The 144,179-nt window shown below is 43.3% G+C and overlaps 3 protein-coding genes and 1 pseudogene across 5 annotated transcripts; 1 reads left to right on the top strand and 3 right to left on the bottom strand.

Moving 5' to 3' along the window:
• Positions 1 to 2,382: 2,382 nt before the first annotated feature.
• On the top strand, positions 2,383 to 27,665 carry LOC147604508 (uncharacterized). Its single transcript, XM_086794739.1, has 4 exons — positions 2,383 to 2,505; positions 15,309 to 15,649; positions 16,788 to 17,874; positions 27,405 to 27,665. The coding sequence occupies exons 1-4, from the start codon at positions 2,383 to 2,385 to the stop codon at positions 27,663 to 27,665; spliced, it is 1,812 nt and encodes a 603-aa protein (XP_086650865.1).
• A 4,028-nt stretch (positions 27,666 to 31,693) lies between these two features.
• Positions 31,694 to 40,074, bottom strand: LOC147604507 (uncharacterized; annotated as a pseudogene).
• Positions 40,075 to 40,092: 18 nt separating this feature from the next.
• On the bottom strand, positions 40,093 to 120,375 carry LOC147604505 (uncharacterized protein At2g33490-like). Of its 3 annotated transcripts, none has more exons than XM_086794929.1 (7): positions 119,872 to 120,375; positions 66,660 to 66,732; positions 66,476 to 66,547; positions 66,204 to 66,265; positions 66,049 to 66,117; positions 65,877 to 65,905; positions 40,093 to 40,257 (listed from the first exon to the last, which is right to left on the bottom strand). In XM_086794929.1, exons 1-7 carry the CDS (start codon positions 119,998 to 120,000, stop codon positions 40,233 to 40,235), a joined length of 459 nt encoding a protein of 152 aa, XP_086651055.1. In that variant the 5' UTR covers positions 120,001 to 120,375; the 3' UTR covers positions 40,093 to 40,232. The 3 variants fall into 3 exon arrangements, with proteins under 3 accessions (XP_086651055.1, XP_086651057.1, XP_086651056.1); XM_086794931.1 differs by having other exon boundaries at positions 40,151 to 40,275; XM_086794930.1 differs by having other exon boundaries at positions 40,175 to 40,309.
• Positions 50,723 to 52,323, bottom strand: LOC147604506 (uncharacterized). Its single transcript, XM_086794724.1, has 2 exons — positions 52,301 to 52,323; positions 50,723 to 51,308 (listed from the first exon to the last, which is right to left on the bottom strand). Exon 2 carries the CDS (start codon positions 51,305 to 51,307, stop codon positions 50,723 to 50,725), a length of 585 nt encoding a protein of 194 aa, XP_086650850.1. The 5' UTR covers position 51,308; positions 52,301 to 52,323.
• Positions 120,376 to 144,179: the final 23,804 nt, after the last annotated feature.

The following is a 144,179-nucleotide window of genomic DNA, read 5'->3' as shown; positions in this document are numbered from 1 at the left end:
CTGCTTTCTGAAAAACGGAGGTCCAGACGCGCCCGAAACGCGTTTTCGGCCCGAAAATTAACGTCCGATAGGATTGTATAGTTGCACTATAGCTTTACTCCCGCGAAGAAAGCTCCTCAATCAGAGACCGTTTGCCGGTGCCTCCCATAGAGCTCCTGATAAGGGTGTAGTCATCACCAACACAATAGGGAAGAGTAGTTGAAGCTCTTACCCTCGTACCGCCTCGTGGTTCTCGTGCTTGCAGCTCGGCCCTTAGCACGAACCAGGCTCTGATACCATGAAAAGATGCAGGGGGGAAGAGAGCTTGAGCTCTTGCAAGCACACACACACACTCACAAAACCCTAATAAAGAACACACAAGGTGAGAGGCTGAAATCTTCTTCACTCAACACTCAACACACCATATACAAGAATAAGAGTACACATAATATGAAAGGTACTCAACCAATACATACACGGGTTCTCTATAGTGTGAACCCAACTAAATAAGCTAGCGCTATAACTATGCCAGTCTCTAGAATGGCTGTCACACAGCCTGTCATCCCACTGGCCGCATATCACCCAAGATCTCACCAACCATGCCAGTGGTGTAAGTGTGGGGCCTATCCCCCAAGCGGGTCATCAGTGTCCACCGCCTCACTAGATGAGCTCGATATCTCAATAGTATCGGCCAAGGAAAGAAAATGTGGTGGTAGATGCACTCAGCAGAATTGCCTCCTTGCTTGCAAATGACAGTGGTGTCAAATCCATTGATCACTGAAGCAAAGGAGAGAATCATGTAGGACAAATTCTTCGCTCCTATTGCTACCCTTCTGGTGCAGATATATACATACATACATATATATATGTATGTATATATATATATATATATGTATATATATATATATATATATGTATATATATATATGTATGTATGTATGTATGTATGTAAAGTAAATAGGACAATGTATGTATCGTCTCAAATAGGGTCTTCAGGGACAATAGGACGTGGCATTGTATCTAGGAGCATTGGCAAACGAGGGACAACCATCGACGTTATGTTGTGGCATTGCAAAGAGGGACTCAAGGGGCTCACAAGGGCTTATAGGGGTATATATATATATATATATATATATATATATATATGTATATATATAATTATATTTATATATATATGTATATGTATATATATATATATGTATATGTATATATATATATGTATATGTATATACTCTTGCTACAAGTGAGAGAGTTTTCCGTCTCTCCATTGGCGCCGCTGCTGGGGAGAAGACTCAAATCCGGTTGAGAGTGTGTGAAAACCACCACTATTTCCTCTTTTGGTTGCAAAACCATTGAGTGATTAGGTTAAGGTCGGGTGTGCGATCCCGGTGTGAGTGGATAAGGTTAGGATAAGAAAAAAAACCATTGAGCGGTTGAGATTTCTCCCGCATTGTTTTTTAGTTTTATTGCTTTTATTCCTTTTCAAGTACCGTCATTATGCTTACATTCATTGTTTTTTTTGTCATTTCATGCTTTCATGCTTTTCGCTAACATGTAATTAGTAAAAAAATAAAAATAAAAGAGGTGCGTTGCTAAGCTCTTCCATAGCTTATGCAAGCTCCATAGGCTCCCAAGCGTGAAGCCCGCTTAAGGAAGAGAGGGAAAGAGAAGGGAGAAAGGAAAAAAAGAGGAGAAGAAATTATTTTTGTTATATTTTAAAAAAAAAACACACAAAGAGAACTGTGCCTGTGTATTATGTAAATAGTAAGGCATATTAAAACCTTACTAAAAACATTATTAAAACGGCTCTATAAGCAATCTGACGTGGCCGGTTGAAATCAGACATTAGAGGAGGCCGTGTGGAGAGTGGCTGAGAAGGAGACTGGCCGTGTGGGAGATGTGAAGGGCCGCCTGGCTGTGAATGAGCTGGCAAAGGAGCAAGGCAGCTGGAGGCGGCTAAAGCTGCGAAGTGGGTGCAAGCGTGGAGAGAGCCGGCATCTAAAAGGGCAGCAGGCGGAAGGCCAAGCAGTGGTGGCTGCACAGCTGACGTGGCCAAAGAGGTGGCGCAGCAGACGAAGGCGTGTGGAAGGAAGTAGCCGTGGAGGCGAGCGAAGCCAAAAGAAAGCGGGGTGGTTGCAGACGAAAGAGAGTGAAGGGTTGTGTGAAAGGAAGTGGCCGTGGAGGAGAGTTGCTGTCCCGGCTGCAGCAGTGGAAGGCTGGCCGCAAGCAAAGTGAAGGAGGCGTGGAGACTGTGAAGAGTGGCCGCGTGGAGGAGACTGACCGTGTGCAGCTGGCTAGGTGGTGAGAGCTTTGGCCGGCGAGAGGCATCTGCTAAGCGGGCAGAGAAGAAGGCAGAGGCGGCTGCAGTTGGCGAAGGAGGCGAGAGCCTGGGGCTGAGCCGCAATGAACGTGAAGCAACCGGCGAGACGGAGAGAAGAAGACGGTGGTAAGCATGTGGAGGAGAGGGATAAGGATGATGCGTCAGCAGAGAACGTGAAGCAGAGCGCACGATCCAGAGCTGATAAGGTTAGTGATTTTTTTTATTTTTTATTTTTTTATTTATTATTTATTTTTGTTAACTTCCTTGTTAATTGCTTTTTTTTGAAAAAATAATAATAATAAAATAAAAATATATATATAATTAAAAAAAATTTTAAAAAAGAGAGAAAAGAAAGAAAAAAATTTAAAAAATACAAAAAAAAATACAAAAAATACAAAAACAAAAAAACGAAAAAAATAAAATAATTTTTGTGTTTTTATTTTGAGTCCATAATTTACATTTTTTTAAAACTTTTATAATTTTTTGCATAATTAGAGTAACTTGCATTGTTTTAAATTTTTTGTAATTTTGTGCATAGTTAGTATTTTTTAACGTAATTCATATTTTTGTGTAATTAGGAAAAAAAGTTTAAAAAAGTAAAAAAATAAAATTAAAAAGAACAAAAAAAAATAGATAGTTACATACACATTCATGTTAGTTGCATTTAGTGGTTAGGTAGGGTTAAAATATATATATATATATATATATATATATATATATATATATATATATATATATATATATATATATATATATAGATATATATATATTTATTTAAAAAAAGAAAAAAAGAAAAAAAACCAAAAAATTGACCTTATGCACTTACGGTCGAGACGTCACATAGACACTGCCATAGAGCCTAGGGCACCTTCTAGAGTACCTACGCAGGAAAGTGGGACCCAATCAGTAGGAAATTTGGCAGATATTGCTGAAACCCTTTCCGAATCCCAATCTGATACCTTTTCCAGAACAACTAGCTCATTGTCCATGGACAATCTAGGGCCATCAAATAGTCATCCCTTAGCCCCAAATAGGACACCCACAAGATCTTTTAATCCATTTGAAGCCGACACCATGGGGTTAACACTCAATGTGAGACTCTAATATGTCTACATGAATGCTCAAGGAGCACGAATGCTCAAGGAGCTGAGATCTTTAGAGATCCACAACAACGGTATCTAGTTAAGATCGCAGACTTTTTCTCAGAACTTCATAGAGCACCTCTAGTCAATGACCAGGGTAACATGTACATGGATGGAAATGGTGTTCGCTCTACGAAGTCACCTATCATCCAAAGAATGTAGACAAATTAGGGGAGCTCTCTAAAAGCGAGTTCTTAGACTTATCAAAGCTTTCCAGAGCAAGGGAGTTTAGAGATGATTGGCTCATTGAGCCGGACATGCCTGGACCATCCAATGCCCAGTCCTCAAAGCCATCAATAGATGATTTACTTCTTGTAGATCTAAATTTGGAAAAGGATAGGAAAGACAAGAGCAAAATGGATCAGGGGACTGAGAACCAATGGGAGTTTGTACGACAAATTCCAGTGACAAATGGTCTTACAGGATGACCCACTTCAAGAAGTCTGCCACAACTAGATTGCCAGAGCTAGATCTTTCTCTAGCACTTGTGGTGGTAGTCGAGAAGCTTGCAGGACAAATGAACCGAATCGTTGATAAATGGGCCAATGAATACCGAACCTTAGATTGGAAGGAGATTCGGGAGCTCACGTGGAAAGGACAACCATTATTCATGGAAGTGTTCTCAACAAATACAGCTAAACCAAGAGAGACAGCCTTTCTTGGAGAAACTGTTGCTCCTCCCCTACGAGAGTTCATTAGAGAGGGACCCTCAACATCAAAGTGGACCACTGCTAGTAGCCCAACTCTAGCACCAAGACATTATCCTACACCAAAAGTGCAACCACAGATCACACCACAACAACGTTTTTCTCACTATGACAATCGGGAGGGTAGGGGAACCAACTCGGCCTCCCATAAATGCAACTCCTGAAATGCGGGTGATAAGATCTTTGGAGGGGATTGGTGAGGCAGGTAATAGGGGACCCACACCAATTTGGAATGCATGTGGACCATCTTACCAAAGAGAGGAACAATTCCCACTGAGAGTGAGAGGCCGTAGGCCCTATGACGAGTATTCAAGACAAGTAAGACCATCAACTCTTCAGAAACTAGTAAAGAAGTATGAAGGGTCGGGAGATCCATATGACCATGTAGCAGCATTTAGGCAAGGTGTTCGAGCTGAGCAAGTGGCTGACAAGCATACTCAAATTGAAGGATTTGGGCTCACTCTTGAGGGAAAGACCCTTGCTTGGTTTCAGGCACTAGAGGCTTCAGACAAATCTTCTTTACGAGTTTTGGAACAGAGATTCATTGCTGCTTTTTCCTTGATGGGGATTCAACATGACACGGTAGCAAACATCTACTCTTTCAAGCAAGGCGAGAATGAGAGTGTTAGAGATTGTGTAAATAGGATGAAGCAATACATTAATCGTTGCCCCCAGAAGATGAGAAACCCACCCAGAGTCGATTAATTTCTCTCTTCTTAAAAGGCCTCAAAAATTCAACACTGCATACACATCTCTATGCAAAGAAGCATACAAATTTCAATGAGTGTTGCCATGATGCTATGGATTTCACCGATAACTTCAAATTCCAAGATGGTACTGGCCCTGAGGTAAAACCTAGAGATCAGTGGGATGATGACCAAAGTTCAGGGTCTAGCGCGCTAGTTAATCCAGACCAGATAGCTAACTTAGTACTAAGGAGATTGGGACAAACTTATCACCCACCCATACAGCCACAACAACAGCAGCAACGAATGAGGAGTGTACTACCTAGAGGTCCTCATCTTTGTGGAGCATGTGGCGGTAACCATAAAACCGAAGAATGTAATACCTTTTCTCCTCTAGTCACAAACCAACCCACAAAGAAGTGGTGCCAGGCCTGTGCTTGGAACTTTACCCACACCACACAGAAATGTACTCGCATTGCAAGAATGAGACGAGCGCGTGAGCAGCAAAGGGGTGGAGTGGCTCCACAAATGTATCAATAGTATACTAATTTTGGCCACCGATGGCACAAGAGCAAGCACGACCTGTTCTTGGTGCTCAACCTCCTGCTCCTGGGACTGCTCCTGTGAGGGTTGTTGACTACGACAGATCAAATATATGTAGAGACTTGGTAAACCCAGGCTATGTGGAGGAGGAATATGCATCATATTCATCCAAGGAAAATCTCTTTGAAAGTCCCGCATACCCAAGCCAAGCACAGGAGGCTCAACCAGGGGAACAAAATTCTTTGTTGCTAGGCGGCTACCAACCTAGGACTCCAGGCCCCTCAGGTCAATGGCAGCAAAGGAAAGTAGAAGCCAAACTAATGGGTCCCTGTTATGAGTGCGGAGAACCCCATTGGGCTCGTGAATGTCCACATCGCTCAAGGCAAACAGCTCGATCCAATACAACAGTACCACAGTTTTCACCAATTGAAAGATATTGTCTAGGGTGTTGTGTAGAACACTTCCCAAAGGATTATTTGCTGAAACCACATGAGGAGGGCATCTCTCAACCAAAGGTCTCACTCAACCTTGTAGGGGCAGTTCATCGCCACCTTCATCTGAGAATGAGGATGTCGTGCCACTAAGAGTCATGACTAGATCACAGACACGAAATGCCGAAATGCAGACTGATGAGACACCTCGAACTAGGGATGCAAAGACAAATCTAGTGGACAAGACACTACATTCCAATAGAAAAAAGACCAGGAGGAAAAAGAACCACAACAAACGAACTAAAAGTGCATCCACTAGTTCTCTAAACATAACATGAAGGATCAAACTTTTACATCCCAAGAAGTGCATGAGAAGCATCAACCTCAACCTGGGCCTAGTGCTAAACAAGATGAGGCTAGTACGACCGAGGATAGTTCTGGATTCTGTTTTTGTGGATAAGGTGAATGAGACTCTAGATGCCATCATTGATGCTCATAGAAGTCGCATTGCAGCTTTATCTGAGCTACCCAAGAAGCTTCAAGAATACCCAAACCCTCGTGGGAAGAAGATCAATCTAGCTGTACATCAGCAACTCATTAGGGAAGCTCAATCAATACTTCAATCAATACTTGAGGGACCACCTCCACCTATCCCTCGGGGCCCAACCTCTCTTAAGCCAACATTAGAAACCATACCAAAAGTGTCATCAAGTCGGGAAATGAAAAGTGAGCTCATTTCACAAGCTCATAACGAGAGGTCTGCACCAATTGACACCCAATTGAAAGGAGGTATTCTGCCACCACCTAGCCTTGTCTTCCCATGCAATGATGAAGTTATTGATGCTAACGAGGACATGGCAAATGAGATGTGGGCAGCAGTTCATGAGAAAGTTAATGAGAATATGTCCTCTATTATTTCACCTCCATTTTTTGAGGTGGATTTTACCAGGGGCATAGAAAACAACTCTAGACGCCCAAGCATCCAGGAGGAAGTTCATACAATTGTTTCTCCTAGAAGTAAGCATACAATGAAAACCTTACCATCATATTTGGGAGAATATGAGAACTGTTCTCAAACCTTGAGGATACCCTCCATGCATAAAAGGTTGACAAAGGAGATGGATATAGGTATCGTGCAAGCTATTTTGTCAGCACCAGTGGCTTGTACCTTACCAGTGCTTTTACCTTTTGGATACATTGTTTGCATGTTCACACACAGTTGGCTGGTTTAAGTTTTAAATTAGTTGTTAAAATGTGGTGAGCGATTTCTAGATTCTTAGAGGACTTAGTAGAAGCTATTTCTATTTGAAGACAGTGTAGGATATATACCAACGAAGTATGCCAAGTTCTTATGCTCTCAAGGTATATTAGTTATCCCTAGTGGTAGCTATCTCTTAGGTATGGGCTAGGTGCTAGGATTAATAAAGAAATTTACGAAAAATATGCCCTACAAAATATATACAAGTGAATCGAGACATGACGTGTCTACAGCTATGTGGAATGCTTGGTAGGACCTGGGGTTGTCTTAGCACCTTGGGGCCGATACCTTGGTTTCCATGGGGTGAACACTGACGTCTAAAAGATTCCGAAAAAGATCTTAAAGGACTCTATCACCTTGATAGATGTTGGTAGGATTCTGGGGTACATTATGGACCCTCGAGACCGATGCCCTCATCTTCATGGGGTACTCCTTATGTCAAAAAGAAAGAAGAGGGTCTGTCACCCTTGAGATACTTAGCGGCCTTTGGATTCTCTTGGGCGGAGGTCTCTTGGCCATTGCTTGGGTCTCATTGGGATGAAACCTTCCTCTTTATCATCTTTTACACACACCAAAAGAAATATTTATTTTTAAAAAAAAGAAAAAAAAGATCCAATCACCATTGCTCATATTTAGGAGTAGGTTTGCCACTTAGGAATAACTTAAATACTTGTAGAACATTGAGACTGCGGTCATAACCTACGGTGTACAAGCACACTTGCCTTTACATAGCACTATCTACCACTTAGTCTCACTTTGACTAGTCTATACTCACTTCTTTTAGCACTCTTTAAAACTCTAATCAGCCTTTCACTTGTATGCTCACGTGTGAGATTGTCATTGCTGGTTTTTTTCTTTCTTTTTCTTTTCTTTTTTTCAATAAAAGGCTTTACTTGTATCCATTGTTTTTTGCAGCTCTTGCTTCTACCGCGCTCGAGGACGTGCGCAAAATAGGAAGGGAGGAGTGTTGCGTGACGAGTGAAGATCAATGCAAGGATGCAACAAAAAGATACTTAGGGCTCTTGTAAGGAGTTCCAAGTTACAGATGAGTGTGGGAGTGGGCTTGACAATAATCCCACATGGGAACTTTTGGGAGTTTTAGAGTTTTTGTATAAAAAGTGGCTCATTTGAGAGCTTATGCACACATTGGGCAAACTCATGTTTGAGCTCTCTTGAGACTAGCTCTCCCTCTTTTCCCATAGAGGTGCAAGCTCTTCTCTCTCCCCAACTACATTGTTGTAAGTTCTATTTTTTGTTAATTCAATGCAATGAGTTGATGATTGTCTCTCTTCTCATGTCAAATCTCTAGTGTGCATGTTTCTTGTTGATAGCTTCAAGGTTTGTGTGCATACTACAGAAATGAGTGTTGAGAATGAAGAATGCTTTGATCTTGTGTATGCAATAGCTAAGCTTTCTTCTTGTTTGGATGCATGAATGAGTGGGATGAGGAGTGAGTGAGCAATAGCAAGATTGAGCTTGTGTGTGTGTGTGTTAAGTCTATGTCAATGGTGGTAGTATTCTTAGCATTCTCTCCATCAAATGGATAAGCTTTTGTGCACCGGTATGGGTTGAATCCCTAGCTCCGAAAGGGATGCGAATCCCATTGGATTGAGCTACATGTGGATCATACTACTCTTGCTACAAGTGAGAGAGTTTTTCGTCTCTCCAGATATGCACTCATGCACAACTCATTTGGAGATCGGTTTATCACTTGCTACCCCGTGTGGGAGTTTGTCAGACTTGGGGTGCGATTTCTTGGTTGCTATAGTTTCGCGGACCGCATCTATTCTTTGAGGGTGAGAATTCTAATCATGCATTCCTACTAGATATTGACACTTACCACCATGGTTCCATATCCATGATTCTAGTAGCCACCCATGTTGTAGTTGATCAGCCAAGGGAGCCTATCTTCGCTACTATTGCTAGCATCTGCCTTTGGTGTATATGGAAGGCCCACAATTCGCACGTTCTTGGTGTAGAGCCTTCCCTATCTTTTGCCACTCTTTGGATTATTTGGTAGGAGCTTTTGCATACTCTTTGGAGCCTCTGGGATGCTTATCATGGCAATTTTAGAGCAACCGAGTAGAGGCGGTTTGAGTTTCTTCGCACGTGGGGATGTGCATCGACTTTCTTCCACTTCTCCAGTGGGACCTTGCATTGGCATTATGCCGTGCCGGAGTGGTTTATTCTGCACACATCACATCAACCACCCCGATTCTAGGATTTTCTATGTACATCTCTTGATTGGTACTGCTCGTAGTGTTTGGCTTTGCCGACCTATGGGACGACAGTATGGTTTAATACATCCCTCGTTACTCCAAAGAACCCTGGTTACTCCAAAGAGAGAGAGACCTATGGGAAGACAATACGGTTTACCTATGGGAAGACAGTACGGTTTAATACAACCCTGGTTACTCCAGAGAGAGAGAGAGAGAGAGAGAGAGAGTGTGTGTGTTCGTACAAGACTAGCTTCATCATCCCTGCTTCTTCACAAGCACAATACAAGCATGGTGCGTACAAGTGCAATGCAGAGTGGTTTTACTCTTTCTCTTCATACAGCAAGGCTGTACATCTTTGTAGGACAATTTAACATGGAACGCAGAGTATTGCATTCGCTTGCGTGTAGTGAAAGATCGGCCCTACTATGAGCTTCTCTCTCTCTCTCTCTCTCTCTCTCTCCACGTCGACAAGAAAGAGAGAGAGAGAGAGAGAGAGAGAGAGAGAGAGAGAGAAACTGTGCTCTGCGTTCCATGTTAAATTGTCCTACAAAGATGTACAGCCTTGCTGTATGAAGAGAAAGAGTAAAACCACTCTGCATTGCACTTGTACGCACCATGCTTGTATTGTGCTTGTGAAGAAGCAGGGATGATGAAGCTAGTCTTGTACGAAAGCTAGATGCCATAGTTGGTGTAAATGTGTGTGATTTTCTGTTGAAGAAGGCAACCCTAAAAGCAAGTTCTACAATTGAAAAGGTAGATTTGAGATGATGCCTTTGCATTCCCTTTCCTAGGGCTACACCATGAGAACTGCTTTGCGCGTTTGGTCCCTTAGAATCTCCCATGTTTCCTTTATCTACTTCTATGGATGGTGGCATTACAGCAGCTGATTAGACCTTCATCCTCGACTCCGGTATCTGTTGCGTGCCCGCCTCTCATTTGGTTGCTCTTGATCGAAAAGAGCGGGTCAAACGCTCAGCCACCTCCAGTCTTGAGAGACATGGCATGGAGGCTATACAACAAGCCTTGCATACTGCTTTGGACAATTCAGGTGTGTCTTCTGTGTTTGCAGCTAAGCATTCAAACATGCAAACCATGAAGCCTGCCTATGCCCTCCCTCTAGACTTGGGCCTGCCTTGCTGACCGCGTGCAATACACACACACACACACACACACACACACACACACACACACACACACAATTTCTTCCATACACATTCTAAGTTCTAACCTTATCAAGTTTTTATCCTGATATTTTGTAGGCTTGGTCAAGTTTTTTCCTACTTACATGTTCCCACACTCATCAATTAAGGGGATACCTAAGTAAACATGAACATTAACTGATTCTCTTCTTCTTTGGATTTCAAGAAGTCACATCTAACACCTTGTGAGAACCCCCACTTAGAACTTGTACTCTTATCCTCTGACATCTAATGACTTGCACAACCTCCTCACTTTTCCAACCGGTTGAGTATTGCTAGTAGTTAGATGAACCCTCTCTCCTACTGCCAACTCCCACCTACCCTTCTTAACCCATTTCATAACCTATGAAATGAAATAAACCCCAAGATTATGACACATTCTCTGTACACGCACACTAGATGTGGCGCCCGCTTTTTATTCCTAATTTTGGTGGAAAGCCCCTTCATTCTCCTCTGCTACTACTGCTGCATTAAAGCATACAGGGCTGATGGCGGTGCCATCTCTAATTATCGGACATTCATATTTCATAGGAGGGGCTCTTGCCAAATTTAAAGCACCTTCTCCTCATCATCCACTCATCACCATGGCTACTTCCAGCAGCAACAACTTGGCTTTACCACTGGGCCCCCTTCTCAACAGGGTGGCTCTTCCTCCTCTCCTCAGGTAGGGGGATCTCCTGCTACTAGTACAGTGTTCTTTAAAACCATATGCTTTGTGATGCTAATGGTCTAAGGTTCTCTTTGAAATTTGATCAGTACTTCATACTACCTGCTCTATACATATTGTTTTCTGTTAGGCGGTGGTACATGCAAATGTATTTTGGATTAAATGATGGTTAATTATTGGTTCATTTTTCCTCATTAGTTAACCCCTTGAATTATTAGACCAATGCTTCAAGAAGTCTCACATTTTGATTTGATATAGTGTGCAATCTCAGAACACATTAATTTAGGACCACTTACTCAAAAATTAAATTAAAATACACTCGTCGCTATTCTACTACATAACTGATTCAATGAAAAACAATGGACCTTGGATATAGTATGGGAAGGTTTCTATTAGTACATCTTGACTGTAAGCTTGACCTTGTTATTTTAATTAACTTGGCTTTCCAGATTTCGATTGTGGAAAGAAATATTTCAAAAAGCTTGAATATTTACATTTAAATAGATTAAAAATCCTTTAACAGGTCCTTGATGATCAGAAATGCAGTAATAGGTTCTCTATTTCTTTTCTCCTTGAAATAAATTTTCACATGTTTTAAAATCTGTGGATATCTAAACTAATTAAAACAAATTGTTTCATGTCTCAGGTTCTTAATATAACTTAACTAACATATGTAATGATAATTTCAAAATGGTTTAATCAAATATTGAAAGAATGGAAAATTTGATGGAAAAAGCTTATGACTATGTGAGTCTATGAACTCTTTTAACGCTTCCCTCTAATTTCAAATTACATCCAAACTTTCTTTGAATAGCTGACTCATGCACTAATATTGAATCCTATACTTAGACAAAATGTACTTGTTGGAAAGACAAGTAACCTTAAATGATGGACCAAGTTGATACTAATCTACTACATTTCTTATGGCATAATGTCTTTTGACTGATTATATCAACTTTTGGATTTCATACTCCCCACCTACTCAAGTGGTGAATGGTGAAATACCTCTGTTGGTTCTACGTTTTCATACTCCCCACCTACTACTGTATAGCCATAGGAACTGTTGCTTGGTCTGCAATATGATGCTTGGTATACATTGGGTAACTGGCTATATGTTTCTCTACATGATGCTACATAGTCTGTATCAGGTTAATTAAGTATTTGTGATTGTAACCAAGGATGATTGAACTCTTTCCTTATGGTAATTAACTATATGCTTTTACCAAGGATTAAAAATTGTGAGGATATCACAGACCTGGCTAGATGAATTTATGGAACCTTGAGATTAAATTGTCTCAGTATATTGATAGCCTTCCCCAATTTTCATCTGACTTTCATTATTTAAAGCCTGATTCTTCTGCAAATATGACTCAAATAGAAAGAGATAGTCTTATGCTACACTTCTCTGAGACTACCAAATTATGGGTCTCCTCATCACTGACTGCCTGATGGGCATAAATGGATACTTCTTACTGTAGGTCCATTCCATCTAAAGATGAATACCATGCCTTGATATTCATTCAACTAATTTGTAATCCTTCTTATAGTCCTTTCCTTTGATTGACTGGTTAGTTAATCATCCTCTGGTCTACTCCACATGACCTAATTGGTCTCCCTTAGGAGTAATTTTTCATGTGCTCCACACTTCATAAAATATTCCAGATAGTATATGTACAGACTGTACAACAGTTAAACTATTTTTTCTACTTTCTTTGGTGCAATTAAGTACTTAAATACTTAAAAGCTGGCGAAATTGATGGTGACAATTCATTAACCTGACCATGTTTTAGTATTTATGTTGCTTGGAACTCCCTGCTGATCTATGATACATGTTTATGGATGATTGGTAATGCTCAAACTGTATACACCAAGTGTAGTATACCTGACTACTCCAAAGGCCTCTTGAGGTGTGACTCAGACTGTCAGAATCATTCCGATTAATACCCTATGCATATGCTTAATAGTTTGTTTTCTAAATTGATGCAGTAACAACACATGAGCTTTTTTCTTCTTAAGGTTTATACTATAGTATAATACACATAGTGAAACCTTAAAAAATCGACCCTACTTCTCTATTTTCAAGGTGGCCCTGTAAGATGTTTGTAAAGTTGGAAGTGATGATTCTTTCTCTAAATTGCCTCACATATGGGGGTAGACTGGTGAATCCAAACCTTTTTACTCTAGATTCAATGTGGTATCACTTTGAAACAGAACACCTTACCACACTGACTGTCACTAACGTTGATGATTAACTAGAAAGGCTGTTACACTTCACAATTTAAAGTTAACTTTCAATAATATACATAATCTGCTTCTGAAATGAACAATCTGAATATATATCAAAATTCTCAGGATTGATATCCTTTAAAGACTTAATTTCTAAATAATTGAAACACTAAATATTAAATCTTTCATAAAATTCATGATACATTTTTAGATTCTCGCAGATATTATATCTTTGCTTATTTACCATAATAATATATCCTAGTGGAAGACTGATTGTCCCTTGTTACCATGCCATTTACATGGACATCGATAACAAGTCCGAGACATCCTTGGCACCTGTCTTCCAAAATTAAAGCATAATGTACTAAGGTTATGTTTTATTTTGATGGTGCAGATAACAGTTGTTCCAGTTATGTATTTGGTGGTGGTCATTGGATGATGTTGTCCTCCTCCCTTTCTCTCTTGCATTATAGCTCCATGGTTTGGCTATCTAGGAAAACTCTTCATGCTACTTCTCACTGTATTATGTAATCTCATCTATGTACTCATTGAGAAGACGTCCAATTAATGATTATTATTGGCCTCTCAAATGTGTGCTTTTAAGTGATGAAATATAAGCAAAGTGCTTACCTTTCCATTATTGTAACCCTAAGATATTCTCTAATTGAAAGGGTTAAAGTTGTAACACACACATGAAACGTCACCCTACTATACCATGAAACATATAGTTATCCTAGGATGTTTCTTTATTGTATAACTTTCTCAGTTCCTTCTTTTTCTAATACCTTGTAAATTTTGGTGATTTCTTGCAGAATTCTTCTTGGTTACCTGACCTCACCAAGCTTGGCTATACTCCTATTCTTGCTCCTTCTTGGTTGGTTCAAACCATTCTCTCTTGCATCAATCTTTCTGCCTTTTATAACATGCTTATTGATTTTGAAACTAATGCTCTTATCTAAGACTCCTCTTTGACTCTTGTTACTCAAGGTATTAATGATTGGCTTTTCTTTCTTAACACATGCAATTTTCAGCCTGGGGTAGGTATAGAAAAACTTGATCTCTTTTTATCTCTTGTTCAAGACCTTGAAAATTTAAATGGAAGAACCCTTTTTTAAAGCTAGAGATTTGGTTGACAAACTTTTGGCTAAACTCTCTTCTTTTCTTAAAGAAGCTGAGTCTTCCTCTTCTACCCAACCCCCCATGGCTGATAAACTTGCTTTAGGGTCTTTCACCTCTTCACTCTATAAACCTGAAAATAACAGAGCTACTCCCAAATCTTCCAATTCAAAAGTTGATCCTTTTCTTGTCATTCCTCTTCTTCCTCCTAGACAAATTGAGGCTGATGCCCTTGATCTTGATCACAATCTCTGGCATATGCTAACACTATGAACCATCCTGTCCCCTTCTCTTTGGACACCTTACTTCTTTTATTTAATTGTGATGGGGTTGAATTTGAAGTGTGCAAATCCTTAGCTGCTAAAGGCAAACATCTTCTTGCTAAAGAACTTTTGATGGATCTTAACTTCTTTTCACTTCAAGATGCTGATTGTACGAAATGTGGTAACACTTGTGTGAGTATTATGAGTTCAAAGAAGATGACTCTCTTAGAAATGTATGGAACCTCTATACACCTTACATCAAATGTAGATGCTCGACTAACAAAAACTCTACATGTAAAGCGGGTATATCAGAAGAAGGAAGCAACAAGAATGGTAGATCTGGAAAGGCAAACCAAACATCGGGAGGACCCACTCCAAAGCATAGCACGGGATGAGAGGATGGAAAAACTTCGAGAACAAACAATGCTGGAAACTCAGGGCCGGAGCTTGGTCCAAGAGCAGTTAGCAAAAGGCAAAGGGCATGAATAGCAACCAAGAAAGACCTCTGGGACAAAGAGAAAAGCCTCGGACTTTGCTGCAAAACTTGAGCAGTTTGCCCAGCAAGTTAAGCAAATGAGGGGACTGGTGGCCGAAGAGCCCGAGGAAGAGAATTTACCCATCCCCATGAAACCCAAAATCCCGACAGAACCTGTTGTAACTCCAAGGAGAGAAGCACTACAAACGAAAGATGATCCATTCAACATCATGTCATATGAGCAATGGCTACAGGCCAAAGAATGGATGCAACTCAACTCTCCTGCTTCATCCAAAACTGAATCATCCAAGGAGAAGGCAAAAGAACAAGAAGGAGAAAAAGAAGGAGAGAAGCAGTTGGAGAAGAGCCCACCTCACAAAGCAGCGGCTAGCACAACCCAGATTGCTGCCATATCTAGGCACTGATGTGTGTGAACACACTTAGGACCGCCGGGGCACTTTTTCCCTCACTAGGAGGTTTTTTCCCCGTGCATTGTATATACGCCCATCATTCTAGAGCAATCTTATCTTTGTACTTGCACACTAAGTAAATATACTTCCTACGTTGTGTGCTCTTGAGCTTCTCCTTCTTCCTCAAGCTTTGTGTGTGCATTTCTACAACCCTAAATCCAACAATTGGTATCAAAGCAGGCATCGGCTCCCCGGGCAGCGTCGCCAGCACCCTTCAACTCGCATTCTCCGATTGAGGTAAGCTTTTACGAGCATTTACAGGCTCAAAAATCCCATCTGAGGCCGTTTCAGGCTCCGTTTTTGCTACAGAAGGTCTGCACAACAGCAGTTTTCGTCATTTTCTGCAGAAATTTCGACAGAGTAATTTTTTGCAAAACAGGCATACATAGTCTATTGTGGATTGGGCTACATAGCACGTGCTGTTTTTTGTTCAGTATTTGCTTCATTGCAAGCAGCTTTTATATCAGTTTCAGTCACCGGCCATGGCTGATAACAGCAGTGATGTATTTCGCATGTTGTCTCTGCTGATGACAAATTAGATGGAGACAGCAATTACCCACTGTGGACATACATGATGCAACATGTTTTGGTTTCAAAAGGAGTGTGGAACATTGTGCAGGGTTTGGATGTACGTCCAGGTTCTGTGGATGTAGGATTTATTGAGGATGTTGCAGGTTCGAGCAGCTCTGTTGTTGCTGCTGCTGTTTTACCGTCTGCTCAACAAGCTCATTGGGATGGTAAAGATGTGCAGGCTCATGCCTTGATTGCACTTTCTGTCAAACGTAATATCACCCCACACATTCGTTTAGCTAAAACAACAAAACAGGCTTGGGATACTCTAGCTGGGTTGTATGCAGGTCGAAATGAGGCAAAAATCTCTTACCTGCGTAAAGAGCTAGAATCGAAGATTATGCAGGAGGAAGATGACATGAATGTTTTTCTTGCTGAGATTAAAGATCTCAAAGAGCAGTTGCTTTCTGCAGGTGAGATTATTCCAGATCATTCTCTTGTGCAGACTGTTCTTGATGCATTACCAGAGTCATATCAGACTTTTGTTTCTACTTGGAGACTTGTTAATGAGGACAGACCTGATGCTGTCACGTATGATATTTTGGTGAACAAGCTCTTACAAGAGGCGCAGTCTAGGCAAAACAGGACTAGACAACGTGTAGTTGATCAGGCATTTGTGGCTGCACAACAGAGAAGAAGTGGCAAGGCAGCCAACTCTAATGTTTCTTCTCCTATTAGCAGGTCTACCACTACATCTCCTTCCACAGGTAGCAGCAATAAGTCTGAGAAAACAGGTGACAAAGGCAAGAAAAAGACCAGGTGCAACTATTGTAAGACAACTCATGTCATTAAAAATTGCCCTAAGCTAAAGGCTAAAGAGACAAAGAAGAAAGAGTCAAATGCAGCCATCATAGCGGATGCTTCTACGGCTTTAGATTCTGCAAATGTTGTGCAGGATGCAGAATGGGCATTTAGTGTGTATTGCCAGTATGACCCATCTCTACATGATACATGTATGGCAGTTTCTGTTGACTCTGATGTATGGTATTTTGAAAGTGGTGCTACAAAGCACATTACCTCACATTGTGCTATGTTCACTTGTCTTGAGGCTGTCCCTAACGGGAATACTATCACATGTGCCAACAATGCTTCTTACCTAGTAAAGGGCGTTGGAAAAATTGTGCTTACAGCTGCAAATGGTAGCTCTTTCACACTTTCAGATGCTTTGTATGTACAAGGGATAAAGAAGAATCTTTTGTCTATCTCTGCACTTGCTAGACTTGGACTTGTAGTAAAATTTGTGGATGACAGATGTACTGTTCATGATTTGACTTCAGGCGATACGATTATGGCATCTGGCACCTTGTTTCGTGGTCTGTATAGGCTCAATATGTATGACAAGTGTGTGGAAGATTCAGCAAATGCAGTTTTTGATTCCAAGGCAGTTTCAGATACAAAACTATGGCATGCTCGTTTTGGTCATCTGAATTTTACTAGTTTGCTGCGTTTGCAGAAATCTGATATGGTTACTTCGTTGCCCCTTCTTGAGGCACCATCAAAACATGTTTGTGAAGGCTGTATTTTGGGCAAGATGCAGCGTTCTTCTTTTCCAAAAGATGGTTCTGTACGGGCCACTTGCAAATTGCAGCTTATACATAGTGATGTATGTGGTCCAATACAAACTCCGTCATTTGGGAATCATTTGTACTTCGTGACTTTCATTGACGACTACTCAAGGCATGCATGGGTATATCCATTGAAGGCAAAGTCCGAAGTGTTTTTGTGCTTCAAACAGTTCTTACTTATAGCTGAAAATGTATCTAGTTGTACTGTGGGTACCCTCTGTTCAGATCGAGGGAGGGAGTACATGTCTAAAGAGTTTGATGCATTTCTAGCTAGTCGTGGGATAAAACACCAGTTTACAGTGCCATATACGCCTCAACAAAATGGTGTTGCTGAGAGGAAAAACAGGTCATTGATGGAAATGGCATGATGTATGGTTAAGAGCCAAGCGTTGCCACATGCTTTTTGGCTTGAGGCTGTCATGTGTGCAGCTTACATTTTAAACAGGTGTCCTACTAAGGCCTTGCAGTCTACCATATGAGGCTTGGTATGGCAAGAAGCCATCAATTGGTCACTTGCATGTATTTGGTTGTTTGGCCTATGCTTTAGTGCCTATGCAACAACGCCGAAAAGTGGATGACAAGGCTGTTAAATGTATTTTTGTTGGTTACAATGCTGAGAGCAAGGGTTACAGGTTATATCATCCGCAGTCAAAGCGTATCTTGATTAGTCGAGATGTTTTTGTGGAAGATGTTGTGCAACCTTTGTTATCATGTACCAAAGAGACGGTGTGAGCTCATGGGATGTATTTGATACATTGTTGCCTCTTTTTACAGGTGGAAGTTCACATGTACGTCCTACTGAGGCAAATGTACAACCTACGCATGCAAAAATGGCTGGTGCAGACTTTGCGTGACAGTAAAATTGATGCACCTATGTCTAGTCGTACTCGTTCAGGTTTTCAGCATACCTCTTATGCATCAGATTGTTATGCTTTGGCAATGTCTAGTATGTGTGATGAGGAAGAACCTTTATCATTTGATGAGACACAAAATTCAGAAAATTGGTTGGCTGCAATGCAAAATGAATACGATGCTATCATGAAGAATGGTACATGGTCTTTATGTGATTTGCCTGTTGGTAAAAAGGCCATTGGATGTAAGTGGGTTTTCAAGTCGAAAGCCAGATGGCAGTGTTGATCGCTATAAGGCGAGACTTGTTGCAAAAGATTATGCTCAGGAAAAGGGCATTGATTTTGATGAGACTTTTGCACCTACTTGTCGTATGACTACCATTCGTAGCATTTGCGCATTGGCAGCTCATAATGGTTGGAATGTACATCAATTGGACATAAAGACTGCGTTCTTGAATGGAGATTTGCATGAGGAGGTGTATGTTATGCAGCCTCGTGGCTTTGTTCAAAAAGGGCAGGAAAACAAAGTGTGCAGGTTAAAAAAGGCTTTGTATGGTTTAAAGCAAGCTCCACGAGCTTGGTATGAAAAGATTCATGCATATTTGACTGCACATGGTTTTCAGAATAGTCCAACTGAGAGCACTTTGTATGTAAAACATGCGGATGATATACATCTAATCATTGCTCTTTATGTCGATGACATGTTGCTCACAGGACCAAATGAGAGTCATATTACTGATTTTAAGGCTGATTTGAATGCCTCTTTTGAGATGTCAGATTTGGGCCATTCTCTTTTGGAAAAGGAACAGGAATATATGCTTCGTCCATTACGTCCTTGCACCATTCGGAACCGTCGGTAACAACACTTGTTCTGGAAGCTCCGCATACCCATAGGTTCTCTTGGTCGTCCTCTTTTGAAGACTCTGAGCACTCTGACGATGCTGAATCGAATTCTTCCATAGGCGTATAGGTCACATCTCTATGAGAATGATTTTTGAGGTTAACCCTTGTGATGGCGGTTTCATGTCGGAGGTACAAGTAGTTGTAACCCCAATCCTGGATCATTTTGAATTGTCTCATGAATGGGCGTCCCAAAATCACCTCATAGTTTGCGTTCTTCCCGAAGTCGACAACTGCGAAAGTCTGTTCGTATTCAATGCCACAACTCTTCACAGTTATGTTCTCCAAAAGTCCAATAGGGTTCTCTAAGCTCCCGTCAGCTAACTGCAAATTCATGCGAGTTCGCCTGACCGTCGGTTTACCCCATTTTTCCCATATGGATCTAGTGGCAATGCTGATTCTAGCCCCACTGTCAAGGATGGCAATAGATACTATTCCTCCGAATTCCACTGGAAGAGTTGTATTACCCTCGTTGTCATGGCCCTGTGAAAATGGAGCAGGACAAGTGTGGGCATGGTGGTTGCAGAGTCAGAATATTTTATGATTCACATGGGGGGTGCCCGGACAGTGTTTAAGATGTGTGGACATCCCTAGGTGTGAAGGGGGGAACTAGAAACATTAAGTTTTAATGTTTATTGGAGTTTGCCCCTAGGCCTTAGTGGCCCTAGGAACTTATTAAAGTTGGGGCCCTAGGGATTACTTTGGGGGAGGAGCCACTTTTGGAGTAAGTTTCTCTCTCCTCTCTCTCTCTCTTCCCTTTTGGGAGTCGTGGAGCAAAAGTGGGCTCTCATGCGTGGAAAAGCACAGAAGCTCCAGGCGGCTGCTGAAGACTAGTCTTGTTGCTGTTTTCTGTGGGCTGAGAGCTGTAACAGGCCGTACAGCAGCCGTACAGTGCTGTACGACTGCTGGTCTTGCTGTGGATAAAGGAGCGCAGGGCTGTAGGACTGTTTCACTACTGGACTGGCTGCGCACAGGACCTGTACAGGCTGTACAGTCAGTTTTTCAGCAAGTACCATACTGTACGACTGCCGTACAGTGTACGGGCAGTCAGGTACAGCAAGTACTGGTGTAGGCGGCGCTTTTCAGGGTGCTGGACAGAACTGTGTATGCTGATTCAGGCAGGTACAGAAGTGGACAGCAGGCTGTTTATGCAAGTACAACGCGTGGCACGTATCCCGAGGCGGTACAGACGGGTACAGTGCTGATTTTCAGATCTGTATTTTCAAGGACAGCATAGGAGTGAGCATCAGGAGGAGGATACAGGCAAGTGCAAGCACATGTGTGAAGCAGGATTGTGGATTCAAGTGCCTGCAGGCACAGATTGGTGCTGTTGCTTCCTCCAGTGTTGTTTCACGAGCTGAACTTGGTAAGCTCTGTTTCTGTTCATCCATCTCTCTTTCTATTGCTTGATGTCTGCTGCAGGTATGTGTTATCTGGCTCCTTGTGAGAGGAGGGGTATAGCAGATTGACAAGAGATTAAGACAGAGATTGAACAGCATATGTATGTTTGAGCTGAGAAGATGTATCATGCTCTTGAGTTATGCCAGATGTATGCCCATGGCTGGCCTGCTTTGTGATCTTGGCTGATCAGAGGGAGACACAGTGTGTTGCTTGAGGACACAGATCTGTGTGCATAGATCCTCTGTGCTGAGAAGGATTTGTGGGCAGTCAGATTGGACTTACAGGTGTAAACTCTTGGCTGGTTTTTGTGTTGTACTCAGCCATACATATTATTTTAATTGAATAAAGAAATACCGCAAGGGGCGCCAAGCTTTGGGGCCAACAGGTCTCGTTGTGTTTTCAGATTTGGGCACTCTAGCTCCAATCTGTGTTTTGTTTTTCATCTAGACTACAAGTGGACGGGTGATTGCTCCTACCGCACTCTGGTTTTCTATCAGAGGCCGGTTTCAAGGTTCCGTCCCCGGGACCAATCATCAACTTTCTGAAGGGGGTGAGCTCGTGGTTGCTTTGGAAAAAGCCATCGCTGAAAATTCAGCAATCATGTCTGATACAGAGGAAGAGTACTTCTATCATGAAGAAGAAGAGCAAGAGACTTCTCCTGAGAGAGATGTATCTGAGGATATTTTTGCAGGAGAACAGGCTGCAGATGTTGAGCCTTATGAGGATGTAACACAGTCAGAAGATGTGCATGGTAAAGAGGATGATGATGCTCGGTTCAAAGATCGCTTGGCTAGTGTTATGGATACTTTTATGCAGCTCACTCAGAGTGAGAGATTTGCTGAATTTTTGAGATCTCGCTCAGAGCCCCGCACAGAGCCCCAGAAAAAGAAGAAGAAGGTTCGTTCAAAGAATCTTTCTCAGGGTCATAGTGGTACCACTCCACAGGATCCATCTCCTGCCCAGTTTCCGAACATGCAGCATGCTTTTGGTGCTAACCCACAGAGTTCCTTCTATGGACAGCCACCTATTCCTCAGCAGAACATGCATCCAGGGTACTTTGGTGGTGGCTCGGTGTTCCAATCCATGACTGGGGGTTATCCTCAGGGAGGCATGGGTATGTATGGGCCTTTTGGAGCCAATTTTCAGCCTGGCATGCAAGGGAATATGTATGGTGGTATGCAGTCCGGTATGCAAGGAAATGTGTTTGGAGGCATGCAACCTGGGATGCAAGGCAATATGTTTGGTGGCATGCAGCCAGGTATGCATAATGGAATGTATGGAAACATGGTTGGAATGTATGGTATGCCTGGCATGGGAATGGGAAATGTTGACCCAATGATGGGTATGAATGTTGGGGGCAGCAATCTCACGAAACCACTTCCATATGATAATCTAACGCCTATGGGAAAGGCGAAGGATTACAAGGAAGGGGGAGCTGCAGTGAAGTTTGACACTTTCAGTGGGGCCAAGGATAAATTGAAGGCACTTACCTTTTTACAGCAGTTTGATGCTGCTTTTTCTGGTGGGAATTACACAGAGTCCTCAAAGGTGAGGAAAGCTGCCACTTTTCTCAAGGGCAATGCTTTGCAGTGGTGGTCTACTCTTCTTTTGCAGGGCATAGCACCCACCACATGGGTCCAATTCAAACAGGTTTTCTCTTCCGTATGGCTCACATCTACATTTGAGGTGGATGTTATGACCGCATGGCACAAGCTGGATGCTTCAAAGTGTGATAGTTTGGAGGATTATAACAAGAAGTTTTGGGAAGCTCTACTCCCAGTGACTTCTTATCGTGCCGTGCCATTATCTGAGCAGGTTGAGAAGTATTGTTGTGGGCTGCCCAAAGAGGTACGAGATTATTGTATAAAGACAAGAGTAACGAACATGTCACAGATGATTGAAAATGCTATGACAGCTAATGCGTTACTCACAGGTGGTTCATCTGGGTTTAAAGGCAGTAAGAAATTGAGCAAGAAAGCTGAAAAATTTGGGCATGCTTCTCGTGATGCTAAAGGGTCTTCAGAGACAAAGTATAAGAAGTTGCCAATGCCCAAAAGGACTTCTGAGGAAAGACAGGCTTTGAGAGATGCTCAAAAGTGTTTTTACTGTACTGAAGAGGGGCATATGTCATTTAATTGTCCCAAAAGAACGTCCAAAAAGGACCCTGACAATAAAGGAGAGCCCAAGCCAAAGAAACCAAAGCCTTCTGCAGGCTTAGTTCCTGATCTTGTGGGGGAGCAGCTAAGTGGTGAAGCTACAGAGTTGTGCAGGGCATGGGGCAAAGTGAGAGATCAGAATGCTTTGATCTTCTTTGACACAGGTGCTAGAGCCAACTTCATTTCACCAGATTTGGCTGGCCGATTGGGGATTCGCGCAGAGGAGATGGGGCCGTTACATGAGGCAAATATGGCTTGTCCAGGGTATGCAGAACCCGTTACTCCTATCATTGGGAAGCTTCGGCTTCATTTACAGGGTTATGTGGACAGTGAAGAGTTCTTCATCATGCCTTTGGATGGCTGTGATGTTTTGTTGGGGATGCCATGGTGCCACAGGGTACATGCGGTGGTGGATACTTACAATAGGAAAATTACTCTGACTCATAGAGGGAAAGAGCATGTATTGGATGTAAAACTCAAAGGGGAATCTGTTCCTATTGTATCCGCTTCGGCGATTTCATCAGTAATGAAAAAGCATCTTTCCGCGTACTTGATTTATGTAAAGGATGCACAGGATGATGAGTCTAAGTCTAATTTGTCAATGTTAGATAAGGACAGGGCTGATTTCTTAAGTGGGTTTCAAGACTGTTTTTCCGAGTCATTGCCAGGAGAATTACCTCCTGAGAGGCCAGAAGATCATGCCATAGATCTGATTCCTGGTAGTACTCCACCGAATAGACCGCCGTATCGTGTTAGTGCAGCCCAACAGGAAGAGATTATGAGTCAGGTGCAGGAGCTATTGAATAAGGAGTTGATTCAGCCTAGCTCATCACCCTTTTGCTCACCTGTGCTCTTAGTGCAGAAGAAGGATGGTTCTTGGCGCATGTGTATAGATTACAGGGCGCTGAATAAGAATACCATCAAGAATCGATTCCCCATACCGAGGATCGATGACATATTGGACCGCTTACACGGCTCCACAGTTTTTAGTCGTATTGACTTGAAAAGCGGGTATCATCAGATACGCATTAGACCCGAGGATGTGCATAAGACAGCATTCCGAACCACGTTTGGGTTGTATGAGTTCTTGGTTATGCCCTTTGGTTTAACGAATGCGCCTGCCACATTTAACAGAATGATGGACAGGATCTTCAGACCTCATAGAGAGTTTGTGGGCACATTCTTTGATGATATGATTGTGCATTCACGAACTGAGGAAGAGCATAGAAGGCATTTGGCCATTGTGTTTGCAGAACTCAGAAACCATAGGTTGGTGGTTAATGGCAAGAAGAGTGAGTTCTTTTTGCAGGAGATACATTTCTTGGGGCATATTGTGTCTGGTCATGGAGTCCGTATGGATCCAGGAAAGGTGGAAGCAATACTTAATTGGCCAGCTTTGAGGACCGTGCATGATGTACGCAGCTTTCTAGGATTGTGTTCCTATTACAGGCGTTACATACGGCACTTTGCTGAAATTGCTTCGCCTCTTCATGCTTTGACGCAGAAAGCAACTCCGTTTAGATGGGCTGATCGGGAAATTACAGCATTCAAAAAGCTCAAAGAAAAGCTTACTTCGGACCCAGTATTGGTGTTAACGGACCTCCGAAAGGCTTTTGTTGTCCAGTGTGATGCATGTGGAAGTAGCATTGGTGCAGTTCTCATGCAAGAGGGACATGTGATAGCCTATGAGAGTACAGTTTTGCAAGATGCCGAGAAGCATCTGCAGGTGTATGAGAAAGAGATGTTGGCTGTAATTCACGCTCTTTCTACATGGAAACACTACTTGCTTGGGGCTGATTTTACTGTACAGACAGATCATCAGACCTTGCGTTACTTCCTCACGCAGACTAAGCTTTCAGAGAAGCATATGCGTTGGGCAAACTTTTTGTCAATGTTTCATTTCCAGATTGTGCATGTCGAAGGCAAAAAGAATGTAGTGGCAGATGCTTTGTCACGCAAGCCACAAGTCTCTGCAGTTTCACTTGCTTATCATCATGAGCTTGATGAAATGAAAGAGCAGTATGCCCATGATGAGGATTTTGAAAGGTTGTATGATCAGATGTCTGAGGGTCAGCGGCATGAGCACTATACTCTCAGAGATGGGTTTTTATTGATGCATGGCAGACTGTGTGTTACCAGGCCATTGCGACTCAAGGTTATGATTGAAAGTCATGCTCCACCGTATGCAGGTCATAGAGGTATTGACGCCACGGTCAAAGCAGTGGAGACTTTCTTTTATTGGCCAACCTTGAGAAGAGATGTTGATGCCTTTGTGAGGCAATGCATCGTATGTCAGAAGGTAAAGTTTGACCGTCAGAAGACACCAGGGTTATTACAGCCTTTACCTCTTCCGGATAGACCTTGGGAGAGCATTGCCATGGATTTTGTATTTGATCTTCCACGGACACAAACGGGCAATGATGGCATCTGGACTATCATATGCAGGTTCAGTAAGCAGGCTCATTTCATTCCCGTGCGGAAGACAATTAAAGTGGATCATATGGTGAAGTTGTTCATGGCGAACATCTTCAAGTATCATGGCTTGCCTACGTCTATCATTAGTGACCGTGATCCACGGATGACGAGTTTGTTTTGGAGAGGGTTGTTCGACAACATGGGTACAACTCTCAAGTTTTCATCGTCATTTCATCCACAGACAGATGGTCAGTCAGAAGAGGCTAACTCTACAGTGTTGGATCTTCTCAAGTGTTATGTGTCCGAGCACAAGCAACAATGGGAAAAGTATCTTCCTCTAGTGGAGTTTGCATATAACAACACTGTACATAGCTCGACAGGCAAGGTGCCTTTTGAGATTGTAGAAGGAGGGAAGAAGATACCACCCATTTTGCATACAAAGGATAAGATCTTTGAGGCTGATCAGTATGTGGAGAGCTTGGATGAAGCTTATCGGAGAGTTAAGTTGGCCCTCCAGAAAACTCAGCAGAAGCAAAAGAAAGCCGCAGACCGTCACAGACGTGATTTACAGTTTGCATTGGGTGATTGGGTTCTTTTGCGCTTTGAAAAGGCTAGACTCAAGAAGATGAAGGGTAAAGAGCGCTTATTCCCTAAGTTGAGCATGCGATATTATGGGCCTTTTCAGGTTTTGGAAAAGATTGGTGAGGTAACCTATCGTTTGAAGTTACCAGATCACTGGAGGATTCACAATGCTTTTCACGTGAGTCTTCTTAGACCTTTCCGTGGGGATGTGCCTGAGGATGTATCAGATGAGGCTCAGCCGGAAGTTGAGGAACTTGATGAGGTTCTGATTCCAGAGCAGATACTGGCACATAAAGAAAGGAAGGTACGAGGTAAAGTTTCCCGTCGCTATCTTGTGAAGTTCAAGAACTATTCACCGATGGATGCGAAGTGGATGGAGGAAGGTGACTTAACAGATTCACCTCAGGTTTTGCAGCTTTATCTCGATGCCTTTGAGTTAGAGCCGACTCTTATTGTGGCTCATTCAGGTTCAGCAGAGCATGGGTCTGGAGCATTACCTGATGCTCAAGAGGGGGGTAGCACCTCCACTCCCTTGATACAGACAGGCTCAGATGACATCTAGAGGTCGCTTGGTGCAGATTTTATCCCACCCGAAGGTACTGAGGCTGACAGTACATCTGTTTATGGGACTTCTATGATATATGTGTACTAGTCACATGGAGATTTTTGTGGATATGTATGGTTCACAGTGGTATACAACTTGGACTATTACTATGCCATTGGTTTGCAGTGAATGTTGATACATGTGTATGGCTCAGAGAGATTGGGACGCTGATCTTGCCATATTGTATATTTCACTTTGGATATTTTGATGCATCACCAGAATGCAATCGAGGACGCTTGCCATCTTTCAAGAGGGGGGTATGTCATGGCCCTGTGAAAATGGAGCAGGACAAGTGTGGGCATGGTGGTTGCAGAGTCAGAATATTTTATGATTCACATGGGGGGTGCCCGGACAGTGTTTAAGATGTGTGGACATCCCTAGGTGTGAAGGGGGGAACTAGAAACATTAAGTTTTAATGTTTATTGGAGTTTGCCCCTAGGCCTTAGTGGCCCTAGGAACTTATTAAAGTTGGGGCCCTAGGGATTACTTTGGGGGAGGAGCCACTTTTGGAGTAAGTTCCTCTCTCCTCTCTCTCTCTCTTCCCTTTTGGGAGTCGTGGAGCAAAAGTGGGCTCTCATGCGTGGAAAAGCACAGAAGCTCCACGCGGCTGCTGAAGACTAGTCTTGTTGCTGTTTTCTGTGGGCTGAGAGCTGTAACAGGCCGTACAGCAGCCGTACAGTGCTGTACGACTGCTGGTCTTGCTGTGGATAAAGGAGCGCAGGGCTGTAGGACTGTTTCACTACTGGACTGGCTGCGCAAGTGCTGTGGATAAAGGAGCGCAGGGCTGTGGGACTGTTTCACTACTGGACTGGCTGCGCACAGGACCTGTACAGGCTGTACAGTCAGTTTTTCAGCAAGTACCATACTGTACGACTGCCATACAGTGTACGGGCAATCAGGTACAGCAAGTACTGGTGTAGGCGGCGCTTTTCAGGGTGCTGGACAGAACTGTGTATGCTGATTCAGGCAGGTACAGAAGTGGACAGCAGGCTGTTTATGCAAGTACAACGCCTGGCACGTATCCCGAGGCGGTACAGGCGGGTACAGTGCTGATTTTCAGATCTGTATTTTCAAGGACAGCATAGGAGTGAGCATCAGGAGGAGGATACAGGCAAGTGCAAGCACATGTGTGAAGCAGGATTGTGGATTCAAGTGCCTGCAGGCACAGATTGGTGCTGTTGCTTCCTCCAGTGTTGTTTCACGAGCTGAACTTGGTAAGCTCTGTTTCTGTTCATCCATCTCTCTTTCTATTGCTTGATGTCTGCTGCAGGTATGTGTTATCTGGCTCCTTGTGAGAGGAGGGGTATAGCAGATTGACAAGAGATTAAGACAGAGATTGAACAGCATATGTATGTTTGAGCTGAGAAGATGTATCATGCTCTTGAGTTATGCCAGATGTATGCCCATGGCTGGCCTGCTTTGTGATCTTGGCTGATCAGAGGGAGACACAGTGTGTTGCTTGAGGACACAGATCTGTGTGCATAGATCCTCTGTGCTGAGAAGGATTTGTGGGCAGTCAGATTGGACTTACAGGTGTAAACTCTTGGCTGGTTTTTGTGTTGTACTCAGCCATACATATTATTTTAATTGAATAAAGAAATACCGCAAGGGGCGCCAAGCTTTGGGGCCAACAGGTCTCGTTGTGTTTTCAGATTTGGGCACTCTAGCTCCAATCTGTGTTTTGTTTTTCATCTAGACTACAAGTGGACGGGTGATTGCTCCTACCGCACTCTGGTTTTCTATCAGAGGCCGGTTTCACTCGTCTTTACCCTTGATCCCATTGACCTTGTTTACCTCTACAAGCTCCTCACGGTTTGTGTTCACGCACGGTACTAAATGATCTAGTGTGGCTTTTGTGAATGCCCCTGGCATGTTTAAGCTCTGAACAATGCCTTTTAGCAATTCCGGTTTCAAGCGTAACAGCTCTCCCAACGTAAATGTCCAAGGAACTGGAGTGGACATTAGCTTTTGTAGGTCAACCTCTACTAGTTCTGGAGTTGCTTGGTTTCTCACCGAAGGCGAATGGAGCGTAGCTGCCCTTTCAATATATTGCCCCAAATCTGAAGGCTCTATTTCTTCGTCATAATGAGATCTCCTGGAGAGATTTTCATTCAACTCAAGGCCCTCATTCATTGTAGGATGATCTAAATTCATTTCCGAGAATGGTGGGGACACATTGTCATCCGACCAATTTTCTTCGGCGTGCTTGTGAACATCCTTCCACATTTCTTGAGCCATCTGCTCATCAGCTTCTGGAATGCTTTCCAAGAAGTCATTTTTTTCCGTCATGGTCGCTCGTTGTTGTCCGGACAGCGAGGTGGAATACACACTCCCCTCTCTCTCTTTGCTAGAAGCCACTTCATGTATCGTTTCCAGATTAGGTCTCATTGACACTTTCCCTCGTCTTATCGCAGGAGGTGGTTCTTCCAACATAGTTTGGGTATCACGGATCAGCTGTTGGTGCACAGCCAATCTTACTTTCTCCTCTCGCGGGTTTGGGTATTCCTGCAGCTTCTTAGGGATCTCGGTCAAGTGCGTGATTCGACTGTTATGCTGCTTGCAATGTTCATGCACTTTGTCAACAATCACCGACCCGCCTTCACTTGGCTCAGTACTCTCACGCGCAATTTCATTACTCCCTATGGGTCCGGGTGTTTCGTTTAGACTCCCATTAGGTTCTTTTCCACTTCCACTGGATTCTCCCTGATCATTTTTCTTTCTTTTGCCCTCTTTAGAACTCCTAGGACGACGTCTTCTCTTGGAGGTCTTTTTAACGTTCTCGACATCCGCTCCTGTTGATATGCCCTTGGCCTTGAGGCTCTGTGCCCGTGTGACAACATTCAGCGAGGGTCTCTCTTCTTCTGCACTAGAGTTGCTAGGAGATGGGATTACCTCTATGCAGTTTAAGCTAGTTCTAGGCATTTGCTTTGCCAATTCTTCCTTTCTCAGAGAACAGTCCTTAGGTAAGTGCTCCACGCAATAGCCCTCACAATGTCTCTCAATGGGTGGTAGCCTTGGCCTTTGCGGAAGTTGAGGATCATTAGGACAATCCCTTGCGTAATGATTACCTTGACACTTGAAGCACTTGACTCCCGGAGGAACCGCACTTCGAGCGTACTGAGGTTGCATTCTGGGTACAGGACCTACTAGCATCATTGTGTTGGTGTCTACGTAGGCTCCGTCATTGGGATTGTTCATGCTTATGAACTCATTGGAAGTAGGCAACCATTTAGGCTCGGGCTCTACATAGTACGGATTGGATGCCACCAGTTCTCTTCCTATCTCAGTTTGATCCGTCTCTACATATCGTAAAGGAACTGTGCCTGGGGCTGGTGGTTGTACCCCCAACACTGGTCTAGCCTGTTCCGCGGGTTGCGCATATCCTTGTCTAGCCTGATTGTATGTGGCTATCCCAGCTTCTCTCTCCTTAGCCAATCTCGCTATGTGTATGCAGTCTTGTGTCCCATGCGTGAAATTCCACTTGCACACTTGACACCACTTCTTTTGAGCTTGGGGATTAGCTCCTGGCATGTAAGAAGGACAGTCTTCTGTGCAGTGGGGATGAGCACAAATTCTGCATTTGTAAGGTCCTGCAGGAGGAGGGGTAGGGTTCCAATTCTGCCTCATTGGAGGTCGATAAGTTTGTCCTAGCCTCTGTAGAACAGTATCCACTATTTGGTCAGGATTGATCTTAGTGCTTGAGGTAGTTTCCGTGTTAGCTGTTCTTCTAGGTTGGCGTACCTCAGCCCTAGCCAATTCACTTGTCGTGTCCTCACTCTCCTCGAAGTTGTCATCTAAGTCCATGGCATCGATGCAGCACTCTATGAAGGACTGGTGCTTCTTGGCATACAGATGCTTATACAAGGTTTTGTCTTTTAGGCCTTCTAGAAACAATGAGATGAGCTTTGACTGACTTGGCTTTTCCTCAACTGGGCATCTAGCGATGTACTGCTTCAAACGGTTGACACAATCCCTTACGGTTTCGTGTTCCTTTTGTTTGAAAGCGTAAATCTTTGCTTCTGGTTTATGCTTAACACCCATTTTAGAAAAACAAGAAATGAAATCTTTTTCCAAAGCCGCCATAGAAGTTTTGAACACAGGTTCAAGCGCTTGGAACCAGGTCAAAGCTTTGCTTTCTAGGGTTAACCCAAATCCTTCAACCTGCGTATGGACATCTCTGACTTGCTCGGCGTGCACTGCTTGGCGATAAGCGGCAACATGATCGTGGGGATCACCCGAGCAATCCTTCAACCTGCGTATGGACATCTCTGACTTGCTCGGCGTGCACTGCTTGGCGATAAGCGGCAACATGATCGTGGGGATCACCCGAGCCATCATACTTTTTAACCATCTTTTGCAGAGAGGATGGCCTTGTTCTCCTAGATACCTCGTCCTCGTGCCGTCTAGGTGGTCTTGCTACCTGTATCCCTCAGCCATGCATCTCTCTCTCTAAGTAGTGGCTGGTGTTCTAATCTCACTGGGTTGATAGGAGGTTGCTTCCTAGCTTCACGCCATGGTGGCATAGGAGTAGGTCCCCTCGCTGTGGTCCAATTAGATAGGGATGGAGCTGCGGTTTGTTGAGGTTGCAAAAATATTGGCATCCTCGTAGTGTCGCTAAAAGCAGCTTCCCCTGGTCTGGCTGTCTGAGTAGGATGAGGGTCAAGTAAAAGTCTCTTTGCCTTCCACGTGAGATCCCTCACTTCACTCCACTCAAGGGTCCTATAGTGGTTACCGTGTTTGTCTATGATTCTACTCTCAAATTCATTTTGGCGTTCTAGCGTTAGAGTATGCTGTGTCACAAACTGCAGGTGGGGCAGTTTAGTAGTAGCATAGTAGACATCTTGAGAGTCACTAAAGACTTCTTGCAGCGGGCTGTCCTGAAACACCTTGGTAACCCTAATTTCTCTCACCCTTTTCCACTCATTAAACAACTTATCCAAATGCTGATTCAAATGAGTAGTATGCGTACCTGGATCAGTTGAGTGGTAGGCATTTCGACTTGATCTTGCAGCGACTCCGCCACCTGTTCCGTTGATGGGATTCTTCCGGTTTGGAGTACACCCAAGGCATCCACATGTTTAGGATACCTGGTGACCTCGTACCGGGCTCCGTCTTTACCCATGTATAGATCCCCCTGGTAATTGACCATAGGTGTATCATTAAATGGGGTTCTATATTCGGCAGACTTGAACGTATAACGACCCAAGGGGTCCTTATAGATCTCTGCCCCTTGTGAGTTAGTATACAAGAAACTTAAAGCAACTTCAAAACTCATTTCATCTGCAAGGTCACTAAATGGGTTTCTAGGCATTTTGCCCTTGCGTAATCTATTCTTGTGCATGTCCATAGACTCTTCTAAGTCTCTATCCATGTTCTGCTCAGGTAAGGAGATTGAATCTGAATGCGTGTCAGACGACGAGCACTCCAGAATACTTTCCAGATTCCCTACCGAGCGTGTTCCACTGCCTTGTGTAGATATTCTTGAAGCGAAGTCCGTGGTTCTTGTTCCTAAGTGTCTACCTGACCTTAAGTTCATTTGTTCATTGTCGTTAAGTTCAACTTGCTGCGTGTGTTTTTTTTTTTTTGGAGGAAGATGGTGGTCTAGGATGCAATTAATGAGTTCTTAAAGGATTGGATCAAAATGGAGGTCACATTTGCAAAATACGAGAGATCTGGTCAATTTTGGAACGTCCAAACGTCCGTACGGGGGTTCGTACTGCTCAAACGATGTCCGTTTTCAGGTAGTTTGGTTCTACAGGCCCTGGACAACATTCTTGATCAGGTCCCATCAGAACTGCATGCACCAGCTTCTCAGACTCGTGAACCCGACTGGAGCAATTTTGGGGTTTTGACAAAATTTTGAGACAGGCAGACTCTACACAATGAGGAGATTACAGATATGCAAAAACAGTCTGCAGAATCACAGTATTTCGTGAACCCGACTCAAAAAAATTTCTAGATAATTTCCTAGTGGCTTTTGAATATTTCATAGGTTTCTGAACACTTCTAGAACCCAGAATTTCCATTCTTGCATCCGTAGCTCATTTAGTGACCTTTATGAGCAGCTTTTCCCTCTAGTCTAGAGAGAGAAAATCGTATTTTAAGCTTCAAAGTTACATTTCGACCACATGTGTGACCTTGAGTGTGATCAAGATTATATTTTGAAGATTCACAATCATTTTTAACATATCAAAATTGAATTTTGATGACATTACCTCGCCCTTAAATCATAGTCGTCCTCGACTATGCGTTTATTAAGGGAAAACAGGTCATGGTGCTTTGGATCCACTTTTAGCAATCAACACCTTTCTGTAGTAGGTGGCTAGCCTACTCAGTGCTTGAGAGACACAGTTTGCCGCAAGCATGTTACCACATGTAGCCATATCACCTTTTCATAGTAGATTGCTAGTCTACACGATGCTTGAGAGACGAAGTCTGTCGCAAGCGTGAATTTCCTTAGTTAACTGATTCAATAGCAACAACACCTTTCCATAGTAGATTGCTAGTGTACTCGGTGCTTGAGAGACAAAGTCTGCCGCAAGTGTTTTTGACATAAACACATTGCATGCACATTTAAACTTAAAACATAATGAAGACATAGAGAAAGGAAGGGAAAAAAATTTCTTCATTACCTTATTTATACATCCTCAAGATAGGAGGAACGACCTTCCATAATTTCAAAAGGAGATTTACCTGTAGAGCTATGCACTGTGTTATTGTATACATACTCTACCAAGGGTAAATATCTTTCCCACTAACTACATTGATCTACCTCATTTACATAGCTCTTTAGTAGATCCAAAATAGTGCAGTTGACTATCTCACTTTTCCCATCCATTTGAGGATGATAGGACAACGAGAAGTTCAACCTTGTACCCAAGTTTTCAAATAATCCTTTCCAAAAGAGACTCGTCATACAAGGATCTCTATTTGAGACTATTGAATTTGGCAAGCCATGGTACTTAAAGATCTACAAGACAAAAAGATTAGCCATAGAATGGTTTTCTTGACAGGAATAAAATGAGCTTGTTTATTAAACCTACCTATCCACGATAGTCCAAATACTCGTATTTCCATGTATAGACTTTGGAAGACAAAAAATAAAGTCCATTGAAATACTCTCCCAAGGAGCATTTGGTATCGACAAGGGCTGAAGTAGGCCTCAGGGGGATCACTCATATAAATATGTAAGTATCACATGGTTTCAACAGAAGATACTTTTAAAATCCTTATTTTATACATTTTTTACATACAGTAGGGTACCATTTAAAGGGGTATTCACATATTGAATATAAAAAGGGTGTATTTTATTCATGAAAAGTTCATAGATAAGGGATTTTTTAAATAGTCTTTGAATGCACGTGATATAGAGGGTTTACATATAGTGAACCCCCCAAGAAGTAGGCCCACTTGTTTGCCTTTTGCCTCTATCATATTTTACCTTTTGGCACATCAAGAATTGAGAAACATAAGCTTGAATATCATGCTTCATAGATGGCTAGTAAAAATATGTCTCAATCGCATGAGATGTGACTTGAATGCCTCGATTCCCCGCATAAAGAGGAGCATGAGATTCTTGCATAACCTTCTCTCTCAACATTTGAGTAACACATAGCCTTGAGCCATAGAGAAGAAATCCATCTTTTAACATGAATGGATCTTGTGTCTTCCCAGTGTCCAAAGTTGACATAACATTAGCAAAATCGGGATCAGTTGCATATGCATCTACTATACTAGTAAGATCATTGTGATATGCTAATGATACCACACTAGCTTGTGGTCTTTGTGAGAGAGCATCTGCCACCAAATTAGGGTTGCCAAGAATGAGAGCAATATGAAAATGAAATTGAGATAAGAAATTTGCCCACCTCATTTGTTTGTTTGACACATTTGTTTGAGTCATAAAATACTTGATGCTCTGGTGATCTATCCTTATGATGAAAGAAGTGCCAAAAAAATTCTGAAATTTTTGAGTTTTTAATAATTTTCTGCAATTAAAATAAATTTTTATGAATTTTTAGGCATAAAATTGCTATTTTCTATATTTTTTGAAAAAAAACAACAAAAAATAGGAAAAACCCAGAACATTTAGAATTTACATAAAAATTTAAGAAATGGATTTAAAGTATCTAGAGATAAAAATAATGCTTTAATTACCTTGATTTTTTAGTATTTTGGCGAAAAATCGAAGATGGCTCCTAAGCATGCACGACACAACCCTAATGTTGAGACGTTGCCCAAGTGGGAAATGTGGTTGGTGCTTTAACCTTTTAAAGTTATTTACCATTTATATAGAAATGTTTTAATTTATGCTAAGGTAAATCAACGAAAATAAACAGTGAAAGGTAATTTGAGTTAAGTAATTATTGGATGGTATTTAATAGTGTAAATTGATACAAGAGGATAAATTTTACCCTAGGACATAAGGAAAATTTATATTGTCCAAATACGGGATGGTATTTTCCCTTGGCCGGCGGACGTATCACATTTGTATTGGCCAACATATCACCATTGTATTTACACTTGATTTTTTGGGCATGGGTTAAGTTAATGCACATAGCTGCCAAGGTAATGTACAAATTACATCAGACATCCTAGCATTATGCTTGGAATTATTGTCCCTCAAACTGTTTAAGACTGTAAGGTCGAATTCTACTTATATAGACAAATACACATCCTTTGGCTTGCCAATTGGGCAGGGTATTTTATTGGAACTCTTGAATTTGGAGGGGCTTGGCGGACCCCTAAGTCCATTGGGTATGGTTCCCATTAGGTGCAGGGTGATTCGGGACCGACCTAGGTGGGTAAGCTACTAGCTACCCTAACCACGGAACTAGTGGTGGATTGGCAACCATGAAGGTTACGAACCTTTCATAGGGGATGGACGCTCTGGTAGGAGTCTGGAGTATGAAGATCCTGTCCGCCTAGAATTGGAAGGGAAGGGTACCCATGGATTCCAGTGTGACTAATGATTGTATTCTAGATAAAGCAGTGGAAAGATTTTATGTGTGTGTAACTACCTAGGGAACTTGGGTTGATGGTGGGATACATACATCCCTTATTCTCAATTAAGGTCTTTGCCTTAGCGTACATTGTTCTAAGGTTTATAATAAAGAAACCTACTTTTACATGTAAAGAGTGTGGTAGTAATTAGATAAGAATATCGAATTAAAGGAAAGTGGGACAACGTATGCCTCGACGGTAAACGTTCTGAGAGTGGGTGGACCCGATCATTCGGATAACTTTCCAAACATTTTAGTTAGGAAATACCTCACCTTCGGGGAAGGAATTCTCGGTTGTGCCTCACTTTTGATGAGGAAAAAAGCAATGAGTTCTATGAACCAAGGGTGTATCTTAGGGAAAAGAGTTCACGAACGTGCCCTGCATTTGATGGGGAAAAAGACGTGAATTCCATGAACCAAGGGGCACTCAAATGGGATATTTGACTATCCTGATACCATAAGGTTGTTAGATCTCTAGGTTTCCCTTGCAAGATAAGCCCAGGGTTCTCTCATACACTCGCTTTTTAGCATCCAACAGGGGTTTGGGAAGTATTTGTGTGGGATTGGGTCGACGATCCTTGGTTGTTTATCAACTTATCTGAGTGGTACGCACTCTTAATAGGGGCACAAGTTATTTAATTAACTAATGTCTTATAGCTTTATAAGTCGGCTAATTTCCATTATGAGGGTATAAATACCCATGCCCACCCATTGTAATGCTCAACTCATTCATTGCTAATTATCGTCAAGCATTGGTCGTCAACTCTCTCTCTCTGCGTTTTCTCTCACCAACCGTGTGTGTGTTTTTTCCGCTGCACAACTTTGACATGGTATCAGAGCACTAGGCTCTTGGTCCTCGGAGCACGCAGAGAGAGCACTTTCGTTTTATCAGAGAGAAGGGCTAGACAGCCCGTGTGCAGCAATTTGGTAACGCTAATCAACAGAAGGAGCAGCGCTTGTCAGCTGGAGCAGAAGCTTGAAGGCAAAGCTTGAAAGGGTAGTCCACAGTGCAAGGCCGCAGGGCTACAACCCATGTGCACTAGGCAGCCGTGAGCTCCAACGTTCACATAGCGTGGCGTTGTGAATTAGAAGTAGCCCGCATACCAGGCCATAGCAGAGGACGCGAGGGTGTGAAGGCGAGCAGGCGGGGAGAAGAAGGGAGCACTGGTGGCGAATTGAAGCAGCATTGAAGCCATTGCAGCACCATTGCAGCCCAGTAAAGACAAGGTTTTTGGCGGTGTACACGCATAATGCAGCAACAACAATGCAAACAGGTGGCGGTCGTTAGCAGAGGCGTGACATTATTTTGCTATATTTTACAAATAAAGATTGTTTAGAAGATTTGCAAGGTGTTGTTCCCGCCACGACCTCTCTATTCAAGTATAAGTGCATACACGTTGCAGTGTTTTGACCAGAGGAAGTCTCTGTGCATGAGCGAAGTTTCCAAATTAGCTACTATGAGGGGACAAGAAGGTATATACCAATGGACATGTGGACATCAAAGTTATAGTATCGCGATGTTGGTCCTGAGATTTAAATCTAAGGATCATGAGCAGCATTCTTTGGTAGTCTCAGTTTCACAAAGTGCTTCGACAGTGGCTATGATGAGTCATCCGCACTCGTGGACAGGAGGACAAGGCCTTGAACTTTGGAGTTTTGGTCCCAAGATGTGATTTCGAGGATCATAATTACCGTACCTGGGCACTTTCTGATTCTCAGAGGACAGCCTTTCACAAGTTTCTGTGGTCATTACTTACATTGCGACGGAAGCGTCTCATGTTGCAGTTGTACATACGACCAGCTGGACTGATTTTGTTGTCTTCACGGAGCAGTCATTATTTCTATCTTCTTCGGGCAAATGATGCAGAGGGGGATTGGAAGACGACAGCTTCAACGTAACCATAGGTATATTCCCCTCATATGCTTCAGCCAGAGAGAAGCACGTGAGCGGGAGAGGGGGCTACTCGAAGCTCCCATTAGGTGCATTGGAACCGTGTGTCGGCATTCAAAGCACAGGCATCTGGCAAGGACCAAGCTTGACAAAACTATGGACATGCTTTTGTTTGCAGTTCATTGTTGGCAGACTATGGACAGGATGTGTTCCGTGTTCATTGTTTAGAAGGATTATGGATAGGATGTGTTCCTAATTCATTGTCAGAGATTTTTTGGACGTCGTGTGTGACAGTTCAATCATTCAGAGATTTTTGGACGTGATGTGTTCTCAGTTCAACGAATGGGGGATCATGGACGTGGAGTCATCTGCAGTTCATTATTCTATGTGGCAGCTGAAGCTCAAGATGGCATTTTCTTGTGGAGACAAGTTGATTGGTGCATTATCCGAGGTGTACCTAGCAAAGGCCACGCTAGGGTGTCCATGGTTGCATCTTCATCGGCTTGCTTGCTCATCTATGCCCACTATGAGCTACAGAGGGGGTGTTAAAGTGAGTATCTCATGTGGGAACGAGGCTTAGTAAAGGGTATAAATTATTATTTAGTTTATCCTACTTAAGTCGGCTAATTTCCATTATGAGGGTATAAATACCCATGCCCACCCATTGTAATGCTCAACTCATTCATTGCTAATTATCGTCAAGCATTGGTCGTCAACTCTCTCTCTCTGCGTTTTCTCTCTCACCAACCGTGTGTGTGTTTTTTCCGCTGCACAACTTTGACATTCCGCTATGCGCTAGATGTTCTTGAGTATCATTTCACTGAGATCATATGTCAGCAGCTCTGGATCTTCAAATGCCTTGGAAAGAAGAACTGCGATCCGTAGCTCTGGCTTGGTGTATTTTTGTGTGAGGGACATGCCAAAAAACTGCATGTAGAGTTGGAGAGGGAGTATGATCTCTGGGTGTCGGAGTCTGTCAAATGTGGGTCTCTCTTTAGTAGCAACCAACTTTCTGTCTGCTAGGGTGAGATTTCCTAGAGGCAGCTTTACGCCGGGGCTGATATGCAGAGCTTGCCGTATTGTTCGCTCAGTGATCACCACCTGAACTGGTCGCCCGTCAAAGCCAGTGATGGTTGCCTCGCCTGCTTTGTTAAGCGTCCTCTTGAGCTCCCATGCTCATCTGAAATCTGGCCCCCATGGCCTGCGCTTGAAGAATCGCCAAAGGTTGGCAGCTTTCAGCTGCCATGTCGCCTCTGTTGGCACATAAGTTAGCACACTTTGCCCTTCTTTATTCTCAAAATACCCGCGGAGAAGCGCTGCACCATCAACAAGCTGCAAGGTCGCTTCGGGTATCCACGCCACCGTATAGCATGTATTTGCCAGCTCCAAAGGCGGCAAGATGTCTGGAGACTGTGCGTTTCGTGACACGTCTGTGTCACTGTCGGAATCCATAGGCGTGTGCGGTGTATGTGCTAGTGCGTCAGTTTGTGCGCTCTCTCCCGTGCCCAAGCGCGTGTGGTGGCTACTGAAATTTCGGCAGCGCTTCCGCAGCACTAAGAGAATGGCGAGGTGAGGCGGAGCGTATGCTCGGCACACACCCCCCAGGTACCTGTACCTAACTACCCTGGCGCTCGAAGGCGCGAATGAATGCTCAAATGAAAGAGGCACTAGTATTTCAAAGGGTTTGGAACCTAAGATAAAAATTGTCAAAAGGATATGAGAATTACAAAACAAAGCTTTGATTATAAAATAATTATGCATGTGAAATAAGCTTTGATTATAAAATAAGCTGCTTGTTTGATTACAAAACAAGATCAATATGATTACACTATGATATTTTATACTCCTGCAGCCCGATAGCCTTCCCTTAAAAAGTCTTCTATAGTGTATTCATCAATACCAGGCTGTGTTCTTGTAGCTTGTCCCCACTGCTTTCTGCTATCACCTCTGGAGGTAGTTTGCCATGTAAAGAACGATATCTTGTAAGTTGTGTCTGAAGCTCCAAATTTTGTGTTTGAAGCTAGAAATTTTGGGCTTCTAACTCTCTAATCCTTTCCTTTAAAGATTCCACGGACTCTGCTTGGCTAAAGAGTGTGGCGCCTTGACTTGCCAGCTCCACAATTTGCTCATGCTCCTCAGGAAGAAGGACAATTGGCTTCTTTCTAGGTGGAAGCTCTATATCTTCTCTACAAGCTACAGCTCTAATGGCTGCACGTCCAAGGCCAACACCAGCGTTGTGAGGCTTATCATCCCATCTTACTCGCTTACGCAAAACATCTTGAACAAAATATTGTTGAACAAAATATTGTTGAACAAAATATATTGTGATTTGCTTATTATTTGGTAAACTTTGCTCCTTTTGGATAAACCTTTGAAGGAGCACTTTTGCTATGCCTTTGTGCTGTAGATCTGACAACTTCAAAGGCGCTGTTTCCTTTGCTCTTCCACTCACTTAAAATAGAGTATCTCGAACAAAGTGATTGGGGCAAAGTTTCTTGATTTCCTTGAGGCTTAAAGGATCGCCTTCTAAATATGCATCCTCTGCTTCAGGAGCGAAGAACGTAGAAAGATTTTGTTTTCCATATTGTTGTGCCTCATCTGTTAGTATCTGCTGTGACTCTGCATGATCAATATCATCTGCAACATTCAGCAGTAGAACTGTAGCCATTATCTACAAGCACATTTAAGTAAATATTAAAGCATGTATAGATTAATACACATTGTTTAAAGCATATTAACCACTAGAGAGACAACAAAGAGATAACTTAAATTATAGACTTTGAGAGAGAGACGGAGAGAGAGAGACATAGAGAGATATAGAGAGAGAGAGAGATGGAGAGGTCATCACACAATACTTTATTTAAATCACTTTGATTAAAACATCACACTATTAAAACTTTGATTAAAACATCACACATTGATTAAAGACAACAAAAAGTAGACTCATATGTATCTCAAAAGGTTACAAGTAGTCAATAAATTTCGTGGCTACACCATAAAAGAGTTATCATCTAATCATCCAAAGGTCGGAGACCTGAACTCTTTACAACATTAACCCCAAAATTTTGGATGTCGTGGATACAACATGATAGGGTAAAAGCGTCAGGACGGTCATTGGGATCCGTCTCAAGGCCTGCTAGTACCTTTCTATACATGGTAGCGACAAAACGCTTTAAGAGAGGCTCCAAAATAGGCGGTAAGCTATCTATTGATTTGGTAAGAGAGGCTATAAATTTCTTGTGGCCTTGAGTAAGAAGGGAGATTTGTAGATATACATTCGGGAGCTACATGTTTTTAGCGAGCTTTCCAAGTTGCTGTAGTTGATGGCGAAGGATCTGGAAGGGGTGGAAAATGAGTGTTGGTAGGAGAAAAGGAAGCACGCACCCAATCGTCAATGCCAACATGGTTCTGAGTAGTCCATTGATAATCTGATAAATATTTGATATAAAAATATCGCGATTTCCAACTGTGTCTTGGAAATCCTTGGCCATTGGTCTGCCTGGATCATTTTTTAGTGTCTGAAGCCACTGATCCAAGTGACCACCATTCCAATATCTGTAGATAACCATAGGTGTTATCTCCCTACACGCGAGGCCCATAGGTGAAATGATGCCCATGTGCTGATAAGGGATGTTGGTAGCCTCGTGCGTTGCTAGCTGTGCTCTGCATTCATATACCCTTCCCCTTGCTTTATGCATTTTGCAGTATATACCACATCTGGAAATGCAATGTCTTTAACTTTGACTTTGCATACATAAGCAAAAGCCCCCTCCCCAAGTCGCAGTGCTTGCAAAAAGTCAATCACTACGGGGCGCAATAAATAAATAGAGGGGGCATCATAGTTGACCAAGGCTTGAGAAGCTCCTCCTTGAGAAGCCCCTACTTGAGAAGCCTCTGCTTGAGCAGCCCCTGCTTGAGATACCCCTACTTGAGAAGCTGTCCCTGCTCCTGCCTGGACCTCCACCTCTGTATGGGGTCGTTTTCTTGGTATCTCTGTAATTGCCTTCCCTTTAAAACACTGATATAGCTCGGTGACGAGCAACATCCTTGTCTCAAAGCTAGGCAGACGGTTACTTGACACAGTTTTTCCTGTCACATGGATCTGGCCAATAATTCGCTTAACTTCTTCGTGAAGCTTTCCACTTGCAAGTAGAGAAGATTCACGTTGAAGTTCAAGAAAGAAGCCTTGCAAATTGGTGAAAGCTTGTGTTGCTAAATCACCAATCCATGTGTCGTAGGAGCCCTTGTCATCTGTGTCAAAGATGCTGCGCAATCTATCCTCTTGAAGCTGATACATGTAGTGGCACACAAACTCACTAATGTGCTTTCGTGCGGCCTTGGTAAGATAGAGGGAGATATACATAGGTTATTTTTCAAGGGAGGGGAACAAACATAGATAATCATGTTTATCTTTCAAGGGGGGGAGTGAGAGAGAGAGAGAGACACACACACATACACATAGATAATAGGTTACCTTGAAGGGGGGGAGGGGGGGAGGAGAGAAAGAGAGAGAGAGAGAGAGAGTTTACTTTTCAATGGGTGGAGAGATGCAGAGAGAGAGAGAGAGAGAGAGAGACACATAGGTAGAGAGAGGCAAACACATAGATAGAGAGGCACGTATATGTTTGTTTTCAAGGGGGGAGAGGGAGATATAGAGAGTGAGAGAGTTGAGATAGACATAGACAAAGAGAGACAAATATAGTTTACTTTTCAAGGGGGGGGGGAGGGGAGAGGCACGTATATGTTTGTTTTCAAGGGGGGAGAGGGAGATATAGAGAGTGAGAGAGTTGAGATAGACATAGACAAAGAGAGACAAATATAGTTTACTTTTCAAGGGGGGGAGAGAGAGAGGGGGGGGGGACATACGCACACACATAGTTTTCTTTTCAATGGGGGGGAGAGAGAGAGAGGGATATATACACGTAGATAGAGAAAGAGACAAACATAGATATATATATATATATATAGAGAGAGAGAGAGAGAGAGAGATGATACATTTTTTAAAACAATAAAAACAAATTTTTACACGTAATAATTCTAAATTTATTTTTGAAGTGCGACATTATGTCTAGCACAATGTCCAAAAATATTTTTTCTATTGTTTCATTTTTTTCTAAAATTATCTCTCGAGTGTGAGACTAGCCTCTAACACACAAAAGATAATATCCTATAAAGCATTTATATTCTTGGTGTACGCGTGGCATTATACTCACTCCTGTAATATGAGTAAGCCTCTAATATATACAGGATGATTTTTATTTGTTAAACCCTTTCAATTATTAATCTTGAATCATGATGTGTATGAGACGAGGCCTTTAAACACGATACAAGATTAATAATTGAAAGTATTAAAACACCTAAAACTACTCCTACAATGCGAGGCATGCCTCTAACATATATAGGAATAGTTCTACACTGCCTAGACATGCCCCTTGGACGCTAGAGACATATATATATATATATGAAAATGAACTGATATATTAACATGAGAAGGGGGGTTTGGTTTGATTTTTAAATTTCAAATACAACATACTCTATGGTATCATTGAGGGTTGGTTCGTTAATGAATATGTTGTTATTGGTGTCTATGCGACAGGCTTATGGATATATGAAGCACATGTGCAAGGCATGGAAGTACATCCCCCTAGGTAGGAACAGTTCTAACACTAGAACTGTAGATATACTCATATTAGCAAACCAGTACAAATATAGTTATGAGCAAAAACTAAAAATAAGTGAAAATAAGTAGACCCTTATTCCAGAAAGGTAGAATAGTCCATCTGTTCATAACATAAATTGGAGTAGACTTAAACTTTCATACTGATAGAACATATAGTACACTAAGAACTTAAAACATACCGGTAAACTATAGAAAATTCCATATATTGTTTAACAAGCTAGAAAAGTACCAAATAGGAGATGCTCTTCATTTAAAACCATAAAGGCAGACCCATGTTTCATGATATGTAGAGTATAGACAAGGTTTACCAGAGAAGAACACCCTTCTGTTTAGAGGATCAACTCTAAACAATTAACTGGCCATGCATCTCTACATAGAGTATAAGTAAAGTAGTTGCTTCTATCAAAAGTTTCCTCAGCTATCATTATCAAGATTTAGTTAACGAGTGTAAGTTTTTCAACATGACAGAGTTCATAAGAAATCAATAAACTACAAACAATATCAACAACCACAATAGAGCTAATACATAGCAAGTGAATATGTAATTGCCTAACACAATTCAAATCCGTACAGGTAGAAATCACGTTACCTTGAATAAGCATACTGAAATAACTATCAACATGGAGAATATAGTTATATTTCAATAAGCAAGATTTCCTACCAAACATATCAAGTATGTAGACTTCTAGGTGTCTTTAGAACAGTGCACTCGAGCTTTAACCAGTAATTGAAGTGTCAGATATTAGCTAACATGTATATATACATGTAGCGGTCATCAGCGGTTATGTATGAACAACATTTTGTGTTTCCAATGACTAATGTAGCATTTACTAGACCTTGATTGGCCATGCTATTCGTTTTGAATCTTTGGCAGGCGGGGTTACAAAATCTTGCTCGACATCCCTACGACGGTACCATTTGAGTCCGTGCTTCTTAAGCCAGCGTTTGAAGGGACCTAGATCTCGACAAAGAAAGATAGCATCATCCGGACTCGGAAGATGGGGCAAGACATACCTAGCATAGCTATCTACAAATCTCGGGCTATCTGTGGATGACGCCGTATTTGCATCTGCTTGCGTTCCACCCTCATGAATCCCTATAGTATACCCAGGCAACCCGGCTGGAATGATAGGAGAGCCACTAGCGCCCTTCAAGGTGCTGCTCTTGATGTGCAAGAAGTTGCCATCATATGATAATAGGATACCTGGAGAACACAATAGCTGACCCTCAGTAAAAGCTCCAAAAGTGTCCTTCAACAAGCCGTACAATGAATCTGGATCCGCAGCAAAGTCTTTATAGAGCTCTCCAATGCCGTGATTGTCATTCTTTAAAATGAGTTCTTGTTATGCTTGGTGGAGGAAGTGTTCCACACATGGATAACCATATGATGCAACAAATCCACCCCATAAAACTTCAGTAGGAGAGCAAGGAAGTAGAAAATCTGCATCAATAGCAAACGCCTGAAAGCAAGCCACATCTTCCATGCTATCATATGCTACAGCGAGAGGCCTAGTTGCAATGCTAAATCCATGCCACAGCTGCTTTGATTTCACAAGCGATCCAAAACAACCTCCACTCAAACTCCAAGCCCTCAGTGTTGTAATGGAGGCCATAACAATCTTTGGCAAAAGAGTGGCCTGAGGTGTAGCAAACGGCTGCTTTTTGTGGCCCGAGAGGTGGGCATGCCACCCAAGAGGTGTTGAGATATCGAGCTCGTCTAGTGAGGCGGTGGACACTGATGACCCGCCCGGGGGATAGGCCCCACACTTACACCACTGGCATGGTTGGTGAGATCTTGGGTGATATGCGGCGAGTGGGATGACAGGCTGTGTGACAGCCATTCTAGAGACTGGCATAGTTATAGCGCCAGCTCATTTAGTCGGGTTCACACTATAGAGAACCCGTGTATGTATTTGGTTGAGTACCTTTCATATTGTGTCTACTCTTATTCTTGTATATGGTGTGTTGAGTGTTGAGTAGAGAAGAAGAAGATTTTCAGCCTCTCACCTTGTGTGTTCTCTATTAGGGTTTTGTGAGTGTGTGTGTGTGCTTGCAAGAGCTCAAGCTCTCTTCCCCCCTGCATCTTTTCATGGTATCAGAGCCTGGTTCGTGCTAAGGGCTGAACTGCAAGCAAGAGAACCACAGGAAGCGGTACGAGGGTAAGAGTTTCAACTACTCTTCCCTATTTGTGTTGGTGACTACACCCTTGTCGGGAGCTCTACGGGAGGCACCGGCAACGATCTCTGATTGAGGAGCTTTCTTCGCGAGAGTAAAGCTATAGGGCAACTATACTGTTCTATCGGACAAAAATTTTTGGGCCGAAAACGCGTTTCGAGCGCGTCTGGACCTCTGTTTTTCAGAAAGCAGACTATTTCGAGCACTGCGGGTAAGTCATCGATTCTCTGCAAAACCCTGTTTTAAGAACTGTAGGAAGACAGATTGACTGTGCAAACACTGTGGGTGCTGCAAAGAGGTCTACAGTTGCCATTGGGTGTATGTATGCACATTGAAGTCACTGGTTGTGACATTTGAGAGTACTATAGTACCGCTGTGCAGAAAATACAGCAGGTTGTGCAGTAAAACCAAGTTTCTGGTAAAATTGTGTGTTTGGCAAGATGTCAAATGATGGGATAACACAGATTGTGGCTGAGAAGCTTGATAAGAATAACTTCCATGCTTGGAGGTTCAGGTTGACGAATTTCCTGATGGGAAAGGGCTATTGGGACTACATAGAAGGTGAGCATGAAGAGGCACCGGAGATACCGGACATAAATCCGACTGCTGCAAATGTGAAGGAGTTTAAAGACTGGAACCAAGGAGCCAGGAAAGTAATGTATTGGCTCTCCATTAGTATACAGGATACCATGATTGGGCATATTCAGGATGCCAAGTCCCCCAAGGAGGCGTGGGACACCTTGGTAAAGCTCTATGAAACAAATACCAAGGCACGTAAGATACAGTTGAAGAATGAACTTCATACTGTAGAGAAAAAGAGCATGTATGTGAATGACTATCCGCTGAAGATAAAGGGTATTGTGGAATCCCTTGCATCTATTGGTGTGTCAGTAGATGATGATGACAAGATGGAAGTCTGTCTACGTGGTCTCGGGCCACAATACAAGGCATTCAAGACGTCCATTCAGACTCGGGAAAACATTCCCAACTTTACAGATTTGGTGTCTATGCTGATTATCGAAGAGAAGAGCTTGGGTGAAGACCAACAGCCTTCACAAAGCAAAAACAGTTCAGAGCAACAGGCCTTCTATACGAGTTCAGGAAGAGGACGAGGTAGAGGAGGCCGTGGACGCGGTCAAGGAGGTGGCCGAACAGGTAATCAGAATTATGGTCAGCAGCAGCAGCAACAACAACAGTCCCAGAATCAACAACAACAACAACAACACGCAGGTGGAAGAGGCAAATTCAGAGGCAGGGGGAGTCAAAGAGGCCGTGGAAATTGGCAAAGGCAATATAATGATGCACGTGAATGCTATTATTGTGGTAAGCCTGGACATGTGCAGGCAGAATGCTATTATTGTGGTAAGCCTGGACATGTGCAGGCAGAATGTTATAAGAAGCATGCTGACATGCAAAATGGGAAAGTGCAGCAAAACAACTATGCATCCTCAAGCAGAAATAATGAGGATAATGAAAGGTTGTTTGTTATGCAGCATGTCGTGAATGCCATGTCTGAAAATGTTGATGCAGCACAAAAAGATAATGTATGGTATGTGGATTCAGGCGCTTCGATCCACATGACGAGTCATGTGGAGTGGTTCAAGGAGATGAAAAACCCAGAAAGACCAGGTTTTGTGGAAACAGGGGATGACACTGCTCATCCAATTGCCCACGTTGGAGATGTGCCATTGTCTATGCAGGATGACAAAGTGAAGTACCTTGCAGATGTATTTCATGTACCGAACATAACAAAGAATCTGGTTTCAGTTGGCCAGATGATTGAGCAGGGTTTGCAGGTTCGGTTTAACCCTGATGGATGTTATGTTGAAGATTTTAAAGACAAGTGCAAGTTGGTTGCAAAAGGCAACAGAGTGGGCAGAATGTTTACATTAAATGTAGACATGCCTGAAATGAGTGCTGCAATGTTTGCAAATGGTTCAAGAATTGTTGCAGACACAGACATTTGACATAAAAGGATTGGACATGTAAATGTGCAGAGATTGAAGTCTATGCAGACAAAAGGAATTGTGACAGGGCTGCCAAAATTTAAAGTGGAAGGTATGCAGAAAATATGTGAAGCATGCCAATTTGGGAAGCAAACAAAGCATGTGTTTCTACGTAACAGATATGTGAGCAGAAATGCACTAGATATTGTGCATTCAGATGTATGGGATCCTACGAAGACCATATCTATGGGAGGCTGCAGGTATTATGTGACTTTCATTGATGACCACACAAGGAAAGTGTGGGTATATTTCATGAAGGAGAAGAGTGAGGTGTTTACTCACTTTCAGAATTTCAGAGTTTTGGTTGAAAAGCAAACAGGGAAATATGTAAAGTGCCTAAGGTCAGATGAAGGGGGAGAATACTTCTCCAATAAGTTCTCTGAATTTTTGAAGAAGAATGGTATTCGGAGACAGTTTACATGCAGATACACTCCGCAGCAAAATGGAGTTGCTGAGCGGAAAAACAGGCACATTGCTGAGATTGCGCGAGCATTGATGGAAGAGAAGAATATGCCGCATTGCTATTGGGCTGAGGCTGTTTCTACAGCAGTATACATCATGAACAGGACTCCAACTGCAGCCATACATGATGTAACTCCAGAGGAGAGGTTTACTGGCAGAAAACCAGATTTGTCTCATTTGAAAGTCTTTGGATGCATTGCATATGTGCATATGCCAGATGAGCTGAGAACTAAGTTGGATCCAAAAGCTGAAAAATGTGTGTTTATTGGATACTCCCTTGAGCAAAAAGGATACAGGTGTTATAACCCTGCTACACGTGAGTTGAGAGTAAGCAGGGATGTTGTTTTTGATGAGATGAGCAGCTGGTATGTTGCTGAAAAAGAAGCTGTTGGGGCTGATGTGAGTGGTAGTGTGGTTGCACAGAATGCAGGTCAGAAATCACAGTCTTTGAGTGGACCAGGAGAGTCCTCATCTAGTGGGTCTGTCGATAGACCATGGAGTGGCAGGCTGTGTCATAATACCAGTCATGCAAATGTGATTACTACATCACGTAAAGGAAAAGAGAAAGTGGTTCAACCCCTTGGTATGCCTGACATTTCTGCAGGGCATTCTCATGTTGATGGAGAGTCTAGTGGCTCAGATATGAGCCTTGATGAGGAGCTTGGGATCCCAGCTATGAGAACACCTGGTGTAAAGAAGGCTATGGAAGCCATGAATGAAAAGCTGCGAAGATCTGGTAGAGTAAAGAACCCTGTGCAGAGGTTTACTTATGATGGTTATGTGGCACATCACTATGCATATATGGCAAAGGTTGTGCAGGTTGTTGAGCCCACATGCATTGATGAGGCGGTTGGAAATGTGTGTTGGGAGAAAGCTATGGATGAGGAGATGGATGCACTATATGGAAATGAAACTTGGGATTTAGTGCAATTGCCTGAAGGCAAGAAAGCCATTGGATGCAAGTGGGTGTACAAAGTTAAACATAACAGTGATGGAAGCATAAACAGGTACAAGGCTAGATTGGTAGCCAAAGGATATGCGCAGACATATGGGATTGATTATGAGGAAACTTTCAGCCCGGTTGCCAAGATGGCAACGGTGAGAGTTGTGATAGCAGTGGCTGTGTCAAAGCAATGGTCTTTACATCAGATGGATGTAAAGAATGCATTCTTGCATGGGGATTTGCAAGAAGAGGTGTATATGTTGCAGCCACCTGGTTATGAGGATATGGGTCACCCCGAGCATGTTTGCAGATTGAAGAAAGCCTTGTATGGCTTAAAGCAAGCACCAAGAGCATGGTCTGACAAGATTTCTGAATATCTTGTCACTATTGGCTTTCATGTAGCCAATGCAGATTTCTCGCTGTATGTGAGACATGGTGATAGAGGAGTTGTGCTTGTTGTCATCTATGTAGATGACTTGATCATTACGGGGGACCATGATGCAGAGATCTTTGATGTAAAGATCTTGCTTAGACAGAAGTTTGAGATGAAGGATCTGGGGGAGCTCAGATATTTCTTGGGCATTGAGGTGATTAGGTCACCACATGGTATTGGATTACTGCAGAGACAGTATGGCTTGGACATGTTGTCCAAGTATGGTATGACAGGCTGTAAGCCTATTTCTGTGCCATTGGATCAGAATGGCAAGTTGAGTGCAGATTCAGGAGAGATCTTGGAAGATCCTACTATGTATAGGCGCATAGTAGGAAGTTTGATTTACATGACGATCACCAGACCAAATTTGAGCTATGCTGTTGGGTTGGGAGTCAGTTTATGCAGGTTCCACGAAAACCGCATTTGGATGCAGTGAGACGCATACTGAGGTATGTGAAGTCTACTTTGCATTGTGGACTATTCTATGAGACTGGGACAGAGATATGTGTACATGGGTACACAGATGCTGATTGGGCTGGTAGTATCTCAGATAGAAGATCTACCAGTGGATTCATGTTTTCTTTGGGGAGTGCTGCTGTGACTTGGAGCAGCAAGAAGCAGTCTACGGTTGCTCTATCGAGTACAGAGGCCGAGTACAGAGGAGCTGCTATGGCAGCATGTGAGGTAGCTTGGTTGAGAAAGCTACTTGCAGATTTGGGTCTATCAGTGGATAGACAAGTTGTCATTTTCTGTGACAACATTAGCAGTATACAGTTGGCCAGGAACCCAGTCTTTCATGCTCGTACAAAGCCCATAGAGGTTCACTATCACTTCGTCAGAGAGAAGGTCTTAGCAGGACACCTTGACCTTGTTTATGTCAGCAGCACAGAGGATCAGGTAGCTGACATCTTCACCAAAGCATTGGGTACAGAGAAGCTCCGCAGATTCAGAGCTTCGCTTGGTGTACATGAGATGGAGTTGAGCTCGAGGGGGAGTGTTGAGATATCGAGCTCGTCTAGTGAGGCGGTGGACACTGATGACCCGCCTGGGGAATAGGCCCCACACTTACACCACTGGCATGGTTGGTGAGATCTTGGGTGATATGCGGCCAGTGGGATGACAGGCTGTGTGACAGCCATTCTAGAGACTGGCATAGTTATAGCGCCAGCTCATTTAGTCGGGTTCACACTATAGAGAACCCGTGTATGTATTTGGTTGAGTACCTTTCATATTGTGTCTACTCTTATTCTTGTATATGGTGTGTTGAGTGTTGAGTAGAGAAGAAGAAGATTTTCAGCCTCTCACCTTGTGTGTTCTCTATTAGGGTTTTGTGAGTGTGTGTGTGTGCTTACAAGAGCTCAAGCTCTCTTCCCTCCTGCATCTTTTCAAGAGGTAAACACGGTGTAGGTATCCTGCATACTTAGCTTGGTACGAAACACAGAATCGAGAACTAATTGTACGCCTTCACAAGGATTGCGAAAAATTGGTGCAGAAGGACTACCGTCGTTAGGCTTCTGTGAAATGTGGATTTGCATAATTCCCTTTCCTCTGGCTGATCTTTCATTCACTTCATACAGCTTCATGAATTTCCTCTCCTGTGTGGATGTGTGATCCAAGCTAGCCTTTTCTTGGAACAGAGAAACTGCAGGAAATACCTTATCAAACGGTGGAGACGCCCACTTGAAATCTGTATTCACAATCTCTGGTGAGTCATGGCTGAAGATGGCATGCAAATCTGCAGCAACGAGGCTATCCATGCCATAGCCAAAACCGGGAGGAATGCCACGAGGGCAATGAGGAGAAGACAGGGAGCCCATGGAACGCACAATCGCTGGTGAGTCATTGGCATGCACGTCTGCAGTAGTGAGGCTATCCATGCCATAGCCAAAACCAGGACGAATGCCATGAGGGCGATGAGGAGAAGACGGAGAGCCCATGGAACGCGCAATCAACCTGAATCCTTTCTTCATCCTGCTGGCAAAGATCAAGAAAGAGAAAGTGATTAAAAGCCATAAACATTGTGTGTTGTTGTATTCATTAACAACTTACTAAGCACGATTAGTTTCTTGTAATTTGTTTGTCTCTCTCTCTATATTTACTCTCTTTATCTCTTGTGTGTGTAAGGTTCACATTTGGCCTGTTTCTATGAGGAGCGCACGCGCACACACACATACACACATGCTCCCTCTCTTTTTGATTGCAAAGAAAGCACCTCTTGTGCTAGCCAAACATTGACAAAGCCGTCGACTGTCAGTGGGTATACATGCATATGTGCATGTCTCTCCTTTTCAAAGGCCCCCAAACAGGCAGAAACCTGCAGCTTACAAATAGCAGAAGATGTCAACAATGGTTTCCACACTTTGATCTCTTCTAGGAACTAAGCGAGTCCTGCCTTTGTCCTCCTCTATTGACGCAGAAGATTTTTCAAAATAGATGCAATCCTGACCTAATACTCTCTCTCTCACACAAACACACTGTCTCGTTCTTCTTTACGGGCTTATGCTCAATCAGCCTATTTCTTTTTGAGTTGGGATCAGAATGCCCATGTTGAAATGGTGGGGCATTTTCCTTTTCAACAAAGCTAGAAACATTTGTTGCTCTGAGTGAGAACTCCTAGAGGACGAATCCACCTGTGATCGTGTGAGCATTGCAGTCCCATTTGAAAATTGTTTTCTAATCTTGGGTATCCCGTATCAAGGAGGCCTGCATGCCATCCTCAATTTCTATCTCTAGGTATTCACATTGACAACCTAATAAACATCTAAGAAAACACATGTATGTGCAGTAATATGTGAATTGGGGCTTTCTGTGTAAATCCATGTAGCAGTAAGCTTGATTCTATTGCAGACAGGATAATATGCATACGGTTTATGTGCAGGAATTAAGCAGAGAGAAGTACAACATAAGACTAGAAGACCCAAGTAACATGGAAAATGAAAGAGAGCAAGCTAGATAAAAGGCACCTTGCAGCCTTCTTGGCAATGGCGAGAAGCTCCTGCTTTTCTGGTCAAAAGTTAATATGGAAGAAGTAGAGGGATTCTGATGGCGATGGCGATGGCGATGGCGAGAACTCTTGCTTTTTTGGTTTGAAGAAGGGAAAACCCTTGCGCTGCAAATTTAAAAGATGATAATCGCGCCTAAGCATTAAGATTAGAAAAGAAAATTAATGGGGTGTCTGTGGTTAGAAACCAGTCAGGTTTGTAGCCTGTAGGTGATGTAGAGGCCCCACCCTCTATATCACCTACAACCCTCTCTCTCCGGTAAAAGCAGACAATTGTCAGTTTTTTAACCAGTTGTAGCTCCAATGTAGAGGGTGTATCGGGGCGGCCTCTTACACATCAAGCCGGCACCCTCCAGCTGATGTGTAGGATGGGCGGGGGCCCGCTAAAAATAAAAAATATAAAAGCGGCCCATATGCCATCTCGAGTGAAGTAGCCTATTGATTCATGCATTACTTTCCATGGTTCAAGGCTTTGGCGGCATTCTGGACGAGGAGTTGGGGGCACCCAAATTTTTGGATGCCCCCTTTTAATGGATCAAATCAATGTGTGCCACTTGGCGGCCACCTCGGCCACACACCTACTGCCAGATGGCGGGCGCTAAGTGTGTAAACTCCCTTATATTATATCAAAATTTACATCACCAAAAATTGGTCAAGGCATCATTCTTTCAATTCTCTTGATCAGAACTCTAGCTACCATTTGACTTATACCCTTCCTGGATTCTTCCACTAGCTTACAAGCTTTGATCAATACCTTTTTTATTCCCTCTTACTGAGACTACCACCACGAGCATGAAGTTTATATCTCTTCGATCATTATCCCTCTTATGGTATTCCAAAGTTTGAAGAAACTTGCCCTTACATCCCAAGAGAGCTTGACTCCTAATCACTTGATCAATGGCTCCCATTCTGCTGAGAATATTCTCAAGGTTTCTCCATGCACTCTTGACAGTAGGACATTCTCAAGGTTTCTCCATGCACTCTTGAAAGTAGGACATTCCCAAATGGCATGGCTCAGAGACTCCTTGTGCCTCTTACATCTAGGACATAAATTAGAAGATTCACACCTTTTTGGACTTCGTCCTACAAAATTTGCTGTCCACCCTGTAGCCAATACTGTTCCAACACTTAATCGTTCTGTCTATCCACTTTACAGTCCTTTTTGTTTTTGAACTTCACGTTCCTGCCAATATTCTATCCTCTGATACTCCTTTCTTTCTGTTTGGGGTCCATAGTACCACCAAAAAGAGCAGTTGATCAGTTGCTCTTGATATTGCAAATTACCTCCCTTAATACTAATTTTTCCTTTTTATTCAAAAAGCTAGCTCTCCATCCTCCATGGCATCCCTATATAACCAAATGGATTGTAACAGTGAAGAACCCCCTCTAGGATTAACCTCCCATTTAACTGCCAACATATACCTTTTCCAACAACTAATCATAGCATGAGCCCTTGGCCTTTACTTTAATAGGACACATAAGCTTATTGATCCAATGCACTCCTTCCCACGCGCTTCGGCCTTTGCAACCTTGACTCTAGTGAAATCTCCTTTTGTCTTATCCATTTGCAAAGTAGCTTTTCAGCTTTCTCCTATAGCAAGGAAGGCCCCATCCCTCGTCTTCTTTTGCATAACAAATTTGCTCCCATGAAGCATATATCCGCTGCTTCTTGCCTTCCCATTTCCACTTGAAACCTCTAAACAGTTTATCTATGGAGTTCCATTCCGCATATGAGAACTTGATCAGAGAAGCCACCTATACTAGTAATGCATATAAAATATGCTTAAGCACCACAATTTTACCAACTTTATATTCGCTCTTCATGAAGCGTGCACCAGCATATAATCCATGGATGTGCTTGGGGTCTAGCCCGATATTAAAATCCCAGGCCAGTCCTGCATCCCCAAGGTCTGAAAAGAGATAGAGAAGGAGAGAGCTTGATCTCCTGTAAGCACACACACACACACAAACCCTAGAATAGAGTACACAAGGAAGGAGGCTGAAATCTTCTTCTTCTTCTTCACCACATACCAAATAATAAGTAAGGTCTACAAAACATAAAGGAGAGTACAACATAAAATAGAGTGTATGTACTGGCGGCCCGCCGGCAGGCGGCCGAAAAATTTAAAAATTCAAAAACATCCGTGGTGGCTTTTTATTCATTTTCCTCTTTTTATATTTTGGCACCGTTGAGCGCCGAAAAACCCACTTCGAGCACCCGCCCGTAGCGCCGGGAACGCGTGCCACGCGCTCTGCCGCCCCGCCCGCAGTGATTTTCCTTACGCCAACGCTTGCCCCGCGCCTCCTCCCCTAGTGGGAACGCGTGTGTAATTTTCAAGAATTTTTTGTCTTATTTTTCTATTTTTATTAATTTTCTAGGCCCTTTTTCTATATTTTCTTTTTAAAAAATTCATTTTTTCCTTTCCTTATTTTTACGTGATTTTTATTTACTCATACCCCCGCACACACGCACACCCACACACGCACGTCCATTTCCTTTTATTTTTATTTACTTTTATTTTATTTTATTTTTATTTTTATTTTTAGTTTTTTTTCTTTCTCCTTTTTTTTCCGTTCCTTCTTATTTTCCTCCTGAACCCCCTCCCGGGGGCTGGAGAGGGCCCTTAGAAGGGCCCTTCAATTTGAATTTTCTCTTTCTACCCTCCCTCTCATTTTCTCTTTCTAACCTCCCCCTCATTTAAATTGAAGTCAGAAAAAGAAAAAGAAAAAAACTGTTCTTTAGTGTAAAAAATCTGGCTAAAATTTTCAAAAACCAATGATTGAAGGTAGCCTCGAAAAAACCGGTTGAATTTATGCCAATTTAGTTATAAAAACCGGTTAGGAGGCTTAGTTTGTTAAGCGAAAACCGGTTAAGGAGAATGCTTTCCTTTTTTTCACTGGTTAGGAAAAAGTTTTTTTTTCTGACCCTGCGGGCCTCTCTTTCCCCCCATACCCCCACGCCCCTTCTCTCTCTCTCTCTCTCTCTCTCTCTCTCTCTCTCTCTCTCTCTAAATTGAAAGAGAATTGAAAGAATGATGCCTTGACCAATTTTTGGTGATGTAAATTTTGATATAATATAAGGGAGTTTACACACTTAGCGCCCGCCATCTAGCAGTAGGTGTGTGGCCGAGGTGGCCGCCAAGTGGCACACATTGATTTGATCCATTAAAAGGGGGCATCCAAAAATTTGGGTGCCCCCAACTCCTCGTCCAGAATGCCGCCAAAGCCTTGAACCATGGAAAGTAATGCATGAATCAATAGGCTACTTCACTCGAGATGGCATATGGGCCGCTTTTATATTTTTTATTTTTAGCGGGCCCCCGCCCATCCTACACATCAGCTGGCGGGTGCCGGCTTGATGTGTAAGAGGCCGCCCCGATACACCCTCTACATTGGAGCTACAACTGGTTAAAAAACTGACAATTGTCTGCTTTTACCGGAGAGAGAGGGTTGTAGGTGATATAGAGGGTGGGGCCTCTACATCACCTACAGGCTACAAACCTGACTGGTTTCTAACCACAAACACCCCATTAATTTTCTTTTCTAATCTTAATGCTCAGGCGCGATTATCATCTTTTAAATTTGCAGCGCAAGGGTTTTCCCTTCTTCAAACCAAAAAAGCAAGAGTTCTCGCCATCGCCATCGCCATCGCCATCAGAATCCCTCTACTTCTTCCATATTAACTTTTGACCAGAAAAGCAGGAGCTTCTCGCCATCGCCAAGAAGGCTGCAAGGTGCCTTTTATCTAGCTTGCTCTCTTTCATTTTCCATGTTACTTGGGTCTTCTAGTCTTATGTTGTACTTCTCTCTGCTTAATTCCTGCACATAAACCGTATGCATATTATCCTGTCTGCAATAGAATCAAGCTTACTGCTACATGGATTTACACAGAAAGCCCCAATTCACATATTACTGCACATACATGTGTTTTCTTAGATGTTTATTAGGTTGTCAATGTGAATACCTAGAGATAGAAATTGAGGATGGCATGCAGGCCTCCTTGACACGGGATACCCAAGATTAGAAAACAATTTTCAAATGGGACTGCAATGCTCACACGATCACAGGTGGATTCCTCCTCTAGGAGTTCTCACTCAGAGCAACAAATGTTTCTAGCTTTGTTGAAAAGGAAAATGCCCCACCATTTCAACATGGGCATTCTGATCCCAACTCAAAAAGAAATAGGCTGATTGAGCATAAGCCCGTAAAGAAGAACGAGACAGTGTGTTTGTGTGAGAGAGAGTATTAGGTCAGGATTGCATCTATTTTGAAAAATCTTCTGCGTCAATAGAGGAGGACAAAGGCAGGACTCGCTTAGTTCCTAGAAGAGATCAAAGTGTGGAAACCATTGTTGACATCTTCTGCTATTTGTAAGCTGCAGGTTTCTGCCTGTTTGGGGGCCTTTGAAAAGGAGAGACATGCACATATGCATGTATACCCACTGACAGTTGACGGCTTTGTCAATGTTTGGCTAGCACAAGAGGTGCTTTCTTTGCAATCAAAAAGAGAGGGAGCATGTGTGTATGTGTGTGTGCGCGTGCGCTCCTCGTAGAAACAGGCCAAATGTGAACCTTACACACACAAGAGATAAAGAGAGTAAATATAGAGAGAGAGACAAACAAATTACAAGAAACTAATCGTGCTTAGTAAGTTGTTAATGAATACAACAACACACATTGTGCGTTCCATGGGCTCCCTGTCTTCTCCTCATTGCCCTCGTGGCATTCCTCCCGGTTTTGGCTATGGCATGGATAGCCTCGCTGCTGCAGATTTGCATGCCATCTTCAGCCATGACTCACCAAAGATTGTGAATACAGATTTCAAGTGGGCGTCTCCACCGTTTGATAAGGTATTTCCTGCAGTTTCTCTGTTCCAAGAAAAGGCTAGCTTGGATCACACATCCACACAGGAGAGGAAATTCATGAAGCTGTATGCAGTGAATGAAAGATCAGCCAGAGGAAAGGGAATTGTGCAAATCCACATTTCACAGAAGCCTAACGACGGTTGTCCTTCTGCACCAATTTTTCAAAAATCCTTGTGAAGGCGTACAATTAGTTCTCGATTCTGTGTTTCGTACCAAGCTAAGTATGCAGGATACCTACACCGTGTTTACCTCTTGGGTGGCATGCCCACCTCTCGGGCCACAAAAAGCAGCCGTTTGCTACACCTCAGGCCACTCTTTTGCCAAAGATTGTTATGGCCTCCATTACAACACTGAGGGCTTGGAGTTTGAGTGGAGGTTGTTTTGGATCGCTTGTGAAATCAAAGCAGCTGTGGCATGGATTTAGCATTGCAACTAGGCCTCTCGCTGTAGCATATGATAGCATGGAAGATGTGGCTTGCTTTCAAGCGTTTGCTATTGATGCAGATTTTCTACTTCCTTGCTCTCCTACTGAAGTTTTATGGGGTGGATTTGTTGCATCATATGGTTATCCATGTGTGGAACACTTCCTCCACCAAGCACAACAAGAACTCATTTTAAAGAATGACAATCACGGCGTTGGAGAGCTCTATAAAGACTTTGCTGCGGATCCAGATTCATTGTACGGCTTGTTGAAGGACACTTTTGGAGCTTTTACTGAGGGTCAGCTATTGTGTTCTCCAGGTATCCTATTATCATATGATGGCAACTTCTTGCACATCAAGAGCAGCACCTTGAAGGGCGCTAGTGGCTCTCCTATCATTCCAACCGGGTTGCCTGGGTATACTATAGGGATTCATGAGGGTGGAACGCAAGCAGATGCAAATACGGCGTCATTCACAGATAGCCCGGGATTTGTAGATAGCTATTCCTAGGTATGTCTTGCCCCACCTTCCAAGTCCGGATGATGCTATCTTTCTTTGTCGAGATCTAGGCCCCTTCAAACGCTGGCTTAAGAAGCACGGACTCAAATGGTACCGTCGTAGGGATGTCGAGCAAGATTTTGTAACCCCGCCTGCCAAAGATTCAAAACGAATAGCATGGCCAATCAAGGTCTAGTAAATGCTACATTAGTCATTGGAAACACAAAATGTTGTTCATACATAGCCGCTGATGACCGCTACATGTATATATACATGTTAGCTAATATCTAACACTTCAATTACTGGTTAAAGCTCGAGTGCACTGTTCTAAAGACACCTAGAAGTCTACATGCTTGATATGTTTGGTAGGAAATCTTGCTTATTGAAATATAACTATATTCTCCATGTTGATAGTTATTTCAGTATGCTTATTCAACGTAACGTGATTTCTACTTGTACGGATTTGAATTGTGTTAGGGAATTACATATTCACTTGCTATGTATTATCTCTATTGTGGTTGTTGATATTGTTTGTAGTTTATTGATTTCTTATGAACTCTGTCATGTTGAAAAACTTACACTCGTTAACTAAATCTTGATAATGATAGCTGAGGAAACTTTTGATGAAGCAACTACTTTACTTATACTCTATGTAGAGATGCATGGCCAGTTAATTGTTTAGAGTTGATCCTCTAAACAGAAGGGTGTTCTTCTCTCGTAAACCTTGTCTATACTCTACATATCATGAAACATGGGTCTACCTTTATGGTTTTAAATGAAGAGCACCTCCTATTTGGTACTTTTCTAGCTTGTTAAACAATACATGGAATTTTCTATAGTTTACCGGTATGTTTTAAGTTCTTAGTGTACTATATGTTCTATCAGTATGAAAGTTTAAGTCTACTCCAATTTATGCTATGAACAGATGGACTATTCTACCTTTTCTGGAATAAGGGTCCACTTATTTTCACTTATTTTTAGTTTTTGCTCATAACTATATTTGTACTGGTTTGCTAATATGAGTATATCTACAGTTCTAGTGTTAGAACTGTTCCTACCTAGGGGGATGTACTTCCATGCCTTGCACATGTGCTTCATATATCCATAAGCCTGTCGCATAGACACCAATAACAACATATTCATTAACGAACCAACCCTCAATGATACCATAGAGTATGTTGTATTTGAAATTTAAAAATCAAACCAAACCCCCCTTCTCATGTTAATATATCAATTCATATATATATATATATATATATATATATATATATGTCTCTAGCATCCAAGGGGCATGTCTAGGCAGTGTAGAACTATTCCTATATATGTTAGAGGCATGCCTCGCATTGTAGGAGTAGTTTTAGGTGTTTTAATACTTTCAATTATTAATCTTGTATCGTGTTTAAAGGCCTCGTCTCATACACATCACGATTCAAGATTAATAATTGAAAGGGTTTAACAAATAAAAATCATCTTGTACATATTAGAGGCTTACTCATATTACAGGAGTGAGTATGATGCCACGCGTACACCAAGAATATAAATGCTTTATAGGATATTATCTTTTGCGTGTTAGAGGCTAGTCTCACACTCGAGAGATAATTTTAGAAAAAAATGAAACAATAGAAAAAATATTTTTGGACATTGTGCTAGACATAATGTCGCACTTCAAAAATAAATTTAGAATTATTACGTGTAAAAATTTGTTTTTATTGTTTTAAAAAATGTATCATCTCTCTCTCTCTCTCTCTCTCTCTCTCTCTCTCTATATATATATATATATATATATATATATGTTTGTCTCTTTCTCTATCTACGTGTATATATCCCTCTCTCTCTCCCCCCCCATTGAAAAGAAAACTGTGTGTGTGCGTATGTCCCCCCCCCCTCTCTCTCTCTCCCCCCCTTGAAAAGTAAACTATATTTGTCTCTCTTTGTCTATGTCTATCTCAACTCTCTCACTCTCTATATCTCCCTCTCCCCCCTTGAAAACAAACATATACTTGCCTCTCCCCCCTCCCCTTGAAAAGTAAACTATATTTGTCTCTCTTTGTCTATGTGCTGCCTAGTGCACTACTCTGGTTCCATGGTTCTTGGTCTCTCTCGTCGTCGAAGCTTGCCATAGCAGAAAAATGCATTTCCTTTCCGGAACGCAATCTGACCATCCACTATCTGTGTGGGAGATGTCCGGAGGCTGAAAACCAACCGTCCTTCGAGGAACAGGAGTCACTCCGAAAAGGGTAGTCCACCGACGTCTGAAAACCAACCACACGAGCGAGAAAAAATTATGGTTTCTTTGCTGAATCCTTGCACTTGAAGTAGACTCTGATACCACTTTAACATGCGGAAGCTTCGGAGAGGAATCGGTAACTTCAATGCTCAGAAATCAGCACTCTTTTCGCGACGGAATTAACACACAAACTGAATGAAGATGTAACATGCGGAAGCTCTGGGAGTCTTCTTTCAGCCCTAAACACTAGGGGCAACATGCTGATGCAAAATGCAGATATAGAGAGAGAGTAGAGAGAGAGAGAGAGAGAGAGAGAGAGAGAGATCCTGGAAATTCAGTATATTACTATAGTACAAAAAGGTACTTGTCTACAGCCCTAGGCTGCCTTGAAGAAAAGGTAATAACACCAAAATTCTGTCCCCCTATGGGACTCCTAATGACCCAAATCCCTAGAGGATTGAATGGCTAGAACTATGAGCATCCTGGCCTATTTATAGGCTCTTGAACCAATAGATGAGCTGGCCGACTACTGGTCGGCCAGTCGACTGGCATTAATATCCCTTAAAGGTGATGCACCTCAGCCCCCTCAGTTTGGTCCAACCGACAGCCTTCTTTTGTAGCCGACAGCCCCCTCTTGCAGCCTGCCTTGTCATCCTGGTCCCCTCTAGCCGAATCAGCACTTGATGCTCCAAAATCTGGTTCATAGTCTTTATCTGGTTGCCTCTTCTGGACCAGCACCTGACTATTGTTCATGGCATTGATCATGCACATGGCATCCCCCTCTGCTAAACTTGATGACAAGATTCCAACCTGTTCTTGGATGATTGTCATCATCCCATACTTTTTCCCGAAGTCCCTCTGTCATCCATCCATCCCTGGCAACCCTTTTCTCTGAAAGCCCGGTCTGTTCTTCTCCAAACTACTCCGTCTCAGACTAAGATCTTTGCATCTGTTCCATCTAGTCCACAATCCATTCCTGCCCTGACTCTGAACACCGTCTTGGTCTTCATTCCTGAGAAATGAGTCCGGCACTCTCACATCACCCTTGGAGGATAAACCTCCCTTGGGACTGTTGCCCGAGAACCTATCTGGCTCACAAGACTGCCATCCCCTTTGCCTTTGTGGAACACCACCAACAAACCTCCTGGGATGTAACATGCGGAAGCTCTGGGTAGTCTTCTTTCAGCCCTAAACACTCTTGGAAACCTTCTGATGCAAAAACGCACCATCTGATGCAGAGAGAGAGGAGAGAGAGAGAGAGAGAAGTGCTGGAAATTCAGTATATACTATGGTACAAAAAGGTACATGTCTGCAGCCCTTGGCTGCCTTCCTGAAAAGGTGGTAAAACACCCAAAATTCTGCCCTAGACTAGGACCCTACTGATCCAAACCCCTAGTGGGCTGAATCCATAAAACCTTGAGCAAGAGGGGCTATTTATAGCCCTTGGACTACATGGGGAACTGGCCGACTGCTGGTCGGCCAGTTCATACTTCATTAATGCTTTTTTTAAGCACAGCCGACTGGATACCCCCCTGCGCATGCTGCTTGTGTATGATGCGCCTGCTGCCCACACTCTGCTGACGTCAGCCGACAGCTCTTCTGGCAGCCAGCACCCTATGTCCTGCAGAGCCGACAGCCATCTGATCCATGCTTTGCTCCAAGTCCTGCTCCATGTCCACCTCAGATGCTATACACCTGAAGCTCCTACATTCTGGTTCTACCTATCTTCTACTGGTTCGTGGTCTTTATCTGTTTGCCTCTTCTGGATCTAGCCCTGAGAATGTCCATGGCATCTGTGATGCACATGACATCCCCCTCTGCTAAACTTGATGACGGGAATCCAACCTGCTCTTGGATGACTGTCATCATCCCAATCCTGTCCCGAAGTCCCTCTGTCATCATCCATCCCTGGCAAACCTTTTTCTCTGAAAACCCGGCCTGTTCTCCAAACCACTCTGTCTCTGATGAAGATCTATGCATCTGGTCTTCCTCTAGTCCACAATCCATTCCTGCCCTAACTCTGAACACTGTCTTGGTCTTCATTCCTGGAACTGAGTCTGGCACTCTCACATCACCCTTGGAGGATCAACCTCCCTTGGGACCGTTACTTGAGAACCTATCTGGCTCACGGAACTGCCATCCCCATCTGGCACTGTGGAACACCACCAACAAACCTCCTGGGAGTTCTTCCCGATCTGTGTTCCCGCCTTGGGCTTCGAATCCGTGTACTTTCCTGTACCTTGGACCTGTACACCATCATATGGGACTGAATCAGCGTTTAGCTTGGCTGAGCCTGATGCTCTGATACCAAGGTTTTATTGATTCAGCCCACTAGGGGTTTGGATCAGTAGGGTCCTAGTCTAGGGCAGAATTTTGGGTGTTTTACCACCTTTTCAAGAAGGCAGCCAAGGGCTGCAGACATGTACCTTTTTGTACCATAGTATATACTGAATTTCCAGCACTTCTCTCTCTCTCTCTACTCTCTCTCTACTTGCGTTTTTGCATCAGATGGTGCGTTTTTGCATCAGAAGATTTCCAAGAGTGTTTAGGGCTGAAAGAGCTTTGGGTAGTCTTCTTTCAGCCCTAAACACTCTTGGAAACCTTCTGATGCAAAAACGCACCATCTGATGCAAAAACACAGGTAGAGAGAGAGTAGAGAGAGAGAGTGAGAAGTGCTGGAAATTCAGTATATACTATGGTACAAAAAGGGTACATATCTGCAGCCCTTGGCTGCCTTCTTGAAAAGGTGGTAAAACACCCAAAATTCTGCCCTGACTCTGAACACCGTCTTGGTCTTCATTCCTGGAACTGAGTCTAGCACTCTCACATCACCCTTGGAGGATCAACCTCCCTTGGGACCGTTACCTGAGAACCTATCTGGCTCACGGAACTGCCATCCCCATCTGACACTGTGGAACACCACCAACAAACCTCCTGGGAGTTCTTCCCGATCTGTGTTCCTGCCTTGGGCTTCGAATCCGTGTACTTTCCTGTACCTTGGACCTGTACACCATCATATGGGACTGAATCAGCGTTTAGCCTGGCTGAGCCTGATGCTCTGATACCAATGTAACACGCGGAAGCTCTGGGTAGTCTTCTTTCAGCCCTAAACACTCTTGGAAACCTTCTGATGCAAAAACGCACCATCTGATGCAAAAACGCAAGTAGAGAGAGAGTAGAGAGAGAGAGAGAGAAGTGCTGGAAATTCAGTATATACTATGGTACAAAAAGGTACATGTCTGCAGTCCTTGGCTGCGTTCCTGAAAAGGTGGTAAAACACCCAAAATTCTGCCCTAGACTAGGACCCTACTGATCCAAACCCCTAGTGGGCTGAATCCATAAAACCTTGAGCAAGAGAGGCTATTTATAGCCCTTGGACTACATGGGGAACTGGCCGACTGCTGCTGGTCGGCCAGTTCATACTTCATTAATGCTTTTTTTAAGCACAGCCGATTGGATACCCCCCTACGCATGCATGCTGCTTGTGTATAATGCGCCTGCTGCTGCCCACACTCTGCTGACGTCAGCCGACAGCTCTTCTGGCAGCCAGCACCCTATGTCCTGCAGAGCCGACAGCCATCTGATCCATGCTTTGCTCCAAGTCCTGCTCCATGTCCACCTCAGATGCTACACCTGAAGCTCCTACATTCTGGTTCTACCTATCTTCTACTGGTTCGTGGTCTTTATCTGTTTGCCTCTTCTGGATCTAGCCCTGAGAATGTCCATGGCATCTGTGATGCACATGACATGGGAGCTCTTCCCGATCTTGTGTTTCTTGCCTTGGTTTTCGTATCCGTGCACTTTCCTATACCTTGGACCTGTACATCATCATATGGGACTCAATCAGCGTTTAGCCTTGCTGAGCCTGATGCTCTGATACCAATGTAACACGCGGAAGCTCTAGGAGTCTTCTTTCAGCCCTAAACACTACTGGCAACATGCTGATGCAAAACGCAGATATAGAGAGAGAGTAGAGAGAGAGAGATATGCTGGAAATTTAGTATATTACTATAGTACAAAAAGGTGCTTGTCTACAGCCCTAGGCTGCCTTGAAGAAAAGGTGATAACACCCAAAATTCTATCCCCCTATGGGACTCCTAATGACCCAAATCCCTAGAGGATTGAATGGCTAGAACTATGAGCATTCTGGCCTATTTATAGGCTCTTGAACCAATAGATGAGCTGGTCGACTGCTGGTCGGCCAGCCGACTGGCATTAATATCCCTTAAAGGTGATGTGCCTCTGCAGTCGCCTCAGTCTGGTCTAGCCAACAGCCTTCTTTTGCAGCCGACAGTCCCCTCTTGCAGCTTGCCTTGTCATCCTGGTCCCCTCTAGCCGAATCAGCACTTGATGCTCCAAAATCTGGTTCATAGTCTTTATCTGGTTCATAGTCTTTATCTGGTTGCCTCTTCTGGACCAGCACCTGAGGATTGTCCATGGCATTGATTATGAACATGACAGAAGATGTGCAGAAAATAGAGAGAGAGAGAGAGAGAGAGAGAGAGAGAGAGAGAGAGAGAGAGAGGACACAGTATTGGGTCCCAAATACCCTCTGTAGGGCCCCCACCGCGGATGGTGTATTTGCTTTATTAGAATGATGTAAATTTGAAAGAAAATATAGAAATCCTTGACCGTTCTTGGCTCGGAATTCCCTGCCCTTGACCTGCAGTCCTTCACCCCTTTACTTAGCACCTTCTTGGCTTGTCTAGCCCCTTTATGCTTGAGCTCTTGGTGAGAAATGAGATGAACAAATGGGATTATGGACTCTCCTATTAATACTACTCCATCTAGAGCAGTCGGCCAGTTCTAAACCAAGCGGCCAGCATAAAATGTCCCACGACTGAGTTTTTCAGCATTTAATGCTGAAAAAAATCACATAAAATGCTGCGTTTTTTTCCCTAATTGGCTGGGCATCATGCGCCTGATTCTGGATGGCTGGACAATGCTTTTGCAAACATCTTGAGGGCTGGGCAGCCTGTATGGGCTGCCCCATACCTGCCCTACAGCCATACAAAGGCTGCATCTCCTAAATGTCTGCCTTTAGCCTACCCCTAGGGCTGTCCTACAGCCCCTCCATGGCTGGTGGGTTCAGCCAGGGCCTTCCTGGCCCTCATGGGGGTGGTTCCATACTATCCCCATGCCCACATAAAGACTCGGGGTAGCCCTATGGGCTGGCCCCTTGTTCTAAAAGCAAACCCTAACTAACTACTCAGTGATCTGGCATCCGGTACGATACCAGATACACAGAATCACTGACATCATTCCAGAGGGAGACTCACAGCGCGGACTGGCACTGTTTCATGTACAGGACAGTGCACACCTGACCTTAGACTCCTGTGCAGGACAATGCACACCTGCCCTCGGACAACTGAGATGGATCGTTGGCTGACTCGTCCCGGACTGGGCTCACATGGGACCAGTTCACCATCCTAGGTCCTGCACCTTCTGTACAGATATGTCTACGTGGCATCCAAGTGCGGGGTGCACGTGAGAAAGGGGAACCAAGCACACAGGCAGAATGACTCACCTCTTCTCCTCATACCGTCCTTTGATATCCTGAAACACCAAAATAACTACGGAGTTAGTAAAAGCTAGTACTCGGTTTTCTGTCCATAATACCTGTCCATGACCAAAGCAGAGAACAATGCTGCCTTACCGCACAGCTAAGTAGCACCTTAATACTTATATGCTGTGCTCACCTCAACAGACTGGAGCTCTTTGAGCAAGTTCTCAGTGGGCCTGATGATGGTTTGTGAAACATGTGCTGCCTGTGTCGTATCAAATCACATCAGATCTGAGTTCCACAAACCACCCATCGTAAATCTTGGTGATGAAAAGAGGTGTTGTTGCTTACATATAGATCAAGCAGCTTTGAGATCTCGTACTGGACTTTCCCAAGCATGCAAAAGATACTCCCTAAATCAAAGAGAAAAAAACACATTAGAAGGTAAGCCAGGTCCACAGGCCTGTACCCACAGACCCTTAGGGAAAAGTCCTCGGTTTGAAAGTCCCCAGCCTGCACCCCTGATAAATTCTATGTACACACACACACACACACACACACACTTATATTATACTCTCCAAAGCCATTGCTGACCTTGACAAAGAAAATCTTACAAAAGTTACCAGTCTCTCCATCAATCTTCCCGAACATCTCTACCATGTATGAGCCCATTTCTTGGATTGATCTTGAAAAATCTGTTAAACCAGAAATAAAAAATCCTACTTTAAGATATGATCGAAAAGCCAGCTTGATCCGATCCAAAAATCTTATCTATAGCACAACCATGTAGCATTTGTAACGCTATACCATAAGAAGAACCCGATATACTTTGTGCAGCAGCTAGAAGGCCATCATACTGTTCCTGCATGTCCTCCAAAACCTACAAGAATGCTTGCATTCAGTAAAACCCCTTGAAAGAATGAAACACACCGAGGAAAAAGAACCATCCTTTACAATGGGCACTGTTGGCAAGAAAATGTTCAAACCTTGGAGACAAGAATGGACGCAACATTTTAGAAGATACAGCAGGCAGTTTCTCACAAGGAAGTACACATCCAAGCACTAAGTTTTCAACCTGTTTATAAGACTGCCCAAGACCCCATACATGCTGGCCAACTTACAGTGAGAATCTGTGAATATGAAGTGGAAGCAAATAGAGATCACACGAGAGAGTAGACAGCCAGGAGAGATCCAACACTTGAGCCAAGAACTGAAAAGTATTGAATGTATCGAATTGTATTATAAAGGCACAATGGCCATGCTTATATACATCTCATGTAGAGCAGTCGGCCAGTAGCACTGGGAGGACAAATGTCCATGACTAATAAAAATGCCCAAAATAGCCTAAGAAAGAAACATCCCTAAAAATATCATATAGATATCTAGATAAAAGGGGCATAAAATGGAGTAAAAGAGAGCTGGAGATGACATGTCCAACACCTCTTGACAAAGTGCCAAACAACGAAAGAACATTGAAGTTCACAAATACAAGATGCGCAGGAACTGAAGGAAATGATATTCACCAAAAGGTGATTACAAAGCTGGAGTAGGCAGCACGAGGCACACCATAGCTTCAGACAAGATCCCAGCTATGCAAAAAATGAGATAATACAACTGAGGGCAAAGCCCATCCTTATATAGCACCTAAAAAGCCCAGTCAGCCAACACAAAACAGGCTGACTGGAGCATAATGTGGCACATGCCAAAAAAAGGTGCCAAAAATGTGGAAAAAATCCCAAAAAAATATGAGAAAATTTCCCAGGCTGGGGGAGGTCCTCCACAGGTGCAGGTGTCAGAGTGGACAGCGGAAATGAAGACAACTGCTATAGAGAGCAAAACGCAGATGAAAAAGGGAGAGAGAAGCTGTGTAACTCTGCTATATATACACAAGAAAATCCCGAATACTACAATGGCAAGTGTGGGGGGCAAGGGGCCATTTTATATGGCCCCAGGCTGCTGGTCGGCCAGTCCAAAACAGGCCGACAGCAGCATATATGCTCACGACCAGTAACAATAGCCCACGACCAGCAAAAAGCAAGTCGGCCAGGTAACCAGCAGTCGACCAGTGCTGCTCGACAGGTCGGGTAGCAAAAAGCAAGTTGGCCAGGTAACCAGCAGTCGACCAGTGCTGCTCGACAGGTCGGGTAGCAACACACCAGTCGACAGCCCTCCACCCAAAAAAATGGAAAAAATACATGGAAAGTGAGGAAAAATGGGGGAACACCAAAACTGGGCAGGCACACTCACAACAGAGGCCCTGGTGTAATGTACAGACAGGAGATGACTGCTAACACCCCCTCTCAGCTCCTGGATGTGGAACCGACCCTAGTGAACTGGAGTACTGCCGGAGCATAGCCTGAGGTAGAGACTTCGTGAAGAGGTCCGCCGCATTGTCCTCCATCGAACAATAAAGAAGCAAGATGTCACCAGCCAAAATCTTCTCACGAACAAAGTGATATTGTATCTCTATGTGCTTGATCTGGGCATGGAAGACTGGGTTCCGAGCAATAGTGATACAGCTCTGGTTATCGCATTGGATGACCGTGGGCTCCTTCTGTGGAAACCCAATCTCGCTAAACAACCTCCGCAGCCACACAACCTCACAAGCAGCACCACAAGCAACCCAATACTATACCTCTGTAGACGACAAGGCAATAGTTGGTTGCCTCTTGCTGCTCCATGAAACAGCTCTTGAGCCGAGGGTAAAACTGTAGCCTAATGTAGATCTCCTCGTGTCTGGATCTCCTCCCCAATCTAAGTCACTCCAACCTTAAGAGTCGGACTCGGTCCTTCGTTTCCCCCCTAGTGTCGTAGAAGAGTCCAAGATCCTTTGTATCCTACAGATACCGCAAGATCCACAATCCTGCGTCCCAATGAGACTTCAAAGGTGTCTGCATGAACGAGCTCAATAGCCCCACAGGAAAGCTCAAGTCCAATCTGGTGTTCAGCAACCAGATCAATGAACCAACCAACTTCCGATACAGAGAGGCATCGACCGGCTCACAAGGATCATTCATTGTAAGCTTCGTGTTGTTCGGGTCCATCGGTGACGTGATAGGCTTGCAGTTCTCCATCCCAAAGGCCTCAAGCAACTCATGAACATACCGCTGCTAAGAGACAAAGAACCCCCTCTAGGTCTACCAGATCTCCAATCCCAAGAAGAAGTGGAATAAGCCTAAGTCGGTCATCTCAAACTCCTTTGACAAGGCAGCCTTCATCACTGCAATGTGCTCCATATGACCGCCAATGAGAATGAGGTCATCCACATAACGGATGATCAACGTGACCAAACTGTGTTCCCAAAAGAGATGCAAGTTAGGATCTGCAACTGATCTCTGAAATCCAATCCGTAGAAAGAAGGAATCAATCTTCCGATTCCAAGCCTTGGGAGCCTGCTTAAGACCATACAAGGCCTTTCGCAACCTGTAAACCATCCCCTTTGATCCTGGAACCTCAAAGCCTGGAGGCTGCTCAACATACACCTCCTCCTGCACGTCACCATTAAGGAACGCGAATTTCACATCCATTTGATATACGGGCCACCGCTGAGAAGAGGCAAGGGCAAGAACGGTCCGAATCGTGGTCATCCTCGCTGTCGGTGCAAAGGTATCCTCATAGTTGATGCCAAGCCACTAAGCATAACCCTTAGCTACGAGTCTGGCTTTGTGTTTGTCCACCAACCCATCTGACATATACTTGGTCTTAAAGACCCACTTGGCACTAATGACTGACCGTTTTGACGGCCTCGTAACCAACTTCCAAGTTTTATTCTTCTCTATGGGCATCCAGTTCCACTTGCATGGCTTTCCTCCAAGTATCCTATGAAAGGGCTTCCTTTACGGAAGTGGGCTCTTTGTCCCACATGATACAAGACATCAAAGCATAGTTTACCTGTAAGAGCTCCGCTGAATGACTTTTGTCATGAACTCTATGCGATCTTCGAAGTCCTTCCTCTATGGTCCACTCGGAGGGAAGCTCCGTAACACTTGACTCCCGAAGGGTGTCTAACAACCACCTGGGTACTCGAACAGAATGCGGAGCCTCCTACTGCTGCGGGGGCTCATCTCCAGCCGCGGGCTCAACCTCTTCAACTGATTGAAGTTGTCCAGCTGGAATAATAGACTTCGAATCATCATCAAACTCATCTGGGTCTCCAAGAAGTGGCGGCTCATCAACAGTGGAAGCTGGAACATGCTCATCAAAAACATCTTTGCTGACAACAACCTCGTTCCGCTCCGCGTCATACAACCTGTATCCTTTGGAAAGAAAGTTATATCCCACAAATATAAGCTTCTGGGACTTCGAGTCAAGCTTCCCCCTCTGCTTCTTTGAAATGTGAACATAGGCATCACTTCCAAACACACGGAAATGGGAGACGTCTGGTTTCCTGCCAAAATATGCCTCAAAGGGAGTCATCTTTGGTATTGAAGTCGTCAGAGATCGATTGAGGAAATGAACAACAGTGGCACAGCCTCTCCACAAAGTGGACGAGGAAGATCACGATGCTCCAACATCGTCTTCACCATCTCCACCACAGTCCGGTTCTTTCGCTCAATTACTTCATTCTCTAAAGGCAAACTTGTATTGGCCAACTCCCACTTGATGCCATGTTCCGCACAAAACCGCACAAACGCATTGGAAAAAAATTCTCCTCCTTTGTCAGGCCGAAGAGTCTTTATCTGCAAACCAGACTCTTTCTCCACCATCACATGCCACTCCTTGAACCGAGCAAAAGCTTGGTCCTTCTGGAAAAGGAAATAAACCCATGTGAATCTGCTACAATCATCAAGTAGCATAAAATACAAAGAACCTCCCAAGGATGGGGTCTGCATAGGTCCACACAAGTCAATGTGTACCAACTCCAAAGGTTTTGAAGCCCACTTGGAAGCCCGCTTCGGAAAAGATTCCCTGTGCTACTTACCACGAATGCAAGAACTACAGCGTACCTGCCTGCTGCCAACATCTGGCAAGCCACCCACTATCTGGTCTCGAAAAGCCCGCCGCAACGCATCCACATCCAAGTGGCCAAACCGAAAGTGCCACAAGTCACCGATCTAAGTGCTTGTCAGAGAGGAGAGTGCTGAGAGTTTGTAGATACCATTCTCCACTCCGTCTTCCCAAACAACCTGGCCTGTTTCTCTATCCCGTAGAGTAACAGAATGCTCCTCAAACTCCACCCGGAAGCCAGTCTTGCAAACCTCATGCATTAACAATAGATGAAAACCAAGTGTAGGGACGTAAAGAACACGAGAGGAATGCTTCCCCCCTCTACCATCGGGAATGATCTCCATCCTGCCCTCACTATGAATCATAATGGTGGAATTGTCGCCAATGAATATGCGACCAGACTGCCGTTTGAGATCCTGTAAAAACTCACGGGAAGGAGTCATGTGCCGGGAAGCACCACTATCAAGAATCCACTCTCGAGTATCCCTCGCAGTGAGGCCAACTACCTCCTCGCTCGAAGAAGATGAAGCATCTGTGTCCAAAATAGTATTGAGAGGGCAAATGGGACAAACAACGTGATGGCCATGTCCTCTGAAGATATCTTTTTCCCTGCCTGAAGAACCTCCTGGCTAAAGAGCTTGCACCTTGTTGATGTGCTCCCACATCGTCGACGACTTTGCAGGATTCATCACTCGCATCTACACTTCCAAGTAGATCCTCTTCATGGGTGATACCATGTTATACAGAGAAGCCAAATCCCTCTAGCCAACTTCATATGCTTTATATAATTAATCACCTGTGGTGTGCAATTTAGGAAGATGAAGGAACGGACATGGACATTGACGCAATCCCATAACTGTGCCCCAGCCTCCCGTCCCTTCTGTATAGAGAGTAACTCCCCGTCTTCCAGCTCCGGCCGTGGAACACCAACTACAATGAAATCAACCCCAAAACGGACTCCATCATTACCTTCCATATGCCGTAGTTGTTCTCGTCCAACTGCCGGTCCACCGGGAACGTGGGGAGTGTAGGGATCTTCATGTGCTTCTCAGCCATCTCAAGCAAATCTGCCATCTCAAGGGTTCACAAGGTCTTGTGAAGGGAGGGTGGGTGGGAAAAAAGAAGAAGAGGCTACAAATAATATGCAAGGTGGCTGTCCAACGGTGACGCCGCCTTCTACCCGATCTCCAAGTCCCTAACAGCCCAAGCAATCTCCAATCAGCACCTCAAATTAGCAAACCCTCGAGGTCCCACTATCTCCAAGCTTCAGCCACCTCGGACTCTCATACCATGTCAGAATGCACAACGGAAATGAAGACAACTGCTGTAGAGAGCAAAACGCAAATGAGAGAGGGAGAGAGAAGCTGTGTAACTTTGTTATATATACACAAGAAAATCCCGAATACTACAATGGCAAGTGTGGGGGGCAAGGGGCCATTTTATATGGCCCCAGGCTACTGATCGGCCAGTCCAAAACAGGCCAACAGTAGCATACGAACAGCAACAGTAGCCTACAACTAGCAAAAAGCAAGTCGGCCAGGTAACCAGCAGTCGGCCAATGTTGCACAGCAGGTCGGGTAGCAGCACACCAATCGGCCAGCAGAAGGTGACAGCCAACAGCCCTCCTACACCTAGAAAAATGGGAAAAATACACGGAAAGTGAGGAAAAATGGGGGAACACCAAAACTGGGCGGGCACACCCATAACAGGGGCCCTGGTGTAATGTACAGACAAGAGATGACTGTTAACAGCAGGAACAACGGGGAAGCATCGAGAACAGTGGAGATGACCCCTCCCAACACCTCCTCTTCAGCTCCACTGAATGAAGAGGACCAATACCGACGCGTGGAAGTAAGTTTCCGAGTAAGAGCCATGGCACTCACTGTCAAAGTAGACAACGGTAGGCAACGGAGGAGGGACAAGAAGATGATCAAGCAACTGATGAAGCCATAGAAGCTCTTTGACGGTTTCAAAGTAAGTACGATACTCTGCTTCTATTGAAGAACCGGCAACTATAGGCTACTTCTTTGTTTGCCAAGAAATGAGTCTGGTACCAAGTAACAATAGCCCATAGTAGACCTCCAGGTATCTGGATCACCTGCCCAGTCAGAATCTGAATATCCAACCAAATCAAGACTAGAGCCATATGAAATCCCATGTGTCAAGGTGTCCTGTGTATATCTAAGAACACGAACAGTAGCCTATCAATGAGAAGTGTGTCGTGCTGAAAGAAACTAACTTAGGATACTAATGTTGTAAGCGAGATCAAGCCTAGTAATGGTGAGATGAATAAGCAAGCCGACAAGCTCTCTATACAAATGAGGATCATGATGGGGTGGGGAGTCGGGTGCCGGCGTCGTGGATGGAGTAACATTCCGACTTGATGGTGAAGGTGATGGTGTGCATGATCCCGATCCACCACATGACTCCGCTTGAGTTCCTCTCCCCATCGTCGCGGGATCCACGGCCACTCGTGGTGTCCTTCTTGTCGCTTCGACCGCCTCGTAGACGCTAAGCTTGTCAAGAAGTTCCTGTCTCTTCTGGGTCGTGACATTCGTGCAAAACCTCACCTCATGCCCACTCTCATGCAAGAGGTGGGCTGCTCGCACTTTGTCGGCGCCACCCGTTCGCCGGTACAGGCAAAGCTTGCATACCCATGGCCGAGAACCGCCTCCATGAGCGGATGGGGTGTAGTTAACCTCCTCCCACCATGTCCATCCCGTTGTCCTTCTACGGGAAGCCCCGGCACGTGAGGAGGATGCCATGGTTAAAGATGGCATGACTCTTGAGCCTTGAGGAATGAGAGAGAGAGAGAAATGAAATGATACATTAACGTCTCTAAGAGGCCATAATGGCCTATGAGACCAAAACTGAGAGTACATCTGAAGTTGGTGTCTCGTCAAAGAGAACAAGACTAAAAAGTACAATAAACTGATTGTCCTCTAGTTATAAGAACAGAACTGCAAGACTCCGAGATGATACTGAGTAGAAAATACTGGAAAATACTAGAAAATGTATATCAGGTAGATCCATGTATGCTGATCAGTTGAAGTGTTGCCCTCTCCTTAGATCAAGTATCTCCGCCATGGGGCTGTCTAGAATGGAGAGGTCGTAGAAGCGAGGTAGGCGCCTCCGATGCCGAGCAATAATGGCTCTGATCTGGCGATGGTGAGAATGCCGTGGTCGGGATCCTGGTGGGCGTGGCCGACGAGCATGACATAAGATAACTGCTCTATCAGTGGTGACTCCCTGGGAGCGTGGTCGGTGCTCTGATGGCCCAATGGAGGAGGTATCAGGAGGTGTGTGGGCTGGGTTGCTGGTGCTGGTGCCGAAGAAATCCGTCAGGGTCCTCTGTCTAGGTACATCATGGCTCGGCCTCCTGTCTGCCAAGAGGGTCTCTCTATGTCTCCTGAGCTCAAGTAGAAACAATCCAAGGCATCTCTGATCCTCAAACTCCATGACCCTGCGCAACGGCCCAAAACCCTCTCGGAAGAGGCAGTGATATCTCCCTCGGATCTCATAATAGACTGTACATCGGCAAATGTAGTGTTCCTCGGTCTCTACCTCCTGGTAGCATAGCTGACAAATGCGGTCATCCACGATCTGATGCACATATCGCCCTGTCTCAATCCGCAGCTGGTGTGATGAGGTCCGGATCTGTCCAATGGCACAACGTATCCCATGTGATAGGTGTACATCCATGTACGCCGGGCGGGTGATAAAATCATCCGGTGAGAGGTGTAGAAAATGGCTCTTGTAATGAGTCATTTTCGTGCCCAAGGGCTCAAGGGGGCTAGTCCATGTCCTCTCTGTGTCCACTCTGATGATATCCATCCTGATCACGCGGTTTTGCTCTGAGCGGGTGAGATCCAAAAATGGACAATCCAGACTATACTGAAAGGGTGGTAGTGCCTCTATCCACAAACCATGTAGGTCAAACCATGATCTCATCTGAGCATACCAACTGTCACAAACCCCTATATTCTAGGGACATGCGGATGCGTGTCAGGCCTAGAAACATGCGGATGCATGTATGTATTATACCTGGGCATGTGTATGGATCATATGAGTGGATGCATATGAGTCCAAGGACATGGCAGGACATTTGTGGACTTTCGGGCGGTGCCCGTGTGGATTCCGGCCATGCACACATGGTGTGTTATGATGGCAGGCGGAATATTTTCAAGTACAAGAATGATGATAGGTGGTTCTCCAAGTTTACATGTGCACAATGCATAAATGATGCATGCCATAACTTTATTTTACTTTGTGTGACATTTTCTTGCTGCCTGGACAATGCTTGTTATTTTGGCTTGTGAAGTCCGAGGGACCGGGGACGCCCGGGCACCTTGTGGACACGTGTGTGCACTCCTGTTTGGGCCTAAAACTGTGGGCTTATGGGTTTTGCAGGTGGTAAGTGCGTCCACACTCAATTTACAGCTTATTTCATTTACTACTAAAGTTTATTGGTTTGTAGGTCCACACTCATTAATAAGTGGCCGGACAACTTATAATGCGTTCGCATTTTGGTTGGACCAAAATTAATGAAGTCCAGACAGCTTATGGCCATTTCCCATTTGGTTGGACCTAAACTTATACAAACAGGACAAATGGAGCACTATGGGCTGGACACCTACCTGGACACCTTATGGGGACACATGTCAGCCTGTATGTGTACCCACCAAGCCCCTTAGGTGGCACTGGAAAAAGGCGCCTCCCTCAAGAGGCCTTTTGGGCTGTTTTATTCATCACTCAACACATTGGAGAGCTGGTTGGAGCTTTGGGAGTTGCTACAGTGCTGGTTGCTTGCTTCCCGGACTCACACAAGCTTGGATAACGATCCCCACACTCTTCTAAAGGGCTGGTTGGTAAATTTCAGACCTGTAATTTCTGGTTATTGCGAGTTTTGGGCTGGTTACAGGTGTCCAAAGTCAACTTGGACAGTACAGGACAGCTCTAGAGACCTCCACAGGGCTGTAGGACCCCTTACAGGTGGATTTCTCGCGATAGAAAGTTGCTGTTTTGGACTGGTTATTGCACAAAACAGGTCGGACAGCAATGGAATATGTGAGCATGGATGTGTCTCAAGGTTTCCTGGTATAACAGGTGCTTAGGGCAAGCATTGGGGACACTTGCTCGCGGAGAACACAGGTTTCTGGATCAGTTTCTCGCGTGGAAACAGGGCCTAAAGATCCATTTACATCTTGTGCAGGGCGGAGTACCTGTGAGGATTGTGATACTCTTGTGCAGGGCGGATGTACCTGTGAAGAGGTTTGTGCAGGGCGGATGTACCTGTGTGTAGGGCGGATGTACCTACAGATTCTCTTGTTTGAAATGTATTCATTCATGATGTATTTGGAAGAATCAGGTGCAGGCTGGTGGTGAATCCCCAGGCACCCGTAATCTTGTACTTTGCAGACTCTTTTGGTAATATAACCTAAAGGGGAGGGGTCAGCCTATCATCGGCCCCTTTATGTGGTGTACTGTCAATTTCAGCTCTGGTTGTAATGCTCAAGTGTTAAGTGCTCAGAATCTTGTTCACATTTATACGATTCCAATACACGCAACCGCCTCCCGTTTCATTGGTATCAGAGCTCAGTTTTTCCCCTCATTGGAAAACGGTCTGAGGCTTGGAATCATAAGTGGTGACCTGATTTGAGTGTCATGGACAGCCACATTTCTGACAGTGTGGAGAACACACAGGACCGTGAATTTCATGGTACAAAGGATGCAAGAGATGCTGCAAGCAATGATGTCTATGGAGATGCAGGTACTCATGACACTATGCATTCTGATTTGGAATCTTTGAGGCGTCAAGTGCGACGCTATAGGGCTGAAACCGAAGAGCTTAGGTCATTGAAAAATGACCCGGATGTACAAAAGGTGTTGGCTGCGAAGGCAAAGGCTTTGGTCCATGAAGTCACTTTTGAAGCAATTGCAAAGGAAATGGATGTTGAGAAACCCCGAGAGCTTGCACTTGCATACCTAATGGTCAAGGGTGATATATACACTGAAGCAGATGGTAGTTTGCCTTTCAAGAAGCCACCCCTCATGGCTGCCCGTGGTGATGCACATGATGCACAACAAGCAGATAGAGCACAGCAAGTGCCAAATGCTGAAAGGACAAGAGTCCCTGGTGCTAGGCTTGATGCAAGTCAAGAGAAGAGTAAGGATGAGGGATCCTCTACTCATTCCCGCTTTGCTCAAAGAAGACATATCCGTTCTCGTGTTGAGCTTTCCACTCATTTGGAGAGTGTGGCTCAAGAGAGAACGAAGAGGGATCGTGAATCTTCATCGCGGCATCATCATCATGCAGATGAACAAGATGTACATAGGGATGCATATAGAAGGAAGAAGCCTCGAGAGTTTAAGTCCGGTGACAAGGATGTAAAGTTTGAAAACTTTCAGGGACGGATGGACTCTACCAAAGCACTTGCTTTCATTAGACAGTTTGAGATAGCTTTTTGCAATGAAGACTTTTCGGAAAAGTCTATGCTCAGGCATGTGGGAATGCATCTCAAGGATACGGCAAGTGATTGGTGGCTTGCAAAAATACTTGATGGAAGTGCTGCCCCAACTTGGTCTTCTTTCAAAATTCAGTTTTATGATCAATTCTTACCACCAAACTTTGCAAAGGATGTACGCAAGGAGTGGGATTGGCTGTCCCAAGATGAGGGAGAGTCCGTTGCTTCATACATAGCAAAGTCTTGGAAAGTCCTTCTCAAGGTTACTCCCTTCATGAAGATTGGAGAGGACGAGAAGAAGAGAAAGTTTGAATCGGGGCTCCATCACATCATACAAAGCTTGGGAGTGTACCCAAATAAAACCATACAAGAGCTTATACACTCAGCCATGATTGCGGAGAACTTGCACATAAAAGCACCTACAAATAAGCCATTTGCAGGTCAAAACAAGAGCAAATTCAGGGCTGGTTATGACCAGAAAAAGGGTGGACAGCCACCTAAGAATGCTCCCAAAAATGGCCGAGATGCAAAGGATGACTCCGAAAAGAAGCCGGGGGGTAAACGCCACAATTTTAGACTCTCAAAACAGCAATTGGAAGAGTACAGGAAGGCTGGAAAATGCTTTAAGTGTGGCAATAAAGATCATATATATCCTAAATGCCCACAGAATCCTAAGAATGCTGAGCCTAATGTGGAAAAGCCTCTTGTGAATGTTGTACCCGATGTGCAGGGTAATACAGGGCATGAGCCCAAGAGTAGAGTTATATGCAAGGCTTGGGGCAAATTGAAGGATCAGCCCGCTTTGTTTCTTTTTGATGATGCTTCCACAGATAACTTTATATCCGTACAGATGGCTGCCGCCATAGGTCTCAATGTGGAAGACATGGGAATGCAAATGAATGCAGATGCCGCCTTTGAGGGCAAACAGGTTGATGTAACTCCGGTCATTGGTAAGCTCCGTGTACATATACAGGACTACCTCGACCATGAGAACTTTTTAGTGGCTCCTCTTACAGGTTGTGATGTTTTGTTGGGGATGCCCTGGCATCACCGTTTAGAGCCTATTAAGGCTTACAAAGAGAAGAAAATCAGCTTTGTACATAGAGGTCGTGAGCACTCTATAGATGCTGGTACTACTGGAAGTACCATACCTCTTGTAAGCCATGTACAAATTAATAAGGCAATAAAGAAATCAGCTTGTTCTTACTTGGTTTTTGTACGTGACACCATTGAACATTCTAGTGTTGATGTTAGTGCATTAGATCAAGACAAGCTTAACTTTTTGAATGAATTCAAAGATTGTTTTGCAAATGCTTTGCCAGCAAGGTTGCCACCAGAGAGGCCCGAAGATCATTGCATCGATCTAATTCCCGGTAGCTCTCCACCTAATAGGCCACCATACAGGGTGAGTGCTAGTCAACAAGAAGAGATTATGGCACAGGTGAATGAACTTTTGGAAAAGGGTTTGATTCGACCTAGTTCCTCGCCATATTGCTCGCCGGTACTTCTTGTTCAAAAGAAGGATGGTACTTACAGGATGCGTGTTGATTACTGTGCCCTCAATAAGATAACCATCAAGAATCGGTTTCCGATTCCGCGCATTGATGACATCTTGGACAAGCTTGAAGGTTCGGCATGTTTTAGCCGAATAGACCTCAAGAGTGGGTATCATCAAGTGAGAGTGGCACCTCAAGATGTACACAAGACTGCATTTAGGACAGCCTTTGGTCTTTATGAGTTTTTGGTGGTGCCTTTTGGCCTTACAAATGCACCCGCTACCTTCAACAGGATGATGGACAGGGTGTTCAGAAAGCATAGAAAGTTCACAGGTATATTCTTTGATGACATTATTGTATTCTCAAAGAATGAAGCCCAACATCGTGAGCACCTGGCTATTGTGTTTAAAGAGCTTAAGGAAAATCAGCTCTACATAAATGCAAAAAAGAGTGAATTCTTCCTCCCAGAGATTCACTATCTTGGTCACATTGTATCAAAGGATGGTGTGCGCATGGATCCCGCAAAGATACAAGCCATGCAAGAATGGCCAGAGCTGAAATCAGTCCATGAAGTGAGGAGCTTCCTTGGTTTATGTGCTTACTACAGGAGGTTCGTCAAGCATTTTTGTCACGTAGGCTGTAACGCCTGTGACCGACGGCAGACCGGATGGCTATATCCGGGGTTCAGTGGGAGAGGACGCCCATGCGGAGTCATGGGCGGCCAGGCTAGTGTGGACGGCAGGCCACACACTATATAGCTTGGGGGATGAGGGGCAATCCTCATTCTTCCTCTATGGCTGGGTGGTGAGCCAGAGGCCGTCGGTAACGCCCGTAGCGGCGTTACGGATATGTAACACTGGTATCAGAGCGTGGTTCGATGGGATTGTCAGAGCTCGCGCGTGACCGGGGGACCGGAGCCCACTCGATGGTTTTCGACCATTCGTCTCCTTATCCTTATCTCGAATGGAGGGTGTGGAGGGAGGCAGCCATGGAAGAATGGAGGGGAAGAACTCTATCTCTCTCTCTCTCCCCGTCACACACAGCAAGGAAAATCGAGCAAGCGAATTGGAGGTAAGTGAATTTCGTTTTCTTTTCTGCGTTTCATAGATAGAGAAGCGCCTCTATGCTGTGTGTGGGGGAGGTGGGGGGAGGGGGGGGCGAAGAGTGCCCGTTGCTAATAATAACCAGTGTGGGGGGCGAGTGCTGCCCCACGACTGCTAGGGGTAAGCTAATTTCAACAGAAATAAGCGAAGACACGACCTGCTGCTGAAGGCAGCGAGGGCCGCGTTGAAGAGCTGGGGGAGCTTGCCTTGTAAAAGCAAAGAGCAGCCCAGGACGAAAGACGTTGAATGGCTGAGATCTTGAATGGCTGCGAAAGACGTTGCAGCCCCAATGTGCAGAGCAGCCCACCAGTGTGCGAAGTACACGTCTGAGTGGGTGGAGGCGAGTGCTGCTGAGAATGGGTGGGCGACTTGCGCTGTGTGAAGGATGGCACTGCTGCGTTGTTTGCCTGAGCCAGGCGGCCAGCCCAGGCGGCCTAGGCGGCCAGGCCAACCAGGCCAGCCAGGGGCGGCTGCATCCAGGCCAGCCCAGCGGCCAGCTAGGCGGCCAGCCGGCCAGGCAGGCGGGCGGCCAGGGCCACAATCAAGGCGGCCACCAGCGGCCAGAAAAAGAGGAGAGAGAAAAAAAAATTCTTTATTTTTTTAATTTATTTTCATTATTCAATTTTAATAAAAATGAAAAATTCAAACAAACGCTCTCTCAAAGTGGGTGTTTCCCATGAGAGTAAGGCTAGTGCCCATATCGTAATTGTGACATAGCCCACGTTTATGCTGGAGTCGATCGACACTCCTCCACTGGCTCTAATGTAGAAAATGATTGCGACAATAGTCTTTACACCTTGCCTATGCGCAATGCCTGCATCCTCCAATGTTTGGTACCAGTTGTGGACGCATTGGTAGAGTCCAACCCAATCGTGTCGTAGTGTACGTATACCCTCATGTCTGATTCGTGCCGTAGTGCACATGCTTTGCATTCATGGTGTAGTAGACGAATATATGTGCCGTAGCACACTAACCCCCCACCAACACTTGGAGTTATATCTTTGGAAAAAGTGTGGCACAGTCGTGCCGTAGTGCACCCTGGCCATTTGTGGCATAACGCACTTGCTCGTGCGGTGCACGTACGTCTAAGGGTGCCGTAGCGTGCCCATGTCTACTGAACCATTGAGAGTCTTGCACACACGTCATGTCATGGCGTGCACATGTTGGTGTCACGTCGTAAGTGCACTCATACCCACATTGTGCCGTAGTGCACTAGAATTTTTTTTAAGGTGGCAAGAGGGAAATCGATGGTAATGTTCTCGCGTAGTTCGAGAAGTATTCGTTGACAATACATAAATACATAATATAAATTCTCTCTGTTAGTGGTTTAACCATGTGGTTTACCACAAAGTAATATGAGAGCAGATCAGACACATTGTTCTTGTTGAAAGTCCACAAGAAGAAGTTCGTGGCTCCAATGTGCTTAGACCCAATGAAAAATGTCTGCTTGGATGTGGTCCATTGTGACGAACAAATGTAGTCCGTAGAGACACTTTTGCAAGCGCAGTCTTGCCATGGTCATGACTTCTAAAATTGGTCAATGGCATTTAAGATAGCTGGGATTGAGGTCGCGTTTGTCGATTACCTGCTAGTAGCCTTGATCACATGACCCCATTAGCAACGTACTCTCTAGACATGACTAGTGTTAGACTCTGGGAGCGTAGCCTCGCCAGATTTCAATTTCCACTTCTGCGAGCGTCGTCTTGCTAGAGTTAAAGTTTTGTTCGGACAAATTTGTGTTTGTTTTGTAGTGACAAAACAATAGTCTTGAGATGTAATGCTCAATGCCCTTATACAATTTAATCGAAGAGAACTGTTCTTAAACTTACTAGCATGGTTTTCTCTTCTTTTTATTGCCATGCGTTGACATTCCACTGCTCGAGAGTTTGTGGTGATCTTTCGAGGGGGGAAAGAGCCTTTTTATATGTCACATCAATTAATTTGGCGATAATTTGATGGTATGGGACATCAAATTCTCACGGAATCGATTGTAGTCTTGGTGGAATGGGACGCCAAGGCTTGTGCATGTAAATTGACTCTTTGGCAGGTTGTATGTACACTTGTCTGTAGTGATAAAGTGTGCAAGATAAAATTTGAACTTTGAAAATTACCAAATATAGCCATAAGTTGGGATAAAACCCAGTTACAGAGTTCGGAGAAGCTCTAGGTAGCACGACCATGATGGTGTACTAGTGCTAACAGAGTGATTTAGTTCCGGAGTGATCTAAATCTAGAGGTTAGCAGTAAGACTAGTTTGGTTGGACAATTTCATGCATGGGGGACGCCCTATAGCATTTTGCAAGCGTAGTCTTGCCTATGTTCAACATAAGTGTGCGATTGTGAGCACATTTTAGTTGCTACCATATGAATTTGGGAAATATATTACTTTCCTACATAAGCAATTGTAATATTGCATGACAGGCTATTTTGCTTACAAAGTTCATGTGCGTGTAAACCCTATAAGTCGTATGACCCCTGGGAAATGAGTGGAGCATTTCTAGGATTTAATAAGGTTTTACATGGCAATAGTGAGTAGTATCTCACTCCAGATGAGCCTGGTTGTTGTTAGTATCGGATCCGACATATGAAGTGTACATAAACTCGGGCTGAGTTAGGATAGGAGGCTAAGCCGGAGAGCTTAGTGGTAAATCCTACTGTATCTGGTGAGTTTTGACTTAACCGGAGTGTTAAGAAGTAAACTCAAAGTCTGGGGCTGAACCGGAGTGTTCGGAGGCAGACATATCTTTGTTAAATCGGAGAATTTAGCAAAAGATGAGCTTGGGGTGAACCATGGTACCCAGGAAAAAAGCTCTTCACACTAAAATAGTGCACAATAATTTTAGGGTGATAAAAATCCATCTCGCAGGAATGTTTTACAACTTTCCATAGATGATAGATGAAGACCATGTACTTTACGGAGTTAAAGTACATAGGTGGTGACTTCGGCGCCACATTTTTTGTAGGAAGTCACCAGTGGTGTGGTTAGGTCAGCCGAGACTCCACAAGACCTATGCACTAGTTTTTAAGTTGACCTCTATGATAAGGACGTCCAAAAATTCGAGTTGTAATACCAGAGATTGTACTGCAATGTGCAATGGAGGGGTCAATTTGTGTAGTCACTTCTTAGCAGCAAGTGACTTAAGCATCTTGTTATAGATGGTTGTATATGGTACTCCCACTCGGGGGAGGTACGCCATTGGGTACGGAGTTACTCACAGACTAGTATGGAGCTACTAGTGTGATGATAGTGGATACGGAGTTACTCACAGACTAGTATGGAGCTACTAGTGTGATGATAGTGGGTACGTAGTTACTCACTACTAATACATAACTGCTAATAAATTAAGATCCTCGAGTGAAAGATACTCTAGATCAACATTTTAAATTACCGAACCACAATCCATGAGTATCGAGGTACTCATTAATATGTTGACGTTGCTCAAATCGAGGGACCGATTTGTTCGATGGTATGGAATAAGCAAGGAGAGTGGAGTAACTTAAAAGTTACACATCACTAGTCCTAGTGAATTGTCAAGGTCATCCGTAGTTTGATGATCCCCTCTACCCACATTCAATTTTGCAAGCCCTGGCATTTAATCCGTAGTGATTATGAGTTGGGTGTGAGATATGGTTATGAAGTTCTTACAAGAGTACTCGTTTATTTGCTAGTCATTGGTTATAGCTTGGTAGAGATTGCCACCTGTGATGGGTAGGTAGCTTTGCCGCTATGATGAGGAGGCAGCAAATAATGTTCTCATAGTTATACTTCATACCAACACCAAACAGGGATAGGATGAAATTCCTAAATTCATCATCACGACGTACTGTGATGTTTGCATTTATATTGAATGTATGGGGGGAAGATTGCACCCAATATGGTCTTTTTGGAGCTAAGTATTTTTGTTTAAGTGTTTAATTTTTCAATTGATTTGATTTAGTTGAAGCTTACAAGCAATGGTTTTTATGATTGAATTAATTCTCTATCTTTCCACAATCAATTCCTAGAATAAGATTCCGATTGCAGTGGTATCAGAGCTTGGGCTAGGAGATTTGTGGAGAAGGTAGGAAAGGGCTTCAACTTCTCAAAAATCAAGAAAGTGCAGGAATTTATCTAGTGGACAGAAGGGTGTTTTGCAGGTCTTTACCCAAAGGTCAAAGATTCAAAACTAGATCTACTCTCAAACCCACTCACCATCAAGCGTGTGTAATTACCATCAATTATCTAGCAACCTATGGCTTCGCAGCAAGCTCAGTCATTATCTGTGGATTTATAATGTGGTTATTAGTAGTTTGAAATTTTCTTGATAGATGGTACAACCCACCCAAATGATTCATAAGTGTGTAACCGCTTATGAAGGGTAATAATATGCAACAATGAAGCACTTTGTTACAAGTGTGAAACCACTGATCTGTTGCAAAACAGTTTATCAATAGTACCACCATATGTGTGTAGACACTATACCACATCTTCGGTGCAAGATGTTTTAAAAGTTTCTTGGAAGGACTCAAGAATATAACATATGATATTAAACACGGTCTAGATTTGTTCTTGGACCTATGACACTAGCGCGTAGTCCGCTTGAGAGTAGAGTTTTTGAGGACAAAAACCTTTCTTGAGGGAAAGGAGGGATATATTCAAATATCACATAAACTCGAATAGTTGTGTGAGTCCAGACAATACTTGAAGGGATATGTCTGGTAATAGCAACAAAGAGTTGTAAGTGAATGATGTAATTCCAGACACCCGTAGTGGTGCAAGAATCTTTATCAAACATCTCCACATACTATATGGTCTGCCCGCATATATAGTATGGCATAAGAGATAGGAAGTTTGATTGTTATATTTGAAGGGAAATCTTCAAAACTTACATTTACTGTGAGTTAGAATGGAGTTTAACCATCCGTAGATTGATGGTAGTTAGAAACTCAACAAAATTCTAGAGCATATGCTTGTGCAAAGATGTTACTCTAAGAGAGAAGTATCTCTCAACTTTGGAACTAATCCTTGTGATGCATGATTAGATTGGCTCTAGTTTATTTCTCCTATGGCCAAAAGCTTTCCAAGGAGAAGTTTTAACAAGTTGGTGAAGCAACATGGTAGCGTAGTCTACAAATATCTAGTAGCATAGTCTAAGAACTTGCGATACTAGAGTGCTCTCCAGTACATTAGCTTCTGTGCTAATGACATGATGCAAAATCAACACATGAAATTTGCCTTGGGGTTTTGGTTGAAATACCAAATCATGGCTTGTGTGAGCATGATCCTGTCTTTACAGAGGTCTGGCATACTGTACGCATACGCACTGTCACAGCCGCGCCCACCTTCCTCGCCGGCACGTAATGCTAGTCCGGAGAGACTGGCCGTAAGTGCGGCGGGTAGCGAGGCGAGAGTTAGTCCGGAGAGGCTAGCCGAGTCTTCGGGGTATAATTTTGATAGTCCAAGTGCGGGTCATCCTAAGATTCAGAAAACCTATGCACTAGTAAAAAGACAGTTTTATTGGCCTAGTTTGTTTAAGAACGTCTAGACTTACGTGCTGAAATGCAGTAAGTGCCAGGTCAATAAACATGAACGTCTTAAAGTGGAAGGATTACTCCATCCGCTGGAGATTCCTCAAGGGAAATGGGAAATCATTTCCATGGATTTCATTACCAGTTTACCCAAGACGAGTCGCGAGGGAATGACTCGGTGTGGGTGGTAGTGGATAAATTAACTAAACTGGCAAAGTTTATTACCACGAAGAAAAACTGTAAAAACGCCAGAGTTGGCAAAACTCTTTATTGAACATCTCTACAAGCTATATGGCCTGCCCGCAGATATAGTGTCGGATAGAGATAGAAAGTTCAACAGTCATTTTTGGAGGAAAGTCTTCAAAAAGTTGGATACTACTCTGAGTATGAGTACGGCAGATCATCCGGAGTCTGATGGTCAAACTGAAAGAGTTAACTAAATTCTAGAGGATATGTTGCGTTCTTATGTTAGTAAGAAGCAATCTAATTGGGAAGAGTACTTGCCCTTATTGGAGTTTACCTATAACAGCTCCAAACACTCAGCGACTGGATTTACACCATTCATGTTAATGTATAAATTCCAGCCGAGATCTCCGATGGCTGTAGGCCTAAAAAAGGAGAAGATTCAATCTGTCAAGGATTTCCTTGAAGATATGAATGATATGCTCAAATCTGCACGCGAGAGCATTCGTAGCGCCTAGGATCGCGCTAAAACATTTGCCGATAAAGGACGCAGACAAGTGACCTTTGCAGAAGGTGACTTTGTATTTTTAAAGGTTCCTGCGCAGTCAGCAACCATGAAAACGGGAAAGTGTAATAAACTTTCTCCTAGATATTGCGGTCCTTTCAAGGTCCTTAAGAAGATTGGGGACGTAGCCTACAAACTTGAGTTACCGGAAAGTTCTCAAGTTCATCCTGTCTTCCATGTTAGTAAACTGAAGAAATCAGTTCACGGGTTAGAGAACGTAGTTTCTCTAGATATTTTGGTGGAATTGATCACTCCACCAAAGATACCACATGAACCGGAAAGGATTCTTGGGTATCGAAACAGATAAACCCGACATAAAGTGTACCAGGAGGTACTTGTTAAATGGATAGATACAGATGAGGAGGTAGCTACCTGGGAATGCCGTAGTGCAATTTCCAAAAGGTTTCCCTAGTTTGTTTTCGAGGACGAAAACTCTTCTTAAGGGGGGGGTAATGTCACGTAGGCTGTAACGCCTGTGACCGACGGCAGACCGGATGGCTATATCCGGGGTTCAGTGGGAGAGGACGCCCATGCGGAGTCATGGGCGGCCAGGCTAGTGTGGACGGCAGGCCACACACTATATAGCCTGGGGGATGAGGGGCAATCCTCATTCTTCCTCTATGGCTGGGTGGTGAGCCAGAGGCCGTCCCCTCTCGTGGTAACGCCCGTAGCGGCGTTACGGATATGTAACAATTTTGCTTTCATTGCCGCTCCGTTACATGACTTAACGAAGAAGAAAGCAATCTTTAAATGGACACAAGAAGAGAGAGATGCCTTTCAAAAGTTGAAGAGTGCAATCATCTCGGGACCGGTACTCATTATTCCGAATTTGCACAAACCTTTTGTGGTGGAATGTGATGCATGTGGGGACTGCATAGGGGCTGTTTTGAACCAAGAAGGACATCCCATTGCCTATGAGAGCAGACGCTTGCAACATGCAGAGCTTCACTTACAAGTTTATGAGAAGGAGTTGTTGGCTGTAATTCATGCCCTTACTATTTGGAAACACTATCTTTTAGGGGCTGATTTTATGGTCAAAACTGATCATCAAAGTTTGAGATACTTTTTGACTCAAAGTAAGCTCTCAGAGAAGCATATGAGATGGGCAAATTTCCTCTCAATGTTTCATTTTCAGATTTTACACACTCCAGGGAAAAAGAATGTGGTGGCAGATGCCTTATCTAGACGACCACAGGTTCATGCTATTACAGTTGCATACCATGAGGACTTATCAGATATGCGTAATACTTATCATCTAGATGAGGATTTTGCACATGTATGGGCTGATTTGCAAGAGGGTATTGCTGTCCCATCTTATGTCATAAGAGATGGATATCTCATGATGCAAAATCGTATGTGTGTGGTAAAGAACCTTCGCCATAAGGTTATGGATGAGTGCCATGCTCCTCCATATGCAGGTCATAGAGGCATTTTGGCCACAGCACAAGCTTTGGAGAGGTATTTCTTTTGGCCACATATTCGCAAGGATATTGAAGCATATGTACGTGAATGTATGGTATGTCAAAAGGTCAAGTTTGACAGACATAAAGCACCTGGATTGCTTCAGCCTTTGCCTATACCTAATGAACCATGGGAAAGCATTGCTATGGATTTCATTATGGATTTGCCAAGGACGCCACAGGGAAATGATGCTATTTGGACCATCATTGACAGGTTTAGCAAGCAGGCACATTTCATTCCCGTGCGCAAGACAATAAAGCCAGATCATATGGCTAGGATGTTTTTGGCACAGATATTCAAACACCATGGCATGCCTAAATCTATTGTGGGGGATAGAGATCCTAGAACCACAAGCTTATTTTGGCACGCATTGTTTGACAATATGGGTACAAAGCTGAACTTCTCATCAGCTTACCATCCACAGACAGATGGGCAAAATGAAATAGCAAATTCAGCCGTCCTCGACCTAATGAAATCTTATGTATCCGACCGCAAATCGGATTGGGAGAAGTATTTACCACTTGTGGAGTTTGCCTACAGCAATACAGTACATACTTCTACGGGCAAGGCGCCCTTTGAGATTATCTATGGCAAGGTGGTACTACCACCCATCCTTCGTACAAAGGATGAGATTTTTGCAGCAGATGAGTATGTCAGAGACTTGGATACTGCATTTGCACAGGTACGGACAGCCATAGAGAGGTCTCAAACCAAGATTAAAAAGGCAGCTGATAAGCATAGAAGGGATGTACAATTCAAACAAGGTGATTGGGTCTTGCTGAAATTTGAAAAGGCACGCCTTCGGAAGAGGCCAGGGAAAGAGGGAAAGTACCCTAAACTTTCCAACAGGTACTATGGACCTTTTCAGATCTTGGAGAAGATCAATGATGTTGCATTTCGGCTTGTACTCCCAGATCATTGGAACATGCATAATGCTTTTCATGTGAGCCTATTGAGGCCTTATGTGGGACTGACACTGTTTGAGCCGGTTTTGGAAGACCCACCCGAGGTGGATGAGCTGGAAGAGATTCTTCAACCTGAACAGATTGTTTTTCACAAGGAACGAAAGCTTGCAGGAGGCAAACTTGTTCGTAGGTACCTTGTGAAGTTCAAGAATTATTCAGCTTTGGATGCGAAATGGATGGATGAGGCCTACTTCGAGAATTACCCAGATCTTTTGAAGGCCTATTTGGAGGCTTTTCAGTTGCGGTCAACTGATTAGAAGCCGGGGGGATGTCACAAACCCCTATATTCTAGGAACATGCGGATGCGTGTCAGGCCTAGAAACATGCGGATGCATGTATGTATTATACCTGGGCATGTGTATGGATCATATGAGTGGATGCATATGAGTCCAAGGACATGGCAGGACATTTGTGGACTTTCGGGCGGTGCCCGTGTGGATTCCGGCCATGCACACATGGTGTGTTATGATGGCAGGCGGAATATTTTCAAGTACAAGAATGATGATAGGTGGTTCTCCAAGTTTACATGTGCACAATGCATAAATGATGCATGCCATAACTTTATTTTACTTTGTGTGACATTTTCTTGCTGCCTGGACAATGCTTGTTATTTTGGCTTGTGAAGTCCGAGGGACCGGGGACGCCCGGGCACCTTGTGGACACGTGTGTGCACTCCTGTTTGGGCCTAAAACTGTGGGCTTATGGGTTTTGCAGGTGGTAAGTGCGTCCACACTCAATTTACAGCTTATTTCATTTACTACTAAAGTTTATTGGTTTGTAGGTCCACACTCATTAATAAGTGGCCGGACAACTTATAATGCGTTCGCATTTGGTTGGACCAAAATTAATGAAGTCCGGACAGCTTATGGCCATTTCCCATTTGGTTGGACCTAAACTTATACAAACAGGACAAATGGAGCACTATGGGCTGGACACCTACCTGGACACCTTATGGGGACACATGTCAACCTGTATGTGTACCCACCAAGCCCCTTAGGTGGCACTGGAAAAAGGCGCCTCCCTCAAGAGGCCTTTTGGGCTGTTTTATTCATCACTCAACACATTGGAGAGCTGGTTGGAGCTTTGGGAGTTGCTACAGGGCTGGTTGCTTGCTTCCCGGACTCACACAAGCTTGGATAACGATCCCCACACTCTTCTAAAGGGCTGGTTGGTAAATTTCAGACCTGTAATTTCTGGTTATTGCGAGTTTTGGGCTGGTTACAGGTGTCCAAAGTCAACTTGGACAGTACAGGACAGCTCTAGAGTCCTCCACAGGGCTGTAGGACCCCTTACAGGTGGATTTCTCGCGATAGAAAGTTGCTGTTTTGGACTGGTTATTGCACAAAACAGGTCGGACAGCAATGGAATATGTGAGCATGGATGTGTCTCAAGGTTTCCTGGTATAACAGGTGCTTAGGGCAAGCATTGGGGACACTTGCTCGCAGAGAACACAGGTTTCTGGATCAGTTTCTCGCGTGGAAACAGGGCCTAAAGATCCATTTACATCTTGTGCAGGGCGGAGCACCTATGAGGATTGTGATACTCTTGTGCAGGGCGGATGTACCTGTGAAGAGGTTTGTGCAGGGCGGATGTACCTGTGTGTAGGGCGGATGTACCTACAGATTCTCTTGTTTGAAATGTATTCATTCATGATGTATTTGGAAGAATCAGGTGCAGGCTGGTGGTGAATCCCCAGGCACCCGTAATCTTGTACTTTGCAGACTCTTTTGGTAATATAACCTAAAGGGGGGGGTCAGCCTATCATCGGCCCCTTTATGTGGTGTACTGTCAATTTCAGCTTTGTGGTTGTAATGCTCAAGTGTTAAGTGCTCAGAATCTTGTTCACATTTATACGATTCCAATACACGCAACCGCCTCCCGTTTCACCAACAATGAGTATCTCTATCCTCTGCCAACTGTATGGATGAGGTCAATGCCAAACGGGAGTACCTCTGCTGAGGGAGCTCCCATAGCCGCTGTAAAAAGGTAACTGCCTGGAATAGGGCCTCGGTTACTATTGGTGGGGCACCCAGCTCAGCCCGAACAATCTCATGTGGTACTGATGATTCGCTCCAAATCATGCGGGCAATCATCATAATCAGTGGTCTCTCCATTTGCCTCCATCCCTCATCTATCCCTTTCTGAGATTTGTGATGTATACTGGGCCCCCAAATTGGAGCTCCGTACAGGAGGGTCGGTGTGACAAGCGTATCAAATAGCCACAATTTGGTGCGTGGCTCCTGAAACTGTATGTGTGCACACTGCCTCTCAAGTGCCCCCAAGGCTGCATGCCCTCGAGCTAATCTAGCTACTGCTGCCTCCTTCAGGGAGAAACGCAGTCCTGTGAAAGTAACTCCCAAGTAGACATATGACCTGATGTACTCTACCGGCTCCCCTGGGAAAGTGAACTGAGGCTCTGATCTCGTCACCCATGCCTGTGTGGTGTTAAACACCATAACCTTGGTTTTCCCAAGGTTCGTTGTCAGATCTCTATCCGCACAGAAAGCCTGTAATGCATCTAGGTGTCTCTATAGTCCTCCCGGAGAGTCTAAGATTAGAACAATATCATCAGTATATAACAAGATGGGTATCAACACCCCTGCCAGGCATGCCCCTGAGCCTCCCAATCTGTCTACATAATCAGAGACTGCATCAATGTACAGTCCAAAGAGGGTGGGCGATAGCGGGCATCCCTGCTTCACCCCTATCGTGCTGGTCACCCTATCAGATAGTCCGCTTGGAGCTCGGACTCTGCACACACACACACACACACACACACACAGAGAGAGAGAGAGAGAGAGAGAGAGGCCTAGAGCCTAGAGGCTTGGAAGTTGGAAGTTGGAAGACTCAAGACTCAACAAGCTTGAGGGAGAGGTGAGAGAGAGAGAGAGAGAGAGAGAGAGAGAGTCTAGATAGTAGGGCGGCAGCCCGCGGGCCTTGTGTGAGAGGCTTGGAACTTGGAAGTTGGAAGCTAGAAGAAGCTTGAAAGCTTGAAAGTTGTGTGTGCTTGTAGCCTTGTAGAGGCTTGTTCTTATATAGATAGGCAAGAGAGAGGCAAGCCTCAAGGGCAAGAGAGAGAGAGAGAGGACCAAGCCTCAAAGGCTCAAGGGCCAAGGCCCAAGCCAGAAACGGCCAAGCGGCAACTGCAACGGCTAGAAACGGCGAGCGCAACAGCAAAAAAAATACGCAACGGCTCCCTACCATCCCCCACCGGCGTCCCCGTTCCTAAGGAGTCCCCGTTCCTGAGGCATCCCCTGTGAGTGACGCTTCTTAGGGGACGTCCGTCCGTCCCCGTCGCCGGTCTGTCTCGTTTCAGCGTCCCTCTGTTCCAAGCACTCGTCCCTTCCGTCCCCTGTGACAATGCTTCTCCCTTCACGAGCACACTTGAGGGCATGAGTGGCATGAATGATACGCGGAATACTTGCACCAACAGAAAATTGCAGCCCATGTTGCATGTGTTGTGCATGCACATTTTCAGCCAGAAATGGCATTTAACACTACCATAAACATTGGATCCTTCATAGGTTACATAAGGTACACCTACATGGCGTGAAGTCGCCGATGGTTTCTCTCTAATAGCATGAGGATTGATCCTCTTAGACATATGTTCCAGTTCAACCACCCGTGGAGATATTAAGACATGTGGGATGGTTGCCTTTTTTGCATAGGCATCCTCGGTACAAGCCAAGTATGCACATGCTGCATCCCTCGGTTGCATGTGCAACTCTTGAGCAATCATTGACATTGCATGATCCATAAAAGATTCAGCTTTCGTGGCCTTCAAACGATCATCTACCAATGGATCCTCGTGGCGGTAGAGCTTCAATTCTTCTTGTTGTGCATAAAGAAGACCTGCATGCGAGTAAGTTTGGCCCTTAAGGCTATGGACTCTTCTTCGTCCATTTTCTCTTTGCCACCATAGAACGTCTGTCCCACATGTTCATGTTCCCGCACCACATGAGTTTTCTCTTCTTGTAAAGCATTGGAAGCATGCATTTCATTGTCCCTGCCTCTTGTGTTTGCATCTTCAACATTCACTGTATGGTTGTCCATAGTGTTCTAAGTGTAGAGATAGCTGGTGTTCGCGGTAATCGTCTTTCACGATACAGAACCGTATGCTCTAATACCAATGTAACTTGGTTGAACACAATGCTAATCAATACACTTAAATACACCAAGATTTAATGGACAACATGCTAAATACAAGAAGCAATTTGCTGAATTGACAAGACATGTACAATGAGCCAGAACAGCCAGCCCCTCCCTCAATAAAGTATATTTGGAAGAATCAAGTACATAGTGTCATGGGCATTTCGGACCAGATTTCCATACCAATGCATATGAATACACTACTGCAAACATTGTGGTTGTCGGGGTAGACTTACAACTCACGCTACCCTCTGAAGTGCCCATATTCCCTACCATCTGCCCTCTATTATTCCACCAACACATGGTAGCAACAATCTGCAACAGAGCATGTAGGACAAGAGAATGTTGGGGTAAAGGCATTATGCCCACCCTTGTAGTGTGTACAAGCCCATAAGTTATAGTACATAGTACACTTAGTACTTTTAATGTACTAAGTGCACTATGTGTACTAGTGCAAATATACATGTGTGATAGGGGAGTCACACACTCAATTACATTGAGTTGACTTATCCCCACAACTCTCTCTCTCTCTCTCCCCCTTCTTCTCTCTGTGTGTATGTCTCCCACATGAAACCCTAATTCCTCTCCCATTCAACTAGTATCAGAGCCACGGTTGTGTCCGTGTGTGTGCGGGTGTGCGGAGTCGTCTTCATCGCGAAGAAGAAGCTCGGCTATGGAGCCTTGAGCTTGGCACGAGCAGAGGAAGAGCCACAGGCAGAACTGCAACGCTGGAAATCGACTGTAGAAGAGCAGTGTGTGTGGTCGTTGAGACAGCAGGTCGTTGAAGCGCAAGGAGTCAACGTGTAGGGCAGGCGTGTCAGCGCTGGGCAGCACACGTACGCAGGCGGACACGTAAGCAGGCGTGTGCTGGGCGCAGTCTGTGTGAGCGTTGGGCGTTAGACGCCTGGCCACAAGGCGTAAAGCCACTAGGCGAAGGCGAGCGGCGCTCAGCAACGCGTGAACACGTAAGAGTCGGCAGAGCTGTGAAGCGCTTGAAAGCGCATGAGCTGGAAATCGTGCGCGTGTGTGCGCTTACAGGTTTGACGCCAACTCGATAGCACAACTAGCCGGGACAGCCGTGGGGCAGCGTCAACAACCGTGAGCATTGGTCGGATGCCGTGTACGCCAGCTTACGCCTTCTCTGAGTCGGCATCTACTTGGGCATCTACATCACAGGTAGTAGCTTGATTGGAGCAACCATCAAAGCTCTCCAAGGATCACCTCCAAGAATCAGACTGCAGCAGCATCAGCACGACCCCCTCCTCTTTCCTGCAATTAAAAATTGCAAAGGTATTTGCTTCAATTTTTTTTTGGGATTTGCAATTGAGCAGGTACAATTATCAATTGAGCAGGTACAGGTGCCAAATTGCTCAAATTTTGAGCAAAATTGGCAAAATTGGGTGACATTGGTCACAGTCAGAGTCAATTTGTAGGAAATTGATGTCGAAATTTGGGGCTTTTGATGTAATTGTGCCATTGGGCATCCATACATGCTGTATGATGTGAGTGATCTCACATTCGGGCCAAAATTGCAGGAAATTGCAGTGCAAATCAAAGGGCTTTTGTGCCGATTGGGTTGATTTGCATGCAGGCACTCGCATTTGATGCTTTGGGCAATGTGTTGATGCCTGTCAAGCACTCAATGTGCCTGTAAATCAAGGGGCTTTTATGTATTGGATGTATATGTGGCCAGGGGGAAGCATTGTGAAGACTCTGGATGCCTTCATGTGCGTTAATGTACCATGTATGATCAGAAATTGATCTTAAATCAAGGGGCTTTTCAAGATTTTATGCTTGTTGAGCTTGGCAAAACAGCAGGCAAGACTTTTATGCCTTGAATCCTCAAAATCAGCTTGCAGTCAAGGGGCTTTTGCCCAATTTCTGTTCGGGACTGTTGTATGCAGTGATCGGGACTGTAAAAGTCTGATTTTCACTCATTTGGACAGCCAGGAGAGCATTTATTGCTGCTGTACTTGCTGGTACAGATTTGGTACAACTTTGTGCAAGTTTTGGCATGGCTGTACATTGATTTGAGTGAGGAAAAAGTTCATTTTCAGCTGCTGTATTTGCCGGTACAGGTTTGGTACATCATTGGTGAGCACTTAGTACTGTTGTACAGTACTTTGGAAGGGGAATAGAGCACATTTAAGGTGCTGTCCTAAATCTGCAGCAACCAGATTTTGGTGATTTTATCACATACAGTGGGAGTAGAGTTGCATTCGTGCTTCCGCAGTGGGAGATAAACTTTGGGAGAACAACTGTGAGCACTTTGTGTGCTTTGGTGCAATGTTTGCACATCTTGCAGGGAGTCAAGCATTGACTGTGACAGGTTGCATATTGCTATGGCAACCACAGGTGAGAGCTCTTCATTGCTTCACATCAAGAAGCTCGAAGGCTCACATAACTATGACATTTGGCAAACCCAGTGCTATAATGTGTTGCTCTAGAAGAAGCAGCACAAGCCCATCAAAGAAAGGGGTGTAAAGCCCGCTTCTCTTACTGCTGAAGAATGGGAAGATATGGATGAGCTGGCAAGATCTACTATCATGTTGTCTGTGTCAGACTCTTTTCTTTTCAGCATTCGTGAAGAGAAGATAGCTGGGGAATGTGGCAGAGATTGCAGGACTTGTATGCCCAGCAAAGTGCCTCAAGCAAAGTGTATTGGTTGAAGAAACTCATAGGTCTTCAAATGAAGGAAGGGGCGTCTATGGCAGCCCATCTAAATGAGTTTAATGGTATTGTCAGCCAGGTAATCAATCAAAAGTTGGCAATGGACGATGAGTTCAAAGCCACCTTTCTCTTATGCACTTTGCCAGAGAGTTGGGACACATTCAGGACAGCCACTAGCAATTCAAATGCTATGCTGTCATATGCAGATGTTGAGGGTGCGCTCCTTCAAGAGGAGATGAACAGGAAAAACAACTCTGTTGGAAAGTCCAATGCAATGAATGCACGTGGGAGATCCCAGCAAAGGGGTAAAAGCCAAGAACGGGGAAGGAGCATGTCTCGCTCCAAAAAGGACTTGGAATGCCATTATTGTGGCAAGAAGGGACACATCAAAAAGCAATGCTACAAATGGAAGAATGATCAAAAGGAAAAGGGAAAAGGCAAAGACAAAGACAAAGATGAAGCCAAAGATGTAAAGCCAAAGGGCAAAAGTGGAGTCAAGATTGAAGAAGTCAATGTGTCACATGCAGGTGACAGTGAGGATGAAGTCCTATTCACGTCTTCACTTGATGCCCATTCACTTCTTGCAGGAGATGGTCATGGTATGCACTCATGGATCATTGATTCAGGTGCCTCCTTTCATGTCACAGGTTGCAGAGACTTGTTTGTCAGGTATACTGCTGGCAATGAAGGAGTAGTTTATTTGGGTGACAACCATGCATGCAAGATTCTTGGCAGAGGTGATGTGAGGCTTGTGTTTTTAGATGGCTCACAGCTTATGCTCCATGATGTCAGGCATGTGCCTGAGATCAAGAAGAACCTGCTTTCTACTGGACAGCTTGATGATGCTGATTATGTTACCACATTTGGTCGTGGAAAGTGGAAGATTAGTAAGGGCTCACTGGTTGTTGCCAGAGGCTCTAAGGTGGACACTCTTTACTTCATGCATGCTGGTGTTTGTCACCATGTTAATGTAAATGCAACCGAGCTGCCGGAAATCTCTATGTGGCATAGCCGGTTGGGACACATGAGTGTCAAAGGAATGGAGCAATTGTCTCGTTTTGGTTACTTGCCTTCTCTAAAGTTTTCAAGTTTTCAGTTTTGTGAGCATTGTATATATGGCAGGCAACTCAAGTGCCCCCACAAGAAAGCTCTTGGACAGAAAGATGCTCAGTTAGAGCTTGTGCATACAGATGTATGTGAGATGCCTCAGCTTTCTTTGGGAGGGGCAAAATATTTTGTGTCATTTATTGATGATGCCACACGCAAGGTGTGGGTTTATCCTCTTCGTTTGAAGAGTGATACATTCTCAGTGTTTGAGAAGTTTGTTGCTCATGTTGAGAATCAAACTGGCAAAACACTGAAGGCTTTGCGTTCCGACAATGGTGGAGAGTATATGTCCAAACAGTTTCACGACTTTTGTGATGCTAAAGGCATCAAGAGGGAGCTCTCTACTCCTTATGATCCTCCACAAAACGGGACAGCAGAGAGGATGAACAGGACCATTCAGGAGAAGGTCCGTTCGATGTTGTCAATGCTGCGTTACCTCATGGTTTTTGGGCTGAAGCTGTTATGACAGCCGTTCATCTTATAAACAGGTCACCTAACACGAGGCTTGGTGGGAAAGTGCCAGAGGAAGTATGGACAGGGAAGCCTCCATCATACAAGCACTTGAGAGTGTTTGGTTGCGTTGCGTACGTGCACATACGCAGGGAAATACGCACCAAACTTGATCCTAAGTCTCACAAATGCATATTCCTAGGATATGGTGACAGAGGTGAAATGGGGTATAGACTTGGGGATCCAGTGAATAGAAAGATTATACGCAGCAATGATGTCATTTTTGATGAAACATGCATGTATAAGGAGCCTGCAAGGCAACAGGAGCCTGGCAGAGTCATCTTTGATGATGATGGACATCATGGACAACAACCAAGGGCTGTAAATCAACCATTACAGCATCAAAACCAGCCCTTAAATGGTACTGAAAATGGTCCAAATGGACAGCCATAGTTGGCAGAAGATATCCCTATGGATATCCCACAGTTAGAGGAGATACCGGGCATGATTTTTCAACCTTATGGCATGGAACAGGAGCCACCAATAGGTGATATGCAGGCTGGACAGCAACCTGCAAATGATGGTCATTGGGTACGGAGGTCCACAAGACCCTCCAGAGCCCCTGACAGGTTTGTTCCAGGGGTTGACTACTTGATGCTCACTAACTGTGGGGAGCCCTCATGTTATAAGGAGGCTTTACAGAGGGCAGACAAGGCTCTTTGGAAGCGTGCTATGAAGTCAAAGATGGATTCTCTGCACAAAAATGGAACATGGAAGTTGGTGCATTTGCCTGCAGGCAAGAAGGTTTTGCCATGTAAGTGGGTTTACAGGCTCAAAGTTGCACCTGATGCAAAGCCAAGATACAAAGCCAGGTTAGTGGCTAAGGGCTTCAAGCAGGAATATGGTGTGGACTTTGATGAGATCTTCTCTCTAGTGGTCAAAATGACCACACTTAGAGCTGTATTAGCTTTGGTTGCTCATGATGATCTGGATTTGATTCAGATGGATGTGAAGACTGCTTTTCTTCACGGTGATCTCCATGAGGAGATATATATGCAACAGCCAGAGGGTTATGCAGTGAATGGAAAGGAGAAGCTTGTATGCAAGCTGAAAAAGAGTCTTTATGGGCTCAAACAGGCACCAAGGGAATGGTATCATAAATTTGATATATTCATGAAATCACAGGATTTCAAAGAGATGGATGCCTTGAAGAAGAGGCTGCATCAAACCTTTGATATGAAGGATTTGGGTGATGCAAATCACATTCTGGGTATGCGGATACTTCGGGACAGAAATCAACATGTGTTGTATTTGTCTCAAAAGGAATACATTGGCAAAGTTTTGCAGAGGTTCAATATGGACGGGGGGAAAAAGACTAGTACTCCTTTGCCTCCATATGTGAAACTCAGTGCTATGGACAGCCCACAGTCAGATAGTGGCAGGGCTGATATGGCCAAGATTCCGTATGCTTCAGCTTGTGGCAGTCTCATGTATGCCATGGTTGCTACCAGGCCGGACATTGCATTTACAGTGGGAGTGGTTAGTAGATACATGGCCAACCCTAGCAAGAAGCATTGGGAAGCAGTGAAAGGTGTCATGAGATACCTGAAGGGCACACAGGATATGTGCATTTGCTTTGGCAAACAGGATGCATTAGTGCAAGGTTACACGGATTCGGATTATGCCGGTCATCGAGATAACCGGAAGTCTACTACCGGTTATGTGTTTACATTCACAGGAGGTGCTGTGTCATGGATATCCAGGATGCAGAAGTGCACTGCCTTATCTAGTACAGAGGCCGAGTATATTGCAGCCACAGAGGCTTGCAAGGAGGCATTATGGCTATCTCGGTTAGTGGTTGATTTGGGTTATACAGGGAATGTTCCATTGTTGCACTGTGACAGTCAGAGTGCCATCCAGTTGGCAAAGAACCCTGTCTTTCATGCAAAGACGAAGCATGTGGATGTGAAGTATCACTTCATCAGAGAGGTGATAGAGAACAAGCAAATTCAGCTTGTTAAGATTCATACAGATGACAACCCGGCTGATCTGTTGACAAAGAGTTTGCCTCCAGAGCGGTTTGCTCATTGCAGACACTCGATGGGCATTGGATGAGGCCAGTTTCAGCCTTGATATGGCCTTGTATATTATCATGTACATGCTGATTTTTCTTTTCCTTTACTTAAGGGCACTTTGCCTTTAAGTGGGAGGTTGTTGGGGTAAAGGCATTATGCCCACCCTTGTAGTGTGTACAAGCCCATAAGTTATAGTACATAGTACACTTAGTACTTTTAATGTACTAAGTGCACTATGTGTACTAGTGCAAATATACATGTGTGATAGGGGAGTCACACAATCAATTACATTGAGTTGACTTATCCCCACAACTCTCTCTCTCTCTCTCTCTCCCTTCTTCTCTCTGTGTGTATGTCTCCCACATGAAACCCTAATTCCTCTCCCATTCAGAGAACACTACACAAAGTATGTGAACATGGAGTCCTGCTACTTGCTTCCATATTTAAGCATCAAAGCTTACCAATTGCAAGTAGAGTTGATGACAGCGGGAAGTCTTCACGATGGAAGCGTTTGGAGTGTTGAATCTTCAATCTATCGCAATCCTTCATGACATAAGTCTTTAAGAGGATGAAGGGAACCCTCCTATGGTTCAACTTGAGAAAGGAAGGCTGAAATTAGGATTTTCAATAGAAATTACAGCAAATATAAGAGTTGTTTTGCTGAATTTCAGTCATTGGGAGTGTGTGGAAGAGTGAACACCACCTAGAAACACTCTTGGAAGCTTGGAAAACACACTCGCAAGCTTGAATATGGAGTTGGGAAGGAGAAAGTGCAGAAAATACAGCCAAAGACACTCACGAAGAGGGGTGCCTACTTCTAGAGAGAGAGGGAAGAGAGACGGTGAGATGTCCACAAAAGGTGTTAGGTAGAGAGGACAAGTGACTTGTGGCGCAAGCAGGGATGGACACATAGTTTGTTGCTCCCTTTGTACAAAGGGAATAAGGTCTGGGCAGTGGGCATTGAGTTTTTTCCGCCTCGGGACATCAGTGTGTGAGAACACAGGGCTGGTCATAATTTATAAGTGAGTTTTGGTCGCCCAAAACTCAATGAAGTGTGTACACACTCACTTATAAATTAGTGCTAGTTTCTAAGGCTAGGTTTTGACCAATACTTACCACTTGTCACACGCCACATAACCATGTCAGCAAACAATTTCACGCGCATGGTTAACGGGCGGGTGTCCAGAAAAATAAATTCACTAGAGATTACTTTTTTTTTCAAGCTGTGGCTTGAACATGGACTCAAGAGGTTCAACGAAGTATCTCTCTATTATATGGAATTCAGGTTAGTAGTGGTAGCACTCCGAGGATCATGATTGTTTATCTACTGATAATGTGGTGTGTGGCATAAAATTTGACCTGTTGCACATGCAAATGGCATACGGGACACAAGGCATGAAATAGAAGGTTGGCGGCAAGTAGAGGAGTGAAAAAGTCTAGGGCATGTGTGTGGAAAGTTTGGTTCCGATCTGGTATGATTTACATGGTCATGCATGCACGTGTGTGAGCAGCCGAGGACTTACCCAACTAGGCGGGCACAAGAACACAACTCTGATGGTGGGCGACCTCCCAAGAAGTGGGAGGATCCATATTTCCAACAAAGAAGAGCCACCCATGGGTCCCAATCCAAATGAGAACTATGTACCCACTTTTGTGGCACCATCGAGCAACCCCATGGCTCAAAAAGATTACCACCATGACCCCATAACACTTGTGTGCACCACACTGTAACACCAACTCACCATTTGAAACTAGAGAGACAAAGCTCAATCAAGCACATCAGCAAAGCTAGCAAGAAGTGACTTTGAGGCTTTCGTGGGGTTGATGGGAAAGTAACTCTCTGCCCCTTGGCTCAGTGAGGCCACACGGTAAGCCAAGACCTTAAAACCCCATTGTACATATGCAACAAAGCAATTTCTATTAATTGTACATAAATGTACACCCAAGTATGATTATTAAAAACAAAACCTTGAAACTCAAGAAAAACTAAAAAAATGACCAAATATTAAGAACATGCACATGTACCTACGAGCACATAGCATATACACACACCCACACTCACCCGCATTCAACCATCCCCCTATAAACTACCTCTTCTTAGGCCCTTTTAAAACCTCCCGCTAGATCCTTTGAAATTTTCCCCCTAGTTTTTTGAAAGCATGAAAACAACATGCAAATTCAATTGCAAACAAGCACATAAAGATGCTATGCAGCGCAATATTGGTATGAACAATCCCCATTCATGAGACTATACCAAAATAGACATGCTCCAAGCAAGTACACAAGATACCAAACCCAATGGAACACCAATCCTCCAGGCATTTCCGGACATGTACTCACAGGCACAAGTCCCAGCAAAAAGCCAAGCCCATAGTATCACATGAGTGGCATCAGCTCCCGACATATGAAACTGCCATGGATGCCAGTCCAATGTACATACATGATGAGAAAGCACGGGTGGACCAACTGGGTGGCCAAATGGTAACAACCGGAACCAAGAGTGAAGCAATAACCAAAAGTTGATCGTCGAGTATCCTGATCACCTGCCCAATCAGCATCAGAGTATCCAACAAGCTCAGTGCCTCCTTTGAAAGAGAGACCATAATCCAAGGTACCAGATAAGTATCTTGGAGTTAGGATCCATCGGACAAGAAATTGGATGGCCCTCGATCATGCCAAATGTCTCCAAGAGCTACTACAAATATCTGTATTGGCTAAGAAACACTCCATCAGAAGACTGATAGACCTCCATCCCAAGAAAGTAGTGGAGAAGTCCTAAATCAGTCATCTCAAAGGTGAGGTCTGCTAAATCTGACCGGAGCTGTTCAATCTTGGATAGATGTGAGCCAATGATCAATCATCAATGTATCATCAACATATAAGACAATCTAGCAGGGCAAAGCATCCTGAGTAAGACATAGAGATTGTTGTTTACAAAGCATCTCTGGAATCCAAGGGAAAGAAAGAATGCATCAATCTTATCATACCACGCCGTGGGTACCTCTTTCAAACCATAAAGGGCTTTGTGCAATCTGTACACCTTACCTTCATGTCCGGGAACCTCAAAACCTTCAGGTTGTTCAACATGGACCTCCTCATGTAAGTCACCATTAAGAAAGGCAGACTTGCTAAGTTGGCTAATCATCAGTGCATCTTGTATATCAATTGGAACCCTTTTAGGATATGATTTTGTTGTATGGCGTGGCACCATTGTAAGCCCCAATCCGGGACATGTCAGGCACGAGCTACATAGGCATAGTCACAGGGGACGGAGGGGACGGAGCCTGGGAACGCTGGGACGCCGAAACGGGACGACGCAGGGATGGGGACGGACAGGGACGGACGCACGTCCCCCGACGGGCGTTTCAAACCGGGGACGGCGACGGGGACGGCGACGGGACGGGGACGGCTGTCGAGGACGGCACTGTGCGGGGACGGCGGAGAGCCGTTGCGCCTGCGCCTGCGCTCATTTTTGGCCGTTGCGCCTGCCTGCCGCCTGCCTGTCCCTTTGTAGCCGTTTATGGCTGTTGGGCCTGGGCTCTTCTAGCCGTTTATGGCTGTTGGGCCTTGGCCCTCTCTCTCTCTCTTGCCCTTGAGGCTTTCCTCTCTCTCTCTTGCCTATCTATATAAGAGCCCACCTCTACAAGGCTACAAGCACACACAAGTTCATAACTCTCAAGGCTCATTGCTCAAGCTTTCAAGGCTCAAGCTTCTTGAATCTTCTCTCTTCCAACTTCCAAGTTCCAAGCTCTAGGGCCTAGGCTCTCACCTCTCCCTCAAGCCTCTTGAGTCTTCCAACTTCCAAGCCTCTAGTCTCTCTCTCTCTCTCTCTCTCTCTCTCTCTCATTCCTCAAGGCTCTCTCTCTCTCTCTCTCTCTCTCTCTCTCTCATTCCTCAAGGCTCAAGAGTCAAGCCATCTTCAACCATGGCATCCTCCTCACGTGCCGGGGCTTCTCGTAGAAGGACAACGGGATGGACATGGTGGGAGGAGGTAAACTACACCACATCCGTTCATGGAGGCGGTTCTCGGCCATGGGTATGCAAGCTTTGCCCGTATCGGCGAACGGGTGGCGCCGACAAAGTGCGAGCCCACCTCTTGCATGAGAGTGGGCATGAGGTGAGGTTTTGCACGAATGTCACGCCCGAGAAGAGACGGGAACTTCTTGACAAGCTTAGCGTCTACGAAGCGGTCGAAGCGACAAGAAGGACACCACGAGTGGCCGTGGATCCCGCGACGATGGGGAGAGGAACTCAAGCCTCTACCATGGAGTCATGTGGTGGATCGGGATCATGCACACCATCACCTTCACCATCAAGTCAGAATGTTACTCCATCCACGACACCGGCACCCTCCATCTCCACGGCCTCTCAATCATTATGTGGCCCACGGCGACAATCTACACTTGGGGAGAATTGGAACCCCAAGTTGAAGGAGGAGGTGGATATGGCGGTGGCCCGCTTCTTCTTCCACGACCACATTGCCTTTCAAGCGGCTAGGTAAGTGCAATCGATCATTGCCAATTCATCATTCATGTTTTCATCATCCTAGTCTCCTTCTCATTAGTAAATTACTTTCTTAAATAGGTCGGAATACTTCAAGGTAATGGTTAAGAAGATTGGGGAGTATGGCTCAACCTATACGCCCCCCTCATCCGAGAGCTTGCGCACTACATTGCTCGACAAGGAGAAGCACATTGTAGAGCAAGCGGCCGACGACACAAAGCGGCAATGGGAGAGGAACGTAGTCTCCCTCATTGTGGATGGATGGAGTGACACCCGCAAGAGGAGTATTCACGGCATGGTTGCATATTCCCGCGGAGAGATGTACTTCATCTCATCTCATGATGCATCCGGCACTGGGAAGAGCGCGGATGTGCTTGCGGCGGAGTGGGCTACCACCATGGAGATCGCTGGCCCCGAGCATGTAGTGGGCTTTGTTGCGGATGGGGAGCCTTCCAATAGGGCGGCGGGAGCTATTCTCCAAAGTATGTATGGACATGTCACGGTGTCCTTTTGTATGGCTCATTGCCTAAACAACCTCCTCAAGGACATCGGGGCATTACCATGGATCAGCCCGCTCATTGAGGAGGCCAACACCATGGTCTCCTTTGTCCTCAACCACCAAAGACTTCGGCATGAGTTCAACAAGAGGTCCTGTCTCTCTCTCCTCAAATATTCCGACACCCGGTTTGCCTACAACTTTCTTATGTTGGGCCGGTTGAAGGATTGTAGTGGTGCTTTGAGGAGGCTTTTCCTTAGCGACGAGTTTGTCGCCATGCAAGAGTCCCATACAAACACTGGCCAAGAGTGTAGGCTACGGGCGGATGACGCCTCTTGGTGGGAGCGTGTGAAGACCACAGATGCTATGGTGAGGCCCATAGTCCACCTGTTGAGGATTGTAGACGCTATGCAGCCATGCATAGGCAAGGTCTACGAGGCCATGGATCGCATGATAGAGAAGTTGAAAGACTTCGTGCCTGACGAAGACAGATACGAGGAGATCCATGCCTTGTGTCTAGGAAGGTGGAATTCCTACTACTCTCCATTGCATGCAGCAGCTTATGTGGTGGACCCTGAATTCCAAGGCAACAAGCAGGAGAGCGACCGGGAGGTGAGCTCTGGATGGAGGATCATCTTGGATCGTCTTGTGCCTGATGCATCGGTTAGGCGCAAGATCAGGGACCAGCTTTCGATGTACAGGTCATTTCATGGCTCCTATGGCTGTCACGATGCACAGGTTGACCGCTCCAAAGCTGGTGCTGCTCTATGGTGGGAGGACTTTGGTTCAGATGGACCGGAGCTGCAGCAGCTTGCCATCCGCATACTTAGCCAGGCCGTCAGCTCCTCTTGCTTGGAGCAACTTTGGAGTACCTACAGCCACATTGCCTCTAGGAAGAGGAACCGACTCGGGGTAGAGCGTGCCAATGACCTTGTCTTCGTCAGCGCGAACTTGCGAATGCTTTGCAAGAGCGTGACCAAGAAGGCAGATTCCTTCACCGAGTGGGAGATGAGTCAACAAGAAGAGCAACGGGAGGATGAGGTGCAGGAGCAGCATGCCAGTGAGGATGAGACTGAGGATGAGCTTGATGCTTCTTTGGCACAAGCTACCCATGACCATGAGGCGAGCACTTCACGTGGATGATCATTCATGGATCATGATTCATGGGCCTTACTACTTAGCTCTAGCCTCTAGCCTCTAGTCTTCAGCACTTTTTTGTCATTGACTCATTTGAGTCCGTCCGTGTATTTTGCCTCCTTAAGGCTTAGTCCTGACTCCTAAGTCCTGACTCATTTTGTATCTACTTAATTATTAATATGACTCAAAAGCTTACCATTTTAGTGTAAATTTGTGCTCATTTTGATGTACTTCCAAAGTAGAATAAGTGCAGAGTAGAAAAATTTTTAAAAAAAGTATTTTTTGAGTGCCGTTCCCTCCCCCGTCCCCGTTCCCTACTTATGGCCGTCCCCCGTCCCGTCCCCGTCCCCGTCCCCCATCACCGTCCCCCGTCCCTTGTGACTATGTGTAACATAGGTCTTTCCTCAACCATAGAAGGTCAGTCAGTCAATCCAGTCCCTTCACCCACTTAAAGAGAATCATTCATGCATGTAGCAGTCCATAGAATCCTTAGGGCTTGCATTTAGATCATGGTCTGCATTGCATAGCATTCATTTCATATGCATGTGACCTTTTTTTAGCCTTTTTACCCTTTGCATAAGCATATGACTAGTTGGCAACCTAATGATCCAGTCGGCAGCCTTAAAAGCATTATAAACAGCATATATGGATGCTGTTGATGATGATGATGATCACACACAGATGCCATGTGTGGGTGGAAGCTACGGAGCTTCCTGTTTATATGCACCTTGCTTTACCTTTTTTGGCGGAGTCATTCAGCAAAGTGGTTTGCCCTGGGAGTGTTAATAGATTTTGCATCCTTTGGGACATTGATAAACCAGCTCCTTGCCGAGTGGCCATGGATGTTGAACTGCCAATACTTCCGACACAAGAAGCTTTCTTCAAATGGGGGAATTTTCATGACTCTTGTTTCACATGTAAAAAGGTTGGACACATGGCATTCTGAAAATTCCCTTCCTCTTCAAAAAGGTATGCTACTATGTCATCTACAAACTCCGAGTCAAGAATCTCCTCCTGGGACCTAATGGGGAGACAAAGGCCCTGAAGTCCACTGCCAGGCGTGGAAAGAAGCTTCTCATCGCCTCAGCTACGAATAGGAAGAGGAAAGGGGTAAGATTGCATCCCTGACGAACTGATCTAGAGATCGGAAACGTCTCCCCTCTAGCCCTCTGAATGAGGACCTGGCTGTGGGCAGTGGAATACAATGCTGAAACTCCTCTAATCCAACTGCCAGGGAACCCCATCCAATGCATAGTGTCCTCCAAGAAAGCCCACTCAATTCTATCATGACTTTCTCAAAATCCAAGAGAAGAATTGCCATGTCCTCCTGACGAAGACAAGCTGTGGCGGCGGTCGCCTCCCAAATAGTGAAGATGTTATCCAAGATGCTCTTATCCTGGATGAAGTTCGTCTGGATGCCATGAATCAAATCGGGGAGGTGGGGCTGCAGGCAGCGACTGACGCCTTTGGCGAGAGTTTTGTAGGCATTTCCAAGGAGGGTTATGGGGTGCCACTGACGTATCTCTAAACCATCACCTCCCTCCTTTTGGGAATCAAATGAATACAACCCTTTGACAAGCCTCTCCGCCAAAGCCATGATCTCGTTTGAAGGTGGCTGGGAAACCATCCTCCATGAGATTCCAGTGAAGAACTAGGGACACCGGTATCAAAGGGCAACAGAAAGATGTAGACGAATGACAAAAATGCTGAAGATCCAAGAGAGAGATGAGAGAAAACAGCAAAAACACAAATGCACTAATCCTCAAGACAAGCGTGGATACAACCAACCCATAGGTGAGGAGTGGACACTGTAGGCAGAGGGCTGAAGGGAAGGTGCTCACCAAAGTGATGAAGAAAGAATGAACAAGAATGATGAAAAGTGAGGAAGAGGGCAGCATATATATACACTCCTATATGAGCTGGCTGACTGTCTCCTAGGCTCCTACACGACCTGAAAATAGGTAAAATATCCATAAAAAGGGTGGGCAACCCACATCAAAGGCCCATAAAATAGGAGAAAAATAGGGAAAAATATGGGGGAAAACATGGGGAATGCCAGAGCATGAAAATGGCCCCATAACACTAGAAATGCCACCAACAAGAGATGATATATGCTAGCACCCCCTCTCACGTCCTGGGGGTGGCCCAAGCTATTGGAGGTGGCAATTCACATAGCTACTCTCAGGTTATCGCATGACTAGAAGTTGTGGTGGATTATCCCATATGCCAAAGCATGGGTATATAGGGTGTGGTGGCACCTTGTCATATATATCTCCTCTTGCCAGTTTTTTGGAGGGAGCAACGACTGGGAGACAGGAGCCTAGCCTCCAACGTTGCTCAGTGCCCTAAGGTGGTGTGTGTGCTGCTGCTGCATGACTTTGACATGGTATCAGAGCTCAGCCTATGTGGTCTTGGGCGGTCCTAACCTCTGTTTGATCGAGCTGCCATGAACGTCAATAGCTAACTGAGAAAATCCTTTGGTGAATAAGTCTACAGCGTTGTCCTAAGTAGGATAATATTCAAGGATAATGTCTCCCTCCAAGCTCCGCTCCCACACAAAGTAGTACTAGATCTCTATATGCTTGGTCCGCACATGAAATACCGGATTCCTAGCAATAGCAAAGCAACTCTAGTTGTCGCATGAGATTAGGGTAGGCTGCTGATGTCGAAAACCGATCTCCTCAAGTAGCCGCCTGCAACCAAATCACTTCACAAGCAACCGAACAAGCTACTCAATACTCCACCTCAATCAATGAAAGCACCACCGTAGGGTGCTTTTTACTCGTCCATGAAATGGCTCTAGATCCAAGAGTAAAGCAATACCCTATAGTAGATCATCGAGAATCTGCATCTCCAACCCAGTTGGAGACACTCCAGCCACGTAAAGTTTCCCCCTCTCCATATAAAATGCCAAAATCATTGGTACCTTTCAAGTACCGCAACATGTGGAGTGTTGCCTGCCAATGGGTGTGCAAAGATGCTTGCATGAAAGCACCGAGAGTTCCCACCACAAATGCACAATCAGGGCGTGTCTTGAGCAACCAAATCAAGGAACTAACTAGTTTCCTGTACATAAGTGTATTTGCCCGTTGAATCGGATCCAGAAGAGGAGAGTTTAATGTCGGGATCCATGGGGGAAGTGATGGGCTTACAATCTGATACCTTGAAAGCCTCTAGAAGCTCTGTAATGTACCACTGCCGAGAAATGAATATGCCATCTAAGTGCTGAAAAATCTCCAATCCAAGAAAGAAGTGAAGCAACCCAAGATCAGTCATCTCAAATTCCTGACTGAGGGCAACCTTTGTCTGAGCAATGTGTGTTGTATGCCTACCTGTGATGATCAAATCTTCCACATATACAACCCTTTCTGAGATAAATGTAGAAATTTGGATTAGCCACCTACCACTTGAAACCCTTCTGTTGAAAACAAGCATCAATCTTCTCATACCAAGCCATGGGGACCTGTTTCAAACCATATAGGGCCCTTTTCAACCTGTAGACCATATCTTTGGAGCCAAGAATCTGAAATCCCAGAGGCTATTCCACATAAACTTCCTACTTTAGCTCCCCATTGAGGAATGTCGACTTGACATTCATCTGAAAGATGGGCCAATGAGAGTGTGCAGTAAGAGCAAGAACTATCTGCATGGTCGCTATCCACACAGTCAATGCAAAGGTATCATAAAAATCCATGCCAGCTTTTGGAGAATAGCCTTGTGCTTCCATCCGATTTGTACTTTAGACCCATTTGACACCAATCACCTTTCGCTTTGCTGGTCTAGGATCCAGCTCCCAAGTATGATTCCGTTCAATAGAGTCAAGCTCCGCTTCCATGGCCTACTTCCAAGTCAGTTTGGAAAGCGCCTCCCCAATATGAGTAGGTTCCGAGTCCTTATGGATGCATGACATCAGTGTATAATTTGACAAAGTCACAAAGCAACAGCACGCACACCACCCTAGGGCACTGAGCAACGTCGGTGGTTGGGCTCCCATCTCCAACTGTTGCTCCCCCAAAAAACCTGGCCGGAGGAGATATCTATGACAAGGTGCCACCACACCCTATATATGGCTCTTCGACTTCCCATGCTCTTGCATATGGGATAATCCACCAAAGGCCGAGCTCTGATACCATGTCAAAGTCACGCAACAACAGCACGCACACCACCCTAGGGCACTAAGCAACGTCGGTGGCTAGGCTCCCATCTCCAACCATTGCTTCCCCCAAAAACCCGGCTGGAGGAGAGATCTATGACAAGGTGCCACCACACCCTATATATGTGAAACCGGCCTCTGATAGAAACCAAAGTGCGGTAGACTAGCAGTCACCCGTCCACTTGTAGTCTAGATGTGAAAACAAAACAGCTTGGAGCTAGAGTGCCCAAATCTGAAAACAAGGCGACACCTGTTGGCCCCAAAGCTTGGCGCCCCTTGCGGTATTTCTTTATTCAATTCCAAAAATATGAATGGCTGAGTACAACAAAAATCAGCCAAGAGATTACACCTGTATGTCCAATCTGACGGCCCACAATACCTCTTAGCACAGAGAATCTATGCACACAGATCTGTGTCTCCAAATAACACACTGTGCCTCCCTCTGATCAGCCAAGACCACTAAGCAGGGCAGCCATGAGCATACATCTGGCATAACTCAAGTGCATGATACAACATCTCAGCTCATACATACATGTACTGTCCAAACTCTGTCTCAACCCTTGTCAATCTGCCATACCCCTCCTCTCACAAGGGGCCAGATAGCTCATATCTGCAACAGACATCAAGCAGTAGAAAGAGAGATAGATGAACAGAAGCGGAGCTTACCAAATTCAGCTCGTGAATCAGCACTGGAGGAAGCAACGGTACCAATCTGTACTTGCAGGCACTTGTTTCCACAACCCTGCTTCACACGCATGCACGTACTTGTCTGTACCCTCCTCCTTGTGTTCACTTCTATGCTGTCTTTGAATGTACAGATCTGAAAAACAACACTGTACTTGTATGTACTTGACTGTACTTGCTTGTACTTGACTGTACGGACTGTTTCTGCAGAAAACCAGAAGTAGCCGCCTGCTGATGTGCTGCTGGTCACCTGCGCCGTCTGCAACAGTGTTGCCCAGCACCTGTACTTGCACCAGAACTGGCCGTACAGTGTACCTGCAGAAAGTACAAGACTATACTTGCAGTCGTACAGCTTGTACAGCCTGAATTCAGCAGCTGCAGCCGCCTGTCTCTGTCCCACAGCTCTGTACCCTCTCTGGTTATCTGCGCCGCCTATCCACAGCAATACCTGCTGTTCATACAGCACTGTACGGCTGCTGTACGGCCTGCTCCAGCACACAGATTTCAGCAACAGCTCCCCTCAGCAGTCGACCAGAGTTTTCTTCAGCTTTTCCACGCATGTACACAAGCAAATCAATCCTCCACGACTCCTTTTCCCAAAAGCTACAGAGAGGGGGAGGAGAGAGAAGCACTCACTCCAAAAGTGGAGTGGCCTCCTCCCCATAAAAATCCTAGGGCCCAAAACTTAAAAAGTCCCTAGGGGCCACTAAGGCCTAGGGGCAACTTTAATAAACATTAAAGTTTAATGTTCTAGTTCCCCCCTTCACACCTAAGGATGTCCACACATCTATAACTCTGTCCGGGCACCCCCCATGTGAATCATTCAATATTTTGACTCTACAACCACCATGCCCACACTTGTACTGTTCCATTTTCACAGGGCCATGACATACCCCCCTCTTGAAAAATGGCAAGCGTCCTCGATTGCATTCTGGTGATGCATCAAAATATCCAAAGTGAAATATACAATATGGCAAGATCAGCGTCCCAATCTCTCTAAGCCATACACATGTATCAACATTCACTGCAAACCAATGGCATAGTAATAGTCCAAGTTGTATACCACTGTGAACCATACATATCCACAAAAATCTCATGTGACTAGTACACATATATCATAGAAGTCCCATAAACAGATGTACTGTCAGCCTCAGTACCTTCGGGTGAGATAAAAACTGCACCAAGCGACCTCTAGATGTCATCTGAGCCTGTCTGTATCAAGGGAGTGGAGGTGCTACCCCTCTCTTGAGCATCAGGTAATGCTCCAGACCCATGCTCTGCTGAACCTGAATGAGCCACAACAAGAGTCGGCTCTAACTCAAAGGCATCGAGATAAAGCTGCAAAACCTGAGGTGAATCTGTTAAGTCACCTTCCTCCATCCACTTCGCATCCATCGGTGAATAGTTCTTGAACTTCACAAGATAGCGACGGGAAACTTTACCTCGTACCTTCCTTTCGTTATGTGCCAGTATCTGCTCTGGAATCAGAACCTCATCAAGTTCCTCAACTTCCGGCTGAGCCTCATCTGATACATCCTCAGGCACATCCCCACGGAAAGGTCTAAGAAGACTCACGTGAAAAGCATTGTGAATCCTCCAGTGATCTGATAACTTCAAACGATAGGTTACCTCACCAATCTTTTCCAAAACTTGAAAAGGCCCATAATAACGCATGCTCAACTTAGGGAATAAGTGCTCTTTACCCTTCATCTTCTTGAGTCTAGCCTTTTCAAAGCGCAAAAGAACCCAATCACCCAATGCAAACTGTAAATCACGTCTGTGACGGTCTGCGGCTTTCTTTTGCTTCTGCTGAGTTTTCTGGAGGGCCAACTTAACTCTCCGATAAGCTTCATCCAAGCTCTCCACATACTGATCAGCCTCAAAGATCTTATCCTTTGTATGCAAAATGGGTGGTACCTTCTTTCCTCCTTCCACAATCTCAAAAGGCGCCTTGCCTGTCGAGGTATGTACAGTGTTGTTATATGCAAACTCCACCAAAGGAAGATACTTTTCCCATTGTTGCTTGTGCTCTGACATATAACACTTGAGAAGATCCAACACTATAGAGTTAGCCTCTTCTGACTGACCATCTGTCTGTAGATGAAATGACGATGAAAACTTGAGAGTTGTACCCATGTTGTCAAACAACCCTCTCCAGAACAAACTCGTCATCCGTGGATCATGGGTCACTAATGATAGACGTAGGCAAGCCATGATACTTGAAGATGTTCGCCATGAACAACTTCACCATATGATCCACTTTGATCGTCTTACGCACGGGAATGAAATGAGCCTGCTTACTGAACCTGCATATGATAGTCCAGATGCCATCATTTCCCGTTTGTGTCCGTGGAAGATCAAATACAAAATCCATGGCAATGCTCTCCCAAGGTCTATCCGGAATAGGTAAAGGCTGTAATAACCCTGGTGTCTTCTGACGGTCAAACTTTACCTTCTGACATACGATGCATTGCCTCACAAAGGCATCAACATCTCTTCTCAAGGTTGGCCAATAAAAGAAAGTCTCCACTGCTTTGACCGTGGCATCAATACCTCTATGACCTGCATACGGTGGAGCATGACTTTCAATCATAACCTTGAGTTGCAATGGCCTGGTAACACACAGTCTGCCATGCATCAATAAAAACCCATCTCTGAGAGTATAGTGCTCATGCCGCTGACCTCAGACATCTGATCATACAACCTTTCAAAGTCCTCATCATGGGCATACTGCTCTTTCATTTCATCAAGCTCATGATGATAAGCAAGTGAAACTGCAGAGACCTGTGGCTTGCGTGACAAAGCATCTGCCACTACATTCTTTTTGCCTTCCACATGCACAATCTGGAAGTGAAACATTGACAAAAAGTTTGCCCAACGTATATGCTTCTCTGAAAGCTTAGTCTGCGTGAGGAAATAACGCAAGGTCTGATGATCTGTCTGTACAGTGAAATCAGCCCCAAGCAAGTAGCGTTTCCATGTAAAAAGAGCGTGAATTACAGTCAACATCTCTTTCTCATAAACCTGTAAATGCTTCTCAGCATCTTGCAAAACTCTACTCTCATAGGCTATCACATGTCCCTCTTGCATGAGAACTGCACCAATGCTACTTCCACATGCATCACACTGGACAACAAAAGCCTTTCGGAGGTCCGGTAACACCAATACTGGGTCCGAAGTAAGCTTTTCTTTGAGCTTTTTGAATGCTGTAATTTCCCGATCAGCCCATCTAACGGAGTTGCCTTCTTCGTCAAAGCATGAAGAGGCGAAGCAATTTCAGCAAAGTGCCGTATGTACCGCCTCAGTGTAATAGGAACACAATCCTAGAAAACTGCGTACATCATGCACGGTCCTCAAAGCTGGCCAATTAAGTATTGCTTCCACCTTTGCTGGATCCATACGGACTCCATGCGCAGACACAATATGCCCCAAGAAATGTATCTCCTGCAAAAAGAACTCACTCTTCTTGCCATTAACAACCAGCCTATGGTTTCTGAGTTCTGCAAACACAATGGCCAAATGCCTTCTATGCTCTTCCTCAGTTTGTGAATGCACAATCATATCATCAAAGAATGTGTCCACAAACTCTCTATGAGGCCTGAAAATCCTGTCCATCATTCTGTTAAATGTGGCAGGTGCATTCGTCAAACCAAAGGGCATAACCAAGAACTCATACAACCCAAACGTGGTTCGGAATGCTGTCTTATGCACATCCTCGGGTCTAATGCGTATCTGATGATACCCGCTTTTCAAGTCAACACGACTAAAAACTGTGGAGCCCTGTAAGCGGTCCAAGATGTCATCGATCCTCGGTATGGGAAATCGATTCTTGATAGTATTCTTGTTCAGCGCCCTGTAATCAATACACATGCGCTAAGAACCATCCTTCTTCTGCACTAAGAGCACAGGTGAGCAAAAGGGTGATGAGCTAGGCTGAATCAACCCTTTATTCAAAAGCTCCTGCACCTGACTCATAATCTCTTCCTGTTGGGCTGCACTAACACGGTACGGCGGTCTATTCGGTGAAGTACTACCAGGAATCAGATCTATGGCATGATCTTCTGGCCTCTCAGGAGGTAATTCTCCTGGCAATGACTCGGAAAAACAATCTTGAAACCCACTTAAGAAATCAGTCCTGTCCTTATCTAACATAGACAAATTAGACTTAGACTCATCATCCTGTGCATCCTTTACATAAATCAAGTACGCGGAAAGATGCTTTTTCATTACTGATGAAATCGCCAAAGCGGATACAATAGGAACAAATTCCCTTTGAGTTTTACATCCAATACATGTTCTTTCCCTCTACGAGTCAGAGTGATTTTCCTATTGTAAGTATCCACCACCGCATGTACCCTGTGGCACCATGGCATCCCCAACAAAACATCACAGCCATCCAAAGGCATGATGAAGAACTCTTCGCTGTCCACATAACCCTACAAATGAAGCCGAAGCTTTCCCAATGATAGGAGTAACGGGTTCTGCATACCCTGGACAAGCCATATTAGCCTCATGTAACGGCCCCATCTCCTCTGCGCGAATCCCCAATCGGCCAGCCAAATCTGGCGAAATGAAGTTGGCTCTAGCACCTGTGTCAAAGAAGATCAAAGCATTCTGATCTCTCACTTTGCCCCATGCCCTGCACAACTCTGTAGCTTCACCACCTGGCTATTCCCCCACAAGATCAGGAACTAAGCCTGCAGAAGGTTTTTGTTTCTTTGACTTGGGCTCTCCTTTATTGTCAGAGTCCTTTTGGGACTTTCTTTTGGGACAATTGAATGACATATGCCCCTCTTCAGTACAGTAAAAACACTTATGAGCATCTCTCAAAACCTGTCTTTCCTCAGAAGTCCTCTTGGGCATTGGCAACTTCTTATACTTCGTCTCTGAAGACCCTTTAGCATCACGAGAAGCATGCCCAAATTTTTCAGCTTTCTTGCCCAATTTCTTACTGCCTTTAAACCCAGATGAACCACCAGTGAGTAACGCATTAGCTGTCATAGCATTTTCAATCATCTGTGACATGTTCGTTACTCTTGTCTTTATACAATAATCTCGTACCTCTTTGGGCAGTCCACAACAATACTTCTCTACCTGCTCAGATAATGGCACCGCACGATAAGAAGTCACTGGGAGTAAAGCTTCCCAAAACTTCTAGTTATAATCCTCAAAACTATCACACTTTGAAGCATCCAATTTGTGCCATGCGGTCATAACATCCACCTCAAATGTAGATGTGAGCCATACGGAAGAGAAGACCTGTTTAAATTGGACCCATGTAGTGGGTGCTATACCCTGCAAAAGAAGAGTAGACCACCACTGCAAAGCATTGCCCTTGAGAAAAGTGGCAGCTTTCCTCACCTTAGAGGACTCTGTGTAATTCCCACCAGAAAAAGCAGCATCAAACTGCTGTAAAAAGGTAAGTGCTTTAAGTTTATCCTTGGCCCCACTGAATGTGTCAAACTTCACTGCAGCTCCCCCTTCCTTGTAATCCTTCGCCTTTCCCATAGGCGTTAGATTATCATATGGAAGTGGCTTTGCAAGATTGCTGCCCCCAACATTCATACCCATCATTGGGTCAACATTTTCCATTCCCATACCAGGCATACCATACATTCTAGCCATGTTTCCAAACATTCCATTATGCATACCTGGTTGCATACTACCAAACATATTGCCTTGCATCCCAGGTTGCATGCTTCCAAACATATTTCCAGCCATACCGGACTGCATACCACCATACATATTCCCTTGCATGCCAGGCTGAAAATTGGCTCCAAAAGGCCCGTACATACCCATGCCTCCCTGAGGATAACCCCCAGTCATGGATTGGAACACCGAGCCGCCACCAAAATAACCTGGATGCATGTTCTGCTGAGGAATAGGTGGCTGTCCATAGAAGGAACTCTGAGAGTTTGCACCATAAGCATGCTGCATATTCGGAAACTGGCCAAAAGATGGTTCCTGTGGGATGGCACCACTATGACCCTGTGGAAGATTCTTTGAACGAACCTTCTTCTTCTTTTTCTCGGGTTCTGTGCGGGGCTCTGTGCGAGATCTCATAAATTCAGCAAATCTCTCACTCTGTGTGAGCTGCATAAAAGTATCCATAACACTAGCCAAGCGATCTTTGAACCGAGCATCATCATCCTCTTTACCATACACATCTTCTGGCTGTGTTACATCCTCATAAGGCTCAACATCTGCAGCCTGTTCTCCTGTAAAAATATCCTCAGATACATCTCTCTCAGGAGAAGTCTCTTGCTCTTCTTCTTCATGATAGAAGTACTCATCCTCTCTATCAGACATGACCACTAAGCAGGGCAGCCATGAGCATACATCTGGCATAACTCAAGTGCATGATACAACATCTCAGCTCATACATACATGTACTGTCCAAACTCTGTCTCAACCCTTGTCAATCTGCCATACCCCTCCTCTCACAAGGGGCCAGATAGCTCATATCTGCAACAGACATCAAGCAGTAGAAAAAGAGATAGATGAACAGAAGCGGAGCTTACCAAATTCAGCTCGTGAATCAGCACTGGAGGAAGCAACGGTACCAATCTGTACTTGCAGGCACTTGTTTCCACAACCCTGCTTCACACGCATGCACGTACTTGTCTGTACCCTCCTTGTGTTCACTTCTATGCTGTCTTTGAATGTACAGATCTGAAAAACAGCACTGTACTTGCTTGTACTTGACTGTACTTGCTTGTACTTGACTGTACGGACTGTTTCTGCAGAAAACCAGAAGTAGCCGCCTGCTGATGTGCTGCTGGTCACCTGCGCCGTCTGCAACAGTGTTGCCCAGCACCTGTACTTGCACCAGAACTGGCCGTACAGTGTACCTGCAGAAAGTACAGAACTGTACTTGCAGTCGTACAGCCTGTACAGCCTGAATTCAGCAGCTGCAGCCGCCTGTCTCTGTCCCACAGCTCTGTACCCTCTCTGGTTATCTGCGCCGCCTGTCCACAGCAGTACCTGCTGTTCGTACAGCACTGTACGGCTGCTGTACGGCCTGCTCCAGCACACAGATTTCAGCGACAGCTCCCCTCAGCAGTCGACCAGAGTTTTCTTCAGCTTTTCCACGCATGTACACAAGCGCATCAATCCTCCACGACTCCTTTTCCCAAAAGCTAGAGAGAGGGGGAGGAGAGAGAAGCACTCACTCCAAAAGTGGAGTGGCCTCCTCCCCATAAAAATCCTAGGGCCCCAAACTTAAAAAGTCCCTTTGGCCACTAAGGCCTAGGGGCAACTTTAATAAACATTAAAGTTTAATGTTCTAGTTCCCCCCTTCACACCTAAGGATGTCCACACATCTATAACTCTGTCCGGGCACCCCCCATGTGAATCATTCAATATTCTGACTCTGCAACCACCATGCCCACACTTGTACTGTTCCATTTCACAGGGCCATGACAATATGGCTCTTCGACTTCCCATGCTCTTGCATATGGGATAATCCACCACAAATTCTAGTTATGCGATAACCCGAGAGTAGCTACGAGAATTGCCACCTCCAACATAATTGACGCACAAGTTCTCCTCAGATGATGTCATGGTACGCAACCGCTTCAGTCGACAAGAACCTCTTGCCGGAGGTGAAGGCAACCATGTTACCCCCTTGATTCCGCAATGTGTGGTACAACCAATTGGGAATATGAAATCCCTCCTCAAAAGTCGAACCCTGCTTCTCATATGTAGCCTGCTGTGGAGCATCCACCGAGATCTCCTCCTCCTGAACAATGTCAGAAGAGTCCTATGCTTGAGGTGCACGAGGACGTGCCGGGTCAAGTAGAGGAAGAGGAATAGGAGGATCCAACGAGGAACCAAGGAGAGGCTGAGTCAACTCAACCCCCCTAGAGATGAAGAAGCCCCCTCTGCAATGGAAGATGAAGTCTCATCAACCACCACATCTCTGCTAATGATGATCTTCAAGGTTGTAGGATTGTAGAGTAGATAACCTTTGGATTCGCAACTGTAACCAACCAAAATATGATGCTTGGTCTTAGCATCCAGCTTCACCCTCTCACCATCAGGTACACGAACAAATGCATCTGACCCAAAAAACCAAAAATGAGAAACCGAGGGTTTTCTTCGGAGGTAGGGGGCCTGTCCTGGAACAACAATAGTAGGTAACCAATTGAGAATGTAAACAGTAGTAGCAACTGCCTCCACCCACAGTTTTTGAGGAAGACTCTGATGTTCCAACATTGTCCGAACCATCTCAATCAGCGTTTGGTTCTTCCGCTCCACCACACCGTTTTTTGAAGTACCTGTGTTTTGCCATAAGAATTAGAAGTTGAAGACCCCTTTGGCTTTGCATCCATGGAGTCCATGGAGTCCTTAGAGGGAGGTGCCTCACCTTTGCCTTTATTAGGCTACCCCCCTCTTGGTCCAATGAAAGAAGAATCCCTGAATCTGCTCTCCTGATCAAGGACCATTGGCACCAGCTCATCACAAGTAATGGTTCATGTCCGTCCGAAGGTAAGGAGTGAATAATAGAAGCTCTCAAATGTTGGGGGAAACTAAGCAAGTAGCCAGAGGGCCATATCCTCAACAGAAATCTCCTTCCCGCACCCAAAAATCTCAAATTGCAATGACTCCAGTTTGTTGATGTGATCCCGCATGGAAGTAGAATCAGTGGGTGAAAGCTTCAACATTTGCAGCACGAGAAATGCACCTTTCCAATACCCCCTCATTCAGACTGAGAAGAGTGACCTCGGATAAGTAATGATGTGAATTCTAATGCCATGCCAGTGGCTGCTTGACCACCCACCAGCCTTGCCAGCACATCATGGTGGCCAGCCATGGAGGGTGCCACAGTCAATACACGCAAGAGGCTGGTGTCACCAGAGGGTGTCCCCAAGCCCATCAACCAATCCCCCCCCCCCATAATCACAGACCTGGGGAAAGCCACCGACTGCCCCCTTACCATATAGAATAGTCCAGATGAGTGAAGCTCATTGGCCCCCCTCAACTCAACACAAGAAATACACCTTTCCAATAGTATGCCTAGCAAAGGCACGTGTTTATATCTAGCTAGGTAAAACTCTTATGCAAATATTCATGATATTGTTGCTAGGTGTGATTGCGTCTTCCTTCAAAGGATCACTCCTCCTCCCCACCTCTACAGATAAATGTAAGTCACCTTTCTACGCCTTGTGAAGAGGACCCTTTGATATGCATCAGCTCATTAGAGCTTTTCCCACAGTATTTTTATTGAAGATGGTTCACAAGAGAATGAAGATCCCCCCATTTCTTCTCATCATCTCACTTCAATACTAAATGTTCACATTTCAGCAAGCCATTCATACTCATTAGGGTAGCTCTATGCCTCTGGGATGGGTGCTCCCATGGCTCAAGAGTTGCGATGTATGTTTTTCAACTTTTGAATATGAGCTTTGCAAGGAACAATCTTGATGCTCATGGTATCCATTTTGAACGGCAAAATATTGGCCAAGTTGCTTGGTTCATGTATGGTTGGACAGGATACCCAAACTTCTTAAATGTAAAAGCATGGCATACCTCATCAGTACAGCTTCAGCTCAAGCGCATAATCGCGTGTACAAGGCACCCTTTGCCAATAATGATCCTTGGAAGGAGCAGGTAGTACTTTTTCACAATCCATTGATCCTTGGAAGGAGCAGGTAGTACTTTTTCACAATCCATTGACTCTTCCAACTAATATTATTGTCATCTTAATCGCTGATAAGAGGTGTTTATAGTGGCATTGCCAGGCCAAAAGCAAGTAACATGTGGATCATACAAAAGTCCATGACAACTTCGAGGTCATTCAGAATCAAAATCCATGGTTAATGATGATAAGAGGAAAGGGAAAAGACTTTCTATTGATTGATTATAACTAGGATTAAGAAAACCAACTCCAAGAAAGAATACCTGCATGCCTGTTTCCAATGCTTCCATCTCCTCTGCAGGCGGGTGGCAATGATCCACCATAGGCCGCTTGTCTTTTGGGCCATTTTTGCTGAGGGTAAAGTCACGCAGCTTCTTCAGTGAAGACTTCATCTTCTTCTTCTGCTACGTTCCAGCTCACTCTCTGCAGCTCAAGCTCTAAGAAACCCTAGATTACAAACCCTAAATTTACCCTCAACAACACTAAACGAAACACAAATGCCTTCCGTATCCCGTCTCAGAGAAGCTCGCCCATAGCCATGGCTCAACAGGGAATACGCCGTAGCCACTGTGTCCATCTGCTTTAGAGTGAGAGATTGCATGCTCTGCTTTCGATTGGAAGCTCGCAGTCTACAAGAAAAGCCCTTTGATCGTTTTCTTTTTAGCAAGCCACCATTCCTGTAGACAAACCAGCTTGTGGTGTACTCTGACTAATTCCGACCCTCCCACGTTGCCTCTAATCACTGCCCACCTCGTCTTTGTTTTGTAAGAATGCTACCCAAATTTTTACATGAAGCCAAATGTCTAGTTGGCTTTAATCACTGCCCCCTTATTATTTTTAAATATAGAAATTTTATTTTTATATAAGTTATATAATATATATATATATATATATATATATATACATGTATAATTATGTATATAGGTTTGTGTGTGTGTGTATATATATATATATACATACATACATACATACATACATACATATACATGTATAATTATATATAGGTTTGTATATGGATAAATACACACACATATACATACATACATATACATGTATAATTATATATAGGTTTGTATATAGATAGATAATTACGTAAATAGGGGTGCTCGTGTGTTTCTATATGGATTATATGTATTTATATTTTTATATAGATTATATATATACACAAGGTGTATATATATTTATGTGTAGATGTATATATACTTATATAAGAGTGTATATATTTATATATATAACAATTTTAAAAAATTTAATTTTAAGAGAGGGAGCTGATTTTGTTGAACAAATTAGGCTAATTTCGTCTAGCAAAAGTAGCTTCCTTTCATTACTACTCACATAGATACAACGCCCTCATTAGAGAGACATCCTGTTGCATTGGGGAGAGCCATGTAGGAGCAGGTCGGAATATATATATATATATATATAGTGTGTGTGTGTGTGTGTGTGTGTGTGTGTGTGTGAGAGAGAGAGAGAGAGAGAGGCATGTATGTGTTTTTTGGGTGGGTGTGTGTAAGAGAGAGAGAGAGAGAGAGAGATAAATGTGGGTGGGTGCATGAGTGTAAAAGAGAGAGAGAGATAAATGTGGGTGGGTGCATGAGTGTATGAGAGAGAGAGAGAGAGAGAGAGAGAGAGAGAGAGAGATAAATGTGGGTGGGTGCATGAGTGTATAAGAGAGAGAGAGAGAGAGAGAGAGAGAGTGTGTGTGTGTGTGTGTGTGTGTGTGTGTGTGTGAGCGAGTGAGTGAGTGTGTGTGTGTGTGTGTGTGTGTGTGTCTTAATAAATGAATAAAGATGTTTCTATGTTCATATCAAGTGAGTGGTACATTCCTTGTGTGTGTGTGTGTGTGTGTGTGTGTGTGCATAATCTATATATACATACATATGTGTGTGTGTGTGTGTGTGTGTGTGTGTGTAATGAGCAGTAATCAAACACAAGGAATGTACCATTCACTTGATATAAGATCTAAATATTAACTATGAAGAAGTTGCACTTTATTACTTATTAAAGCACACTAAAAATAACTGTGATAGATTGATGGAGATGACTCATATGAAGGTCCAAATATTGACTATGAAAAAAGTTGCACTTTATTACTTCTTAAAGCACACTAAAAAGAACCGATAGATTGACGAAGATGACTCATACAGTCTTATGAACCCAACAAACTAAGCTAAAACATCCCAAAGTATGAGTCCTTGAAAGGTAGATTACCATGGGATAAAACATATATAATTTTCCACCAAAAATACAAGATGACTCCTTCACTTTTAGTACTTCGTCCTACACATTTATCACACAAAGAGACCTTCAAAAACCTTGTGCTTGGCTAGTACTTTTGTGGCAAGTGTGGATCAAATACATTTGTTAATGCAAAGTAATTTTAGACCTAAACTGTTAGAAATAGAAATTGAAGCTAAGGTAACCAAAATAGTAGTGTAGTGCACATATAAAGGACCACTACACTAGCACAGTAGGTTGCCATGTAACAATGGTATAAAAGGAACTCCTAGTCTTATGGGAACCTTTTACAACAATTGCCACAGAACCACTCTTAGTTTCAGATGAACAAAGTTTGAGATTGAGCTCTTTTTTTACATTCGATTTAATGAAATTATTTTTAAAGGCGTTTGAGATAACATTATTTTAAAGGCGTTTGAGATAACATTATTTTAAAGGCGTTTGAGATAACATTATGGAAGTTCTGTATCAATTGTCTTCGTTTCATGTAGTAATAATTTTTGCTCCCTCGATAGCCAGTTGGTCCTTTAGGTTTTTCTTGATTGTCTAGCGTTATCTACACTATATGTCTGTTTCCCCCAAAATTATGATTTTGAAGTTTTCAGCGAGAGGCTTGTATTTCTTGACACCGTCCTCTTTCATTCTAGTCCAAGGCAAGTTCACATGTTAAGCTAGTCTTCTACATAAGTCGATGGTATGGCCTATGTACTTTCCTCTATTTCGAACGCATGTGATGCAATACACTATGTGTTGGTTTTGTGTCGACGCTTTTGCTAGTGGGATGTCCTTGTTGATTGGGTACTCAATTTGTAGTGGCTTTTCCTACACATTAGATTTCTTGTTAGAAACTTGTAGAGTCAACATATGCAAACTTGTAGATTGTGTTCAAATAGGAAATTTTACTTACCATCTTTGTTTTGAAATTTTTTTGGAAGTGATTCTTTTGCTATCCAATCATCAGCTCAATGTTGAATGTCCATGTCACCTTCTCGATCATTATCATGGGGCATGTGTTGTCGTGGGTATTATTAAAGTCACCCATGAATTATTGTAGTATCTTTGAGCCCTCATCATGATTTGTGTTGATGAGCAGGTTGAGTGAAGAGTTTTCAACATAATGCAATTGTTCGATAACGTATAATGGATCCCTTTCGTGTGTGCTTCATTGATTTTGAGCATTGATGTTAAGTCATCATACATAATTTTGAGTCTATCTATGATCTCTTTCAGTATATTTCTCAATTGAAGTTTATGTATGGGAATGTGATTCATGTTTGTGCATTCATTTGTTGATTTAAGTTGTGTAGTTTTAAATGGTTGTCCCATTTGGTTTGTTCTCTAGTAAGTTTCCATTAAACCTCAAAGGTCTATGTAAATTAGGAAACCACTTATGTAAGCCAATGGTCTCTCTCATGCATTATTACAAGTCGCATTTGTTTCATTGTTATAGGTATAAGGTTGTTTCTTTAACAACTAGAGTTGTTGCAATTACATTATTTATATACATGTTGAAGAGCTACAATTTTACCGTCCACATGTGTGGTTAGAAAAAAGTACAAATCAACAACGTATGTGCATTTCATTTCAAAAGTGATTGAGTTGAAGTCAAGAACTTTGTACCTTGTTTGTGTCCATTATTGGCATGTTTTTTTTCCCTACAAAGTTCAGCTTTTGAGAGTTAGTAGAGAATAGAAAGTGTTGCTCATTTTGAGATAGTTTTGTTGTAAGATTTCATACAATAGTTATAGTTTCTCTTTCTTTAATGTACTCATTATATGGAGAAGATACTATGTGAACGATGTTATTGTTGTGGGTATGGGATTGACGATGTCGCGCATTAGCATATGCATGATTTATTGATAATACTACTATGTGTACAAGTCGTTTTATGGGGACCCAAGACAAAGCAAATGGCTCTAGAACCTTTTTTTAAAAAGCCGTAAGCTTCTTTTTGGCTTTTGCATACCTCATTGAGCAATTATGCTTGTTGAACAGTGGCATTTGCATTGAAATTTCAAAGACAATAAAAATTGTGTAGGTGTTTTTTATACATTTTTGTTCAAAAGTACTTGTGGTACTAAATTATGTCTATGTACATGTCACAAAAATTAAGCTTTCTTTATAAAGATTTCAAGATTCATTAAAAACTCATGCATAAGGAAATGGCAAGACAATTGTGCATTCAATATTCTTGCAATTCTTAACATCTCGCAAAATAATACACTTGTTATAGGCATTACATTCCAAAATATTACACTTATTATAGGCATTACATTCCAAAACATGTTTGTACGATTTATGCACATGTGTGTGTGTATGTGTTTAAAAAAAGGCATAAATTTTTTTAAAAGACCTCCATGGTGATTTTGCAAAATTGAAAGGTAAATTTTTTTAAATCTCAAAGGTTTCTGTGTAATAAATTCAAAGGAAGAACTGGTATAAGTCATTTTGTATTTTTGGTGGAAATTTTTAATCATATGGTAATTTGTCTTATCTTGTGATAATCTATGTTTTGACTCATACTTTGAAAAGTTTTGGCTTAGTTGGACGTGGATGGGATTGTGAAACCGTATCTTTGTCAATCAACCAAATATTTTTAGTGTGCTTTAAGAAGTAATAAAGTGCATAGTGTGCTCAAAATTTGGATATTGTTTAAGCACTTTTCTATTGGTTCTTATCAAGTACTAGTGGCATGACCCCTCCTTGATGGGCAAGAGTATTCTTATATGTATAAAAACAAAAGGCTCGTCCTTGTCGATCGCGAATTAGTGCAGTGGATAGAGGTGTTGCTCGAGAGTCCCAAGGTCACGGGATCAAGCCCTCATTGCGCATGCAATGGCACGCATGGGTGTGTGCGTGTGCGTGTTGTGTTGCACTTTCTAATTCTAGCCAATTCCCCCAAAAAACAAAACAAAACAAAATGCTCGTCCTTGGAGGGTGAGTAGAGATCAGTCTTATATTTGAAGGCCATGATGGGCCTCATGGTCCTCAACTTGCCAACCTATATATAAAGACACCATGCTTGCCATATATAGCCATGTAGAAGCTCCTAAAGCACTTACATTTCTTTGAATAAAGCACCAAAATTGGCATAAATATACATCTAGCATTCCAACCCAATATATGTTGACAATCTTAACACACCTGAACAAAGATTTAAAACAATCTTCGATGCAACTAGATTATCTCTCCTTGGAAGCCTATACTCCTCGCGTCCATTTGGCAAAATATATTTAAGATAAAAACATTAGCTATTGCAAGATATAATTTTCGAAGAAAAAAGATAAAACCTTACAAAACTCATTTGGTGGATCAATATTTAAGGCGAATGGTGTTTGAACAAGCTTGTAGACAGCAAATAAAAAAAGTATGTATTGTCCAGTGCCTATGCACTGAAAATCTAACTTATCAGGCTTTTCATAGTCCACAAACATTACATGTACATGAAGTTGACCCACGATCTTTTGTAATCTTAGATTGTAAATTCCAAGGAGCCCAAAGCTCTCGTTTGTAAGTGTCTCGAACATACAAACTTAGCAATAATCTGGGTTCTAAAAATGCCACTCTGTCTTGATTGTTTGAATGGCCTATAGAGCCATCTCCAATGTGTAATGTCCATTTGACAAATTCTTGTTCTATATAATCATAAGCACTTTGTCTAATCCACATGTTTTGGGTGAGCTTTAAAACATTCACATATCTCCAAATATATGACCGATAGAACGTTTCATCAAAAATATCCTCACGCGATCCCTTTGACACAACCGATAAGATTTGCCTTGAAGTCACCACCAAAGAGCATAACTTTCCCACCAAACACTGTATCACTTTAATAATGTCTTTCAATGTCTTGTCCAACTCTTTATATGCATACCAATGCATCATTCGAGCCTCATCCCAAATGATTAACCTTGCAAGCTTCAACACCTTAGCCAATGGGCTATTAGCTTTGATACCACCTTAGCCAATGGGCTATTAGCTTTGATACCACATGTGCTAGAAGCATTGAGAACCAATGGGATTTTGAAACGTGAGTGAGTTGTACGACCATTTGAAAGAAACAATGTAGCTATTCTAGATGATGCACATGCTAATGCAGCTTGATTCTCTCCACGTAATCGAGATAGCAAGGCATTATAAAGATATGTTTTGCGTGCACCTATCCATGAAGATAAAATACACCACCCTGGTTCAAAGAAACAGCCTCAAAGATAGTATCAAATGCTCTTGATTAACAAATATTTAGATTCCCTTCCATGGAAATGGACAAATCAGCCTATTGAATAGAATCAAACATCATCCCATCCATTAGAAAACCATTGTTGACAGTGGCAACAATTGATCTATCTCAGGAATAGGTAACCCTTCAAAATCACGTAGCTGCTTTTCATACTGTTGTAAGAGGTCTTGCATGTGCAATAGAGCTTGATTTTTGGTTATATAATGACAAACACCACACACCCTCTCTGCTGCGAGGAATGGAAAAATCATGTGAAAGTTTGGTGAATAGGCTCACAAAAAACCATTATTGGCGCAATTGGAATCCAATTTTTTGAAATGCAACTTCTTGGAGACACATATACCACTCCTCATCACTCTCCAGCATTCCTTTAGCATCACATGTAGCATTAAAATAGGGATACAAATGTCCATTCACTGTTCATAAATCCTCAAAAGATTTACAGCCTTTGCACACTATGAGTAACATGCGTAAGTAATATTGCTCACCTGCACTTGGGCTAACATTGTACATATGTCCAATCATATTTTCCCTTTTCGTTTTACTCCATGATTGAAGAGCTAAATTCCACACCCACTTGCAAGGGAAATCAACATACAGCAAGCTATTTGCATTTGCATACAATTGATTAGCTCTCTGAACCATTCGGTGAGAGATGTTCTTTGTGAACCATTCGGTGAGAGATGTTCTTTGGTTTCTTTCACAACTAAATCACATCACGCAAATCATCCTAGTCATTGAATATCATAGTATTATGCATCAGGAGATGAACATGCAACCTTTGTATATCAAGCTTTTCATCATGCAAATCATATTAGTATAAGCGCCAGCATGCCTCTAACGTGGACAAGTACCGTGCATCCAGATATTGACTAATCTTGTCAATAACCCTATGTGTGTCTTGCAACTCTATAGTAGCTCTATCATGTCCTTTGTATACATACTTATATAAATTCTTTACACCTCTAAAGTAGAGCATACTTCTATGTTAATATAGGCTCTGTACCTCATAGAGAGAAAAGGGTTATATGGAACAACCCATCAACTATCCACCCTATGATCCTTTACCTAGATGAAATTGCTATCGTCTCGCTGCATGTAAGTTGGATACCCATTGTCATCAATGCTAGTGGTCTCGAAAAACTTCGGAGGTACCTATGTTTGAAACTTCCTTTAACCATGCAAGGAGAGTGCATATTTAGTTCCCCACATCTTCCATGGACATTACAATGACTAATTATGTTATCCAACTCAGGAAACATCACCTTATCAGGAAGTTCAACACATACTAACATCTCATAGTGAGCAATCTCAGTATGTGCATGTGGCAAGCCTCTTTTTTGCAATTCAATAACAGAAACAAATCTTGATACCCTTACAAATAATGCTTTTTTCACCAATAAGTGCATCATGTCCTTATGCTTCTCTCATAAAAGACTCGTACTGTCAAGTCAGGTCAATCTTGGGCAACCTAGCCCGGTAGTAAAGCATTAGTTATTTCATCCCACTTAGGATTGCAAGTAAAGGCAATAAACAGGTCAGGTTTACCCATCTTCCTAACAATTGCCATTGAATCCTAGTACAATTGATGCATATATCTAGGCCCCCTAGTATATGTAGATCGTAGAACTACCTTGCGTCCAGCAATGCCTCCAAAGACTCTATTGAACGCATTGCTTAAATTAACCATATCTGCAAGACCTTGGTATACTTTAGCATGAAATGCTTTCCGGTTATTGCATATCCATACTAATCTTGATTCTTCCAAAGACTCTATTGAACGCATTGCTTAAATTAACCATATTTGCAAGACCTTGGTATACTTTAGCATGAAATGCTTTTCGGTTATTACATATCCATACTAATCTTGATTCTTCCATGCTACTATATGCATCAACAATGTACTTTGTAAAAGTCGACCACCATACAGAAGGCAGGCATTTGTATCTTCCCTTGTCTGTAGTCTATATGCATCAACAATGTACTTTGTAAAAGTCGACCACCATATAGAAGGCAGGCATTTATATCTTCCTTTATGTGTAGTCTATATGCATAATATTGTCGTTGACTTATGGTCTTTGTCTCCTCATTTGAACCTTGTCTATTCCTACCATTGAGTGGAATTCCAACATGCCAACCATCCTCCTCGAGAAAATAGAAATAACATATAATAAAGACATATATGAATGATGCAAGTTATATTTTTTTTATAGCACCTGTGCACGACATTATTAGAATATATTTATGCCCCACATGAAAATCATCTCCTTGACCCGTCATGATAGCTATTACCTCACTTCCTATAGGAACCAAGTATTGCCTTAAGGTTGATTGTGCTTCAGTGAGATGACCATTCTCAAATCTGCATGTGGACTTGACTGCAATATTTCTCTCATTGCATGAAGTACACGAGCGTTCGAATTATGTCCATACACTATTGTTTGCAACCTTTTAAGTACATTATGATTTAAAAAAGACATCCCATGAAGTCTATTCTCTAATTTAAGCTCTATATCATACACATATAGTTGGCCAAATCGAGGAGCCGCATCTCATATTTCATCAGGTATTACCACAGAACCAACACGATGATAGGTAGAACCATGGATTCGGAAATTGAATACTTCTCCCCCCTAGTGAACTGATTATCCAAGTGAGCACCCTGTGAAACGAATGCCAAGGCATTATTATAAGAGCGTATATTCTTTCTGTATTCCTTAATTGCATTATCATTACCAACAAGTAACAACTCAACTAATGCAAGAGGTGGATTTTCTAAAGGTAGTAAAGAGATATTCCCACTTTCACAATAGTGTTTTCCCACATATTATCCAAGCTTTCTTGACACCTCACATTTCCAAATTAGCGAACCACAAAAATGGCACTTATAAGAAAGGGCTCCTATAATGAGTGAAGACTACAATCTCTGGAATATACCACCATAGTTGTTGGGTGCTTAACATTATGAGGAAATGAAAACACGCGCCTTATAGAGTGACACTCAGATTTAATACCTTTCACATCACCAACGACACAACAAATAGAATGAAAATTATCATCCATAGGTAGCTCATTTAAATCAAATGAAAAAGGGTCTCGTGCCATATCTCAATGTGCCTAAGCATTCTGATATTCATTGATAGGTTCTTGAAGTACCGTAACATTGTCAATTGCTCTGTTACTTGAATCTAAGTGGTTTCGACCATGGAATTCTCTATGCTCCTTCTCATTTTCAACCTTTCAAAATGTTTCAATTCTATTTTTATTAAAGTAATCCGTTAAATTAGCAACATTTTTGTTATATGCACATAATGTGTGCATATACTAGGAGGCTAACCCACATTAGGCTTGTGAGCATGGGAGCATGGGTTAGGACTAACCTTAAGGGTTAAGGTTAGGGGGGTAAGGCATCCAAGGGTCACACATGGGAAACGGAGAGTCAAGAGTCACTTGAGGGCCCTCCTATATAATAGGGGCATGGGGCACATTCAAGGGAGGCTTGGGGGCTTAGGCTATGGTCTCCTGTGTAGAGGTTCATATCTACTCACCTACCATCACACTATAGCTACATGCTATTGGATTGGAGTTATACCTCTTGATGGTATGGGACATCAAGGTAGAGGTATGATGTATTTCATTTATATGCATCCCATGGGCTCGTCGGGGGTGGTCGGGTGGTTGAGTTTATGCCTGATATATGTATGTTTATGCATAACAATTATCTAGAGAGATCTTAGGGTTTTAACAATTTTGTTTTCGAATGCAAGCCCTTGTCCGAACGGTAGGTGTTACATCCAAAATTTGAAGCTGACGAACTTGGTTCAAAGTCAAGTATATACAGCTCCAACCATCTTCAACCTCCTTCGAAACACAAAATAACGAATACTATTTTTTTTATAAAAACATTCTTAACTTTAAACAACAACATGATATTACCTTATTACATTTATTCTACTTCAACAGCCATTATCACACATGTCACCCTACTCCAACAGCCATGATATTACCTTATTACATTTATTTTACTTCAACAACCATTATCACACATGTCACCCTACTCCAAATAGACTAAACTCAATAACAATGTAATTCTTAGAGAAGTTTATAATAGGTAAGTGAGTATAATGTATACAATCCATCTCCCACATAGATAAGTGAGTATAACGTATACAATCCATCTCCCACATAGATAAGTGAGTATAACATATACAATTTGTCCCACAGAGAGAGAGAGAGAGAGAGAGAGAGAGAGAGAGAGAGAGAGAGAGAGGAAAAGAGAGAAAGAACAAAAATATAAAACATGTTGAGACACATGAAAAAAAAGAGCGAGAGAACAAAATAGAAGAGAGAAGTATTTAATTTGAGAAAATAGAAAATTCATGAATATCACCAAAATGGAGAGCCAAATCTAAAAGTTGTAATACAATTTGTCCCTTGAGCAAAAACATCATTACTCTCACAAAATCTCTAGGCAACTATCATGACTTCTAACATACGGCTCATCTTTTTCATAATAGAATTGAGTCAATTTATGGATATCTTAAGACTCAATACCTCCAAGCCTACATACTTGCTCTTTTAGAGAATCGACTTGTTCTTTACATTGCCCATTACATCCACTTAGACGTTCCCCAATTTTAACATGCATATTCTCCATTAAAGAAATCATGTCTAGTTGGTTAGCCTCCATGTGACCACTACTATGAAAGACGCGATAGAAATGATGAGTCAACTCATCTCTTAGCGTATCTCCCCTTTGGCTTCCACTTCCACGGATCTCTCATCCCAAAGGGCATCTAAGTACTCCTTGCAAACAACCTGATTTTTCTCAGTGTGCTCTCCATGGCGAGGACGACGAGACTGGCAGCTTCATGCAGCTCTACCTTTATAAACCTATGAAGAGAGCTTATACACTCACTTAGCCTGTGTCTTGGTGTTCTTTTGCCATTTTGTTTGTTCTTGCATCAGCCGGGAGTTCTTCCTCTCGTGTAACTCATGTGCATTTACCTCTAATATACTGGTGATGGTATTATAGACTATTGAGTCCCATGATGGCTATCAATGGGAATCTCTTTGCTTTGTATAAAATTATGGGTTAATGACTTGCTTGAAACCCATATTGTGCTCTGTCCATATTACCTATTGTGCTCTGTCCATATTACCTATGCTTCAAAATGATCGTGGAAATTTTGGCTTATGATGCATGATATGATAATGACCTTTTGTGGAATCCTATCTGTGGATTAATGTGGCATAATATCTGATTTTTTATAATATATTCTCTAGGTTTTTGGTTGAGAAGTTCTCTTGGTCCTTATGCTACACCTACAGTTGAGTCTTTCTTGCTAAGATGAGCTTGGCACTAAACTTATTGGGCACATCCTAAAATCTAATGTTTAGATGCCCTAAACCCTTATGCATACATATCGAGGATACAGAGCCACGCATAATTTTTTACTCTGAGTTTGATACACGATGCTCGGTGGTTTTCTAATACAAGCTTATATAGCTGTGATATAGACTGATTACGCATTTTGATTTTTTCAAAAGTTTTAACCTTGGTCTTGTATGGCTTAGTACCAATAATGCTCATTCAATATCAAATGATGATATTTTTCTGTATTTTTTGTTATGATGTTCTCTCAGTCTTTCTATGATTGCACCTACAGTCAAGTCTGTGATGGTCATTGATTTATTAATATGGAAATCTAATCTTAGCTGATGATGCCCTAATCCTCTATTTACACATATTAAGACGAATGGCCGGAGGTATAGGGCACTATTTTTCTTGAATCCATGATGCCTAGTATGTTTTTTTAAATATAGGCTTATAATAATAGGTAAAGAATATCATTTTTAAAGAATTCTCTACACTCGGTCATACATGGCTGGTTGCCCTTGATGTTGATTCATTATCAATATAGAACAAAGCTCACACACGCTGATTCTGGTCTTGTTAGTTTTGGGGTCTATGAATAAACTAGATTTGATCTAGTCCAAAGAATAGCCAATGTAACCCCCAAGCTAATAGTTTAACTCTCGGATTAAATTTAGTCACATTGGAGGAGAGAAATTCATGTGCACTAGATAACATCTCTCGCTTCTTTGCTCAGCGAAGACAAGGCTGCCTGAGTGCTGCCTTTGAAGAAGCGCTTAGAATGCCCTACATAACACTACAATTGCGCAACTTATTGACAATGTTAAAAGAGCATGTATTCTCGGGAGCATCTCGGATTCCTTCTAAATTTCTGCAAGAGAACTTCTATTACAATACTCACACCTATTGTCTGGACCATATGTGTATAGTTATGGCATTTTATTACTATTTTTGAGGAATATTTGTTGAGACACCTGTGTGTTTATACCTTGATAAGTTTAAACAAATAAATGCAAGATTTTCTAGCTTGTGCTAATATGATAGGAGATATCTACTGGGTGATTTGGAAGCTAACTGTCTTTCATACTTATAAGAGGAAACAGTGATTGACCCTTTATAGGAATCATTAGGATGCCAACTATCTTTCATACTTATTTATAATTGATCCCTTTACTTTGGGATGATACTATAGCTACATACCTTATGCATAACAAGGGAGTTGATCCCATCACCGCATAAATCATAAGCTATTTTGGGTGACATCTATAACACATGGTACATCATATGACACCTGTAACACACACGGGCTAGCTCTTTGTTTCTATGTTTGGATGGATGCAAGTAACAGGATCTATTCTCTCAAAATATCCTTGGGTTTATGCTCTACACCAAAAGTATCCAAATGATGTAGTCACACTGGCTCCACTTACTTTGTGACATGATTACTGTATACAAATCTGTTATTATATAATCATGTTTAACGTTTTCATTGGTCAAGTTGGATAAGGTTCTTGGATTTTTCTGACTGCTAATGCAGAAGACTGAAAACACACACACCAAACACAAACACACACACACATACACACACAAAGTTAAGACATGGCAAAGTTAATGCAATAACTCTCTCTCTCTCTCTCTCTCTCTCTCTCTCTCTCTCTCTCTCTCACACACACACACACACACACACACACACACACACACACACACACTCTCTTTCTCTCTCTCTCTCTCTCTCTCTCTCGCGCGCGTGCACACGCACACACACACACACACACACACACAAATCTATCACAAAAATCATGGTTTAGAGGATTTTTTCTTCTTTAACACATTTACACACACCATGCACACTTACACATTTAAATCCACATAGCTACACATTTAAATCCACATAGCTACACACTAACTCTTGCACACATTACACTAACTCTTGCATTCAGACTCTCTCTCGTCGATTATGAGACATGTACCTTGCTAGGTTTTTGGTACATTTATATCGACACATGAGATGGTTATTAAATAAACACTCTGTACATGTATTAACTTCAATAATAATCGGGCTATGGCGAGCCGCTCGCATCAGAGGCTTAATATATGAAGGGTTTGGCTCTTTATGGGCTTTGTCCCTGCATGGATATGGCTCTGAAGATTCGCCTTCATGAGGGCAACTGGCAAGAACTATGACTTTGCCTATTTAAGAGAACCAACTGGTGAGTCGTCCTAGCATGTGGTGTTTGGTGTTTTCCTCTAGCATGTCTATGGTGCTCATTACCGCTAGGAGTCCTTCGCAGAGCAGGTAGTATATCTAGATGGTGCTCATTATCACTAGGAGTCCTTCGCAGCAGGTGGTGCTCATTATCACTAGGAGTCCTTCGCAGATGCTTCGATTTATTTTGTGTATTACCTCGCAGCAGAGCAGCAGGTGGTGCTCATTATCACTAGGAGTCCTTCGCAGCAGGTAGTATATCTAGATGCTTCGATTTATTTTGTGTATTACCTTGTATTCACACAAACTCTTCGCCCTTGCACACCGGTTGCAGAGAGGGGAAGTCGTGGCTATGCAACCGAACTGGGATCTTGCAATATATAATCTCCTAGGTATTACGGACTATCTACATATTCTGACTCCTTAATGTTAAGTGTTCCTGAAAAAAAAATGCTGCATGTTGTACGACACATGCTCCTTTGGGTTAATGATGGATTAGAGAACCAAAGCATGCATGTAGGCTACGATGTTATCCAATGATTAGATAAAATGCTTCTGTGGTGATAAACAACTATGCATCCTCGAGCAGAAACAATGAGGATAATGAAAGGTTGTTTGTTATGCACCATGTGGTTAATGCCATGTCTGAAAATGTTGAAGCAGCACATAACGATGATGTATGGTACGTTGATTTAGGTGCTTTGAACCACATGACAAGTCATGGGGGAGTGGTTCAAGGAGATGAAAAACCTTGAAAGACCAGGTTTGTGGAAACAAGGGATGACACTGCTCATCCAATTTCCCATGTTGGAGATGTGCCATTGTCTATGCAGGATGGCAAAGTGAAGTACCTTGCAGATGTACTTCATGTTCCGAACATAACAAAGAATCTCGTTTCAGTTGGCCAGATAATTGAGCAGGGTTTGCAGGTTCGGTTTAACCCTGATGGTTGTTATGTTGAAGACTTTAAAGACAAGTGCAGGTTGGTTGAAAAAGACAACAGAGTGGGCAGAAGTTTACATTGAATGTAAACATGCCTGAAGTGAGTGCTGCGATGTTTGCAAATGGTTCAGGAATTGTTGCAGACACAGACATTTGGCATAAAAGAATTGGACATGTGAATGTGCAGAGAATGTGTGAATGTGCAGAGAATGAAGTCTATGCAGACTAAAGGAATTGTGATAGGGCTGCCAAAGTTTAAAGTTGAAGGTATGCATAAAATATGTGAAGCATGCCAATTTGGAAAGCAAACAAAGCATGTATTTTCATGTGACAGAAATGTGAGCAGAAATGCTCTAGATGTAGTGCATTCAGATGTATGGGGTCCTACGAAGACCATGTCTATGGGAGGCTGCAGGTATTATGTGACATTTATTGATAAACCACACAAGGAAAGTGTGGGTATACTTCATGAAGGAGAAGAGTGAGGTGTTCACTCATTTTCAGAATTTTAGAGTTATGGTTGAAAAGCAAACAGGGAAACATGTAAAGTGCCTAAGGTCAGATGGAGGGGGAGAGTACTTCTCCAATGAGTTCTCTGAATTTTTACAGAAGAATGGTATTCAGAGACAGTTTACATGCAAATACACTCCGCAGCAAAATGGAGTTGCTGAGCGAAAAAATAGGCACATTGCTTAGATTGCGCGAGCATTGATGGGAGAGAAGAATATGCCGCATAGCTATTGGGTTGAGACTGTTTCTACAGCAGTTTACATCATGAACAGGACTGCAACTGCAGCCATACATGATGTAACTCCAGAGGAGAGGTTTACTGGCAGAAAACCTAATTTGTCTCATTTGAAAGTCTTTGGATGCATTGCATATGTGCATGTGCCACATGAGTTGAGATTTAAGCTGGATCCAAAAGCTGAAAAATGTGTGTTTATTGGGTATTCCCTCGAGCAAAAGGAATACAGGTGTTATAACCCTGCTATAAGATCCCTCCCCAGCCTCTCAAGAAGTCCCTGGTCTCTTCCCCTGTAATCAAATCCCTCCAGAAATATAAAAGATCTTGTTTCTACCTATTTTGGCCTAGAGAGGGAAAATATTCTAGAGAGAGGTGATTCAGTTTTTAAATATTTTTGGATGGAAAAATATCTCATCTTATTAAAATAAATTTTCCCGAAACAGAAATTCAAAAAGAATTTCAAAAGGTGCATTAGAAATAAATTATAATCTGTTCAAAAGGCCTTATCCTAAGGGTCCAGATTTTTTGAAAATTTTAAATTAAGGTTACTATGGACCAATAAGATTAATACAAATGTAGGGAGGAGGTAAATTGAAGAAATAAAGAAACCCCTCCCCAAAAATGAGTAAATACTTACATAAGATGAAGAGTGGACTAAGGACCAAAGGAAATACTAAAAAAATAAAATTTTGACACCTCAGAGTGGGGATTCTCCCTCATGAAGTAGGTGCCTTTTTCCCATCATTGCTTTTGAATTTTAAATCAATAAAATTAGATATTTCATCTCTCCTCTCTCCTAATTCAAAACTAGATCCAAAAAGTGAACTAAACTGACCCAAAAATGGTCAAAAATTGACCAAACTGATCTGAAAAATTCTAGAATCAGTTTGCTTGGTTAGAAGCTCACTTTTTCTTTACAGACATGAAAAATTCAAGGGGCAGAAGAAAACTATTTGAGCAAAGAGACATCTTCACCAAGGAGAAGAGAAAAATGTTGCTAATTGTAGAGAATTTATCTCTGTGACAACAGACCAGGTGGACTCTATAAAGGCAAAGGATGCAACAATAGATTTGGAGCATGATACAGACAAACAAGAAGTAGGGATGGAAAAGGAAGTTCATGATACAAAGTGGGTCCAATATTGATGTGAGACATACATGGAAGATTCAAACACTAGTTTTACATCCACCCCCTAGTGTTCCTGATGTATGGCCCATTGCAAAGGGCACTTCCTTGAAAATTTGGGAAGCACAAAAGCTTATTCGTGTAGGTTTTGATATTGGTATTTCACTTAAGGATCTCCCAACATCCACAGCTTCACACGGTGAGAGAGTGACCTTCTTGGGGAAAAAAGCCATAAGTTTCCCTATAGAAGAGGTATATCTAAAGTTGCATTTGAATAGATTCAGACATGAAAGCAAAGATTGTTGGCAGAGTCATATACAAGGCTGGTGTTAAAGAAATGTTCTATGTGAAAACAAAGGATGCTGAGCAGAGGATGCAGCCATTTGAAGTGATAATACAGAAGCAACACTTCTGTTCATGTGGTCCATTTATGGTGGAAAGGGTAAACAACAAGAACACATATCTTGCTTACAAACATATATATTTTGTGTTTTTGATGGTGCTTGGGCAAGATGTGTATAACATTATGCACATCCATCAAGCAAAAATAGCTCAACATGTTTTGAAGGACATGTTCACAAAAGCTATAAGGAGCCACCCTTCCGCTTCACATGAGCCTGAGTTCCTTTGTACTCCTTTTTAGTAGACTAGGAATACCTAGTATAGCACTATTTTGTGACGGTAGAAATACCAGCATAGGCATCTCCATGTGGTAGAAATTTTAACTTTTTGAAGTTATCATTAAATGCCATGTGTCTCAGATTCTTCTAAAAACTAGAACTATAATGTTACTTGTTCTTGCCTCAGTATTACCACCACTGGTATATTTTTTATGTTGTATTATTTGTAAATTGCTTGTCAATTCATGATCAACTTCTTATTTGATGTTAGTAAATATAGGTAAGTTAGTATTCCTTTGTGATTAATTATTGCATTTGTACATATCCATACATCTTTTGGCTTGCTCTTGCTTGCTCACGCACTAGTAGTAAGTTGTCAATAACCCAATTTGCTCGCTAACTCGTGCTAGCTCCACAAACACACCCGAAATGTCTTGCCCTAAGGGGGTTTTGGGGGAAGATTGGTAGGTGGGTGGAGGATAAGAGGGAAATGGTGGAATTGGGTTTTGGGAAAGCTTCACACAATGACTGATGAGATTGATTTGATTTTTTGTATCATTAGGCATCAATGTTTGTTGGTGATTTGGGTTTCTAGGAATGAACTAATATTTGGTAAGGGGGACAAATAGGGAATAGATGCCTCTTAAATTATGTTTAGGAGTGTACATTTTTGTTGGGCCAAGTATTATATCAATAAGATGAATAACAATAGATTTACTGAGGTCATACATGTATTATAAGCTGGGATTAGGTAGTAAAAAACCTAGGAAGGGGAAATACTAATGCATATTGCTGCTGCCTAACATGTTTGATCATTTCTAGGTGTATACTTGGGACGATGTTAGAGTGACATTCCCCAAATATGGACCAAGATCCAAAAGATGGTATCTAAAAGACAGGCAGCCCCCAAAAGAGATATTTATGGCCTTGGTAGAGAATCCTATGGGAAAGAGGCCAACTGTGAAGATTTGGTTTAAAGAAGAGGAGTTTGAAGAGCAGTCCCCCAAGGGTTTTACTTTGGATCTACTTCTTATTGCTTGTATGCATTTGGGATATCACTTTTCTTGGGGAAATTCATCTTTTCTATGGGAGGATGATTGTGGGAACTAGTATGTGACTTGTTGAATAGGACGTGGGATTAAGCCTGATGTAATTTTGGTCCAAGTTATTACCTTCTAGGCTATCAGGATAGACTTTTTGTAAAACATTGTTAATATTTATAATATATATATTTACTATTCCCAAAAAAAGAACATTGAATATTTACCTCTTTTATTTTTTGGACTATTAATTTTATTTATTTGTTGGAACATTGACTACTTAATTCTTTTGTTTATAGGGCAAAGATCATGTCATGAGCTTGGTTTGAAGAAGATACTCTTTATCATTATTTTTGTTAGAAGATGTTGTTGACACGTACAAGCTTTTGTGAGAGATAAAGTATGTGTGTGTATGTATGTTGAGTTCATAATTGTATTTAAGAAATTTCTTTCTTAAAGGTATAAAAAAGAAGAAGTAAGGGTTGAAAATACAACATATACAATTATACCGCATTAGTGTGTGGGCACCAATGAAAAAGTCAAAGAGTTGCTTTTAAAATGCACCAAAAAGAAATTTCATAATATTATTTGAGAAATTTCTTTCTTAAAGGTGTAAAAAAAGAAGCAAGGGTTGAAAATATGTCATACACAATTATACCACATTAGTGTGTGGGTGACTAATGAAAAAGTCAAAGAGTTACTTTTAAAATGCACAAAAAATCCATGCGCACAGGTCATATAGATATCTTTAATATCTTATTGGGATTTCTATGCTAAACATGTGGTGTTTAATATGCTTTTAAGTATCTTGGGTATGCTATTTTGTATGATAGATACAAGTTTTTGTCTAATGTGACCTAAAACATTTGATGCATCTATAATGTGGCAACTTTTTGCATGCATGTGTAACACCGCAAAAAATGGCATATGCACATGCAATCACCCATTATGCATGAACGTGTGCATGCATGCATCTATGTGTGTATGCACACATACATGTGTGTGCATGTATATGCTCTATACATGTGTATTCTATGTGTATGTGCATGTTCTGTGTGTGTCTATGTTCTATGCGTGTGCATGTGTTCTATGTTTGTGCATGTCATAGACGCAAACATGTGTGTAGAGTGCTTTACACTGATCAACAATCAATCCATCAAAGGCGGGTCTTGGCTACTCGTACAATTAAAGGGAAACACATCCTTTAAAAAAAAGGTGGGTAGAACTTTCCAAACTTAAAGCAAGGTTCGATGGTATATCAATTTGCATTGATTGATACATAAAATAATTTTTAAAGGAAGCATGTGTCTCAAGCAAATAATTTTATAGAATGAATAGACACTTATACTTTGATTTCATAAATATGTCGGTTTCTACTTTATTGGAATGGGTTTGGGGTGATGTAATTGAAAAAGGTAGGTAAGACTTGCGTCCCACGTAGACTAGGGAAGTGAAGAAAATAAAAAGACTTCAGAAGGCTTGAATACGATTGGTTAGTTGTGAAATGATTTGCCGTGCTCCTTCATTTTCAACCATACTTTGAGAGTCGTGTAGACACTAGCTAATAAGAAATCTGCATTTAATGAGAGTGAACTTTTTATTAGTCCTCTAAGTCACCTCGTGGGACTTAGGTGTTACAAGGGGTAAGCAAGGGACCTAGTATTGGAAAAGGTAGGTAAGGGGTAAGAAAGGGCCCTAGTATTGGAAAAGGTAGGTAAAGGGTAAGCAAGGGATCTAATGCTATTGGAGGAGAGGTGAGCTTATAAGGTTGGGACTACGTAGAGGAGGGAAAGGCAATAGAGGGGTTCATTGTAATTCTAATGGGTATAATATTTCTATTCCAATGACCCAAGTTAAACAACTCACAAGAGAAATGATCTTATTACAATAGTGATAATATATTTCTATTTTGATGTCCCTTGTCAAAGAACACACAAAGACAAAATGATGGTCCAACAAGTAATGTAGAAAAGAAAAGTATCAATTATACTCATGCAAAATATTCAATTTGACTAATAAACTCTCCATATATGTTCATACTCTAGCCCTTATGTTAACACACACAAACCCTTTTATAATGGTCTTACAAACTAAGACTATATAAACGTCTTGTGTAGATTCTCCCATTAAATTTCACTTGCTAATAAGTCATGTAAGTCCATATGAGACAAAATAAATGAAGCAAGTTATTTTTTACAAGACTCTTCTAGTCCTGGTAGTAAAAGGAAATATACTTCCATAGATTTGTGAGATTGTGGGACTTAGGCTTTGTGATGTTTATCTTTTCCTCTTCTTCACTCATCACGTACATTTTCTTTTTTCTTTACTAGAGGGCCCAATTTATTTTTATGAGTTGCAAGTCATTATTGTAGGACACAAAATTTTGTTGACTTAATGAGTCATGCTTGTAAGTCACAATAGGTCGCGTGGGATGCAACTCTAATATTATCTTATTTTTCGAAGGTCCACCCATCCAAGGTCATTCTGTCGTCCTGCATTGTGATCTTGTGAATACATGCACTCGCATTATATTGAGTGAACTAGTCAATTTTGAGAATAATGTTTTTTTGGTGTTGGAAATGAGTAGTTGCGTTCTTCTATGAAGTTGGTAAGTATGTATTACTTTAAATAGACATTTGAAAGGAATAGCAAAGTTTATATATATGAGAGTTATGTTATTTTGTTTGAAAAAAGTGTGTTTGTAAGACTTGATTTGCATTCCCCAATTGAGCATGACACCAAGCATATTGATTAACCTTAGCTTTAGACAAGCTTCCCCTTTGTCTTTTCCATTACAATTGTTCCATCAACTCACCCAGTTCCCTCCTCCCTTGCCTCTTCTCTACTCTCAATTTCCTACCCTCCTAATAATTTTATTACTAAAAAAAGACTTGATTTGCATTTGTTAGTATTTTTTAATACTCAAACCTTTTGTTTGGACAACACATGCCCTTAGTCTTAGGGGGTTCACCTAAAAATATGTAAGTATACCACGTGAGATCAAATGAAGGGGTTTTTTAATTAAAAAATTTAAGGTAAATTTATAAAAATACATTTACTAAAGGGGTTTTTAATCAATTTTGAGAAAAAAACCCGTAAGTCCATAAAGAAAAAGGGGTCTTTTATTCATGAAAAATTAACAAGCAAGGGGTTTTTTTAATACCCCTTGAACGCACGTGATACATAGGGTTTCTTAGTAGTGCACCCCCGAGCCCTTAGTGCAAGATAGAGGGGACCTAACTTTAAGTGGGTGCAAACGGGGTGCTTATAGAAAATGGAGTCGCATTTAAATTAATGCGAGTAAAATAAATTTTAGTCAAATAAGCCACAAAAGTGCTTTTCTGCATTAATTAATTAAGTGGTGCACTGGGGACTACCTTTGGACCTCATTTGTCTAAGGTAATATATGTGTAGGAAAAAAATGGCTTCTAAATTTTTAAGGTTTAAGGTTTTTCTTGCTATTTTTCGGTAACATTTTTAAAGAAAGAGATGGCTCCTCTCTCTCTCTCTCTCTCTCTCTCTCTCTCTCTCTTTTTGCCTCTGTGTTGGTGTACTTGCTCTACACGATGCCAGAAGCCCTTGTTGCATTGTCTCTCACTCTATTGATGTCTCTTCCTCCTCTCTGTTCCAAGATGGCATTAATCCTTACGAGATTTGGAGAGCGATGTAGAGGAGGTAACCTGGCGAGCTTAGGAGAAAGAGGAGGGCAGAGGTGGCAACTAGGTGAAAGTTAGCTTGCTGTAGAGCTTAAAGGTCATGGGTGCAAAGAAGTGAGGCAGTGCTAACGAGGGAGGGAGGGGGAGGAGGAGGGGGCTAAACCAGAGGGGGATTGAGGGAAAAAGGCACACCGAAGGGTGGTCATCCCTTTGCACATGCGAGCACATAGGTGTGTCCACATTTAGCAAGTGGCCACTCACATTAAGCAACGGTGACCTTACATTGATCCCATGCAAATCTGCCCCACCTTGATTGGCATCCATTGGCACACCTACAACATTAGCCCTTTGGTAAGGTTACCCCTTCATTAGGCATGACATCGATATCATTTGTAATGCATGTGATCACTCCCTTATGCCCCAGAGTAGGATGCTCTTTCATCAAGAGTGTACTCATCATCATCATGCCTATAGTGCATGATGATGATGAGTACACTACATTTTGCTCTACATTTATACCAAGTGGATTAATTTTACCCTCTTCCATTGCTTGCATTTGATCATCGCAAAAAGGATTGTGACTCTGCAGCAGCAGTACCGGTAGTCGATTAAGCCTTCGCCAATTGACCCAATTTTTTCGAATGAGATGTAAGTTTGTTAATCCACCATGTTAGCTTATTTCCTAAGCACCACTAGTAAAGCCTCGGCCTAGAGCCAACATGTAGAGGGGTACGAGATTGATGGTAAGCATGTTTGTCAATTGTTGTTCTATATGCCCTAGGTGGTTCCGATTGTTGGGATACATTTGTAGCAGTGTACTCCTTCGCTTTGTCCCAACCTTGTTTCGCTGATTCCTTTACCTCATCTCATGGTTTATGGCACACTTCATCGTCATTTTACCACATTAAACTTGTTTCGCATCTCGGCAACTGCCACATTAAATCTTGAGTTTGACGAATTTCTGTTATAGAATGGCCGGGTTTTTTCACTTGCTTCTGAACAGGGACTACAACCTATGCCTACTTTTTGTAAGGCCATTCCTGTTGGTCGATTGCTCGGTCTCCGCAACTTTGCAATCTTACGGAGCCTAAGGTTAGGCATTAATTAATTAATGCCACGAATAAAAAGTGTATGTATGTCTTAGTAGTCAAAATAAGTTATAGTTAAATATGTTCTCAAAACACATTTTTCAAGGTTCATGTTTACATGCGAAGAGAACGTGGAGAATCTCGAATCTAAATCCAGGGGGGTTCAAAACACGTGCTCGCGAGGTATGCGGTGGCTACACGTGGCAACCTTTTAATGGATGAAAAAAGCTTGATTCGTCACGCCAGGTGCGCAGGGCTATAGGCCACGGTGGTCCGATATTTTTATTGTGGCCGTCAAACATTTTTCTAAAACAAATCACAAAATCTAGAATCTTCAAAAAAGGAATTAGCGGCGTCGTACTAACTACAACAGTAATAGGTGCACTTTCTGTTATGCTCATCATTGGGGTAGGCATTGTGGATTCCTTAATGGAAAGTTGAGCCAAGGTTGGAAAACTAAAGTTACTGCTCGTGGGCTCAACCTGCATTGAGACTCTAGGCGAAACAACATATAAAGGGTCTATGGGACTCACCGACGAGGGAGTCTCCAATTGTGATAGAGTTGGTTGTTTGGCCTTGCCCGTATCCAAAAATCTCATAGGGCTAGTGGAATCTAAGTTCACTCCCCTATTTTGCCTCTCAATTTGGATAATTCTATGAATAACCTTACATATCATTTGTTGTTGCTCCTCTAGATTGGTGGCGCTAGATGTAGATTGTAGGACTTCTAACCAACCTACATGGTATGTGTAACCCGTGTATAGGTCAGTTAGAGTCTCTGTGTGTAAATCATATTCCCAATTTTCATTGAGAAATATCCCATCTAGACTTGGAGTGCCAAATGGTTCTCTTGAAGTGGACGCAATGTCACTTCTTATGGATTGGCTTCTAGGGACCTCTACTTTAGGAAGCACGTCGGAAGGTGGTAGCTCAGTAGGGCCCTCATTAAACGAAGTGGGTAGAATATCCACATGGACACTCCTTGGGAGGGTAGGGTCCACATGAGATGTGAATGGCGAATCCACTACCCCTCCTTCTTCATTTACTTCACTTGTCGCATGTTCAGAGCATGTAGCTCTACTAAAGGTCTCTATTAGACGACTAAACATGCTAGATCCGAGTTGTGGGGCCCAAACTGACATGTTTTGGCTTGTTTCCTCAGGGTTCTTGGTAGGGTGCCCTTCCATGGCTTCTGAGTTAAAAGACGAGTCACTATCCACTATTCGTGGATCTTGGGTTGCACTCCCTTGGATTCCAGCCGAAGGCCAAGATGCTAACGTGGAGGGATGGTGT

This window comes from Cibotium barometz, chromosome 61, assembly GCF_041138505.1.
Source record: "Cibotium barometz isolate CiBa-2024 chromosome 61, ASM4113850v1, whole genome shotgun sequence".
In the NCBI taxonomy this organism is placed as follows: domain Eukaryota; kingdom Viridiplantae; phylum Streptophyta; class Polypodiopsida; order Cyatheales; family Cibotiaceae; genus Cibotium; species Cibotium barometz.
Note: the sequence above shows the minus strand (reverse complement) of the source record. Positions and strands in the feature narration are given on the sequence as shown.

Bases quoted from the DNA above. Each gene is read 5' to 3' on its own strand.
- LOC147604508 (XM_086794739.1), top strand. From the start codon at position 2,383: ATGAACGTGAAGCAACCGGCGAGACGGAGAGAAGAAGACGGTGGTAAG. The intron at 15,650-16,787 runs GCACTGATGTGT...TAATGAGGACAG, and splicing joins CAGATTGCTGCCATATCTAG to ACCTGATGCTGTCACGTATG. The intron at 17,875-27,404 runs GTATGTGGTCCA...GAGCTGTAACAG, and splicing joins TGCAGCTTATACATAGTGAT to GCCGTACAGCAGCCGTACAG.
- LOC147604506 (XM_086794724.1), bottom strand. From the start codon at position 51,307: ATGAAGAAAGGATTCAGGTTGATTGCGCGTTCCATGGGCTCTCCGTCT.
- LOC147604505 (XM_086794929.1), bottom strand. From the start codon at position 120,000: ATGAAGTCTTCACTGAAGAAGCTGCGTGACTTTACCCTCAGCAAAAAT. The intron at 66,548-66,659 runs GTATAGCGTTAC...CTGGTTTAACAG, and splicing joins TATATCGGGTTCTTCTTATG to ATTTTTCAAGATCAATCCAA. The intron at 40,258-65,876 runs GTGAGTCATTCT...TTGATCATGCAG, and splicing joins GGACGGTATGAGGAGAAGAG to AGTCACAGCAGATACTAACA.